This window comes from Patagioenas fasciata, chromosome 4 (genome assembly GCF_037038585.1).
Source record: "Patagioenas fasciata isolate bPatFas1 chromosome 4, bPatFas1.hap1, whole genome shotgun sequence".
NCBI lineage: Eukaryota > Metazoa > Chordata > Aves > Columbiformes > Columbidae > Patagioenas > Patagioenas fasciata.
Window position 1 is genome coordinate 50192034 of NC_092523.1, and position 144179 is coordinate 50336212.

Genomic DNA, 144179 nt, shown 5'->3' on the forward strand with positions numbered 1-144179 from the left:
TCTTGACACTTGATGTGCGTTGGCTGTGTCTGCGTGCTCCAGTGAAGAGAGAAACGGGAAATCATCTTGGTAGAGGCAACAAAGCAAAAGCGAGGCAGGATTGACATCTGCTCAACAGAGACGGATTCCCTGCGCTGACACAGTTCACAGTTACACGAGAAGCAATCTGAGCGGTCCATCGACCGGAGACGTGTTTCCCAAGAGGTCGTTTAGCGAGTGAACAGCAGTGTGCGCGACTTTCAGGAGTGTGCCTGGAAAGTGCCAGAATCACCAGAGCATCTGTGCAAAAGCTGCTGCCTCTGTGACCGCATTGAGGCACGTTCCCGTGTCTGCGAGTACATAGACGGCTCTTCGCGTTCACTCCGAGGGAAACGGTCCGCTATTGCTTCTGTGCGTACAGACGCGATTCCCTTGTCTCTTGCGAACACAGGGAACTCTGTGCATCCAAATCTACAGGCTAAGGACGCGTCTGCATATGTTTTGGTGAACAATCGAGTGTGCGTGTTCTGACAGCTGCCTCTATGCAGACGTCTCCACAGAGCCACTTCTGAATGCCCCGCAGCCCAGGACTGAAGGGATACACTAACAAGTGCACCGGTGTGAGCAACCACATATGCAGAAGGACGTCTTTCATCTCACAGAAGCGCGAACGTCTTGGCGTTCAAGCACATGGCAGAAACAAGGTGTGAACAGATGAGCTGCTGCTATTTTCTCCGTTCGGCATGCTTCGTTGTAGCTCTCTTGCCGGTCGCCGGCTTAGCGGCTTGCTTTGCGCGACTAGGTCTGCGGAGAGAAGGAGATAGCGCCGGAAACCTTGCCTTTTGCCTTCTTCGGCGTTGGAACCTGGTTGCTGCGCCTTCTCTTTGTCCATGTGCACACACACGATTCCTCAGCGAAAACCATGCAGAAACCTTTCCACGAGCACCCAGGGATGTGCACCCAGCACCACGTGCACGCACACGCAGCTAGAGAAAAGCACCTACCTTTTCACACACTGATGCCTAAGCAAACGCGTGGCCACACACACGCACACATCCGCAAGCGCGCCTACTCCCATCTATTGAGGGAAAGACGGACGAGCAACGTCCTGACAGGCTTGAGGGGAAAAAACGTCCGTTGATGGTTGGCGTACTGCACGCCCGCCTACGGGGCTGCAGGGGAATCCACATTTGGAAGGTACCTGAAGATGTGTGCCTGTTCTTGGAGCTCCGCTAGTAGGGTAGCAAAGACACTCGTAGGCAGTACTGAATGCTGCTCCGTGCTACTTCTCCTCCGCTGGCAAATGCTTCACAGTCGCCCTAGGAAAGACGTTTAACAATCGATCTCCAAGAGGAACGAAACACATGATGCCATAAGGCGAAAGAATAGCAGGGCATCTCTTCACAAGCTTGTCCCTGATCTATAGCTGAGGGCAAACACTTGTGTGCTTGTGGGAGAGCGTGTGTCTTTCCTGGAAGCGTTTGGGAGTTTTGCTCAGACGCGTGTTTCCTCAAGTTCAAGAATCAAGATCTAGGATACCTGCAGACAGGTGCCTGTTTGTGTGGAGACAGTCTGTTTGAAACTGTGTTCCTCAGCGCCCGCTCTTTCTCCCCGTCGCTCCACACGCCTGGGAGTCCCTTTCTTTCTCTCCACAAGCACGTGTGTTGACTTCGTCGCACATGTGCATCTGCACAAGCGTTGAGCTCAGCAGAGCGTGTCTCTTGACACTTGATGTGCGTTGGCTGTGTCTGCGTGCTCCAGTGAAGAGAGAAACGGGAAATCATCTTGGTAGAGGCAACAAAGCAAAAGCGAGGCAGGATTGACATCTGCTCAACAGAGACGGATTCCCTGCGCTGACACAGTTCACAGTTACACGAGAAGCAATCTGAGCGGTCCATCGACCGGAGACGTGTTTCCCAAGAGGTCGTTTAGCGAGTGAACAGCAGTGTGCGCGACTTTCAGGAGTGTGCCTGGAAAGTGCCAGAATCACCAGAGCATCTGTGCAAAAGCTGCTGCCTCTGTGACCGCATTGAGGCACGTTCCCGTGTCTGCGAGTACATAGACGGCTCTTCGCGTTCACTCCGAGGGAAACGGTCCGCTATTGCTTCTGTGCGTACAGACGCGATTCCCTTGTCTCTTGCGAACACAGGGAACTCTGTGCATCCAAATCTACAGGCTAAGGACGCGTCTGCATATGTTTTGGTGAACAATCGAGTGTGCGTGTTCTGACAGCTGCCTCTATGCAGACGTCTCCACAGAGCCACTTCTGAATGCCCCGCAGCCCAGGACTGAAGGGATACACTAACAAGTGCACCGGTGTGAGCAAGCACATATGCAGAAGGACGTCTTTCATCTCACAGAAGCGCGAACGTCTTGGCGTTCAAGCACATGGCAGAAACAAGGTGTGAACAGATGAGCTGCTGCTATTTTCTCCGTTCGGCATGCTTGGTTGTAGCTCTCTTGCCGGTCGCCGGCTTAGCGGCTTGCTTTGCGCGACTAGGTCTGCGGAGAGAAGGAGATAGCGCCGGAAACCTTGCCTTTTGCCTTCTTCGGCGCTGGAACCTGGTTGCTGCGCCTTCTCTTTGTCCATGTGCACACACACGATTCCTCAGCGAAAACCATGCAGAAACCTTTCCACGAGCACCCAGGGATGTGCACCCAGCACCACGTGCACGCACACGCAGCTAGAGAAAAGCACCTACCTTTTCACACACTGATGCCTACACACGCACACATCCGCAAGCTCGCCTAATCCCATCTATTGAGGGAAAGACGGACGAGCAACGTCCTGACAGGCTTGAGGGGAAAAAACGTCCGTTGATGGTTGGCGTACTGCACGCCCGCCTACGGGGCTGCAGGGGAATCCACATTTGGAAGGTACCTGAAGATGTGTGCCTGTTCTTGGAGCTCCGCTAGTAGGGTAGCAAAGACACTCGTAGGCAGTACTGAATGCTGCTCCGTGCTACTTCTCCTCCGCTGGCAAATGCTTCACAGTCGCCCGAGGAAAGACGTTTAACAATCGATCTCCAAGAGGAACGAAACACATGATGCCATAAGGCGAAAGAATAGCAGGGCATCTCTTCACAAGCTTGTCCCTGATCTATAGCTGAGGGCAAACACTTGTGTGCTTGTGGCAGAGCGTGTGTCTTTCCTGGAAGCGTTTGGGAGTTTTGCTCAGACGCGTGTTTCCTCAAGTTCAAGAATCAAGATCTAGGATACCTGCAGACAGGTGCCTGTTTGTGTGGAGACAGTCTGTTTGAAACTGTGTTCCTCAGCGCCCGCTCTTTCTCCCCGTCGCTCCACACGCCTGGGAGTCCCTTTCTTTCTCTCCACAAGCACGTGTGTTGACTTCGTCGCACATGTGCATCTGCACAAGCGTTGAGCTCAGCAGAGCGTGTCTCTTGACACTTGATGTGCGTTGGCTGTGTCTGCGTGCTCCAGTGAAGAGAGAAACGGGAAATCATCTTGGTAGAGGCAACAAAGCAAAAGCGAGGCAGGATTGACATCTGCTCAACAGAGACGGATTCCCTGCGCTGACACAGTTCACAGTTACACGAGAAGCAATCTGAGCGGTCCATCGACCGGAGACGTGTTTCCCAAGAGGTCGTTTAGCGAGTGAACAGCAGTGTGCGCGACTTTCAGGAGTGTGCCTGGAAAGTGCCAGAATCACCAGAGCATCTGTGCAAAAGCTGCTGCCTCTGTGACCGCATTGAGGCACGTTCCCGTGTCTGCGAGTACATAGACGGCTCTTCGCGTTCACTCCGAGGGAAACGGTCCGCTATTGCTTCTGTGCGTACAGACGCGATTCCCTTGTCTCTTGCGAACACAGGGAACTCTGTGCATCCAAATCTACAGGCTAAGGACGCGTCTGCATATGTTTTGGTGAACAATCGAGTGTGCGTGTTCTGACAGCTGCCTCTATGCAGACGTCTCCACAGAGCCACTTCTGAATGCCCCGCAGCCCAGGACTGAATGGATACACTAACAAGTGCACCGGTGTGAGCAACCACATACGCAGAAGGACGTCTTTCATCTCACAGAAGCGCGAACGTCTTGGCGTTCAAGCACATGGCAGAAACAAGGTGTGAACAGATGAGCTGCTGCTATTTTCTCCGTTCGGCATGCTTCGTTGTAGCTCTCTTGCCGGTCGCCGGCTTAGCGGCTTGCTTTGCGCGACTAGGTCTGCGGAGAGAAGGAGATAGCGCCGGAAACCTTGCCTTTTGCCTTCTTCGGCGCTGGAACCTGGTTGCTGCGCCTTCTCTTTGTCCATGTGCACACACACGATTCCTCAGCGAAAACCATGCAGAAACCTTTCCACGAGCACCCAGGGATGTGCACCCAGCACCACGTGCACCCAGCACACGCAGCTAGAGAAAAGCACCTACCTTTTCACACACTGATGCCTAAGCAAACGCGTGGCCACACACACGCACACATCCGCAAGCGCGCCTACTCCCATCTATTGAGGGAAAGACGGACGAGCAACGTCCTGACAGGCTTGAGGGGAAAAACGTCCGTTGATGGTTGGCGTACTGCACGCCCGCCTACGGGGCTGCAGGGGAATCCACATTTGGAAGGTACCTGAAGATGTGTGCCTGTTCTTGGAGCTCCGCTAGTAGGGTAGCAAAGACACTCGTAGGCAGTACTGAATGCTGCTCCGTGCTACTTCTCCTCCGCTGGCAAATGCTTCACAGTCGCCCTAGGAAAGACGTTTAACAATCGATCTCCAAGAGGAACGAAACACATGATGCCATAAGGCGAAAGAATAGCAGGGCATCTCTTCACAAGCTTGTCCCTGATCTATAGCTGAGGGCAAACACTTGTGTGCTTGTGGGAGAGCGTGTGTCTTTCCTGGAAGCGTTTGGGAGTTTTGCTCAGACGCGTGTTTCCTCAAGTTCAAGAATCAAGATCTAGGATACCTGCAGACAGGTGCCTGTTTGTGTGGAGACAGTCTGTTTGAAACTGTGTTCCTCAGCGCCCGCTCTTTCTCCCCGTCGCTCCACACGCCTGGGAGTCCCTTTCTTTCTCTCCACAAGCACGTGTGTTGACTTCGTCGCACATGTGCATCTGCACAAGCGTTGAGCTCAGCAGAGCGTGTCTCTTGACACTTGATGTGCGTTGGCTGTGTCTGCGTGCTCCAGTGAAGAGAGAAACGGGAAATCATCTTGGTAGAGGCAACAAAGCAAAAGCGAGGCAGGATTGACATCTGCTCAACAGAGACGGATTCCCTGCGCTGACACAGTTCACAGTTACACGAGAAGCAATCTGAGCGGTCCATCGACCGGAGACGTGTTTCCCAAGAGGTCGTTTAGCGAGTGAACAGCAGTGTGCGCGACTTTCAGGAGTGTGCCTGGAAAGTGCCAGAATCACCAGAGCATCTGTGCAAAAGCTGCTGCCTCTGTGACCGCATTGAGGCACGTTCCCGTGTCTGCGAGTACATAGACGGCTCTTCGCTTTCACTCCGAGGGAAACGGTCCGCTATTGCTTCTGTGCGTACAGACGCGATTCCCTTGTCTCTTGCGAACACAGGGAACTCTGTGCATCCAAATCTACAGGCTAAGGACGCGTCTGCATATGTTTTGGTGAACAACGGGTGTGCGTGTTCTGACAGCTGCCTCTATGCAGACGTCTCCACAGAGCCACTTCTGAATGCCCCGCAGCCCAGGACTGAAGGGATACACTAACAAGTGCACCGGTGTGAGCAACCACATATGCAGAAGGACGTCTTTCATCTCACAGAAGCGCGAACGTCTTGGCGTTCAAGCACATGGCAGAAACAAGGTGTGAACAGATGAGCTGCTGCTATTTTCTCCGTTCGGCATGCTTCGTTGTAGCTCTCTTGCCGGTCGCCGGCTTAGCGGCTTGCTTTGCGCGACTAGGTCTGCGGAGAGAAGGAGATAGCGCCGGAAACCTTGCCTTTTGCCTTCTTCGGCGCTGGAACCTGGTTGCTGCGCCTTCTCTTTGTCCATGTGCACACACACGATTCCTCAGCGAAAACCATGCAGAAACCTTTCCACGAGCACCCAGGGATGTGCACCCAGCACCACGTGCACCCAGCACACGCAGCTAGAGAAAAGCACCTACCTTTTCACACACTGATGCCTACACACGCACACATCCGCAAGCGCGCCTACTCCCATCTATTGAGGGAAAGACGGACGAGCAACGTCCTGACAGGCTTGAGGGGAAAAAACGTCCGTTGATGGTTGGCGTACTGCACGCCCGCCTACGGGGCTGCAGGGGAATCCACATTTGGAAGGTACCTGAAGATGTGTGCCTGTTCTTGGAGCTCCGCTAGTAGGGTAGCAAAGACACTCGTAGGCAGTACTGAATGCTGCTCCGTGCTACTTCTCCTCCGCTGGCAAATGCTTCACAGTCGCCCTAGGAAAGACGTTTAACAATCGATCTCCAAGAGGAACGAAACACATGATGCCATAAGGCGAAAGAATAGCAGGGCATCTCTTCACAAGCTTGTCCCTGATCTATAGCTGAGGGCAAACACTTGTGTGCTTGTGGGAGAGCGTGTGTCTTTCCTGGAAGCGTTTGGGAGTTTTGCTCAGACGCGTGTTTCCTCAAGTTCAAGAATCAAGATCTAGGATACCTGCAGACAGGTGCCTGTTTGTGTGGAGACAGTCTGTTTGAAACTGTGTTCCTCAGCGCCCGCTCTTTCTCCCCGTCGCTCCACACGCCTGGGAGTCCCTTTCTTTCTCTCCACAAGCACGTGTGTTGACTTCGTCGCACATGTGCATCTGCACAAGCGTTGAGCTCAGCAGAGCGTGTCTCTTGACACTTGATGTGCGTTGGCTGTGTCTGCGTGCTCCAGTGAAGAGAGAAACGGGAAATCATCTTGGTAGAGGCAACAAAGCAAAAGCGAGGCAGGATTGACATCTGCTCAACAGAGACGGATTCCCTGCGCTGACACAGTTCACAGTTACACGAGAAGCAATCTGAGCGGTCCATCGACCGGAGACGTGTTTCCCAAGAGGTCGTTTAGCGAGTGAACAGCAGTGTGCGCGACTTTCAGGAGTGTGCCTGGAAAGTGCCAGAATCACCAGAGCATCTGTGCAAAAGCTGCTGCCTCTGTGACCGCATTGAGGCACGTTCCCGTGTCTGCGAGTACATAGACGGCTCTTCGCGTTCACTCCGAGGGAAACGGTCCGCTATTGCTTCTGTGCGTACAGACGCGATTCCCTTGTCTCTTGCGAACACAGGGAACTCTGTGCATCCAAATCTACAGGCTAAGGACGCGTCTGCATATGTTTTGGTGAACAATCGAGTGTGCGTGTTCTGACAGCTGCCTCTATGCAGACGTCTCCACAGAGCCACTTCTGAATGCCCCGCAGCCCAGGACTGAATGGATACACTAACAAGTGCACCGGTGTGAGCAACCACATACGCAGAAGGACGTCTTTCATCTCACAGAAGCGCGAACGTCTTGGCGTTCAAGCACATGGCAGAAACAAGGTGTGAACAGATGAGCTGCTGCTATTTTCTCCGTTCGGCATGCTTCGTTGTAGCTCTCTTGCCGGTCGCCGGCTTAGCGGCTTGCTTTGCGCGACTAGGTCTGCGGAGAGAAGGAGATAGCGCCGGAAACCTTGCCTTTTGCCTTCTTCGGCGCTGGAACCTGGTTGCTGCGCCTTCTCTTTGTCCATGTGCACACACACGATTCCTCAGCGAAAACCATGCAGAAACCTTTCCACGAGCACCCAGGGATGTGCACCCAGCACCACGTGCACCCAGCACACGCAGCTAGAGAAAAGCACCTACCTTTTCACACACTGATGCCTAAGCAAACGCGTGGCCACACACACGCACACATCCGCAAGCGCGCCTACTCCCATCTATTGAGGGAAAGACGGACGAGCAACGTCCTGACAGGCTTGAGGGGAAAAACGTCCGTTGATGGTTGGCGTACTGCACGCCCGCCTACGGGGCTGCAGGGGAATCCACATTTGGAAGGTACCTGAAGATGTGTGCCTGTTCTTGGAGCTCCGCTAGTAGGGTAGCAAAGACACTCGTAGGCAGTACTGAATGCTGCTCCGTGCTACTTCTCCTCCGCTGGCAAATGCTTCACAGTCGCCCTAGGAAAGACGTTTAACAATCGATCTCCAAGAGGAACGAAACACATGATGCCATAAGGCGAAAGAATAGCAGGGCATCTCTTCACAAGCTTGTCCCTGATCTATAGCTGAGGGCAAACACTTGTGTGCTTGTGGGAGAGCGTGTGTCTTTCCTGGAAGCGTTTGGGAGTTTTGCTCAGACGCGTGTTTCCTCAAGTTCAAGAATCAAGATCTAGGATACCTGCAGACAGGTGCCTGTTTGTGTGGAGACAGTCTGTTTGAAACTGTGTTCCTCAGCGCCCGCTCTTTCTCCCCGTCGCTCCACACGCCTGGGAGTCCCTTTCTTTCTCTCCACAAGCACGTGTGTTGACTTCGTCGCACATGTGCATCTGCACAAGCGTTGAGCTCAGCAGAGCGTGTCTCTTGACACTTGATGTGCGTTGGCTGTGTCTGCGTGCTCCAGTGAAGAGAGAAACGGGAAATCATCTTGGTAGAGGCAACAAAGCAAAAGCGAGGCAGGATTGACATCTGCTCAACAGAGACGGATTCCCTGCGCTGACACAGTTCACAGTTACACGAGAAGCAATCTGAGCGGTCCATCGACCGGAGACGTGTTTCCCAAGAGGTCGTTTAGCGAGTGAACAGCAGTGTGCGCGACTTTCAGGAGTGTGCCTGGAAAGTGCCAGAATCACCAGAGCATCTGTGCAAAAGCTGCTGCCTCTGTGACCGCATTGAGGCACGTTCCCGTGTCTGCGAGTACATAGACGGCTCTTCGCTTTCACTCCGAGGGAAACGGTCCGCTATTGCTTCTGTGCGTACAGACGCGATTCCCTTGTCTCTTGCGAACACAGGGAACTCTGTGCATCCAAATCTACAGGCTAAGGACGCGTCTGCATATGTTTTGGTGAACAACGGGTGTGCGTGTTCTGACAGCTGCCTCTATGCAGACGTCTCCACAGAGCCACTTCTGAATGCCCCGCAGCCCAGGACTGAAGGGATACACTAACAAGTGCACCGGTGTGAGCAACCACATATGCAGAAGGACGTCTTTCATCTCACAGAAGCGCGAACGTCTTGGCGTTCAAGCACATGGCAGAAACAAGGTGTGAACAGATGAGCTGCTGCTATTTTCTCCGTTCGGCATGCTTCGTTGTAGCTCTCTTGCCGGTCGCCGGCTTAGCGGCTTGCTTTGCGCGACTAGGTCTGCGGAGAGAAGGAGATAGCGCCGGAAACCTTGCCTTTTGCCTTCTTCGGCGCTGGAACCTGGTTGCTGCGCCTTCTCTTTGTCCATGTGCACACACACGATTCCTCAGCGAAAACCATGCAGAAACCTTTCCACGAGCACCCAGGGATGTGCACCCAGCACCACGTGCACCCAGCACACGCAGCTAGAGAAAAGCACCTACCTTTTCACACACTGATGCCTACACACGCACACATCCGCAAGCGCGCCTACTCCCATCTATTGAGGGAAAGACGGACGAGCAACGTCCTGACAGGCTTGAGGGGAAAAAACGTCCGTTGATGGTTGGCGTACTGCACGCCCGCCTACGGGGCTGCAGGGGAATCCACATTTGGAAGGTACCTGAAGATGTGTGCCTGTTCTTGGAGCTCCGCTAGTAGGGTAGCAAAGACACTCGTAGGCAGTACTGAATGCTGCTCCGTGCTACTTCTCCTCCGCTGGCAAATGCTTCACAGTCGCCCTAGGAAAGACGTTTAACAATCGATCTCCAAGAGGAACGAAACACATGATGCCATAAGGCGAAAGAATAGCAGGGCATCTCTTCACAAGCTTGTCCCTGATCTATAGCTGAGGGCAAACACTTGTGTGCTTGTGGGAGAGCGTGTGTCTTTCCTGGAAGCGTTTGGGAGTTTTGCTCAGACGCGTGTTTCCTCAAGTTCAAGAATCAAGATCTAGGATACCTGCAGACAGGTGCCTGTTTGTGTGGAGACAGTCTGTTTGAAACTGTGTTCCTCAGCGCCCGCTCTTTCTCCCCGTCGCTCCACACGCCTGGGAGTCCCTTTCTTTCTCTCCACAAGCACGTGTGTTGACTTCGTCGCACATGTGCATCTGCACAAGCGTTGAGCTCAGCAGAGCGTGTCTCTTGACACTTGATGTGCGTTGGCTGTGTCTGCGTGCTCCAGTGAAGAGAGAAACGGGAAATCATCTTGGTAGAGGCAACAAAGCAAAAGCGAGGCAGGATTGACATCTGCTCAACAGAGACGGATTCCCTGCGCTGACACAGTTCACAGTTACACGAGAAACAATCTGAGCGGTCCATCGACCAGAGACGTGTTTCCCAAGAGGTCGTTTAGCGAGTGAACAGCAGTGTGCGCGACTTTCAGGAGTGTGCCTGGAAAGTGCCAGAATCACCAGAGCATCTGTGCAAAAGCTGCTGCCTCTGTGACCGCATTGAGGCACGTTCCCGTGTCTGCGAGTACATAGACGGCTCTTCGCGTTCACTCCGAGGGAAACGGTCCGCTATTGCTTCTGTGCGTACAGACGCGATTCCCTTGTCTCTTGCGAACACAGGGAACTCTGTGCATCCAAATCTACAGGCTAAGGACGCGTCTGCATATGTTTTGGTGAACAATCGAGTGTGCGTGTTCTGACAGCTGCCTCTATGCAGACGTCTCCACAGAGCCACTTCTGAATGCCCCGCAGCCCAGGACTGAAGGGATACACTAACAAGTGCACCGGTGTGAGCAACCACATATGCAGAAGGACGTCTTTCATCTCACAGAAGCGCGAACGTCTTGGCGTTCAAGCACATGGCAGAAACAAGGTGTGAACAGATGAGCTGCTGCTATTTTCTCCGTTCGGCATGCTTCGTTGTAGCTCTCTTGCCGGTCGCCGGCTTAGCGGCTTGCTTTGCGCGACTAGGTCTGCGGAGAGAAGGAGATAGCGCCGGAAACCTTGCCTTTTGCCTTCTTCGGCGCTGGAACCTGGTTGCTGCGCCTTCTCTTTGTCCATGTGCACACACACGATTCCTCAGCGAAAACCATGCAGAAACCTTTCCACGAGCACCCAGGGATGTGCACCCAGCACCACGTGCACCCAGCACACGCAGCTAGAGAAAAGCACCTACCTTTTCACACACTGATGCCTAAGCAAACGCGTGGCCACACACACGCACACATCCGCAAGCGCGCCTACTCCCATCTATTGAGGGAAAGACGGACGAGCAACGTCCTGACAGGCTTGAGGGGAAAAACGTCCGTTGATGGTTGGCGTACTGCACGCCCGCCTACGGGGCTGCAGGGGAATCCACATTTGGAAGGTACCTGAAGATGTGTGCCTGTTCTTGGAGCTCCGCTAGTAGGGTAGCAAAGACACTCGTAGGCAGTACTGAATGCTGCTCCGTGCTACTTCTCCTCCGCTGGCAAATGCTTCACAGTCGCCCTAGGAAAGACGTTTAACAATCGATCTCCAAGAGGAACGAAACACATGATGCCATAAGGCGAAAGAATAGCAGGGCATCTCTTCACAAGCTTGTCCCTGATCTATAGCTGAGGGCAAACACTTGTGTGCTTGTGGGAGAGCGTGTGTCTTTCCTGGAAGCGTTTGGGAGTTTTGCTCAGACGCGTGTTTCCTCAAGTTCAAGAATCAAGATCTAGGATACCTGCAGACAGGTGCCTGTTTGTGTGGAGACAGTCTGTTTGAAACTGTGTTCCTCAGCGCCCGCTCTTTCTCCCCGTCGCTCCACACGCCTGGGAGTCCCTTTCTTTCTCTCCACAAGCACGTGTGTTGACTTCGTCGCACATGTGCATCTGCACAAGCGTTGAGCTCAGCAGAGCGTGTCTCTTGACACTTGATGTGCGTTGGCTGTGTCTGCGTGCTCCAGTGAAGAGAGAAACGGGAAATCATCTTGGTAGAGGCAACAAAGCAAAAGCGAGGCAGGATTGACATCTGCTCAACAGAGACGGATTCCCTGCGCTGACACAGTTCACAGTTACACGAGAAGCAATCTGAGCGGTCCATCGACCGGAGACGTGTTTCCCAAGAGGTCGTTTAGCGAGTGAACAGCAGTGTGCGCGACTTTCAGGAGTGTGCCTGGAAAGTGCCAGAATCACCAGAGCATCTGTGCAAAAGCTGCTGCCTCTGTGACCGCATTGAGGCACGTTCCCGTGTCTGCGAGTACATAGACGGCTCTTCGCGTTCACTCCGAGGGAAACGGTCCGCTATTGCTTCTGTGCGTACAGACGCGATTCCCTTGTCTCTTGCGAACACAGGGAACTCTGTGCATCCAAATCTACAGGCTAAGGACGCGTCTGCGTATGTTTTGGTGAACAATCGAGTGTGCGTGTTCTGACAGCTGCCTCTATGCAGACGTCTCCACAGAGCCACTTCTGAATGCCCCGCAGCCCAGGACTGAAGGGATACACTAACAAGTGCACCGGTGTGAGCAAGCACATATGCAGAAGGACGTCTTTCATCTCACAGAAGCGCGAACGTCTTGGCGTTCAAGCACATGGCAGAAACAAGGTGTGAACAGATGAGCTGCTGCTATTTTCTCCGTTCGGCATGCTTCGTTGTAGCTCTCTTGCCGGTCGCCGGCTTAGCGGCTTGCTTTGCGCGACTAGGTCTGCGGAGAGAAGGAGATAGCGCCGGAAACCTTGCCTTTTGCCTTCTTCGGCGCTGGAACCTGGTTGCTGCGCCTTCTCTTTGTCCATGTGCACACACACGATTCCTCAGCGAAAACCATGCAGAAACCTTTCCACGAGCACCCAGGGATGTGCACCCAGCACCACGTGCACCCAGCACACGCAGCTAGAGAAAAGCACCTACCTTTTCACACACTGATGCCTACACACGCACACATCCGCAAGCGCGCCTACTCCCATCTATTGAGGGAAAGACGGACGAGCAACGTCCTGACAGGCTTGAGGGGAAAAAACGTCCGTTGATGGTTGGCGTACTGCACGCCCGCCTACGGGGCTGCAGGGGAATCCACATTTGGAAGGTACCTGAAGATGTGTGCCTGTTCTTGGAGCTCCGCTAGTAGGGTAGCAAAGACACTCGTAGGCAGTACTGAATGCTGCTCCGTGCTACTTCTCCTCCGCTGGCAAATGCTTCACAGTCGCCCTAGGAAAGACGTTTAACAATCGATCTCCAAGAGGAACGAAACACATGATGCCATAAGGCGAAAGAATAGCAGGGCATCTCTTCACAAGCTTGTCCCTGATCTATAGCTGAGGGCAAACACTTGTGTGCTTCTGGGAGAGCCTGTGTCTTTCCTGGAAGCGTTTGGGAGTTTTGCTCAGACGCGTGTTTCCTCAAGTTCAAGAATCAAGATCTAGGATACCTGCAGACAGGTGCCTGTTTGTGTGGAGACAGTCTGTTTGAAACTGTGTTCCTCAGCGCCCGCTCTTTCTCCCCGTCGCTCCACACGCCTGGGAGTCCCTTTCTTTCTCTCCACAAGCACGTGTGTTGACTTCGTCGCACATGTGCATCTGCACAAGCGTTGAGCTCAGCAGAGCGTGTCTCTTGACACTTGATGTGCGTTGGCTGTGTCTGCGTGCTCCAGTGAAGAGAGAAACGGGAAATCATCTTGGTAGAGGCAACAAAGCAAAAGCGAGGCAGGATTGACATCTGCTCAACAGAGACGGATTCCCTGCGCTGACACAGTTCACAGTTACACGAGAAGCAATCTGAGCGGTCCATCGACCGGAGACGTGTTTCCCAAGAGGTCGTTTAGCGAGTGAACAGCAGTGTGCGCGACTTTCAGGAGTGTGCCTGGAAAGTGCCAGAATCACCAGAGCATCTGTGCAAAAGCTGCTGCCTCTGTGACCGCATTGAGGCACGTTCCCGTGTCTGCGAGTACATAGACGGCTCTTCGCGTTCACTCCGAGGGAAACGGTCCGCTATTGCTTCTGTGCGTACAGACGCGATTCCCTTGTCTCTTGCGAACACAGGGAACTCTGTGCATCCAAATCTACAGGCTAAGGACGCGTCTGCATATGTTTTGGTGAACAATCGAGTGTGCGTGTTCTGACAGCTGCCTCTATGCAGACGTCTCCACAGAGCCACTTCTGAATGCCCCGCAGCCCAGGACTGAAGGGATACACTAACAAGTGCACCGGTGTGAGCAACCACATATGCAGAAGGACGTCTTTCATCTCACAGAAGCGCGAACGTCTTGGCGTTCAAGCACATGGCAGAAACAAGGTGTGAACAGATGAGCTGCTGCTATTTTCTCCGTTCGGCATGCTTCGTTGTAGCTCTCTTGCCGGTCGCCGGCTTAGCGGCTTGCTTTGCGCGACTGGGTCTGCGGAGAGAAGGAGATAGCGCCGGAAACCTTGCCTTTTGCCTTCTTCGGCGCTGGAACCTGGTTGCTGCGCCTTCTCTTTGTCCATGTGCACACACACGATTCCTCAGCGAAAACCATGCAGAAACCTTTCCACGAGCACCCAGGGATGTGCACCCAGCACCACGTGCACCCAGCACACGCAGCTAGAGAAAAGCACCTACCTTTTCACACACTGATGCCTAAGCAAACGCGTGGCCACACACACGCACACATCCGCAAGCGCGCCTACTCCCATCTATTGAGGGAAAGACGGACGAGCAACGTCCTGACAGGCTTGAGGGGAAAAACGTCCGTTGATGGTTGGCGTACTGCACGCCCGCCTACGGGGCTGCAGGGGAATCCACATTTGGAAGGTACCTGAAGATGTGTGCCTGTTCTTGGAGCTCCGCTAGTAGGGTAGCAAAGACACTCGTAGGCAGTACTGAATGCTGCTCCGTGCTACTTCTCCTCCGCTGGCAAATGCTTCACAGTCGCCCTAGGAAAGACGTTTAACAATCGATCTCCAAGAGGAACGAAACACATGATGCCATAAGGCGAAAGAATAGCAGGGCATCTCTTCACAAGCTTGTCCCTGATCTATAGCTGAGGGCAAACACTTGTGTGCTTGTGGGAGAGCGTGTGTCTTTCCTGGAAGCGTTTGGGAGTTTTGCTCAGACGCGTGTTTCCTCAAGTTCAAGAATCAAGATCTAGGATACCTGCAGACAGGTGCCTGTTTGTGTGGAGACAGTCTGTTTGAAACTGTGTTCCTCAGCGCCCGCTCTTTCTCCCCGTCGCTCCACACGCCTGGGAGTCCCTTTCTTTCTCTCCACAAGCACGTGTGTTGACTTCGTCGCACATGTGCATCTGCACAAGCGTTGAGCTCAGCAGAGCGTGTCTCTTGACACTTGATGTGCGTTGGCTGTGTCTGCCTGCTCCAGTGAAGAGAGAAACGGGAAATCATCTTGGTAGAGGCAACAAAGCAAAAGCGAGGCAGGATTGACATCTGCTCAACAGAGACGGATTCCCTGCGCTGACACAGTTCACAGTTACACGAGAAGCAATCTGAGCGGTCCATCGACCGGAGACGTGTTTCCCAAGAGGTCGTTTAGCGAGTGAACAGCAGTGTGCGCGACTTTCAGGAGTGTGCCTGGAAAGTGCCAGAATCACCAGAGCATCTGTGCAAAAGCTGCTGCCTCTGTGACCGCATTGAGGCACGTTCCCGTGTCTGCGAGTACATAGACGGCTCTTCGCGTTCACTCCGAGGGAAACGGTCCGCTATTGCTTCTGTGCGTACAGACGCGATTCCCTTGTCTCTTGCGAACACAGGGAACTCTGTGCATCCAAATCTACAGGCTAAGGACGCGTCTGCGTATGTTTTGGTGAACAATCGAGTGTGCGTGTTCTGACAGCTGCCTCTATGCAGACGTCTCCACAGAGCCACTTCTGAATGCCCCGCAGCCCAGGACTGAAGGGATACACTAACAAGTGCACCGGTGTGAGCAAGCACATATGCAGAAGGACGTCTTTCATCTCACAGAAGCGCGAACGTCTTGGCGTTCAAGCACATGGCAGAAACAAGGTGTGAACAGATGAGCTGCTGCTATTTTCTCCGTTCGGCATGCTTCGTTGTAGCTCTCTTGCCGGTCGCCGGCTTAGCGGCTTGCTTTGCGCGACTAGGTCTGCGGAGAGAAGGAGATAGCGCCGGAAACCTTGCCTTTTGCCTTCTTCGGCGCTGGAACCTGGTTGCTGCGCCTTCTCTTTGTCCATGTGCACACACACGATTCCTCAGCGAAAACCATGCAGAAACCTTTCCACGAGCACCCAGGGATGTGCACCCAGCACCACGTGCACCCAGCACACGCAGCTAGAGAAAAGCACCTACCTTTTCACACACTGATGCCTACACACGCACACATCCGCAAGCGCGCCTACTCCCATCTATTGAGGGAAAGACGGACGAGCAACGTCCTGACAGGCTTGAGGGGAAAAAACGTCCGTTGATGGTTGGCGTACTGCACGCCCGCCTACGGGGCTGCAGGGGAATCCACATTTGGAAGGTACCTGAAGATGTGTGCCTGTTCTTGGAGCTCCGCTAGTAGGGTAGCAAAGACACTCGTAGGCAGTACTGAATGCTGCTCCGTGCTACTTCTCCTCCGCTGGCAAATGCTTCACAGTCGCCCTAGGAAAGACGTTTAACAATCGATCTCCAAGAGGAACGAAACACATGATGCCATAAGGCGAAAGAATAGCAGGGCATCTCTTCACAAGCTTGTCCCTGATCTATAGCTGAGGGCAAACACTTGTGTGCTTCTGGGAGAGCCTGTGTCTTTCCTGGAAGCGTTTGGGAGTTTTGCTCAGACGCGTGTTTCCTCAAGTTCAAGAATCAAGATCTAGGATACCTGCAGACAGGTGCCTGTTTGTGTGGAGACAGTCTGTTTGAAACTGTGTTCCTCAGCGCCCGCTCTTTCTCCCCGTCGCTCCACACGCCTGGGAGTCCCTTTCTTTCTCTCCACAAGCACGTGTGTTGACTTCGTCGCACATGTGCATCTGCACAAGCGTTGAGCTCAGCAGAGCGTGTCTCTTGACACTTGATGTGCGTTGGCTGTGTCTGCGTGCTCCAGTGAAGAGAGAAACGGGAAATCATCTTGGTAGAGGCAACAAAGCAAAAGCGAGGCAGGATTGACATCTGCTCAACAGAGACGGATTCCCTGCGCTGACACAGTTCACAGTTACACGAGAAGCAATCTGAGCGGTCCATCGACCGGAGACGTGTTTCCCAAGAGGTCGTTTAGCGAGTGAACAGCAGTGTGCGCGACTTTCAGGAGTGTGCCTGGAAAGTGCCAGAATCACCAGAGCATCTGTGCAAAAGCTGCTGCCTCTGTGACCGCATTGAGGCACGTTCCCGTGTCTGCGAGTACATAGACGGCTCTTCGCGTTCACTCCGAGGGAAACGGTCCGCTATTGCTTCTGTGCGTACAGACGCGATTCCCTTGTCTCTTGCGAACACAGGGAACTCTGTGCATCCAAATCTACAGGCTAAGGACGCGTCTGCATATGTTTTGGTGAACAATCGAGTGTGCGTGTTCTGACAGCTGCCTCTATGCAGACGTCTCCACAGAGCCACTTCTGAATGCCCCGCAGCCCAGGACTGAAGGGATACACTAACAAGTGCACCGGTGTGAGCAACCACATATGCAGAAGGACGTCTTTCATCTCACAGAAGCGCGAACGTCTTGGCGTTCAAGCACATGGCAGAAACAAGGTGTGAACAGATGAGCTGCTGCTATTTTCTCCGTTCGGCATGCTTCGTTGTAGCTCTCTTGCCGGTCGCCGGCTTAGCTGCTTGCTTTGCGCGACTGGGTCTGCGGAGAGAAGGAGATAGCGCCGGAAACCTTGCCTTTTGCCTTCTTCGGCGCTGGAACCTGGTTGCTGCGCCTTCTCTTTGTCCATGTGCACACACACGATTCCTCAGCGAAAACCATGCAGAAACCTTTCCACGAGCACCCAGGGATGTGCACCCAGCACCACGTGCACCCAGCACACGCAGCTAGAGAAAAGCACCTACCTTTTCACACACTGATGCCTAAGCAAACGCGTGGCCACACACACGCACACATCCGCAAGCGCGCCTACTCCCATCTATTGAGGGAAAGACGGACGAGCAACGTCCTGACAGGCTTGAGGGGAAAAACGTCCGTTGATGGTTGGCGTACTGCACGCCCGCCTACGGGGCTGCAGGGGAATCCACATTTGGAAGGTACCTGAAGATGTGTGCCTGTTCTTGGAGCTCCGCTAGTAGGGTAGCAAAGACACTCGTAGGCAGTACTGAATGCTGCTCCGTGCTACTTCTCCTCCGCTGGCAAATGCTTCACAGTCGCCCTAGGAAAGACGTTTAACAATCGATCTCCAAGAGGAACGAAACACATGATGCCATAAGGCGAAAGAATAGCAGGGCATCTCTTCACAAGCTTGTCCCTGATCTATAGCTGAGGGCAAACACTTGTGTGCTTGTGGGAGAGCGTGTGTCTTTCCTGGAAGCGTTTGGGAGTTTTGCTCAGACGCGTGTTTCCTCAAGTTCAAGAATCAAGATCTAGGATACCTGCAGACAGGTGCCTGTTTGTGTGGAGACAGTCTGTTTGAAACTGTGTTCCTCAGCGCCCGCTCTTTCTCCCCGTCGCTCCACACGCCTGGGAGTCCCTTTCTTTCTCTCCACAAGCACGTGTGTTGACTTCGTCGCACATGTGCATCTGCACAAGCGTTGAGCTCAGCAGAGCGTGTCTCTTGACACTTGATGTGCGTTGGCTGTGTCTGCGTGCTCCAGTGAAGAGAGAAACGGGAAATCATCTTGGTAGAGGCAACAAAGCAAAAGCGAGGCAGGATTGACATCTGCTCAACAGAGACGGATTCCCTGCGCTGACACAGTTCACAGTTACACGAGAAGCAATCTGAGCGGTCCATCGACCGGAGACGTGTTTCCCAAGAGGTCGTTTAGCGAGTGAACAGCAGTGTGCGCGACTTTCAGGAGTGTGCCTGGAAAGTGCCAGAATCACCAGAGCATCTGTGCAAAAGCTGCTGCCTCTGTGACCGCATTGAGGCACGTTCCCGTGTCTGCGAGTACATAGACGGCTCTTCGCGTTCACTCCGAGGGAAACGGTCCGCTATTGCTTCTGTGCGTACAGACGCGATTCCCTTGTCTCTTGCGAACACAGGGAACTCTGTGCATCCAAATCTACAGGCTAAGGACGCGTCTGCATATGTTTTGGTGAACAATCGAGTGTGCGTGTTCTGACAGCTGCCTCTATGCAGACGTCTCCACAGAGCCACTTCTGAATGCCCCGCAGCCCAGGACTGAAGGGATACACTAACAAGTGCACCGGTGTGAGCAAGCACATATGCAGAAGGACGTCTTTCATCTCACAGAAGCGCGAACGTCTTGGCGTTCAAGCACATGGCAGAAACAAGGTGTGAACAGATGAGCTGCTGCTATTTTCTCCGTTCGGCATGCTTGGTTGTAGCTCTCTTGCCGGTCGCCGGCTTAGCGGCTTGCTTTGCGCGACTAGGTCTGCGGAGAGAAGGAGATAGCGCCGGAAACCTTGCCTTTTGCCTTCTTCGGCGCTGGAACCTGGTTGCTGCGCCTTCTCTTTGTCCATGTGCACACACACGATTCCTCAGCGAAAACCATGCAGAAACCTTTCCACGAGCACCCAGGGATGTGCACCCAGCACCACGTGCACGCACACGCAGCTAGAGAAAAGCACCTACCTTTTCACACACTGATGCCTACACACGCACACATCCGCAAGCTCGCCTAATCCCATCTATTGAGGGAAAGACGGACGAGCAACGTCCTGACAGGCTTGAGGGGAAAAAACGTCCGTTGATGGTTGGCGTACTGCACGCCCGCCTACGGGGCTGCAGGGGAATCCACATTTGGAAGGTACCTGAAGATGTGTGCCTGTTCTTGGAGCTCCGCTAGTAGGGTAGCAAAGACACTCGTAGGCAGTACTGAATGCTGCTCCGTGCTACTTCTCCTCCGCTGGCAAATGCTTCGCAGTCGCCCGAGGAAAGACGTTTAACAATCGATCTCCAAGAGGAACGAAACACATGATGCCATAAGGCGAAAGAATAGCAGGGCATCTCTTCACAAGCTTGTCCCTGATCTATAGCTGAGGGCAAACACTTGTGTGCTTGTGGCAGAGCGTGTGTCTTTCCTGGAAGCGTTTGGGAGTTTTGCTCAGACGCGTGTTTCCTCAAGTTCAAGAATCAAGATCTAGGATACCTGCAGACAGGTGCCTGTTTGTGTGGAGACAGTCTGTTTGAAACTGTGTTCCTCAGCGCCCGCTCTTTCTCCCCGTCGCTCCACACGCCTGGGAGTCCCTTTCTTTCTCTCCACAAGCACGTGTGTTGACTTCGTCGCACATGTGCATCTGCACAAGCGTTGAGCTCAGCAGAGCGTGTCTCTTGACACTTGATGTGCGTTGGCGCTGTCTGCGTGCTCCAGTGAAGAGAGAAACGGGAAATCATCTTGGTAGAGGCAACAAAGCAAAAGCGAGGCAGGATTGACATCTGCTCAACAGAGACGGATTCCCTGCGCTGACACAGTTCACAGTTACACGAGAAGCAATCTGAGCGGTCCATCGACCGGAGACGTGTTTCCCAAGAGGTCGTTTAGCGAGTGAACAGCAGTGTGCGCGACTTTCAGGAGTGTGCCTGGAAAGTGCCAGAATCACCAGAGCATCTGTGCAAAAGCTGCTGCCTCTGTGACCGCATTGAGGCACGTTCCCGTGTCTGCGAGTACATAGACGGCTCTTCGCGTTCACTCCGAGGGAAACGGTCCGCTATTGCTTCTGTGCGTACAGACGCGATTCCCTTGTCTCTTGCGAACACAGGGAACTCTGTGCATCCAAATCTACAGGCTAAGGACGCGTCTGCATATGTTTTGGTGAACAATCGAGTGTGCGTGTTCTGACAGCTGCCTCTATGCAGACGTCTCCACAGAGCCACTTCTGAATGCCCCGCAGCCCAGGACTGAATGGATACACTAACAAGTGCACCGGTGTGAGCAACCACATACGCAGAAGGACGTCTTTCATCTCACAGAAGCGCGAACGTCTTGGCGTTCAAGCACATGGCAGAAACAAGGTGTGAACAGATGAGCTGCTGCTATTTTCTCCGTTCGGCATGCTTGGTTGTAGCTCTCTTGCCGGTCGCCGGCTTAGCGGCTTGCTTTGCGCGACTAGGTCTGCGGAGAGAAGGAGATAGCGCCGGAAACCTTGCCTTTTGCCTTCTTCGGCGCTGGAACCTGGTTGCTGCGCCTTCTCTTTGTCCATGTGCACACACACGATTCCTCAGCGAAAACCATGCAGAAACCTTTCCACGAGCACCCAGGGATGTGCACCCAGCACCACGTGCACCCAGCACACGCAGCTAGAGAAAAGCACCTACCTTTTCACACACTGATGCCTAAGCAAACGCGTGGCCACACACACGCACACATCCGCAAGCGCGCCTACTCCCATCTATTGAGGGAAAGACGGACGAGCAACGTCCTGACAGGCTTGAGGGGAAAAACGTCCGTTGATGGTTGGCGTACTGCACGCCCGCCTACGGGGCTGCAGGGGAATCCACATTTGGAAGGTACCTGAAGATGTGTGCCTGTTCTTGGAGCTCCGCTAGTAGGGTAGCAAAGACACTCGTAGGCAGTACTGAATGCTGCTCCGTGCTACTTCTCCTCCGCTGGCAAATGCTTCACAGTCGCCCTAGGAAAGACGTTTAACAATCGATCTCCAAGAGGAACGAAACACATGATGCCATAAGGCGAAAGAATAGCAGGGCATCTCTTCACAAGCTTGTCCCTGATCTATAGCTGAGGGCAAACACTTGTGTGCTTGTGGGAGAGCGTGTGTCTTTCCTGGAAGCGTTTGGGAGTTTTGCTCAGACGCGTGTTTCCTCAAGTTCAAGAATCAAGATCTAGGATACCTGCAGACAGGTGCCTGTTTGTGTGGAGACAGTCTGTTTGAAACTGTGTTCCTCAGCGCCCGCTCTTTCTCCCCGTCGCTCCACACGCCTGGGAGTCCCTTTCTTTCTCTCCACAAGCACGTGTGTTGACTTCGTCGCACATGTGCATCTGCACAAGCGTTGAGCTCAGCAGAGCGTGTCTCTTGACACTTGATGTGCGTTGGCTGTGTCTGCGTGCTCCAGTGAAGAGAGAAACGGGAAATCATCTTGGTAGAGGCAACAAAGCAAAAGCGAGGCAGGATTGACATCTGCTCAACAGAGACGGATTCCCTGCGCTGACACAGTTCACAGTTACACGAGAAGCAATCTGAGCGGTCCATCGACCGGAGACGTGTTTCCCAAGAGGTCGTTTAGCGAGTGAACAGCAGTGTGCGCGACTTTCAGGAGTGTGCCTGGAAAGTGCCAGAATCACCAGAGCATCTGTGCAAAAGCTGCTGCCTCTGTGACCGCATTGAGGCACGTTCCCGTGTCTGCGAGTACATAGACGGCTCTTCGCTTTCACTCCGAGGGAAACGGTCCGCTATTGCTTCTGTGCGTACAGACGCGATTCCCTTGTCTCTTGCGAACACAGGGAACTCTGTGCATCCAAATCTACAGGCTAAGGACGCGTCTGCATATGTTTTGGTGAACAACGGGTGTGCGTGTTCTGACAGCTGCCTCTATGCAGACGTCTCCACAGAGCCACTTCTGAATGCCCCGCAGCCCAGGACTGAAGGGATACACTAACAAGTGCACCGGTGTGAGCAACCACATATGCAGAAGGACGTCTTTCATCTCACAGAAGCGCGAACGTCTTGGCGTTCAAGCACATGGCAGAAACAAGGTGTGAACAGATGAGCTGCTGCTATTTTCTCCGTTCGGCATGCTTCGTTGTAGCTCTCTTGCCGGTCGCCGGCTTAGCGGCTTGCTTTGCGCGACTAGGTCTGCGGAGAGAAGGAGATAGCGCCGGAAACCTTGCCTTTTGCCTTCTTCGGCGCTGGAACCTGGTTGCTGCGCCTTCTCTTTGTCCATGTGCACACACACGATTCCTCAGCGAAAACCATGCAGAAACCTTTCCACGAGCACCCAGGGATGTGCACCCAGCACCACGTGCACCCAGCACACGCAGCTAGAGAAAAGCACCTACCTTTTCACACACTGATGCCTAAGCAAACGCGTGGCCACACACACGCACACATCCGCAAGCGCGCCTACTCCCATCTATTGAGGGAAAGACGGACGAGCAACGTCCTGACAGGCTTGAGGGGAAAAACGTCCGTTGATGGTTGGCGTACTGCACGCCCGCCTACGGGGCTGCAGGGGAATCCACATTTGGAAGGTACCTGAAGATGTGTGCCTGTTCTTGGAGCTCCGCTAGTAGGGTAGCAAAGACACTCGTAGGCAGTACTGAATGCTGCTCCGTGCTACTTCTCCTCCGCTGGCAAATGCTTCACAGTCGCCCTAGGAAAGACGTTTAACAATCGATCTCCAAGAGGAACGAAACACATGATGCCATAAGGCGAAAGAATAGCAGGGCATCTCTTCACAAGCTTGTCCCTGATCTATAGCTGAGGGCAAACACTTGTGTGCTTGTGGGAGAGCGTGTGTCTTTCCTGGAAGCGTTTGGGAGTTTTGCTCAGACGCGTGTTTCCTCAAGTTCAAGAATCAAGATCTAGGATACCTGCAGACAGGTGCCTGTTTGTGTGGAGACAGTCTGTTTGAAACTGTGTTCCTCAGCGCCCGCTCTTTCTCCCCGTCGCTCCACACGCCTGGGAGTCCCTTTCTTTCTCTCCACAAGCACGTGTGTTGACTTCGTCGCACATGTGCATCTGCACAAGCGTTGAGCTCAGCAGAGCGTGTCTCTTGACACTTGATGTGCGTTGGCTGTGTCTGCGTGCTCCAGTGAAGAGAGAAACGGGAAATCATCTTGGTAGAGGCAACAAAGCAAAAGCGAGGCAGGATTGACATCTGCTCAACAGAGACGGATTCCCTGCGCTGACACAGTTCACAGTTACACGAGAAGCAATCTGAGCGGTCCATCGACCGGAGACGTGTTTCCCAAGAGGTCGTTTAGCGAGTGAACAGCAGTGTGCGCGACTTTCAGGAGTGTGCCTGGAAAGTGCCAGAATCACCAGAGCATCTGTGCAAAAGCTGCTGCCTCTGTGACCGCATTGAGGCACGTTCCCGTGTCTGCGAGTACATAGACGGCTCTTCGCGTTCACTCCGAGGGAAACGGTCCGCTATTGCTTCTGTGCGTACAGACGCGATTCCCTTGTCTCTTGCGAACACAGGGAACTCTGTGCATCCAAATCTACAGGCTAAGGACGCGTCTGCGTATGTTTTGGTGAACAATCGAGTGTGCGTGTTCTGACAGCTGCCTCTATGCAGACGTCTCCACAGAGCCACTTCTGAATGCCCCGCAGCCCAGGACTGAATGGATACACTAACAAGTGCACCGGTGTGAGCAAGCACATATGCAGAAGGACGTCTTTCATCTCACAGAAGCGCGAACGTCTTGGCGTTCAAGCACATGGCAGAAACAAGGTGTGAACAGATGAGCTGCTGCTATTTTCTCCGTTCGGCATGCTTCGTTGTAGCTCTCTTGCCGGTCGCCGGCTTAGCGGCTTGCTTTGCGCGACTAGGTCTGCGGAGAGAAGGAGATAGCGCCGGAAACCTTGCCTTTTGCCTTCTTCGGCGCTGGAACCTGGTTGCTGCGCCTTCTCTTTGTCCATGTGCACACACACGATTCCTCAGCGAAAACCATGCAGAAACCTTTCCACGAGCACCCAGGGATGTGCACCCAGCACCACGTGCACCCAGCACACGCAGCTAGAGAAAAGCACCTACCTTTTCACACACTGATGCCTACACACGCACACATCCGCAAGCGCGCCTACTCCCATCTATTGAGGGAAAGACGGACGAGCAACGTCCTGACAGGCTTGAGGGGAAAAAACGTCCGTTGATGGTTGGCGTACTGCACGCCCGCCTACGGGGCTGCAGGGGAATCCACATTTGGAAGGTACCTGAAGATGTGTGCCTGTTCTTGGAGCTCCGCTAGTAGGGTAGCAAAGACACTCGTAGGCAGTACTGAATGCTGCTCCGTGCTACTTCTCCTCCGCTGGCAAATGCTTCACAGTCGCCCTAGGAAAGACGTTTAACAATCGATCTCCAAGAGGAACGAAACACATGATGCCATAAGGCGAAAGAATAGCAGGGCATCTCTTCACAAGCTTGTCCCTGATCTATAGCTGAGGGCAAACACTTGTGTGCTTCTGGGAGAGCCTGTGTCTTTCCTGGAAGCGTTTGGGAGTTTTGCTCAGACGCGTGTTTCCTCAAGTTCAAGAATCAAGATCTAGGATACCTGCAGACAGGTGCCTGTTTGTGTGGAGACAGTCTGTTTGAAACTGTGTTCCTCAGCGCCCGCTCTTTCTCCCCGTCGCTCCACACGCCTGGGAGTCCCTTTCTTTCTCTCCACAAGCACGTGTGTTGACTTCGTCGCACATGTGCATCTGCACAAGCGTTGAGCTCAGCAGAGCGTGTCTCTTGACACTTGATGTGCGTTGGCTGTGTCTGCGTGCTCCAGTGAAGAGAGAAACGGGAAATCATCTTGGTAGAGGCAACAAAGCAAAAGCGACGCAGGATTGACATCTGCTCAACAGAGACGGATTCCCTGCGCTGACACAGTTCACAGTTACACGAGAAGCAATCTGAGCGGTCCATCGACCGGAGACGTGTTTCCCAAGAGGTCGTTTAGCGAGTGAACAGCAGTGTGCGCGACTTTCAGGAGTGTGCCTGGAAAGTGCCAGAATCACCAGAGCATCTGTGCAAAAGCTGCTGCCTCTGTGACCGCATTGAGGCACGTTCCCGTGTCTGCGAGTACATAGACGGCTCTTCGCGTTCACTCCGAGGGAAACGGTCCGCTATTGCTTCTGTGCGTACAGACGCGATTCCCTTGTCTCTTGCGAACACAGGGAACTCTGTGCATCCAAATCTACAGGCTAAGGACGCGTCTGCATATGTTTTGGTGAACAATCGAGTGTGCGTGTTCTGACAGCTGCCTCTATGCAGACGTCTCCACAGAGCCACTTCTGAATGCCCCGCAGCCCAGGACTGAAGGGATACACTAACAAGTGCACCGGTGTGAGCAACCACATATGCAGAAGGACGTCTTTCATCTCACAGAAGCGCGAACGTCTTGGCGTTCAAGCACATGGCAGAAACAAGGTGTGAACAGATGAGCTGCTGCTATTTTCTCCGTTCGGCATGCTTCGTTGTAGCTCTCTTGCCGGTCGCCGGCTTAGCGGCTTGCTTTGCGCGACTGGGTCTGCGGAGAGAAGGAGATAGCGCCGGAAACCTTGCCTTTTGCCTTCTTCGGCGCTGGAACCTGGTTGCTGCGCCTTCTCTTTGTCCATGTGCACACACACGATTCCTCAGCGAAAACCATGCAGAAACCTTTCCACGAGCACCCAGGGATGTGCACCCAGCACCACGTGCACCCAGCACACGCAGCTAGAGAAAAGCACCTACCTTTTCACACACTGATGCCTACACACGCACACATCCGCAAGCGCGCCTACTCCCATCTATTGAGGGAAAGACGGACGAGCAACGTCCTGACAGGCTTGAGGGGAAAAAACGTCCGTTGATGGTTGGCGTACTGCACGCCCGCCTACGGGGCTGCAGGGGAATCCACATTTGGAAGGTACCTGAAGATGTGTGCCTGTTCTTGGAGCTCCGCTAGTAGGGTAGCAAAGACACTCGTAGGCAGTACTGAATGCTGCTCCGTGCTACTTCTCCTCCGCTGGCAAATGCTTCACAGTCGCCCTAGGAAAGACGTTTAACAATCGATCTCCAAGAGGAACGAAACACATGATGCCATAAGGCGAAAGAATAGCAGGGCATCTCTTCACAAGCTTGTCCCTGATCTATAGCTGAGGGCAAACACTTGTGTGCTTGTGGGAGAGCGTGTGTCTTTCCTGGAAGCGTTTGGGAGTTTTGCTCAGACGCGTGTTTCCTCAAGTTCAAGAATCAAGATCTAGGATACCTGCAGACAGGTGCCTGTTTGTGTGGAGACAGTCTGTTTGAAACTGTGTTCCTCAGCGCCCGCTCTTTCTCCCCGTCGCTCCACACGCCTGGGAGTCCCTTTCTTTCTCTCCACAAGCACGTGTGTTGACTTCGTCGCACATGTGCATCTGCACAAGCGTTGAGCTCAGCAGAGCGTGTCTCTTGACACTTGATGTGCGTTGGCTGTGTCTGCGTGCTCCAGTGAAGAGAGAAACGGGAAATCATCTTGGTAGAGGCAACAAAGCAAAAGCGAGGCAGGATTGACATCTGCTCAACAGAGACGGATTCCCTGCGCTGACACAGTTCACAGTTACACGAGAAGCAATCTGAGCGGTCCATCGACCGGACACGTGTTTCCCAAGAGGTCGTTTAGCGAGTGAACAGCAGTGTGCGCGACTTTCAGGAGTGTGCCTGGAAAGTGCCAGAATCACCAGAGCATCTGTGCAAAAGCTGCTGCCTCTGTGACCGCATTGAGGCACGTTCCCGTGTCTGCGAGTACATAGACGGCTCTTCGCGTTCACTCCGAGGGAAACGGTCCGCTATTGCTTCTGTGCGTACAGACGCGATTCCCTTGTCTCTTGCGAACACAGGGAACTCTGTGCATCCAAATCTACAGGCTAAGGACGCGTCTGCATATGTTTTGGTGAACAATCGAGTGTGCGTGTTCTGACAGCTGCCTCTATGCAGACGTCTCCACAGAGCCACTTCTGAATGCCCCGCAGCCCAGGACTGAAGGGATACACTAACAAGTGCACCGCTGTGAGCAACCACATATGCAGAAGGACGTCTTTCATCTCACAGAAGCGCGAACGTCTTGGCGTTCAAGCACATGGCAGAAACAAGGTGTGAACAGATGAGCTGCTGCTATTTTCTCCGTTCGGCATGCTTCGTTGTAGCTCTCTTGCCGGTCGCCGGCTTAGCTGCTTGCTTTGCGCGACTGGGTCTGCGGAGAGAAGGAGATAGCGCCGGAAACCTTGCCTTTTGCCTTCTTCGGCGCTGGAACCTGGTTGCTGCGCCTTCTCTTTGTCCATGTGCACACACACGATTCCTCAGCGAAAACCATGCAGAAACCTTTCCACGAGCACCCAGGGATGTGCACCCAGCACCACGTGCACCCAGCACACGCAGCTAGAGAAAAGCACCTACCTTTTCACACACTGATGCCTAAGCAAACGCGTGGCCACACACACGCACACATCCGCAAGCGCGCCTACTCCCATCTATTGAGGGAAAGACGGACGAGCAACGTCCTGACAGGCTTGAGGGGAAAAACGTCCGTTGATGGTTGGCGTACTGCACGCCCGCCTACGGGGCTGCAGGGGAATCCACATTTGGAAGGTACCTGAAGATGTGTGCCTGTTCTTGGAGCTCCGCTAGTAGGGTAGCAAAGACACTCGTAGGCAGTACTGAATGCTGCTCCGTGCTACTTCTCCTCCGCTGGCAAATGCTTCACAGTCGCCCTAGGAAAGACGTTTAACAATCGATCTCCAAGAGGAACGAAACACATGATGCCATAAGGCGAAAGAATAGCAGGGCATCTCTTCACAAGCTTGTCCCTGATCTATAGCTGAGGGCAAACACTTGTGTGCTTGTGGGAGAGCGTGTGTCTTTCCTGGAAGCGTTTGGGAGTTTTGCTCAGACGCGTGTTTCCTCAAGTTCAAGAATCAAGATCTAGGATACCTGCAGACAGGTGCCTGTTTGTGTGGAGACAGTCTGTTTGAAACTGTGTTCCTCAGCGCCCGCTCTTTCTCCCCGTCGCTCCACACGCCTGGGAGTCCCTTTCTTTCTCTCCACAAGCACGTGTGTTGACTTCGTCGCACATGTGCATCTGCACAAGCGTTGAGCTCAGCAGAGCGTGTCTCTTGACACTTGATGTGCGTTGGCTGTGTCTGCGTGCTCCAGTGAAGAGAGAAACGGGAAATCATCTTGGTAGAGGCAACAAAGCAAAAGCGAGGCAGGATTGACATCTGCTCAACAGAGACGGATTCCCTGCGCTGACACAGTTCACAGTTACACGAGAAGCAATCTGAGCGGTCCATCGACCGGACACGTGTTTCCCAAGAGGTCGTTTAGCGAGTGAACAGCAGTGTGCGCGACTTTCAGGAGTGTGCCTGGAAAGTGCCAGAATCACCAGAGCATCTGTGCAAAAGCTGCTGCCTCTGTGACCGCATTGAGGCACGTTCCCGTGTCTGCGAGTACATAGACGGCTCTTCGCGTTCACTCCGAGGGAAACGGTCCGCTATTGCTTCTGTGCGTACAGACGCGATTCCCTTGTCTCTTGCGAACACAGGGAACTCTGTGCATCCAAATCTACAGGCTAAGGACGCGTCTGCGTATGTTTTGGTGAACAATCGAGTGTGCGTGTTCTGACAGCTGCCTCTATGCAGACGTCTCCACAGAGCCACTTCTGAATGCCCCGCAGCCCAGGACTGAAGGGATACACTAACAAGTGCACCGCTGTGAGCAACCACATATGCAGAAGGACGTCTTTCATCTCACAGAAGCGCGAACGTCTTGGCGTTCAAGCACATGGCAGAAACAAGGTGTGAACAGATGAGCTGCTGCTATTTTCTCCGTTCGGCATGCTTCGTTGTAGCTCTCTTGCCGGTCGCCGGCTTAGCGGCTTGCTTTGCGCGACTAGGTCTGCGGAGAGAAGGAGATAGCGCCGGAAACCTTGCCTTTTGCCTTCTTCGGCGCTGGAACCTGGTTGCTGCGCCTTCTCTTTGTCCATGTGCACACACACGATTCCTCAGCGAAAACCATGCAGAAACCTTTCCACGAGCACCCAGGGATGTGCACCCAGCACCACGTGCACCCAGCACACGCAGCTAGAGAAAAGCACCTACCTTTTCACACACTGATGCCTACACACGCACACATCCGCAAGCGCGCCTACTCCCATCTATTGAGGGAAAGACGGACGAGCAACGTCCTGACAGGCTTGAGGGGAAAAAACGTCCGTTGATGGTTGGCGTACTGCACGCCCGCCTACGGGGCTGCAGGGGAATCCACATTTGGAAGGTACCTGAAGATGTGTGCCTGTTCTTGGAGCTCCGCTAGTAGGGTAGCAAAGACACTCGTAGGCAGTACTGAATGCTGCTCCGTGCTACTTCTCCTCCGCTGGCAAATGCTTCACAGTCGCCCTAGGAAAGACGTTTAACAATCGATCTCCAAGAGGAACGAAACACATGATGCCATAAGGCGAAAGAATAGCAGGGCATCTCTTCACAAGCTTGTCCCTGATCTATAGCTGAGGGCAAACACTTGTGTGCTTGTGGGAGAGCCTGTGTCTTTCCTGGAAGCGTTTGGGAGTTTTGCTCAGACGCGTGTTTCCTCAAGTTCAAGAATCAAGATCTAGGATACCTGCAGACAGGTGCCTGTTTGTGTGGAGACAGTCTGTTTGAAACTGTGTTCCTCAGCGCCCGCTCTTTCTCCCCGTCGCTCCACACGCCTGGGAGTCCCTTTCTTTCTCTCCACAAGCACGTGTGTTGACTTCGTCGCACATGTGCATCTGCACAAGCGTTGAGCTCAGCAGAGCGTGTCTCTTGACACTTGATGTGCGTTGGCTGTGTCTGCGTGCTCCAGTGAAGAGAGAAACGGGAAATCATCTTGGTAGAGGCAACAAAGCAAAAGCGAGGCAGGATTGACATCTGCTCAACAGAGACGGATTCCCTGCGCTGACACAGTTCACAGTTACACGAGAAGCAATCTGAGCGGTCCATCGACCGGAGACGTGTTTCCCAAGAGGTCGTTTAGCGAGTGAACAGCAGTGTGCGCGACTTTCAGGAGTGTGCCTGGAAAGTGCCAGAATCACCAGAGCATCTGTGCAAAAGCTGCTGCCTCTGTGACCGCATTGAGGCACGTTCCCGTGTCTGCGAGTACATAGACGGCTCTTCGCGTTCACTCCGAGGGAAACGGTCCGCTATTGCTTCTGTGCGTACAGACGCGATTCCCTTGTCTCTTGCGAACACAGGGAACTCTGTGCATCCAAATCTACAGGCTAAGGACGCGTCTGCATATGTTTTGGTGAACAATCGAGTGTGCGTGTTCTGACAGCTGCCTCTATGCAGACGTCTCCACAGAGCCACTTCTGAATGCCCCGCAGCCCAGGACTGAAGGGATACACTAACAAGTGCACCGGTGTGAGCAACCACATATGCAGAAGGACGTCTTTCATCTCACAGAAGCGCGAACGTCTTGGCGTTCAAGCACATGGCAGAAACAAGGTGTGAACAGATGAGCTGCTGCTATTTTCTCCGTTCGGCATGCTTCGTTGTAGCTCTCTTGCCGGTCGCCGGCTTAGCGGCTTGCTTTGCGCGACTGGGTCTGCGGAGAGAAGGAGATAGCGCCGGAAACCTTGCCTTTTGCCTTCTTCGGCGCTGGAACCTGGTTGCTGCGCCTTCTCTTTGTCCATGTGCACACACACGATTCCTCAGCGAAAACCATGCAGAAACCTTTCCACGAGCACCCAGGGATGTGCACCCAGCACCACGTGCACCCAGCACACGCAGCTAGAGAAAAGCACCTACCTTTTCACACACTGATGCCTACACACGCACACATCCGCAAGCGCGCCTACTCCCATCTATTGAGGGAAAGACGGACGAGCAACGTCCTGACAGGCTTGAGGGGAAAAAACGTCCGTTGATGGTTGGCGTACTGCACGCCCGCCTACGGGGCTGCAGGGGAATCCACATTTGGAAGGTACCTGAAGATGTGTGCCTGTTCTTGGAGCTCCGCTAGTAGGGTAGCAAAGACACTCGTAGGCAGTACTGAATGCTGCTCCGTGCTACTTCTCCTCCGCTGGCAAATGCTTCACAGTCGCCCTAGGAAAGACGTTTAACAATCGATCTCCAAGAGGAACGAAACACATGATGCCATAAGGCGAAAGAATAGCAGGGCATCTCTTCACAAGCTTGTCCCTGATCTATAGCTGAGGGCAAACACTTGTGTGCTTGTGGGAGAGCGTGTGTCTTTCCTGGAAGCGTTTGGGAGTTTTGCTCAGACGCGTGTTTCCTCAAGTTCAAGAATCAAGATCTAGGATACCTGCAGACAGGTGCCTGTTTGTGTGGAGACAGTCTGTTTGAAACTGTGTTCCTCAGCGCCCGCTCTTTCTCCCCGTCGCTCCACACGCCTGGGAGTCCCTTTCTTTCTCTCCACAAGCACGTGTGTTGACTTCGTCGCACATGTGCATCTGCACAAGCGTTGAGCTCAGCAGAGCGTGTCTCTTGACACTTGATGTGCGTTGGCTGTGTCTGCGTGCTCCAGTGAAGAGAGAAACGGGAAATCATCTTGGTAGAGGCAACAAAGCAAAAGCGAGGCAGGATTGACATCTGCTCAACAGAGACGGATTCCCTGCGCTGACACAGTTCACAGTTACACGAGAAGCAATCTGAGCGGTCCATCGACCGGAGACGTGTTTCCCAAGAGGTCGTTTAGCGAGTGAACAGCAGTGTGCGCGACTTTCAGGAGTGTGCCTGGAAAGTGCCAGAATCACCAGAGCATCTGTGCAAAAGCTGCTGCCTCTGTGACCGCATTGAGGCACGTTCCCGTGTCTGCGAGTACATAGACGGCTCTTCGCGTTCACTCCGAGGGAAACGGTCCGCTATTGCTTCTGTGCGTACAGACGCGATTCCCTTGTCTCTTGCGAACACAGGGAACTCTGTGCATCCAAATCTACAGGCTAAGGACGCGTCTGCATATGTTTTGGTGAACAATCGAGTGTGCGTGTTCTGACAGCTGCCTCTATGCAGACGTCTCCACAGAGCCACTTCTGAATGCCCCGCAGCCCAGGACTGAAGGGATACACTAACAAGTGCACCGGTGTGAGCAACCACATATGCAGAAGGACGTCTTTCATCTCACAGAAGCGCGAACGTCTTGGCGTTCAAGCACATGGCAGAAACAAGGTGTGAACAGATGAGCTGCTGCTATTTTCTCCGTTCGGCATGCTTCGTTGTAGCTCTCTTGCCGGTCGCCGGCTTAGCGGCTTGCTTTGCGCGACTGGGTCTGCGGAGAGAAGGAGATAGCGCCGGAAACCTTGCCTTTTGCCTTCTTCGGCGCTGGAACCTGGTTGCTGCGCCTTCTCTTTGTCCATGTGCACACACACGATTCCTCAGCGAAAACCATGCAGAAACCTTTCCACGAGCACCCAGGGATGTGCACCCAGCACCACGTGCACCCAGCACACGCAGCTAGAGAAAAGCACCTACCTTTTCACACACTGATGCCTAAGCAAACGCGTGGCCACACACACGCACACATCCGCAAGCGCGCCTACTCCCATCTATTGAGGGAAAGACGGACGAGCAACGTCCTGACAGGCTTGAGGGGAAAAACGTCCGTTGATGGTTGGCGTACTGCACGCCCGCCTACGGGGCTGCAGGGGAATCCACATTTGGAAGGTACCTGAAGATGTGTGCCTGTTCTTGGAGCTCCGCTAGTAGGGTAGCAAAGACACTCGTAGGCAGTACTGAATGCTGCTCCGTGCTACTTCTCCTCCGCTGGCAAATGCTTCACAGTCGCCCTAGGAAAGACGTTTAACAATCGATCTCCAAGAGGAACGAAACACATGATGCCATAAGGCGAAAGAATAGCAGGGCATCTCTTCACAAGCTTGTCCCTGATCTATAGCTGAGGGCAAACACTTGTGTGCTTGTGGGAGAGCCTGTGTCTTTCCTGGAAGCGTTTGGGAGTTTTGCTCAGACGCGTGTTTCCTCAAGTTCAAGAATCAAGATCTAGGATACCTGCAGACAGGTGCCTGTTTGTGTGGAGACAGTCTGTTTGAAACTGTGTTCCTCAGCGCCCGCTCTTTCTCCCCGTCGCTCCACACGCCTGGGAGTCCCTTTCTTTCTCTCCACAAGCACGTGTGTTGACTTCGTCGCACATGTGCATCTGCACAAGCGTTGAGCTCAGCAGAGCGTGTCTCTTGACACTTGATGTGCGTTGGCTGTGTCTGCGTGCTCCAGTGAAGAGAGAAACGGGAAATCATCTTGGTAGAGGCAACAAAGCAAAAGCGAGGCAGGATTGACATCTGCTCAACAGAGACGGATTCCCTGCGCTGACACAGTTCACAGTTACACGAGAAGCAATCTGAGCGGTCCATCGACCGGAGACGTGTTTCCCAAGAGGTCGTTTAGCGAGTGAACAGCAGTGTGCGCGACTTTCAGGAGTGTGCCTGGAAAGTGCCAGAATCACCAGAGCATCTGTGCAAAAGCTGCTGCCTCTGTGACCGCATTGAGGCACGTTCCCGTGTCTGCGAGTACATAGACGGCTCTTCGCGTTCACTCCGAGGGAAACGGTCCGCTATTGCTTCTGTGCGTACAGACGCGATTCCCTTGTCTCTTGCGAACACAGGGAACTCTGTGCATCCAAATCTACAGGCTAAGGACGCGTCTGCATATGTTTTGGTGAACAATCGAGTGTGCGTGTTCTGACAGCTGCCTCTATGCAGACGTCTCCACAGAGCCACTTCTGAATGCCCCGCAGCCCAGGACTGAATGGATACACTAACAAGTGCACCGGTGTGAGCAACCGCATATGCAGAAGGACGTCTTTCATCTCACAGAAGCGCGAACGTCTTGGCGTTCAAGCACATGGCAGAAACAAGGTGTGAACAGATGAGCTGCTGCTATTTTCTCCGTTCGGCATGCTTCGTTGTAGCTCTCTTGCCGGTCGCCGGCTTAGCGGCTTGCTTTGCGCGACTAGGTCTGCGGAGAGAAGGAGATAGCGCCGGAAACCTTGCCTTTTGCCTTCTTCGGCGCTGGAACCTGGTTGCTGCGCCTTCTCTTTGTCCATGTGCACACACACGATTCCTCAGCGAAAACCATGCAGAAACCTTTCCACGAGCACCCAGGGATGTGCACCCAGCACCACGTGCACGCACACGCAGCTAGAGAAAAGCACCTACCTTTTCACACTCTGATGCCTAAGCAAACGCGTGGCCACACACACGCACACATCCGCAAGCGCGCCTACTCCCATCTATTGAGGGAAAGACGGACGAGCAACGTCCTGACAGGCTTGAGGGGAAAAACGTCCGTTGATGGTTGGCGTACTGCACGCCCGCCTACGGGGCTGCAGGGGAATCCACATTTGGAAGGTACCTGAAGATGTGTGCCTGTTCTTGGAGCTCCGCTAGTAGGGTAGCAAAGACACTCGTAGGCAGTACTGAATGCTGCTCCGTGCTACTTCTCCTCCGCTGGCAAATGCTTCACAGTCGCCCTAGGAAAGACGTTTAACAATCGATCTCCAAGAGGAACGAAACACATGATGCCATAAGGCGAAAGAATAGCAGGGCATCTCTTCACAAGCTTGTCCCTGATCTATAGCTGAGGGCAAACACTTGTGTGCTTGTGGGAGAGCGTGTGTCTTTCCTGGAAGCGTTTGGGAGTTTTGCTCAGACGCGTGTTTCCTCAAGTTCAAGAATCAAGATCTAGGATACCTGCAGACAGGTGCCTGTTTGTGTGGAGACAGTCTGTTTGAAACTGTGTTCCTCAGCGCCCGCTCTTTCTCCCCGTCGCTCCACACGCCTGGGAGTCCCTTTCTTTCTCTCCACAAGCACGTGTGTTGACTTCGTCGCACATGTGCATCTGCACAAGCGTTGAGCTCAGCAGAGCGTGTCTCTTGACACTTGATGTGCGTTGGCTGTGTCTGCGTGCTCCAGTGAAGAGAGAAACGGGAAATCATCTTGGCAGAGGCAACAAAGCAAAAGCGAGGCAGGATTGACATCTGCTCAACAGAGACGGATTCCCTGCGCTGACACAGTTCACAGTTACACGAGAAGCAATCTGAGCGGTCCATCGACCGGAGACGTGTTTCCCAAGAGGTCGTTTAGCGAGTGAACAGCAGTGTGCGCGACTTTCAGGAGTGTGCCTGGAAAGTGCCAGAATCACCAGAGCATCTGTGCAAAAGCTGCTGCCTCTGTGACCGCATTGAGGCACGTTCCCGTGTCTGCGAGTACATAGACGGCTCTTCGCGTTCACTCCGAGGGAAACGGTCCGCTATTGCTTCTGTGCGTACAGACGCGATTCCCTTGTCTCTTGCGAACACAGGGAACTCTGTGCATCCAAATCTACAGGCTAAGGACGCGTCTGCATATGTTTTGGTGAACAATCGAGTGTGCGTGTTCTGACAGCTGCCTCTATGCAGACGTCTCCACAGAGCCACTTCTGAATGCCCCGCAGCCCAGGACTGAATGGATACACTAACAAGTGCACCGGTGTGAGCAACCACATACGCAGAAGGACGTCTTTCATCTCACAGAAGCGCGAACGTCTTGGCGTTCAAGCACATGGCAGAAACAAGGTGTGAACAGATGAGCTGCTGCTATTTTCTCCGTTCGGCATGCTTCGTTGTAGCTCTCTTGCCGGTCGCCGGCTTAGCGGCTTGCTTTGCGCGACTAGGTCTGCGGAGAGAAGGAGATAGCGCCGGAAACCTTGCCTTTTGCCTTCTTCGGCGCTGGAACCTGGTTGCTGCGCCTTCTCTTTGTCCATGTGCACACACACGATTCCTCAGCGAAAACCATGCAGAAACCTTTCCACGAGCACCCAGGGATGTGCACCCAGCACCACGTGCACGCACACGCAGCTAGAGAAAAGCACCTACCTTTTCACACACTGATGCCTAAGCAAACGCGTGGCCACACACACGCACACATCCGCAAGCGCGCCTACTCCCATCTATTGAGGGAAAGACGGACGAGCAACGTCCTGACAGGCTTGAGGGGAAAAACGTCCGTTGGTGGTTGGCGTACTGCACGCCCGCCTACGGGGCTGCAGGGGAATCCACATTTGGAAGGTACCTGAAGATGTGTGCCTGTTCTTGGAGCTCCGCTAGTAGGGTAGCAAAGACACTCGTAGGCAGTACTGAATGCTGCTCCGTGCTACTTCTCCTCCGCTGGCAAATGCTTCACAGTCGCCCTAGGAAAGACGTTTAACAATCGATCTCCAAGAGGAACGAAACACATGATGCCATAAGGCGAAAGAATAGCAGGGCATCTCTTCACAAGCTTGTCCCTGATCTATAGCTGAGGGCAAACACTTGTGTGCTTGTGGGAGAGCGTGTGTCTTTCCTGGAAGCGTTTGGGAGTTTTGCTCAGACGCGTGTTTCCTCAAGTTCAAGAATCAAGATCTAGGATACCTGCAGACAGGTGCCTGTTTGTGTGGAGACAGTCTGTTTGAAACTGTGTTCCTCAGCGCCCGCTCTTTCTCCCCGTCGCTCCACACGCCTGGGAGTCCCTTTCTTTCTCTCCACAAGCACGTGTGTTGACTTCGTCGCACATGTGCATCTGCACAAGCGTTGAGCTCAGCAGAGCGTGTCTCTTGACACTTGATGTGCGTTGGCTGTGTCTGCGTGCTCCAGTGAAGAGAGAAACGGGAAATCATCTTGGTAGAGGCAACAAAGCAAAAGCGAGGCAGGATTGACATCTGCTCAACAGAGACGGATTCCCTGCGCTGACACAGTTCACAGTTACACGAGAAGCAATCTGAGCGGTCCGTCGACCGGAGACGTGTTTCCCAAGAGGTCGTTTAGCGAGTGAACAGCAGTGTGCGCGACTTTCAGGAGTGTGCCTGGAAAGTGCCAGAATCACCAGAGCATCTGTGCAAAAGCTGCTGCCTCTGTGACCGCATTGAGGCACGTTCCCGTGTCTGCGAGTACATAGACGGCTCTTCGCGTTCACTCCGAGGGAAACGGTCCGCTATTGCTTCTGTGCGTACAGACGCGATTCCCTTGTCTCTTGCGAACACAGGGAACTCTGTGCATCCAAATCTACAGGCTAAGGACGCGTCTGCATATGTTTTGGTGAACAATCGAGTGTGCGTGTTCTGACAGCTGCCTCTATGCAGACGTCTCCACAGAGCCACTTCTGAATGCCCCGCAGCCCAGGACTGAATGGATACACTAACAAGTGCACCGGTGTGAGCAACCACATACGCAGAAGGACGTCTTTCATCTCACAGAAGCGCGAACGTCTTGGCGTTCAAGCACATGGCAGAAACAAGGTGTGAACAGATGAGCTGCTGCTATTTTCTCCGTTCGGCATGCTTCGTTGTAGCTCTCTTGCCGGTCGCCGGCTTAGCGGCTTGCTTTGCGCGACTAGGTCTGCGGAGAGAAGGAGATAGCGCCGGAAACCTTGCCTTTTGCCTTCTTCGGCGCTGGAACCTGGTTGCTGCGCCTTCTCTTTGTCCATGTGCACACACACGATTCCTCAGCGAAAACCATGCAGAAACCTTTCCACGAGCACCCAGGGATGTGCACCCAGCACCACGTGCACGCACACGCAGCTAGAGAAAAGCACCTACCTTTTCACACACTGATGCCTAAGCAAACGCGTGGCCACACACACGCACACATCCGCAAGCGCGCCTACTCCCATCTATTGAGGGAAAGACGGACGAGCAACGTCCTGACAGGCTTGAGGGGAAAAACGTCCGTTGGTGGTTGGCGTACTGCACGCCCGCCTACGGGGCTGCAGGGGAATCCACATTTGGAAGGTACCTGAAGATGTGTGCCTGTTCTTGGAGCTCTGCTAGTAGGGTAGCAAAGACACTCGTAGGCAGTACTGAATGCTGCTCCGTGCTACTTCTCCTCCGCTGGCAAATGCTTCACAGTCGCCCTAGGAAAGACGTTTAACAATCGATCTCCAAGAGGAACGAAACACATGATGCCATAAGGCGAAAGAATAGCAGGGCATCTCTTCACAAGCTTGTCCCTGATCTATAGCTGAGGGCAAACACTTGTGTGCTTGTGGGAGAGCGTGTGTCTTTCCTGGAAGCGTTTGGGAGTTTTGCTCAGACGCGTGTTTCCTCAAGTTCAAGAATCAAGATCTAGGATACCTGCAGACAGGTGCCTGTTTGTGTGGAGACAGTCTGTTTGAAACTGTGTTCCTCAGCGCCCGCTCTTTCTCCCCGTCGCTCCACACGCCTGGGAGTCCCTTTCTTTCTCTCCACAAGCACGTGTGTTGACTTCGTCGCACATGTGCATCTGCACAAGCGTTGAGCTCAGCAGAGCGTGTCTCTTGACACTTGATGTGCGTTGGCTGTGTCTGCGTGCTCCAGTGAAGAGAGAAACGGGAAATCATCTTGGTAGAGGCAACAAAGCAAAAGCGAGGCAGGATTGACATCTGCTCAACAGAGACGGATTCCCTGCGCTGACACAGTTCACAGTTACACGAGAAGCAATCTGAGCGGTCCATCGACCGGAGACGTGTTTCCCAAGAGGTCGTTTAGCGAGTGAACAGCAGTGTGCGCGACTTTCAGGAGTGTGCCTGGAAAGTGCCAGAATCACCAGAGCATCTGTGCAAAAGCTGCTGCCTCTGTGACCGCATTGAGGCACGTTCCCGTGTCTGCGAGTACATAGACGGCTCTTCGCGTTCACTCCGAGGGAAACGGTCCGCTATTGCTTCTGTGCGTACAGACGCGATTCCCTTGTCTCTTGCGAACACAGGGAACTCTGTGCATCCAAATCTACAGGCTAAGGACGCGTCTGCATATGTTTTGGTGAACAATCGAGTGTGCGTGTTCTGACAGCTGCCTCTATGCAGACGTCTCCACAGAGCCACTTCTGAATGCCCCGCAGCCCAGGACTGAAGGGATACACTAACAAGTGCACCGGTGTGAGCAACCACATATGCAGAAGGACGTCTTTCATCTCACAGAAGCGCGAACGTCTTGGCGTTCAAGCACATGGCAGAAACAAGGTGTGAACAGATGAGCTGCTGCTATTTTCTCCGTTCGGCATGCTTCGTTGTAGCTCTCTTGCCGGTCGCCGGCTTAGCGGCTTGCTTTGCGCGACTAGGTCTGCGGAGAGAAGGAGATAGCGCCGGAAACCTTGCCTTTTGCCTTCTTCGGCGCTGGAACCTGGTTGCTGCGCCTTCTCTTTGTCCATGTGCACACACACGATTCCTCAGCGAAAACCATGCAGAAACCTTTCCACGAGCACCCAGGGATGTGCACCCAGCACCACGTGCACCCAGCACACGCAGCTAGAGAAAAGCACCTACCTTTTCACACACTGATGCCTACACACGCACACATCCGCAAGCGCGCCTACTCCCATCTATTGAGGGAAAGACGGACGAGCAACGTCCTGACAGGCTTGAGGGGAAAAAACGTCCGTTGATGGTTGGCGTACTGCACGCCCGCCTACGGGGCTGCAGGGGAATCCACATTTGGAAGGTACCTGAAGATGTGTGCCTGTTCTTGGAGCTCCGCTAGTAGGGTAGCAAAGACACTCGTAGGCAGTACTGAATGCTGCTCCGTGCTACTTCTCCTCCGCTGGCAAATGCTTCACAGTCGCCCTAGGAAAGACGTTTAACAATCGATCTCCAAGAGGAACGAAACACATGATGCCATAAGGCGAAAGAATAGCAGGGCATCTCTTCACAAGCTTGTCCCTGATCTATAGCTGAGGGCAAACACTTGTGTGCTTGTGGGAGAGCGTGTGTCTTTCCTGGAAGCGTTTGGGAGTTTTGCTCAGACGCGTGTTTCCTCAAGTTCAAGAATCAAGATCTAGGATACCTGCAGACAGGTGCCTGTTTGTGTGGAGACAGTCTGTTTGAAACTGTGTTCCTCAGCGCCCGCTCTTTCTCCCCGTCGCTCCACACGCCTGGGAGTCCCTTTCTTTCTCTCCACAAGCACGTGTGTTGACTTCGTCGCACATGTGCATCTGCACAAGCGTTGAGCTCAGCAGAGCGTGTCTCTTGACACTTGATGTGCGTTGGCTGTGTCTGCGTGCTCCAGTGAAGAGAGAAACGGGAAATCATCTTGGTAGAGGCAACAAAGCAAAAGCGAGGCAGGATTGACATCTGCTCAACAGAGACGGATTCCCTGCGCTGACACAGTTCACAGTTACACGAGAAGCAATCTGAGCGGTCCATCGACCGGAGACGTGTTTCCCAAGAGGTCGTTTAGCGAGTGAACAGCAGTGTGCGCGACTTTCAGGAGTGTGCCTGGAAAGTGCCAGAATCACCAGAGCATCTGTGCAAAAGCTGCTGCCTCTGTGACCGCATTGAGGCACGTTCCCGTGTCTGCGAGTACATAGACGGCTCTTCGCGTTCACTCCGAGGGAAACGGTCCGCTATTGCTTCTGTGCGTACAGACGCGATTCCCTTGTCTCTTGCGAACACAGGGAACTCTGTGCATCCAAATCTACAGGCTAAGGACGCGTCTGCATATGTTTTGGTGAACAATCGAGTGTGCGTGTTCTGACAGCTGCCTCTATGCAGACGTCTCCACAGAGCCACTTCTGAATGCCCCGCAGCCCAGGACTGAAGGGATACACTAACAAGTGCACCGGTGTGAGCAAGCACATATGCAGAAGGACGTCTTTCATCTCACAGAAGCGCGAACGTCTTGGCGTTCAAGCACATGGCAGAAACAAGGTGTGAACAGATGAGCTGCTGCTATTTTCTCCGTTCGGCATGCTTCGTTGTAGCTCTCTTGCCGGTCGCCGGCTTAGCTGCTTGCTTTGCGCAACTGGGTCTGCGGAGAGAAGGAGATAGCGCCGGAAACCTTGCCTTTTGCCTTCTTCGGCGCTGGAACCTGGTTGCTGCGCCTTCTCTTTGTCCATGTGCACACACACGATTCCTCAGCGAAAACCATGCAGAAACCTTTCCACGAGCACCCAGGGATGTGCACCCAGCACCACGTGCACCCAGCACACGCAGCTAGAGAAAAGCACCTACCTTTTCACACACTGATGCCTAAGCAAACGCGTGGCCACACACACGCACACATCCGCAAGCGCGCCTACTCCCATCTATTGAGGGAAAGACGGACGAGCAACGTCCTGACAGGCTTGAGGGGAAAAACGTCCGTTGATGGTTGGCGTACTGCACGCCCGCCTACGGGGCTGCAGGGGAATCCACATTTGGAAGGTACCTGAAGATGTGTGCCTGTTCTTGGAGCTCCGCTAGTAGGGTAGCAAAGACACTCGTAGGCAGTACTGAATGCTGCTCCGTGCTACTTCTCCTCCGCTGGCAAATGCTTCACAGTCGCCCTAGGAAAGACGTTTAACAATCGATCTCCAAGAGGAACGAAACACATGATGCCATAAGGCGAAAGAATAGCAGGGCATCTCTTCACAAGCTTGTCCCTGATCTATAGCTGAGGGCAAACACTTGTGTGCTTGTGGGAGAGCGTGTGTCTTTCCTGGAAGCGTTTGGGAGTTTTGCTCAGACGCGTGTTTCCTCAAGTTCAAGAATCAAGATCTAGGATACCTGCAGACAGGTGCCTGTTTGTGTGGAGACAGTCTGTTTGAAACTGTGTTCCTCAGCGCCCGCTCTTTCTCCCCGTCTCTCCACACGCCTGGGAGTCCCTTTCTTTCTCTCCACAAGCACGTGTGTTGACTTCGTCGCACATGTGCATCTGCACAAGCGTTGAGCTCAGCAGAGCGTGTCTCTTGACACTTGATGTGCGTTGGCTGTGTCTGCGTGCTCCAGTGAAGAGAGAAACGGGAAATCATCTTGGTAGAGGCAACAAAGCAAAAGCGAGGCAGGATTGACATCTGCTCAACAGAGACGGATTCCCTGCGCTGACACAGTTCACAGTTACACGAGAAGCAATCTGAGCGGTCCATCGACCGGAGACGTGTTTCCCAAGAGGTCGTTTAGCGAGTGAACAGCAGTGTGCGCGACTTTCAGGAGTGTGCCTGGAAAGTGCCAGAATCACCAGAGCATCTGTGCAAAAGCTGCTGCCTCTGTGACCGCATTGAGGCACGTTCCCGTGTCTGCGAGTACATAGACGGCTCTTCGCGTTCACTCCGAGGGAAACGGTCCGCTATTGCTTCTGTGCGTACAGACGCGATTCCCTTGTCTCTTGCGAACACAGGGAACTCTGTGCATCCAAATCTACAGGCTAAGGACGCGTCTGCGTATGTTTTGGTGAACAATCGAGTGTGCGTGTTCTGACAGCTGCCTCTATGCAGACGTCTCCACAGAGCCACTTCTGAATGCCCCGCAGCCCAGGACTGAAGGGATACACTAACAAGTGCACCGGTGTGAGCAAGCACATATGCAGAAGGACGTCTTTCATCTCACAGAAGCGCGAACGTCTTGGCGTTCAAGCACATGGCAGAAACAAGGTGTGAACAGATGAGCTGCTGCTATTTTCTCCGTTCGGCATGCTTCGTTGTAGCTCTCTTGCCGGTCGCCGGCTTAGCGGCTTGCTTTGCGCGACTAGGTCTGCGGAGAGAAGGAGATAGCGCCGGAAACCTTGCCTTTTGCCTTCTTCGGCGCTGGAACCTGGTTGCTGCGCCTTCTCTTTGTCCATGTGCACACACACGATTCCTCAGCGAAAACCATGCAGAAACCTTTCCACGAGCACCCAGGGATGTGCACCCAGCACCACGTGCACCCAGCACACGCAGCTAGAGAAAAGCACCTACCTTTTCACACACTGATGCCTACACACGCACACATCCGCAAGCGCGCCTACTCCCATCTATTGAGGGAAAGACGGACGAGCAACGTCCTGACAGGCTTGAGGGGAAAAAACGTCCGTTGATGGTTGGCGTACTGCACGCCCGCCTACGGGGCTGCAGGGGAATCCACATTTGGAAGGTACCTGAAGATGTGTGCCTGTTCTTGGAGCTCCGCTAGTAGGGTAGCAAAGACACTCGTAGGCAGTACTGAATGCTGCTCCGTGCTACTTCTCCTCCGCTGGCAAATGCTTCACAGTCGCCCTAGGAAAGACGTTTAACAATCGATCTCCAAGAGGAACGAAACACATGATGCCATAAGGCGAAAGAATAGCAGGGCATCTCTTCACAAGCTTGTCCCTGATCTATAGCTGAGGGCAAACACTTGTGTGCTTGTGGGAGAGCGTGTGTCTTTCCTGGAAGCGTTTGGGAGTTTTGCTCAGACGCGTGTTTCCTCAAGTTCAAGAATCAAGATCTAGGATACCTGCAGACAGGTGCCTGTTTGTGTGGAGACAGTCTGTTTGAAACTGTGTTCCTCAGCGCCCGCTCTTTCTCCCCGTCGCTCCACACGCCTGGGAGTCCCTTTCTTTCTCTCCACAAGCACGTGTGTTGACTTCGTCGCACATGTGCATCTGCACAAGCGTTGAGCTCAGCAGAGCGTGTCTCTTGACACTTGATGTGCGTTGGCTGTGTCTGCGTGCTCCAGTGAAGAGAGAAACGGGAAATCATCTTGGTAGAGGCAACAAAGCAAAAGCGAGGCAGGATTGACATCTGCTCAACAGAGACGGATTCCCTGCGCTGACACAGTTCACAGTTACACGAGAAGCAATCTGAGCGGTCCATCGACCGGAGACGTGTTTCCCAAGAGGTCGTTTAGCGAGTGAACAGCAGTGTGCGCGACTTTCAGGAGTGTGCCTGGAAAGTGCCAGAATCACCAGAGCATCTGTGCAAAAGCTGCTGCCTCTGTGACCGCATTGAGGCACGTTCCCGTGTCTGCGAGTACATAGACGGCTCTTCGCGTTCACTCCGAGGGAAACGGTCCGCTATTGCTTCTGTGCGTACAGACGCGATTCCCTTGTCTCTTGCGAACACAGGGAACTCTGTGCATCCAAATCTACAGGCTAAGGACGCGTCTGCATATGTTTTGGTGAACAATCGAGTGTGCGTGTTCTGACAGCTGCCTCTATGCAGACGTCTCCACAGAGCCACTTCTGAATGCCCCGCAGCCCAGGACTGAAGGGATACACTAACAAGTGCACCGGTGTGAGCAACCACATATGCAGAAGGACGTCTTTCATCTCACAGAAGCGCGAACGTCTTGGCGTTCAAGCACATGGCAGAAACAAGGTGTGAACAGATGAGCTGCTGCTATTTTCTCCGTTCGGCATGCTTCGTTGTAGCTCTCTTGCCGGTCGCCGGCTTAGCTGCTTGCTTTGCGCGACTGGGTCTGCGGAGAGAAGGAGATAGCGCCGGAAACCTTGCCTTTTGCCTTCTTCGGCGCTGGAACCTGGTTGCTGCGCCTTCTCTTTGTCCATGTGCACACACACGATTCCTCAGCGAAAACCATGCAGAAACCTTTCCACGAGCACCCAGGGATGTGCACCCAGCACCACGTGCACCCAGCACACGCAGCTAGAGAAAAGCACCTACCTTTTCACACACTGATGCCTAAGCAAACGCGTGGCCACACACACGCACACATCCGCAAGCGCGCCTACTCCCATCTATTGAGGGAAAGACGGACGAGCAACGTCCTGACAGGCTTGAGGGGAAAAACGTCCGTTGATGGTTGGCGTACTGCACGCCCGCCTACGGGGCTGCAGGGGAATCCACATTTGGAAGGTACCTGAAGATGTGTGCCTGTTCTTGGAGCTCCGCTAGTAGGGTAGCAAAGACACTCGTAGGCAGTACTGAATGCTGCTCCGTGCTACTTCTCCTCCGCTGGCAAATGCTTCACAGTCGCCCTAGGAAAGACGTTTAACAATCGATCTCCAAGAGGAACGAAACACATGATGCCATAAGGCGAAAGAATAGCAGGGCATCTCTTCACAAGCTTGTCCCTGATCTATAGCTGAGGGCAAACACTTGTGTGCTTGTGGGAGAGCCTGTGTCTTTCCTGGAAGCGTTTGGGAGTTTTGCTCAGACGCGTGTTTCCTCAAGTTCAAGAATCAAGATCTAGGATACCTGCAGACAGGTGCCTGTTTGTGTGGAGACAGTCTGTTTGAAACTGTGTTCCTCAGCGCCCGCTCTTTCTCCCCGTCTCTCCACACGCCTGGGAGTCCCTTTCTTTCTCTCCACAAGCACGTGTGTTGACTTCGTCGCACATGTGCATCTGCACAAGCGTTGAGCTCAGCAGAGCGTGTCTCTTGACACTTGATGTGCGTTGGCTGTGTCTGCGTGCTCCAGTGAAGAGAGAAACGGGAAATCATCTTGGTAGAGGCAACAAAGCAAAAGCGAGGCAGGATTGACATCTGCTCAACAGAGACGGATTCCCTGCGCTGACACAGTTCACAGTTACACGAGAAGCAATCTGAGCGGTCCATCGACCGGAGACGTGTTTCCCAAGAGGTCGTTTAGCGAGTGAACAGCAGTGTGCGCGACTTTCAGGAGTGTGCCTGGAAAGTGCCAGAATCACCAGAGCATCTGTGCAAAAGCTGCTGCCTCTGTGACCGCATTGAGGCACGTTCCCGTGTCTGCGAGTACATAGACGGCTCTTCGCGTTCACTCCGAGGGAAACGGTCCGCTATTGCTTCTGTGCGTACAGACGCGATTCCCTTGTCTCTTGCGAACACAGGGAACTCTGTGCATCCAAATCTACAGGCTAAGGACGCGTCTGCGTATGTTTTGGTGAACAATCGAGTGTGCGTGTTCTGACAGCTGCCTCTATGCAGACGTCTCCACAGAGCCACTTCTGAATGCCCCGCAGCCCAGGACTGAAGGGATACACTAACAAGTGCACCGGTGTGAGCAAGCACATATGCAGAAGGACGTCTTTCATCTCACAGAAGCGCGAACGTCTTGGCGTTCAAGCACATGGCAGAAACAAGGTGTGAACAGATGAGCTGCTGCTATTTTCTCCGTTCGGCATGCTTCGTTGTAGCTCTCTTGCCGGTCGCCGGCTTAGCGGCTTGCTTTGCGCGACTAGGTCTGCGGAGAGAAGGAGATAGCGCCGGAAACCTTGCCTTTTGCCTTCTTCGGCGCTGGAACCTGGTTGCTGCGCCTTCTCTTTGTCCATGTGCACACACACGATTCCTCAGCGAAAACCATGCAGAAACCTTTCCACGAGCACCCAGGGATGTGCACCCAGCACCACGTGCACCCAGCACACGCAGCTAGAGAAAAGCACCTACCTTTTCACACACTGATGCCTACACACGCACACATCCGCAAGCGCGCCTACTCCCATCTATTGAGGGAAAGACGGACGAGCAACGTCCTGACAGGCTTGAGGGGAAAAAACGTCCGTTGATGGTTGGCGTACTGCACGCCCGCCTACGGGGCTGCAGGGGAATCCACATTTGGAAGGTACCTGAAGATGTGTGCCTGTTCTTGGAGCTCCGCTAGTAGGGTAGCAAAGACACTCGTAGGCAGTACTGAATGCTGCTCCGTGCTACTTCTCCTCCGCTGGCAAATGCTTCACAGTCGCCCTAGGAAAGACGTTTAACAATCGATCTCCAAGAGGAACGAAACACATGATGCCATAAGGCGAAAGAATAGCAGGGCATCTCTTCACAAGCTTGTCCCTGATCTATAGCTGAGGGCAAACACTTGTGTGCTTGTGGGAGAGCGTGTGTCTTTCCTGGAAGCGTTTGGGAGTTTTGCTCAGACGCGTGTTTCCTCAAGTTCAAGAATCAAGATCTAGGATACCTGCAGACAGGTGCCTGTTTGTGTGGAGACAGTCTGTTTGAAACTGTGTTCCTCAGCGCCCGCTCTTTCTCCCCGTCGCTCCACACGCCTGGGAGTCCCTTTCTTTCTCTCCACAAGCACGTGTGTTGACTTCGTCGCACATGTGCATCTGCACAAGCGTTGAGCTCAGCAGAGCGTGTCTCTTGACACTTGATGTGCGTTGGCTGTGTCTGCGTGCTCCAGTGAAGAGAGAAACGGGAAATCATCTTGGTAGAGGCAACAAAGCAAAAGCGAGGCAGGATTGACATCTGCTCAACAGAGACGGATTCCCTGCGCTGACACAGTTCACAGTTACACGAGAAGCAATCTGAGCGGTCCATCGACCGGAGACGTGTTTCCCAAGAGGTCGTTTAGCGAGTGAACAGCAGTGTGCGCGACTTTCAGGAGTGTGCCTGGAAAGTGCCAGAATCACCAGAGCATCTGTGCAAAAGCTGCTGCCTCTGTGACCGCATTGAGGCACGTTCCCGTGTCTGCGAGTACATAGACGGCTCTTCGCGTTCACTCCGAGGGAAACGGTCCGCTATTGCTTCTGTGCGTACAGACGCGATTCCCTTGTCTCTTGCGAACACAGGGAACTCTGTGCATCCAAATCTACAGGCTAAGGACGCGTCTGCATATGTTTTGGTGAACAATCGAGTGTGCGTGTTCTGACAGCTGCCTCTATGCAGACGTCTCCACAGAGCCACTTCTGAATGCCCCGCAGCCCAGGACTGAAGGGATACACTAACAAGTGCACCGGTGTGAGCAACCACATATGCAGAAGGACGTCTTTCATCTCACAGAAGCGCGAACGTCTTGGCGTTCAAGCACATGGCAGAAACAAGGTGTGAACAGATGAGCTGCTGCTATTTTCTCCGTTCGGCATGCTTCGTTGTAGCTCTCTTGCCGGTCGCCGGCTTAGCTGCTTGCTTTGCGCGACTGGGTCTGCGGAGAGAAGGAGATAGCGCCGGAAACCTTGCCTTTTGCCTTCTTCGGCGCTGGAACCTGGTTGCTGCGCCTTCTCTTTGTCCATGTGCACACACACGATTCCTCAGCGAAAACCATGCAGAAACCTTTCCACGAGCACCCAGGGATGTGCACCCAGCACCACGTGCACCCAGCACACGCAGCTAGAGAAAAGCACCTACCTTTTCACACACTGATGCCTAAGCAAACGCGTGGCCACACACACGCACACATCCGCAAGCGCGCCTACTCCCATCTATTGAGGGAAAGACGGACGAGCAACGTCCTGACAGGCTTGAGGGGAAAAACGTCCGTTGATGGTTGGCGTACTGCACGCCCGCCTACGGGGCTGCAGGGGAATCCACATTTGGAAGGTACCTGAAGATGTGTGCCTGTTCTTGGAGCTCCGCTAGTAGGGTAGCAAAGACACTCGTAGGCAGTACTGAATGCTGCTCCGTGCTACTTCTCCTCCGCTGGCAAATGCTTCACAGTCGCCCTAGGAAAGACGTTTAACAATCGATCTCCAAGAGGAACGAAACACATGATGCCATAAGGCGAAAGAATAGCAGGGCATCTCTTCACAAGCTTGTCCCTGATCTATAGCTGAGGGCAAACACTTGTGTGCTTGTGGGAGAGCGTGTGTCTTTCCTGGAAGCGTTTGGGAGTTTTGCTCAGACGCGTGTTTCCTCAAGTTCAAGAATCAAGATCTAGGATACCTGCAGACAGGTGCCTGTTTGTGTGGAGACAGTCTGTTTGAAACTGTGTTCCTCAGCGCCCGCTCTTTCTCCCCGTCTCTCCACACGCCTGGGAGTCCCTTTCTTTCTCTCCACAAGCACGTGTGTTGACTTCGTCGCACATGTGCATCTGCACAAGCGTTGAGCTCAGCAGAGCGTGTCTCTTGACACTTGATGTGCGTTGGCTGTGTCTGCGTGCTCCAGTGAAGAGAGAAACGGGAAATCATCTTGGTAGAGGCAACAAAGCAAAAGCGAGGCAGGATTGACATCTGCTCAACAGAGACGGATTCCCTGCGCTGACACAGTTCACAGTTACACGAGAAGCAATCTGAGCGGTCCATCGACCGGAGACGTGTTTCCCAAGAGGTCGTTTAGCGAGTGAACAGCAGTGTGCGCGACTTTCAGGAGTGTGCCTGGAAAGTGCCAGAATCACCAGAGCATCTGTGCAAAAGCTGCTGCCTCTGTGACCGCATTGAGGCACGTTCCCGTGTCTGCGAGTACATAGACGGCTCTTCGCGTTCACTCCGAGGGAAACGGTCCGCTATTGCTTCTGTGCGTACAGACGCGATTCCCTTGTCTCTTGCGAACACAGGGAACTCTGTGCATCCAAATCTACAGGCTAAGGACGCGTCTGCGTATGTTTTGGTGAACAATCGAGTGTGCGTGTTCTGACAGCTGCCTCTATGCAGACGTCTCCACAGAGCCACTTCTGAATGCCCCGCAGCCCAGGACTGAAGGGATACACTAACAAGTGCACCGGTGTGAGCAAGCACATATGCAGAAGGACGTCTTTCATCTCACAGAAGCGCGAACGTCTTGGCGTTCAAGCACATGGCAGAAACAAGGTGTGAACAGATGAGCTGCTGCTATTTTCTCCGTTCGGCATGCTTCGTTGTAGCTCTCTTGCCGGTCGCCGGCTTAGCGGCTTGCTTTGCGCGACTAGGTCTGCGGAGAGAAGGAGATAGCGCCGGAAACCTTGCCTTTTGCCTTCTTCGGCGCTGGAACCTGGTTGCTGCGCCTTCTCTTTGTCCATGTGCACACACACGATTCCTCAGCGAAAACCATGCAGAAACCTTTCCACGAGCACCCAGGGATGTGCACCCAGCACCACGTGCACCCAGCACACGCAGCTAGAGAAAAGCACCTACCTTTTCACACACTGATGCCTAAGCAAACGCGTGGCCACACACACGCACACATCCGCAAGCGCGCCTACTCCCATCTATTGAGGGAAAGACGGACGAGCAACGTCCTGACAGGCTTGAGGGGAAAAACGTCCGTTGATGGTTGGCGTACTGCACGCCCGCCTACGGGGCTGCAGGGGAATCCACATTTGGAAGGTACCTGAAGATGTGTGCCTGTTCTTGGAGCTCCGCTAGTAGGGTAGCAAAGACACTCGTAGGCAGTACTGAATGCTGCTCCGTGCTACTTCTCCTCCGCTGGCAAATGCTTCACAGTCGCCCTAGGAAAGACGTTTAACAATCGATCTCCAAGAGGAACGAAACACATGATGCCATAAGGCGAAAGAATAGCAGGGCATCTCTTCACAAGCTTGTCCCTGATCTATAGCTGAGGGCAAACACTTGTGTGCTTGTGGGAGAGCGTGTGTCTTTCCTGGAAGCGTTTGGGAGTTTTGCTCAGACGCGTGTTTCCTCAAGTTCAAGAATCAAGATCTAGGATACCTGCAGACAGGTGCCTGTTTGTGTGGAGACAGTCTGTTTGAAACTGTGTTCCTCAGCGCCCGCTCTTTCTCCCCGTCGCTCCACACGCCTGGGAGTCCCTTTCTTTCTCTCCACAAGCACGTGTGTTGACTTCGTCGCACATGTGCATCTGCACAAGCGTTGAGCTCAGCAGAGCGTGTCTCTTGACACTTGATGTGCGTTGGCTGTGTCTGCGTGCTCCAGTGAAGAGAGAAACGGGAAATCATCTTGGTAGAGGCAACAAAGCAAAAGCGAGGCAGGATTGACATCTGCTCAACAGAGACGGATTCCCTGCGCTGACACAGTTCACAGTTACACGAGAAGCAATCTGAGCGGTCCATCGACCGGAGACGTGTTTCCCAAGAGGTCGTTTAGCGAGTGAACAGCAGTGTGCGCGACTTTCAGGAGTGTGCCTGGAAAGTGCCAGAATCACCAGAGCATCTGTGCAAAAGCTGCTGCCTCTGTGACCGCATTGAGGCACGTTCCCGTGTCTGCGAGTACATAGACGGCTCTTCGCGTTCACTCCGAGGGAAACGGTCCGCTATTGCTTCTGTGCGTACAGACGCGATTCCCTTGTCTCTTGCGAACACAGGGAACTCTGTGCATCCAAATCTACAGGCTAAGGACGCGTCTGCATATGTTTTGGTGAACAATCGAGTGTGCGTGTTCTGACAGCTGCCTCTATGCAGACGTCTCCACAGAGCCACTTCTGAATGCCCCGCAGCCCAGGACTGAAGGGATACACTAACAAGTGCACCGGTGTGAGCAACCACATATGCAGAAGGACGTCTTTCATCTCACAGAAGCGCGAACGTCTTGGCGTTCAAGCACATGGCAGAAACAAGGTGTGAACAGATGAGCTGCTGCTATTTTCTCCGTTCGGCATGCTTCGTTGTAGCTCTCTTGCCGGTCGCCGGCTTAGCGGCTTGCTTTGCGCGACTGGGTCTGCGGAGAGAAGGAGATAGCGCCGGAAACCTTGCCTTTTGCCTTCTTCGGCGCTGGAACCTGGTTGCTGCGCCTTCTCTTTGTCCATGTGCACACACACGATTCCTCAGCGAAAACCATGCAGAAACCTTTCCACGAGCACCCAGGGATGTGCACCCAGCACCACGTGCACCCAGCACACGCAGCTAGAGAAAAGCACCTACCTTTTCACACACTGATGCCTAAGCAAACGCGTGGCCACACACACGCACACATCCGCAAGCGCGCCTACTCCCATCTATTGAGGGAAAGACGGACGAGCAACGTCCTGACAGGCTTGAGGGGAAAAACGTCCGTTGATGGTTGGCGTACTGCACGCCCGCCTACGGGGCTGCAGGGGAATCCACATTTGGAAGGTACCTGAAGATGTGTGCCTGTTCTTGGAGCTCCGCTAGTAGGGTAGCAAAGACACTCGTAGGCAGTACTGAATGCTGCTCCGTGCTACTTCTCCTCCGCTGGCAAATGCTTCACAGTCGCCCTAGGAAAGACGTTTAACAATCGATCTCCAAGAGGAACGAAACACATGATGCCATAAGGCGAAAGAATAGCAGGGCATCTCTTCACAAGCTTGTCCCTGATCTATAGCTGAGGGCAAACACTTGTGTGCTTGTGGGAGAGCCTGTGTCTTTCCTGGAAGCGTTTGGGAGTTTTGCTCAGACGCGTGTTTCCTCAAGTTCAAGAATCAAGATCTAGGATACCTGCAGACAGGTGCCTGTTTGTGTGGAGACAGTCTGTTTGAAACTGTGTTCCTCAGCGCCCGCTCTTTCTCCCCGTCGCTCCACACGCCTGGGAGTCCCTTTCTTTCTCTCCACAAGCACGTGTGTTGACTTCGTCGCACATGTGCATCTGCACAAGCGTTGAGCTCAGCAGAGCGTGTCTCTTGACACTTGATGTGCGTTGGCTGTGTCTGCGTGCTCCAGTGAAGAGAGAAACGGGAAATCATCTTGGTAGAGGCAACAAAGCAAAAGCGAGGCAGGATTGACATCTGCTCAACAGAGACGGATTCCCTGCGCTGACACAGTTCACAGTTACACGAGAAGCAATCTGAGCGGTCCATCGACCGGAGACGTGTTTCCCAAGAGGTCGTTTAGCGAGTGAACAGCAGTGTGCGCGACTTTCAGGAGTGTGCCTGGAAAGTGCCAGAATCACCAGAGCATCTGTGCAAAAGCTGCTGCCTCTGTGACCGCATTGAGGCACGTTCCCGTGTCTGCGAGTACATAGACGGCTCTTCGCGTTCACTCCGAGGGAAACGGTCCGCTATTGCTTCTGTGCGTACAGACGCGATTCCCTTGTCTCTTGCGAACACAGGGAACTCTGTGCATCCAAATCTACAGGCTAAGGACGCGTCTGCATATGTTTTGGTGAACAATCGAGTGTGCGTGTTCTGACAGCTGCCTCTATGCAGACGTCTCCACAGAGCCACTTCTGAATGCCCCGCAGCCCAGGACTGAATGGATACACTAACAAGTGCACCGGTGTGAGCAACCGCATATGCAGAAGGACGTCTTTCATCTCACAGAAGCGCGAACGTCTTGGCGTTCAAGCACATGGCAGAAACAAGGTGTGAACAGATGAGCTGCTGCTATTTTCTCCGTTCGGCATGCTTCGTTGTAGCTCTCTTGCCGGTCGCCGGCTTAGCGGCTTGCTTTGCGCGACTAGGTCTGCGGAGAGAAGGAGATAGCGCCGGAAACCTTGCCTTTTGCCTTCTTCGGCGCTGGAACCTGGTTGCTGCGCCTTCTCTTTGTCCATGTGCACACACACGATTCCTCAGCGAAAACCATGCAGAAACCTTTCCACGAGCACCCAGGGATGTGCACCCAGCACCACGTGCACGCACACGCAGCTAGAGAAAAGCACCTACCTTTTCACACTCTGATGCCTAAGCAAACGCGTGGCCACACACACGCACACATCCGCAAGCGCGCCTACTCCCATCTATTGAGGGAAAGACGGACGAGCAACGTCCTGACAGGCTTGAGGGGAAAAACGTCCGTTGATGGTTGGCGTACTGCACGCCCGCCTACGGGGCTGCAGGGGAATCCACATTTGGAAGGTACCTGAAGATGTGTGCCTGTTCTTGGAGCTCCGCTAGTAGGGTAGCAAAGACACTCGTAGGCAGTACTGAATGCTGCTCCGTGCTACTTCTCCTCCGCTGGCAAATGCTTCACAGTCGCCCGAGGAAAGACGTTTAACAATCGATCTCCAAGAGGAACGAAACACATGATGCCATAAGGCGAAAGAATAGCAGGGCATCTCTTCACAAGCTTGTCCCTGATCTATAGCTGAGGGCAAACACTTGTGTGCTTGTGGGAGAGCGTGTGTCTTTCCTGGAAGCGTTTGGGAGTTTTGCTCAGACGCGTGTTTCCTCAAGTTCAAGAATCAAGATCTAGGATACCTGCAGACAGGTGCCTGTTTGTGTGGAGACAGTCTGTTTGAAACTGTGTTCCTCAGCGCCCGCTCTTTCTCCCCGTCGCTCCACACGCCTGGGAGTCCCTTTCTTTCTCTCCACAAGCACGTGTGTTGACTTCGTCGCACATGTGCATCTGCACAAGCGTTGAGCTCAGCAGAGCGTGTCTCTTGACACTTGATGTGCGTTGGCTGTGTCTGCGTGCTCCAGTGAAGAGAGAAACGGGAAATCATCTTGGCAGAGGCAACAAAGCAAAAGCGAGGCAGGATTGACATCTGCTCAACAGAGACGGATTCCCTGCGCTGACACAGTTCACAGTTACACGAGAAGCAATCTGAGCGGTCCATCGACCGGAGACGTGTTTCCCAAGAGGTCGTTTAGCGAGTGAACAGCAGTGTGCGCGACTTTCAGGAGTGTGCCTGGAAAGTGCCAGAATCACCAGAGCATCTGTGCAAAAGCTGCTGCCTCTGTGACCGCATTGAGGCACGTTCCCGTGTCTGCGAGTACATAGACGGCTCTTCGCGTTCACTCCGAGGGAAACGGTCCGCTATTGCTTCTGTGCGTACAGACGCGATTCCCTTGTCTCTTGCGAACACAGGGAACTCTGTGCATCCAAATCTACAGGCTAAGGACGCGTCTGCATATGTTTTGGTGAACAATCGAGTGTGCGTGTTCTGACAGCTGCCTCTATGCAGACGTCTCCACAGAGCCACTTCTGAATGCCCCGCAGCCCAGGACTGAATGGATACACTAACAAGTGCACCGGTGTGAGCAACCACATACGCAGAAGGACGTCTTTCATCTCACAGAAGCGCGAACGTCTTGGCGTTCAAGCACATGGCAGAAACAAGGTGTGAACAGATGAGCTGCTGCTATTTTCTCCGTTCGGCATGCTTCGTTGTAGCTCTCTTGCCGGTCGCCGGCTTAGCGGCTTGCTTTGCGCGACTAGGTCTGCGGAGAGAAGGAGATAGCGCCGGAAACCTTGCCTTTTGCCTTCTTCGGCGCTGGAACCTGGTTGCTGCGCCTTCTCTTTGTCCATGTGCACACACACGATTCCTCAGCGAAAACCATGCAGAAACCTTTCCACGAGCACCCAGGTATGTGCACCCAGCACCACGTGCACGCACACGCAGCTAGAGAAAAGCACCTACCTTTTCACACACTGATGCCTAAGCAAACGCGTGGCCACACACACGCACACATCCGCAAGCGCGCCTACTCCCATCTATTGAGGGAAAGACGGACGAGCAACGTCCTGACAGGCTTGAGGGGAAAAACGTCCGTTGGTGGTTGGCGTACTGCACGCCCGCCTACGGGGCTGCAGGGGAATCCACATTTGGAAGGTACCTGAAGATGTGTGCCTGTTCTTGGAGCTCCGCTAGTAGGGTAGCAAAGACACTCGTAGGCAGTACTGAATGCTGCTCCGTGCTACTTCTCCTCCGCTGGCAAATGCTTCACAGTCGCCCTAGGAAAGACGTTTAACAATCGATCTCCAAGAGGAACGAAACACATGATGCCATAAGGCGAAAGAATAGCAGGGCATCTCTTCACAAGCTTGTCCCTGATCTATAGCTGAGGGCAAACACTTGTGTGCTTGTGGGAGAGCCTGTGTCTTTCCTGGAAGCGTTTGGGAGTTTTGCTCAGACGCGTGTTTCCTCAAGTTCAAGAATCAAGATCTAGGATACCTGCGGACAGGTGCCTGTTTGTGTGGAGACAGTCTGTTTGAAACTGTGCTCCTCAGCGCCCGCTCTTTCTCCCCGTCGCTCCACACGCCTGGGAGTCCCTTTCTTTCTCTCCACAAGCACGTGTGTTGACTTCGTCGCACATGTGCATCTGCACAAGCGTTGAGCTCAGCAGAGCGTGTCTCTTGACACTTGATGTGCGTTGGCTGTGTCTGCGTGCTCCAGTGAAGAGAGAAACGGGAAATCATCTTGGTAGAGGCAACAAAGCAAAAGCGAGGCAGGATTGACATCTGCTCAACAGAGACGGATTCCCTGCGCTGACACAGTTCACAGTTACACGAGAAGCAATCTGAGCGGTCCGTCGACCGGAGACGTGTTTCCCAAGAGGTCGTTTAGCGAGTGAACAGCAGTGTGCGCGACTTTCAGGAGTGTGCCTGGAAAGTGCCAGAATCACCAGAGCATCTGTGCAAAAGCTGCTGCCTCTGTGACCGCATTGAGGCACGTTCCCGTGTCTGCGAGTACATAGACGGCTCTTCGCGTTCACTCCGAGGGAAACGGTCCGCTATTGCTTCTGTGCGTACAGACGCGATTCCCTTGTCTCTTGCGAACACAGGGAACTCTGTGCATCCAAATCTACAGGCTAAGGACGCGTCTGCATATGTTTTGGTGAACAATCGAGTGTGCGTGTTCTGACAGCTGCCTCTATGCAGACGTCTCCACAGAGCCACTTCTGAATGCCCCGCAGCCCAGGACTGAATGGATACACTAACAAGTGCACCGGTGTGAGCAACCACATACGCAGAAGGACGTCTTTCATCTCACAGAAGCGCGAACGTCTTGGCGTTCAAGCACATGGCAGAAACAAGGTGTGAACAGATGAGCTGCTGCTATTTTCTCCGTTCGGCATGCTTCGTTGTAGCTCTCTTGCCGGTCGCCGGCTTAGCGGCTTGCTTTGCGCGACTAGGTCTGCGGAGAGAAGGAGATAGCGCCGGAAACCTTGCCTTTTGCCTTCTTCGGCGCTGGAACCTGGTTGCTGCGCCTTCTCTTTGTCCATGTGCACACACACGATTCCTCAGCGAAAACCATGCAGAAACCTTTCCACGAGCACCCAGGGATGTGCACCCAGCACCACGTGCACCCAGCACACGCAGCTAGAGAAAAGCACCTACCTTTTCACACACTGATGCCTAAGCAAACGCGTGGCCACACACACGCACACATCCGCAAGCGCGCCTACTCCCATCTATTGAGGGAAAGACGGACGAGCAACGTCCTGACAGGCTTGAGGGGAAAAACGTCCGTTGATGGTTGGCGTACTGCACGCCCGCCTACGGGGCTGCAGGGGAATCCACATTTGGAAGGTACCTGAAGATGTGTGCCTGTTCTTGGAGCTCCGCTAGTAGGGTAGCAAAGACACTCGTAGGCAGTACTGAATGCTGCTCCGTGCTACTTCTCCTCCGCTGGCAAATGCTTCACAGTCGCCCTAGGAAAGACGTTTAACAATCGATCTCCAAGAGGAACGAAACACATGATGCCATAAGGCGAAAGAATAGCAGGGCATCTCTTCACAAGCTTGTCCCTGATCTATAGCTGAGGGCAAACACTTGTGTGCTTGTGGGAGAGCCTGTGTCTTTCCTGGAAGCGTTTGGGAGTTTTGCTCAGACGCGTGTTTCCTCAAGTTCAAGAATCAAGATCTAGGATACCTGCAGACAGGTGCCTGTTTGTGTGGAGACAGTCTGTTTGAAACTGTGTTCCTCAGCGCCCGCTCTTTCTCCCCGTCGCTCCACACGCCTGGGAGTCCCTTTCTTTCTCTCCACAAGCACGTGTGTTGACTTCGTCGCACATGTGCATCTGCACAAGCGTTGAGCTCAGCAGAGCGTGTCTCTTGACACTTGATGTGCGTTGGCTGTGTCTGCGTGCTCCAGTGAAGAGAGAAACGGGAAATCATCTTGGTAGAGGCAATAAAGCAAAAGCGAGGCAGGATTGACATCTGCTCAACAGAGACGGATTCCCTGCGCTGACACAGTTCACAGTTACACGAGAAGCAATCTGAGCGGTCCATCGACCGGAGACGTGTTTCCCAAGAGGTCGTTTAGCGAGTGAACAGCAGTGTGCGCGACTTTCAGGAGTGTGCCTGGAAAGTGCCAGAATCACCAGAGCATCTGTGCAAAAGCTGCTGCCTCTGTGACCGCATTGAGGCACGTTCCCGTGTCTGCGAGTACATAGACGGCTCTTCGCGTTCACTCCGAGGGAAACGGTCCGCTATTGCTTCTGTGCGTACAGACGCGATTCCCTTGTCTCTTGCGAACACAGGGAACTCTGTGCATCCAAATCTACAGGCTAAGGACGCGTCTGCATATGTTTTGGTGAACAATCGAGTGTGCGTGTTCTGACAGCTGCCTCTATGCAGACGTCTCCACAGAGCCACTTCTGAATGCCCCGCAGCCCAGGACTGAATGGATACACTAACAAGTGCACCGGTGTGAGCAACCGCATATGCAGAAGGACGTCTTTCATCTCACAGAAGCGCGAACGTCTTGGCGTTCAAGCACATGGCAGAAACAAGGTGTGAACAGATGAGCTGCTGCTATTTTCTCCGTTCGGCATGCTTCGTTGTAGCTCTCTTGCCGGTCGCCGGCTTAGCGGCTTGCTTTGCGCGACTAGGTCTGCGGAGAGAAGGAGATAGCGCCGGAAACCTTGCCTTTTGCCTTCTTCGGCGCTGGAACCTGGTTGCTGCGCCTTCTCTTTGTCCATGTGCACACACACGATTCCTCAGCGAAAACCATGCAGAAACCTTTCCACGAGCACCCAGGGATGTGCACCCAGCACCACGTGCACGCACACGCAGCTAGAGAAAAGAACCTACCTTTTCACACACTGATGCCTAAGCAAACGCGTGGCCACACACACGCACACATCCGCAAGCGCGCCTACTCCCATCTATTGAGGGAAAGACGGACGAGCAACGTCCTGACAGGCTTGAGGGGAAAAACGTCCGTTGATGGTTGGCGTACTGCACGCCCGCCTACGGGGCTGCAGGGGAATCCACATTTGGAAGGTACCTGAAGATGTGTGCCTGTTCTTGGAGCTCCGCTAGTAGGGTAGCAAAGACACTCGTAGGCAGTACTGAATGCTGCTCCGTGCTACTTCTCCTCCGCTGGCAAATGCTTCACAGTCGCCCTAGGAAAGACGTTTAACAATCGATCTCCAAGAGGAACGAAACACGTGATGCCATAAGGCGAAAGAATAGCAGGGCATCTCTTCACAAGCTTGTCCCTGATCTATAGCTGAGGGCAAACACTTGTGTGCTTGTGGGAGAGCGTGTGTCTTTCCTGGAAGCGTTTGGGAGTTTTGCTCAGACGCGTGTTTCCTCAAGTTCAAGAATCAAGATCTAGGATACCTGCAGACAGGTGCCTGTTTGTGTGGAGACAGTCTGTTTGAAACTGTGTTCCTCAGCGCCCGCTCTTTCTCCCCGCCGCTCCACACGCCTGGGAGTCCCTTTCTTTCTCTCCACAAGCACGTGTGTTGACTTCGTCGCACATGTGCATCTGCACAAGCGTTGAGCTCAGCAGAGCGTGTCTCTTGACACTTGATGTGCGTTGGCTGTGTCTGCGTGCTCCAGTGAAGAGAGAAACGGGAAATCATCTTGGTAGAGGCAACAAAGCAAAAGCGAGGCAGGATTGACATCTGCTCAACAGAGACGGATTCCCTGCGCTGACACAGTTCACAGTTACACGAGAAGCAATCTGAGCGGTCCATCGACCGGAGACGTGTTTCCCAAGAGGTCGTTTAGCGAGTGAACAGCAGTGTGCGCGACTTTCAGGAGTGTGCCTGGAAAGTGCCAGAATCACCAGAGCATCTGTGCAAAAGCTGCTGCCTCTGTGATCGCATTGAGGCACGTTCCCGTGTCTGCGAGTACATAGACGGCTCTTCGCGTTCACTCCGTGGGAAACGGTCCGCTATTGCTTCTGTGCGTACAGACGCGATTCCCTTGTCTCTTGCGAACACAGGGAACTCTGTGCATCCAAATCTACAGGCTAAGGACGCGTCTGCATATGTTTTGGTGAACAATCGAGTGTGCGTGTTCTGACAGCTGCCTCTATGCAGACGTCTCCACAGAGCCACTTCTGAATGCCCCGCAGCCCAGGACTGAAGGGATACACTAACAAGTGCACCGGTGTGAGCAACTACATACGCAGAAGGACGTCTTTCATCTCACAGAAGCGCGAACGTCTTGGCGTTCAAGCACATGGCAGAAACAAGTTGTGAACAGATGAGCTGCTGCTATTTTCTCCGTTCGGCATGCTTCGTTGTAGCTCTCTTGCCGGTCGCCGGCTTAGCGGCTTGCTTTGCGCGACTAGGTCTGCGGAGAGAAGGAGATAGCGCCGGAAACCTTGCCTTTTGCCTTCTTCGGCGCTGGAACCTGGTTGCTGCGCCTTCTCTTTGTCCATGTGCACACACACGATTCCTCAGCGAAAACCATGCAGAAACCTTTCCACGAGCACCCAGGGATGTGCACCCAGCACCACGTGCACGCACACGCAGCTAGAGAAAAGCACCTACCTTTTCACACACTGATGCCTACACACGCACACATCCGCAAGCGCGCCTACTCCCATCTATTGAGGGAAAGACGGACGAGCAACGTCCTGACAGGCTTGAGGGGAAAAAACGTCCGTTGATGGTTGGCGTACTGCACGCCCGCCTACGGGGCTGCAGGGGAATCCACATTTGGAAGGTACCTGAAGATGTGTGCCTGTTCTTGGAGCTCCGCTAGTAGGGTAGCAAAGACACTCGTAGGCAGTACTGAATGCTGCTCCGTGCTACTTCTCCTCCGCTGGCAAATGCTTCACAGTCGCCCTAGGAAAGACGTTTAACAATCGATCTCCAAGAGGAACGAAACACATGATGCCATAAGGCGAAAGAATAGCAGCGCATCTCTTCACAAGCTTGTCCCTGATCTATAGCTGAGGGCAAACACTTGTGTGCTTGTGGGAGAGCCTGTGTCTTTCCTGGAAGCGTTTGGGAGTTTTGCTCAGACGCGTGTTTCCTCAAGTTCAAGAATCAAGATCTAGGATACCTGCAGACAGGTGCCTGTTTGTGTGGAGACAGTCTGTTTGAAACTGTGTTCCTCAGCGCCCGCTCTTTCTCCCCGTCGCTCCACACGCCTGGGAGTCCCTTTCTTTCTCTCCACAAGCACGTGTGTTGACTTCGTCGCACATGTGCATCTGCACAAGCGTTGAGCTCAGCAGAGCGTGTCTCTTGACACTTGATGTGCGTTGGCTGTGTCTGCGTGCTCCAGTGAAGAGAGAAACGGGAAATCATCTTGGTAGAGGCAACAAAGCAAAAGCGAGGCAGGATTGACATCTGCTCAACAGAGACGGATTCCCTGCGCTGACACAGCTCACAGTTACACGAGAAGCAATCTGAGCGGTCCATCGACCGGAGACGTGTTTCCCAAGAGGTCGTTTAGCGAGTGAACAGCAGTGTGCGCGACTTTCAGGAGTGTGCCTGGAAAGTGCCAGAATCACCAGAGCATCTGTGCAAAAGCTGCTGCCTCTGTGACCGCATTGAGGCACGTTCCCGTGTCTGCGAGTACATAGACGGCTCTTCGCGTTCACTCCGAGGGAAACGGTCCGCTATTGCTTCTGTGCGTACAGACGCGATTCCCTTGTCTCTTGCGAACACAGGGAACTCTGTGCATCCAAATCTACAGGCTAAGGACGCGTCTGCATATGTTTTGGTGAACAATCGAGTGTGCGTGTTCTGACAGCTGCCTCTATGCAGACGTCTCCACAGAGCCACTTCTGAATGCCCCGCAGCCCAGGACTGAAGGGATACACTAACAAGTGCACCGGTGTGAGCAACCACATATGCAGAAGGACGTCTTTCATCTCACAGAAGCGCGAACGTCTTGGCGTTCAAGCACATGGCAGAAACAAGGTGTGAACAGATGAGCTGCTGCTATTTTCTCCGTTCGGCATGCTTCGTTGTAGCTCTCTTGCCGGTCGCCGGCTTAGCGGCTTGCTTTGCGCGACTAGGTCTGCGGAGAGAAGGAGATAGCGCCGGAAACCTCGCCTTTTGCCTTCTTCGGCGCTGGAACCTGGTTGCTGCGCCTTCTCTTTGTCCATGTGCACACACACGATTCCTCAGCGAAAACCATGCAGAAACCTTTCCACGAGCACCCAGGGATGTGCACCCAGCACCACGTGCACGCACACGCAGCTAGAGAAAAGCACCTACCTTTTCACACACTGATGCCTACACACGCACACATCCGCAAGCGCGCCTACTCCCATCTATTGAGGGAAAGACGGACGAGCAACGTCCTGACAGGCTTGAGGGGAAAAACGTCCGTTGATGGTTGGCGTACTGCACGCCCGCCTACGGGGCTGCAGGGGAATCCACATTTGGAAGGTACCTGAAGATGTGTGCCTGTTCTTGGAGCTCCGCTAGTAGGGTAGCAAAGACACTCGTAGGCAGTACTGAATGCTGCTCCGTGCTACTTCTCCTCCGCTGGCAAATGCTTCACAGTCGCCCTAGGAAAGACGTTTAACAATCGATCTCCAAGAGGAACGAAACACATGATGCCATAAGGCGAAAGAATAGCAGGGCATCTCTTCACAAGCTTGTCCCTGATCTATAGCTGAGGGCAAACACTTGTGTGCTTGTGGGAGAGCGTGTGTCTTTCCTGGAAGCGTTTGGGAGTTTTGCTCAGACGCGTGTTTCCTCAAGTTCAAGAATCAAGATCTAGGATACCTGCAGACAGGTGCCTGTTTGTGTGGAGACAGTCTGTTTGAAACTGTGTTCCTCAGCGCCCGCTCTTTCTCCCCGCCGCTCCACACGCCTGGGAGTCCCTTTCTTTCTCTCCACAAGCACGTGTGTTGACTTCGTCGCACATGTGCATCTGCACAAGCGTTGAGCTCAGCAGAGCGTGTCTCTTGACACTTGATGTGCGTTGGCTGTGTCTGCGTGCTCCAGTGAAGAGAGAAACGGGAAATCATCTTGGTAGAGGCAACAAAGCAAAAGCGAGGCAGGATTGACATCTGCTCAACAGAGACGGATTCCCTGCGCTGACACAGTTCACAGTTACACGAGAAGCAATCTGAGCGGTCCATCGACCGGAGACGTGTTTCCCAAGAGGTCGTTTAGCGAGTGAACAGCAGTGTGCGCGACTTTCAGGAGTGTGCCTGGAAAGTGCCAGAATCACCAGAGCATCTGTGCAAAAGCTGCTGCCTCTGTGATCGCATTGAGGCACGTTCCCGTGTCTGCGAGTACATAGACGGCTCTTCGCGTTCACTCCGTGGGAAACGGTCCGCTATTGCTTCTGTGCGTACAGACGCGATTCCCTTGTCTCTTGCGAACACAGGGAACTCTGTGCATCCAAATCTACAGGCTAAGGACGCGTCTGCATATGTTTTGGTGAACAATCGAGTGTGCGTGTTCTGACAGCTGCCTCTATGCAGACGTCTCCACAGAGCCACTTCTGAATGCCCCGCAGCCCAGGACTGAAGGGATACACTAACAAGTGCACCGGTGTGAGCAACTACATACGCAGAAGGACGTCTTTCATCTCACAGAAGCGCGAACGTCTTGGCGTTCAAGCACATGGCAGAAACAAGTTGTGAACAGATGAGCTGCTGCTATTTTCTCCGTTCGGCATGCTTCGTTGTAGCTCTCTTGCCGGTCGCCGGCTTAGCGGCTTGCTTTGCGCGACTAGGTCTGCGGAGAGAAGGAGATAGCGCCGGAAACCTTGCCTTTTGCCTTCTTCGGCGCTGGAACCTGGTTGCTGCGCCTTCTCTTTGTCCATGTGCACACACACGATTCCTCAGCGAAAACCATGCAGAAACCTTTCCACGAGCACCCAGGGATGTGCACCCAGCACCACGTGCACGCACACGCAGCTAGAGAAAAGCACCTACCTTTTCACACACTGATGCCTACACACGCACACATCCGCAAGCGCGCCTACTCCCATCTATTGAGGGAAAGACGGACGAGCAACGTCCTGACAGGCTTGAGGGGAAAAAACGTCCGTTGATGGTTGGCGTACTGCACGCCCGCCTACGGGGCTGCAGGGGAATCCACATTTGGAAGGTACCTGAAGATGTGTGCCTGTTCTTGGAGCTCCGCTAGTAGGGTAGCAAAGACACTCGTAGGCAGTACTGAATGCTGCTCCGTGCTACTTCTCCTCCGCTGGCAAATGCTTCACAGTCGCCCTACGAAAGACGTTTAACAATCGATCTCCAAGAGGAACGAAACACATGATGCCATAAGGCGAAAGAATAGCAGGGCATCTCTTCACAAGCTTGTCCCTGATCTATAGCTGAGGGCAAACACTTGTGTGCTTGTGGGAGAGCGTGTGTCTTTCCTGGAAGCGTTTGGGAGTTTTGCTCAGACGCGTGTTTCCTCAAGTTCAAGAATCAAGATCTAGGATACCTGCAGACAGGTGCCTGTTTGTGTGGAGACAGTCTGTTTGAAACTGTGTTCCTCAGCGCCCGCTCTTTCTCCCCGTCGCTCCACACGCCTGGGAGTCCCTTTCTTTCTCTCCACAAGCACGTGTGTTGACTTCGTCGCACATGTGCATCTGCACAAGCGTTGAGCTCAGCAGAGCGTGTCTCTTGACACTTGATGTGCGTTGGCTGTGTCTGCGTGCTCCAGTGAAGAGAGAAACGGGAAATCATCTTGGTAGAGGCAACAAAGCAAAAGCGAGGCAGGATTGACATCTGCTCAACAGAGACGGATTCCCTGCGCTGACACAGTTCACAGTTACACGAGAAGCAATCTGAGCGGTCCATCGACCGGAGACGTGTTTCCCAAGAGGTCGTTTAGCGAGTGAACAGCAGTGTGCGCGACTTTCAGGAGTGTGCCTGGAAAGTGCCAGAATCACCAGAGCATCTGTGCAAAAGCTGCTGCCTCTGTGATCGCATTGAGGCACGTTCCCGTGTCTGCGAGTACATAGACGGCTCTTCGCGTTCACTCCGTGGGAAACGGTCCGCTATTGCTTCTGTGCGTACAGACGCGATTCCCTTGTCTCTTGCGAACACAGGGAACTCTGTGCATCCAAATCTACAGGCTAAGGACGCGTCTGCATATGTTTTGGTGAACAATCGAGTGTGCGTGTTCTGACAGCTGCCTCTATGCAGACGTCTCCACAGAGCCACTTCTGAATGCCCCGCAGCCCAGGACTGAAGGGATACACTAACAAGTGCACCGGTGTGAGCAACTACATACGCAGAAGGACGTCTTTCATCTCACAGAAGCGCGAACGTCTTGGCGTTCAAGCACATGGCAGAAACAAGTTGTGAACAGATGAGCTGCTGCTATTTTCTCCGTTCGGCATGCTTCGTTGTAGCTCTCTTGCCGGTCGCCGGCTTAGCGGCTTGCTTTGCGCGACTAGGTCTGCGGAGAGAAGGAGATAGCGCCGGAAACCTTGCCTTTTGCCTTCTTCGGCGCTGGAACCTGGTTGCTGCGCCTTCTCTTTGTCCATGTGCACACACACGATTCCTCAGCGAAAACCATGCAGAAACCTTTCCACGAGCACCCAGGGATGTGCACCCAGCACCACGTGCACGCACACGCAGCTAGAGAAAAGCACCTACCTTTTCACACACTGATGCCTACACACGCACACATCCGCAAGCGCGCCTACTCCCATCTATTGAGGGAAAGACGGACGAGCAACGTCCTGACAGGCTTGAGGGGAAAAAACGTCCGTTGATGGTTGGCGTACTGCACGCCCGCCTACGGGGCTGCAGGGGAATCCACATTTGGAAGGTACCTGAAGATGTGTGCCTGTTCTTGGAGCTCCGCTAGTAGGGTAGCAAAGACACTCGTAGGCAGTACTGAATGCTGCTCCGTGCTACTTCTCCTCCGCTGGCAAATGCTTCACAGTCGCCCTACGAAAGACGTTTAACAATCGATCTCCAAGAGGAACGAAACACATGATGCCATAAGGCGAAAGAATAGCAGGGCATCTCTTCACAAGCTTGTCCCTGATCTATAGCTGAGGGCAAACACTTGTGTGCTTGTGGGAGAGCGTGTGTCTTTCCTGGAAGCGTTTGGGAGTTTTGCTCAGACGCGTGTTTCCTCAAGTTCAAGAATCAAGATCTAGGATACCTGCAGACAGGTGCCTGTTTGTGTGGAGACAGTCTGTTTGAAACTGTGTTCCTCAGCGCCCGCTCTTTCTCCCCGTCGCTCCACACGCCTGGGAGTCCCTTTCTTTCTCTCCACAAGCACGTGTGTTGACTTCGTCGCACATGTGCATCTGCACAAGCGTTGAGCTCAGCAGAGCGTGTCTCTTGACACTTGATGTGCGTTGGCTGTGTCTGCGTGCTCCAGTGAAGAGAGAAACGGGAAATCATCTTGGTAGAGGCAACAAAGCAAAAGCGAGGCAGGATTGACATCTGCTCAACAGAGACGGATTCCCTGTGCTGACACAGTTCACAGTTACACGAGAAGCAATCTGAGCGGTCCATCGACCGGAGACGTGTTTCCCAAGAGGTCGTTTAGCGAGTGAACAGCAGTGTGCGCGACTTTCAGGAGTGTGCCTGGAAAGTGCCAGAATCACCAGAGCATCTGTGCAAAAGCTGCTGCCTCTGTGACCGCATTGAGGCACGTTCCCGTGTCTGCGAGTACATAGACGGCTCTTCGCGTTCACTCCGTGGGAAACGGTCCGCTATTGCTTCTGTGCGTACAGACGCGATTCCCTTGTCTCTTGCGAACACAGGGAACTCTGTGCATCCAAATCTACAGGCTAAGGACGCGTCTGCATATGTTTTGGTGAACAATCGAGTGTGCGTGTTCTGACAGCTGCCTCTATGCAGACGTCTCCACAGAGCCACTTCTGAATGCCCCGCAGCCCAGGACTGAAGGGATACACTAACAAGTGCACCGGTGTGAGCAACCACACATGCAGAAGGACGTCTTTCATCTCACAGAAGCGCGAACGTCTTGGCGTTCAAGCACATGGCAGAAACAAGTTGTGAACAGATGAGCTGCTGCTATTTTCTCCGTTCGGCATGCTTCGTTGTAGCTCTCTTGCCGGTCGCCGGCTTAGCGGCTTGCTTTGCGCGACTAGGTCTGCGGAGAGAAGGAGATAGCGCCGGAAACCTTGCCTTTTGCCTTCTTCGGCGCTGGAACCTGGTTGCTGCGCCTTCTCTTTGTCCATGTGCACACACACGATTCCTCAGCGAAAACCATGCAGAAACCTTTCCACGAGCACCCAGGGATGTGCACCCAGCACCACGTGCACGCACACGCAGCTAGAGAAAAGCACCTACCTTTTCACACACTGATGCCTACACACGCACACATCCGCAAGCGCGCCTACTCCCATCTATTGAGGGAAAGACGGACGAGCAACGTCCTGACAGGCTTGAGGGGAAAAAACGTCCGTTGATGGTTGGCGTACTGCACGCCCGCCTACGGGGCTGCAGGGGAATCCACATTTGGAAGGTACCTGAAGATGTGTGCCTGTTCTTGGAGCTCCGCTAGTAGGGTAGCAAAGACACTCGTAGGCAGTACTGAATGCTGCTCCGTGCTACTTCTCCTCCGCTGGCAAATGCTTCACAGTCGCCCTAGGAAAGACGTTTAACAATCGATCTCCAAGAGGAACGAAACACGTGATGCCATAAGGCGAAAGAATAGCAGGGCATCTCTTCACAAGCTTGTCCCTGATCTATAGCTGAGGGCAAACACTTGTGTGCTTGTGGGAGAGCGTGTGTCTTTCCTGGAAGCGTTTGGGAGTTTTGCTCAGACGCGTGTTTCCTCAAGTTCAAGAATCAAGATCTAGGATACCTGCAGACAGGTGCCTGTTTGTGTGGAGACAGTCTGTTTGAAACTGTGTTCCTCAGCGCCCGCTCTTTCTCCCCGTCGCTCCACACGCCTGGGAGTCCCTTTCTTTCTCTCCACAAGCACGTGTGTTGACTTCGTCGCACATGTGCATCTGCACAAGCGTTGAGCTCAGCAGAGCGTGTCTCTTGACACTTGATGTGCGTTGGCTGTGTCTGCGTGCTCCAGTGAAGAGAGAAACGGGAAATCATCTTGGTAGAGGCAACAAAGCAAAAGCGAGGCAGGATTGACATCTGCTCAACAGAGACGGATTCCCTGCGCTGACACAGTTCACAGTTACACGAGAAGCAATCTGAGCGGTCCATCGACCGGAGACGTTTTTCCCAAGAGGTCGTTTAGCGAGTGAACAGCAGTGTGCGCGACTTTCAGGAGTGTGCCTGGAAAGTGCCAGAATCACCAGAGCATCTGTGCAAAAGCTGCTGCCTGTGTGACCGCATTGAGGCACGTTCCCGTGTCTGCAAGTACATAGACGGCTCTTCGCGTTCACTCCGAGGGAAACGGTCCGCTATTGCTTCTGTGCGTACAGACGCGATTCCCTTGTCTCTTGCGAACACAGGGAACTCTGTGCATCCAAATCTACAGGCTAAGGACGCGTCTGCATATGTTTTGGTGAACAATCGAGTGTGCGTGTTCTGACAGCTGCCTCTATGCAGACGTCTCCACAGAGCCACTTCTGAATGCCCCGCAGCCCAGGACTGAAGGGATACACTAACAAGTGCACCGGTGTGAGCAACCACATATGCAGAAGGACGTCTTTCATCTCACAGAAGCGCGAACGTCTTGGCGTTCAAGCACATGGCAGAAACAAGGTGTGAACAGATGAGCTGCTGCTATTTTCTCCGTTCGGCATGCTTCGTTGTAGCTCTCTTGCCGGTCGCCGGCTTAGCGGCTTGCTTTGCGCGACTAGGTCTGCGGAGAGGAGATAGCGCCGGAAACCTTGCCTTTTGCCTTCTTCGGCGCTGGAACCTGGTTGCTGCGCCTTCTCTTTGTCCATGTGCACACACACGATTCCTCAGCGAAAACCATGCAGAAACCTTTCCACGAGCACCCAGGGATGTGCACCCAGCACCACGTGCACGCACACGCAGCGAGAGAAAAGCACCTACCTTTTCACACACTGATGCCTAAGCAAACGCGTGGCCACACACACGCACACATCCGCAAGCGCGCCTACTCCCATCTATTGAGGGAAAGACGGACGAGCAACGTCCTGACAGGCTTGAGGGGAAAAACGTCCGTTGATGGTTGGCGTACTGCACGCCCGCCTACGGGGCTGCAGGGGAATCCACATTTGGAAGGTACCTGAAGATGTGTGCCTGTTCTTGGAGCTCCGCTAGTAGGGTAGCAAAGACACTCGTAGGCAGTACTGAATGCTGCTCCGTGCTACTTCTCCTCCGCTGGCAAATGCTTCACAGTCGCCCTAGGAAAGACGTTTAACAATCGATCTCCAAGAGGAACGAAACACATGATGCCATAAGGCGAAAGAATAGCAGGGCATCTCTTCACAAGCTTGTCCCTGATCTATAGCTGAGGGCAAACACTTGTGTGCTTGTGGGAGAGCGTGTGTCTTTCCTGGAAGCGTTTGGGAGTTTTGCTCAGACGCGTGTTTCCTCAAGTTCAAGAATCAAGATCTAGGATACCTGCAGACAGGTGCCTGTTTGTGTGGAGACAGTCTGTTTGAAACTGTGTTCCTCAGCGCCCGCTCTTTCTCCCCGTCGCTCCACACGCCTGGGAGTCCCTTTCTTTCTCTCCACAAGCACGTGTGTTGACTTCGTCGCACATGTGCATCTGCACAAGCGTTGAGCTCAGCAGAGCGTGTCTCTTGACACTTGATGTGCGTTGGCTGTGTCTGCGTGCTCCAGTGAAGAGAGAAACGGGAAATCATCTTGGTAGAGGCAACAAAGCAAAAGCGAGGCAGGATTGACATCTGCTCAACAGAGACGGATTCCCTGCGCTGACACAGTTCACAGTTACACGAGAAGCAATCTGAGCGGTCCATCGACCGGAGACGTGTTTCCCAAGAGGTCGTTTAGCGAGTGAACAGCAGTGTGCGCAACTTTCAGGAGTGTGCCTGGAAAGTGCCAGAATCACCAGAGCATCTGTGCAAAAGCTGCTGCCTCTGTGACCGCATTGAGGCACGTTCCCGTGTCTGCGAGTACATAGACGGCTCTTCGCGTTCACTCCGAGGGAAACGGTCCGCTATTGCTTCTGTGCGTACAGACGCGATTCCCTTGTCTCTTGCGAACACAGGGAACTCTGTGCATCCAAATCTACAGGCTAAGGACGCGTCTGCATATGTTTTGGTGAACAATCGAGTGTGCGTGTTCTGACAGCTGCCTCTATGCAGACGTCTCCACAGAGCCACTTCTGAATGCCCCGCAGCCCAGGACTGAAGGGATACACTAACAAGTGCACCGGTGTGAGCAACCACATATGCAGAAGGACGTCTTTCATCTCACAGAAGCGCGAACGTCTTGGCGTTCAAGCACATGGCAGAAACAAGGTGTGAACAGATGAGCTGCTGCTATTTTCTCCGTTCGGCATGCTTCGTTGTAGCTCTCTTGCCGGTCGCCGGCTTAGCGGCTTGCTTTGCGCGACTAGGTCTGCGGAGAGAAGGAGATAGCGCCGGAAACCTTGCCTTTTGCCTTCTTCGGCGCTGGAACCTGGTTGCTGCGCCTTCTCTTTGTCCATGTGCACACACACGATTCCTCAGCGAAAACCATGCAGAAACCTTTCCACGAGCACCCAGGGATGTGCACCCAGCACCACGTGCACGCACACGCAGCTAGAGAAAAGCACCTACCTTTTCACACACTGATGCCTAAGCAAACGCGTGGCCACACACACGCACACATCCGCAAGCGCGCCTACTCCCATCTATTGAGGGAAAGACGGACGAGCAACGTCCTGACAGGCGTGAGGGGAAAAACGTCCGTTGATGGTTGGTGTACTGCACGCCCGCCTACGGGGCTGCAGGGGAATCCACATTTGGAAGGTACCTGAAGATGTGTGCCTGTTCTTGGAGCTCCGCTAGTAGGGTAGCAAAGACACTCGTAGGCAGTACTGAATGCTGCTCCGTGCTACTTCTCCTCCGCTGGCAAATGCTTCACAGTCGCCCTAGGAAAGACGTTTAACAATCGATCTCCAAGAGGAACGAAACACATGATGGCATAAGGCGAAAGAATAGCAGGGCATCTCTTCACAAGCTTGTCCCTGATCTATAGCTGAGGGCAAACACTTGTGTGCTTGTGGGAGAGCGTGTGTCTTTCCTGGAAGCGTTTGGGAGTTTTGCTCAGACGCGTGTTTCCTCAAGTTCAAGAATCAAGATCTAGGATACCTGCAGACAGGTGCCTGTTTGTGTGGAGACAGTCTGTTTGAAACTGTGTTCCTCAGCGCCCGCTCTTTCTCCCCGTCGCTCCACACGCCTGGGAGTCCCTTTCTTTCTCTCCACAAGCACGTGTGTTGACTTCGTCGCACATGTGCATCTGCACAAGCGTTGAGCTCAGCAGAGCGTGTCTCTTGACACTTGATGTGCGTTGGCAGTGTCTGCGTGCTCCAGTGAAGAGAGAAACGGGAAATCATCTTGGTAGAGGCAACAAAGCAAAAGCGAGGCAGGATTGACATCTGCTCAACAGAGACGGATTCCCTGCGCTGACACAGTTCACAGTTACACGAGAAGCAATCTGAGCGGTCCATCGACCGGAGACGTGTTTCCCAAGAGGTCGTTTAGCGAGTGAACAGCAGTGTGCGCAACTTTCAGGAGTGTGCCTGGAAAGTGCCAGAATCACCAGAGCATCTGTGCAAAAGCTGCTGCCTCTGTGACCGCATTGAGGCACGTTCCCGTGTCTGCGAGTACATAGACGGCTCTTCGCGTTCACTCCGAGGGAAACGGTCCGCTATTGCTTCTGTGCGTACAGACGCGATTCCCTTGTCTCTTGCGAACACAGGGAACTCTGTGCATCCAAATCTACAGGCTAAGGACGCGTCTGCATATGTTTTGGTGAACAATCGAGTGTGCGTGTTCTGACAGCTGCCTCTATGCAGACGTCTCCACAGAGCCACTTCTGAATGCCCCGCAGCCCAGGACTGAAGGGATACACTAACAAGTGCACCGGTGTGAGCAACCACATATGCAGAAGGACGTCTTTCATCTCACAGAAGCGCGAACGTCTTGGCGTTCAAGCACATGGCAGAAACAAGGTGTGAACAGATGAGCTGCTGCTATTTCCTCCGTTCGGCATGCTTCGTTGTAGCTCTCTTGCCGGTCGCCGGCTTAGCGGCTTGCTTTGCGCGACTAGGTCTGCGGAGAGAAGGAGATAGCGCCGGAAACCTTGCCTTTTGCATTCTTCGGCGCTGGAACCAGGTTGCTGCGCCTTCTCTTTGTCCATGTGCACACACACGATTCCTCAGCGAAAACCATGCAGAAACCTTTCCACGAGCACCCAGGGATGTGCACCCAGCACCACGTGCACGCACACGCAGCTAGAGAAAAGCACCTACCTTTTCACACTCTGATGCCTAAGCAAACGCGTGGCCACACACACGCACACATCCGCAAGCGCGCCTACTCCCATCTATTGAGGGAAAGACGGACGAGCAACGTCCTGACAGGCTTGAGGGGAAAAAAGTCCGTTGATGGTTGGCGTACTGCACGCCCGCCTACGGGGCTGCAGGGGAATCCACATTTGGAAGGTACCTGAAGATGTGTGCCTGTTCTTGGAGCTCCGCTAGTAGGGTAGCAAAGACACTCGTAGGCAGTACTGAATGCTGCTCCGTGCTACTTCTCCTCCGCTGGCAAATGCTTCACAGTCGCCCTAGGAAAGACGTTTAACAATCGATCTCCAAGAGGAACGAAACACATGATGGCATAAGGCGAAAGAATAGCAGGGCATCTCTTCACAAGCTTGTCCCTGATCTATAGCTGAGGGCAAACACTTGTGTGCTTGTGGGAGAGCGTGTGTCTTTCCTGGAAGCGTTTGGGAGTTTTGCTCAGACGCGTGTTTCCTCAAGTTCAAGAATCAAGATCTAGGATACCTGCAGACAGGTGCCTGTTTGTGTGGAGACAGTCTGTTTGAAACTATGTTCCTCAGCGCCCGCTCTTTCTCCCCGTCGCTCCACACGCCTGGGAGTCCCTTTCTTTCTCTCCACAAGCACGTGTGTTGACTTCGTCGCACATGTGCATCTGCACAAGCGTTGAGCTCAGCAGAGCGTGTCTCTTGACACTTGATGTGCGTTGGCTGTGTCTGCGTGCTCCAGTGAAGAGAGAAACGGGAAATCATCTTGGTAGAGGCAACAAAGCAAAAGCGAGGCAGGATTGACATCTGCTCAACAGAGACGGATTCCCTGCGCTGACACAGTTCACAGTTACACGAGAAGCAATCTGAGCGGTCCATCGACCGGAGACGTGTTTCCCAAGAGGTCGTTTAGCGAGTGAACAGCAGTGTGCGCGGCTTTCAGGAGTGTGCCTGGAAAGTGCCAGAATCACCAGAGCATCTGTGCAAAAGCTGCTGCCTCTGTGACCGCATTGAGGCACGTTCCCGTGTCTGCGAGTACATAGACGGCTCTTCGCGTTCACTCCGAGGGAAACGGTCCGCTATTGCTTCTGTGCGTACAGACGCGATTCCCTTGTCTCTTGCGAACACAGGGAACTCTGTGCATCCAAATCTACAGGCTAAGGACGCGTCTGCATATGTTTTGGTGAACAATCGAGTGTGCGTGTTCTGACAGCTGCCTCTATGCAGACGTCTCCACAGAGCCACTTCTGAATGCCCCGCAGCCCAGGACTGAATGGATACACTAACAAGTGCACCGGTGTGAGCAACCACATATGCAGAAGGACGTCTTTCATCTCACAGAAGCGCGAACGTCTTGGCGTTCAAGCACATGGCAGAAACAAGGTGTGAACAGATGAGCTGCTGCTATTTTCTCCGTTCGGCATGCTTCGTTGTAGCTCTCTTGCCGGTCGCCGGCTTAGCGGCTTGCTTTGCGCGACTAGGTCTGCGGAGAGAAGGAGATAGCGCCGGAAACCTTGCCTTTTGCCTTCTTCGGCGCTGGAACCTGGTTGCTGCGCCTTCTCTTTGTCCATGTGCACACACACGATTCCTCAGCGAAAACCATGCAGAAACCTTTACACGAGCACCCAGGGATGTGCACCCAGCACCACGTGCACGCACACGCAGCGAGAGAAAAGCACCTACCTTTTCACACACTGATGCCTACCTAACCCCAAATCTAAGCCTAACCCCAAATCTAAACCGAAACCCAAATCGAAACCTGACCGAAACCCCCAACCCCAAATCTAAACCTAAACCCAAATCTAAACCTAACCCCAATCCCTAACCCCAAACCCTAACCCCAAATCTAAACCTAACCCCAACCCCTAAACCCCAACTCCTAACCCCAAATCTAAACCTAACCCCAACCCCTAAACCCCAACCCCTAACCCCAAATCTAAACCTAACCCCAATCCCTAACCCCAACCCCTAACCCCAAATCTAAACCTAACCTCAACCCCTAACCCCAACCCCTAACCCCAACCCCTAACCCCAAATCGAAACCTAACCCCAACCCCTAAACCCCAACCCCTAACTCCAAATCTAAACCTAACCCCAATCCCTAACCCCAACACCTAACCCCAACCCCTAAACCCAAATCTAAACCTAACCCCAACCCCTAAACCCCAACCCCTAACCCTAAATCTAAACCTAACCCCAACCCTTAACCCCAAATCTAAACCTAACCCCAATCCTTAACCCCAAACCCTAACCCCAACCCCTAACCCCAAATCTAAACCTAACCCCAATCCCTAACCCCAAACCCTAACCCCAACCCCTATCCCCAAATCTAAACCTAACCCCAACCCCTAAACCCCAACCCCTAACCCCAAATCTAAACCTAACCCCAACCCCTAACCCCAAACCCTAACCCCAAATCTAAACCTAACCCCAAATCTAAGCCTAACCCCAATCCCTAACCCAAACCCCTAACCCCAACCCCCAACCACAAATCTAAACCTAACCCCAAATCTAAACCTAACCCCAATCCCTAACCCCAAACCCTAACCCCAAATCTAAACCTAACCCCAACCCCTAAAACCCAACTCCTAACCCCAAATCTAAACCTAACTCCAACCCCTAAACCCAAATCTACACCTAACCCCAACCCCTAACCCCAACCCCTAACCCCAAATCTAAACCTAACCCCAAATCTAAGTCTAACCCCAAATCTAAACCGAAACCCAAATCGAAACCTGACCGAAACCCCCAACCCCAAATCTAAACCTAACCCCAAATCTAAACCTAACCCCAATCCCTAACCCCAAACCCTAACCCCAAATCTAAACCTAACCCCAACCCCTAAACCCCAACCCCTGACTCCAAATCTAAACCTAACTCCAACCCCTAAACCCCAACCCCTAACCCCAAATCTAAACCTAACCCCAATCCCTAACCCCAAACCCTAACCCCAAATCTAAACCTAACCCCAAATCTAAGCGTAACCCCAAACCCTAACCCCAAACCCTAACCCCAAATCTAAACCTAACCCCAAACCCTAACCCCAACCCCCAACCCCAAATATAAACCTAACCCCAATCCCTAACCCCAAACCCTAACCCCAAATCTAAACCTAACCCCAACCCCTAAACCCCAACTCCTAACCGCAAATCTAAACCTAACCCCAACCCTTAACCCCAACCCCCAACCCCAAATCTAAACCTAACCCCAAATCTAAACCTAACCCCAATCCCTAACCCCAAACCCTAACCCCAAATCTAAACCTAACCTGAACCCCTAACCCCAACCCCTAACCCCAACCCCTAACCCCAACCCCTAACCCCAAATCTAAACCTAACGCCAAATCTAAACCGAACCCCGACCCCTAACCCCAAATCTAAACCTAACCCCAATCCTTAACCCCAAACCCTAACCCCAAATCTAAACCTAACCCCAAATCTAAACCGAACCCCAACCCCTAACCCCAAATCTAAACCTAACCCCAACCCCTAAACCCCAACCCCTAACGTCAAATCTAAACCTAACCCCAACCCCTAACCCCTAACCCCAAATCTAAACCTAACCTCAACCCCTAACCCCAACCCCTAACCCCAACCCCTAACCCCAACCCCTAACCCCAAATCTAAACCTAACCCCAAATCTAAACCTAACCCCAACCCCTAACTCCAAATCTAAACCTAACACCAATCCCTAACCCCAAACCCTTACCCCAACCCCTAACCCCAAATATAAACCTAACCCCAATCCCTAACCCCAAACCCCAACCCCAAATCTAAACCTAACCCCAACCCCTAAACCCCAACCCCTAACCCCAAATCTAAACCTAACCCCAATCCCCAACCACAAACCCTAACCCCAACCCCTAACCCCAAATCTAAACCTAACCCCAATCCCTAACCCCAACCCCTAACCCCAAATCTAAACCTAACCCCAACCCCTAAACCCCAACCCCTAACCCCAAATCTAAACCTAACCCCAATCCCTAACCCCAAACCCTAACCCCAACCCCTAACCCCAAATCTAAACCTAACCCCAATCCCTAACCCCAACCCCTAACCCCAACCCCTAAACCCAAATCTAAACTTAACCCCAACCCCTAAACCCCAACCCCTAACCCCAAATCTAAACCTAACCCCAACCCCTAACCCCAAATCTAAACCTAACCCCAATCCCTAACCCCAAACCCTAACCCCAACCCCTAACCCCAAATCTAAACCTAACCTCAAGCCCTAACCCCAAACCCTAACCCCAAATCTAAACCTAACCCCAAATCTAAGCCTAACCCCAAACCCTAACCCCAAACCCTAACCCCAACCCCCAACCCCAAATCTAAACCTAACCCCAAATCTAAACCTAACCCCAATCCCTAACCCCAAGCCCTAACCCCAAATCTAAACCTAACCCCAACCCCTAAACCCCAACTCCTAACCCCAAATCTAAACCTAACCCCAACCCCTAACCCCAAATCTAAACCTAACCCCAAATCTAAGCCTAACCCCAAATCTAAACCGAAACCCAAACTGAAACCTGACCGAAACCCCCAACCCCAAATCTAAACCTAACCCCAAATCTAAACCTAACCCCAATCCCTAACCCCAAACCCTAACCCCAAATCTAAACCTAACCCCAACCCCTAAACCCCAACCCCTAACCCCAAATCTAAACCTAACCCCAATCCCTAACCCCAAACCCTAACCCCAACCCCTAAACCCAAATCTAAACCTAACCCCAACCCCTAAACCCCAACCCCTAACCCCAAATCTAAACCTAACCCCAATCCCTAACCCCAAACCCTAACCCCAACCCCTAACCCCAAATCTAAACCTAACCCCAATCCCTAACCCCAACCCCTAACCCCAACCCCTAACCCCAAATCTAAACCTAACCCCAACCACTAAACCCCAACCCCTAACCCCAAATCTAAACCTAACCCCAACCCCTAAACCCAAATCTAAACCTAACCCCAATCCCTAACCCCAAACCCTAACCCCAACCCCTAACCCCAAATCTAAACCTAACCCCAATCCCTAACCCCAAACCCTAACCCCAAATCTAAACCTAACCCCAACCCCTAAACCCCAACCCCTAACCCCAAATCTAAACCTAACCCCAATCCCTAACCCCAAACCCTAACCCCAACCCCTAACCCCAAATCTAAACCTAACCCCAAGCCCTAACCCCAAACCCTAACCCCAAATCTAAACCTAACCCCAACCCCTAAACCCCAACCCCTAACCCCAAATCTAAACCTAACCCCAATCCCTATCCCCAACCCCTAACCCCAACCCCCAACCCCAAATCTAAACCTAACCCCAAATCTAAACCTAACCCCAATCCCTAACCCCAAACCCTAACCAAAAATCTAAACCTAACCTCAACCCCTAACCCCAACCCCTAACCCCAACCCCTAACCCCAACCCCTAACCCCAAATCTAAACCTAACCCCAAATCTAAACCGAACCCCAACCCCTAACCCCAAATCTAAACCTAACCCCAATCCCTAACCCCAAACCCTAACCCCAAATCTAAACCTAACCACAAATCTAAACCGAACCCCAACCCCTAACCCCAAATCTAAATCTAACCCCAATCCCTAACCCCAACCCCTAACCCCAACCCCCAACCCCAAATCTAAACCTAACCCCAAATCTAAACCTAACCCCAATCCCTAACCCCAAACCCTAACCCCAAATCTAAACCTAACCCCAACCCCTAAACCCCAACTCCTAACCCCAAATCTAAACCTAACCCCAATCCCTAAACCCAAATCTACACCTAACCCGAACCCCTAACTCCAACCCCTAACCCCAAATCTAAACCTAACCCCAAATCTAAGCCTAACCCCAAATCTAAACCGAAACCCAAATCGAAACCTGACCGAAACCCCCAACCCCAAATCTAAACCTAACCCCAAATCTAAACCTAACCCCAATCGCTAACCCCAAACCCTAACCCCAAATCTAAACCTAACCCCAACCCCTAAACCCCAACCCCTAACCCCAAATCTAAACCTAACCCCAATCCCTAACCCCAAACCCTAACCCCAACCCCTAAACCCAAATCTAAACCTAACCCCAACCCCTAAACCCCAACCCCTAACCCCAAATCTAAACCTAACCCCAATCCCTAACCCCAAACCCTAACCCCAACCCATAACCCCAAATCTAAACCTAACCCCAATCCCTAACCCCAGCCCCTAACCCCAACCCCTAAACCCAAATCTAAACCTAACGCCAACCCCTAAACCCCAACCCCTAACCCCAAATCTAAACCTAACCCCAACCCCTAACCCCAAATCTAAACCTAACCTCAATCCTTAAACCCAAACCCTAACCCCAAACCCTAACCCCAAATCTAAACCTAACCCCAACCCCTAAACCACAAACCCTAACCCCAAATCTAAACCTAACCCCAACCCCTAAACCCCAACCCCTAACCCCAAATCTAAACCTAACCCCAAGCCCTAACCCCAACCCCTAATCCCAAATCTAAACCTAACCTCAACCCCTAACCCCAACCCCTAACCCCAAATCTAAACCTAAACCCAAAACTAAACCTAACCCCAACCCCTAACTCCAAATCTAAATCTAACCCCAATCCCTAACACCAATCCCTAACCCCAAACCCTAACCCCAAATCTAAACCTAACCCCAAACCCTAACCCCAACCCCTAACCCCAAATCTAAACCTAACCCCAATCCCTAACCCCAAACCCTAACCCCATATCTAAACCTAACCCCAACCCCTAAACCCCAACCCCTAACCCCAAATCTAAACCTAACCCCAATCCCTAACCCCAAACCCTAACCCCAACCCCTAAACCCAAATCTAAACCTAACCCCAATCCCTAAACCCCAACCCCTAACCCCAACCTCTAAGCCCAAATCTAAACCTAACCCCAACCCCTAAACCCCAACCCCTAACCCGAAATCTAAACCTAACCCAAAACCCTAACCCCAAATCTAAACCTAAGCCCAATCCCTCACCCCAAACCCTAACCCCAACCCCTAACCCCAAATCTAAACCTAACCCCAATCCCTAACACCAAACCCTAACCCCAAATCTAAACCGAACCCCAACCCCTAAACCCCAACCCCTAACCCCAAATCTAAACCTAACCCCAACCCCTAACCCCAACCCCTAACCCCAAATCTAAACCTAACCTCAACCCCTAACCCCAACCCCTAACCCCAACCCCTAACCCCAACCCCTAACCCCAAATCTAAACCTAACCCCAAATCTAAACCTAACCCCAACCCCTAACCCCAACCCCTAACCCCAAATCTAAAGATAACCCCAACCCCTAACCCCAACCTCTAACCCCAACCCCTAACCCCAACCCCTAACCCTAAATCTAAACCTAACCCCAAATCTAAACCTAACCCCAATCCCTAACCCCAAACCCTAACCCCAAATCTAAACCTAACCCCAACCCCTAAACCCCAACTCCTAACCCCAAATCTAAACCTAACCCCAACCACTAACCCCAACCCCTAACCCCAAATCTAAACCTAACCCCAATCCCTAACCCCAACCCCTAACCCCAAATCTAAACCTAACCCCAACCCCTAAACCCCAACCCCTAAACCCCAAATCTAAACCTAACCCCAATCCCTAACCGCAAACCCTAACCCCAACCCCTAACCCCAAATCTAAACCTAACCCCAATCCCTAACCTCAATCCCTAACCCCAACCCCTAAACCCAAATCTAAACCTAACCCCAAGCCCTAAACCCCAACCCCTAACCCCAAATCTAAACCTAACCCCAACCCCCAACCCCAAATCTAAACCTAACCCCAATCCCTAACCCCAAACCCTAACCGCAACCCCTAACCCCAAATCTAAACCTAACCCCAACCCCTAAACCCCAACCCCTAACCCCAAATCTAAACCTAACCCCAACCCCTAACCCCAAATCTAAACTTAACCCCAATCCCGAACCCCAAACCCTAACCCCAACCCCTAAACCCAAATCTAAACCTAACCCCAATCCCTAACCCCAAACCCTAACCCCAACCCCTAACCCCAAATCTAAACCTAACCCCAACCCCTAAATCCCAACCCCTAACCCCAAATCTAAACCTAACCCCAACCCCTAACCCCGAATCCTAACCCCAAATCTAAACCTAACCCCAAATCTAAGCCTAACCCCAATCCCTAACCCCAAACCCTAACCCCAAATCTAAACCTAACCCCAACCCCTAAACCCCAACCCCTAACCCCAAATCTAAAACTAACCCCAATCCCTAACCCCAAACCCTAACCCCAACCCCTAAACCCAAATCTAAACCTAACCCCAACCCCTAAACCCCAACCCCTATCCCCAAATCTAAACCTAACCCCAATCCCTAACCCCAAACCCTAACCCCAACCCCCAACCCCAAATCTAAACCTAACCCCAATCCCTAACCCCAATCCCTAACCCCAACCCCTAAACCCAAATCTAAACCTAACCCCAAACCCTAAACCCCAACCCCTAACCCCAAATCTAAACCTAACCCCAACACCCAACCCCAAATCTAAACCTAACCCCAATCCCTAACCCCAACCCCTAACCCCAACCCCTAAACCCAAATCTAAACCTAACCCCAACCCCTAAACCCCAACCCCTAAGCCCAAATCTAAACCTAACCTCAATCCCTAACCCCAAACCCTAACCCCAACCCCTAACCCCAAATCTAAACCTAACCCCACTCCCTAACCCAAACCCCTAACCCCAACCCCTAAACCCAAATCTAAACCTAAGGCCAACCCCTAAACCCCAACCCCTAACCCCAAATCTAAACCTAACCCCAACCCCTAAACCCAAATCTACACCTAACCCCAACCCCTAACCCCAACCCCTAACCCCAACCCCTAAACCCAAATCTAAACCTAACCCCAATCCCTAACCCCAAACCCTAACCCCAAATCTAAACCTAACCCCAACCCCTAAACCCCAACTCCTAACCCCAAATCTAAACCTAACCCCAATCCCTAACCCCAAACCCTAACCCCAACCCCTAACCCCAAATATAAACCTAACCCCAATCCATAACCCCAACCCCTAACCCCAACCCCTAAACCCAAATCTAAACCTAACCCCAACCCCTAAACCCAACCCCTAACCCCAAATCTAAACCTAACACCAATCCCTAACCCCAAACCCTAACCCCAACCCCTAACCCCAAATCTAAACCTAACCCCAATCCCTAACCCCAAACCCTAACCCCAAATCTAAACCTAACCCCAACCTTTAAACCCCAACCCCTAACCCCAAATCTAAACCTAACCCCAACCCCTAACCCCAACGCCTATCCCCAAATCTAAACCTAACCTCAACCCCTAACCCCAACCCCTAACCCCAACCCCTAACCCCAACCCCTAACCCCAAATCTAAACCTAACCCCAAATCTAAACCTAACCCCAACCCCTAACTCCAAATCTAAACCAAACCCCAATCCCTAACCCCAAACCCTAACCCGAACCCCTAACCCCAAATCTAAACTTAACCCCAATCCCTAACCCCAAACCCTAACCCCAAATCTAAACCTAACCCCAACCCCTAAACCCCAACCCCTAACCCCAAATCTAAACCTAACCCCAATCCTGAACCCCAAACCCTAACCCCAAACCTAACCCCAAATCTAAACCTAACCCCAACCCCTAAACCCCAACCCCTAACCACAAATCTAAACCTAACCCAATCCCTAACCCCAAACCCTAACCCCAACCCCTAACCCCAAATCTAAACCTAACCCCAATCCCTAACCCCAACCCCTAACCCCAACCCCTAAACTCAAATCTAAACCTAACCCCAACCCCTAAATCCCAACCCCTAACCCCAAATCTAAACCTAACCCCAACCCATAACCCCAAATCTAAACCTAACCCCAATCCCTAACCCCAACCCCTAACCCCAAACCCTAACCCCAAATCTAAACCTAACCCCAATCCCTAACCCCAAACCCTAACCCCAAATCTAACCCTAACCCCAACCCCTAAACCCCAACCCCTAACCCCAAATCTAAACCTAACCCCAACCCCTAACCCCAACCCCCAACCCCAAATCTAAACCTAACCCCAAATCTAAACCTAACCCCAATTCCTAACCCCAAACCCTAACCCCAAATCTAAACTTAACCCTAACGCCTAAACCCCAACTCCTAACCCCAAATCTAAACCTAACCCCAACCCCTAACCCCAACGCCTAACCCCAAATCTAAACCTAACCCCAATCCCTAACCCCAACCTTTAACCCCAAATCTAAACCTAACCCCAACCCCTAAACCCCAAACCCATCCCCAAATCTAAACCTAACCCCAATCCCTAACCCCAAACCGTAACCCCAACCCCTAACCCCAAATCTAAACCTAACCCCAATCCCTAACCCCAACCCCTAACCCCAAATCTAAACCTAACCCCAACCCCTAAACCCCAACCCCTAAACCCAAATCTAAACCTAACCCCAATCCCTAACCCCAAACCCTAACCCCAAATCTAAACCTAACCCCAACCCCTAAACCCCAACCCCTAACCCCAAATCTAAACCTAACCCCAATCCCTAACCCCAAACCCTAACCCCAACCCCTAACCCCAAATATAAACCTAACCCCAATCCCTAACCCCAAGCCCTAACCCCAACCCCTAAACCCAAATCTAAACCTAACCCCAACCCCTAAACCCAAACCCCTAACCCCAAATCTAAACCTAACCCCAACCCCTAACCCCAAATCTAAACCTAACCCCAATCCCTAACCCCAACCCCTAACCCCAACCCCTAAACTCAAATCTAAACCTAACCCCAACCCCTAAATCCCAACCCCTAACCCCAAATCTAAACCTAACCCCAACCCATAACCCCAAATCTAAACCTAACCCCAATCCCTAACCCCAACCCCTAACCCCAAACCCTAACCCCAAATCTAAACCTAACCCCAATCCCTAACCCCAAACCCTAACCCCAAATCTAACCCTAACCCCAACCCCTAAACCCCAACCCCTAACCCCAAATCTAAACCTAACCCCAACCCCTAACCCCAACCCCCAACCCCAAATCTAAACCTAACCCCAAATCTAAACCTAACCCCAATTCCTAACCCCAAACCCTAACCCCAAATCTAAACTTAACCCTAACGCCTAAACCCCAACTCCTAACCCCAAATCTAAACCTAACCCCAACCCCTAACCCCAACGCCTAACCCCAAATCTAAACCTAACCCCAATCCCTAACCCCAACCTTTAACCCCAAATCTAAACCTAACCCCAACCCCTAAACCCCAAACCCATCCCCAAATCTAAACCTAACCCCAATCCCTAACCCCAAACCGTAACCCCAACCCCTAACCCCAAATCTAAACCTAACCCCAATCCCTAACCCCAACCTCTAACCCCAAATCTAAACCTAACCCCAACCCCTAAACCCCAACCCCTAAACCCAAATCTAAACCTAACCCCAATCCCTAACCCCAAACCCTAACCCCAAATCTAAACCTAACCCCAACCCCTAAACCCCAACCCCTAACCCCAAATCTAAACCTAACCCCAATCCCTAACCCCAAACCCTAACCCCAACCCCTAACCCCAAATATAAACCTAACCCCAATCCCTAACCCCAAGCCCTAACCCCAACCCCTAAACCCAAATCTAAACCTAACCCCAACCCCTAAACCCAAACCCCTAACCCCAAATCTAAACCTAACCCCAACCCCTAACCCCAAATCTAAACCTAACCCCAATCCCTAACCCCAAACCCTAACCCCAACCCCTAACCCCAAATCTAAACCTAACCCCAATCCCTAACCCCAAACCCTAACCCCAAATCTAAACCTAACCCCAACCCCTAAACCCCAACCCCTAACCCTAAATCTAAACCTAACCCCAACCCCTAACCCCAACCCCTAACCCCAACCCCTAACCCCAAATCTAAACCTAACCTCAACCCCTAACCCCAACCCCTAACCCCAAATCTAAACCTAACCCCAAATCTAAACCTAACCCCAACCCATAACTCCAAATCTAAACCTAACCCCAATCCCTAACCCCAAACCCTAACCCAAACCCCTAACCCCAAATCTAAACTTAACCCCAATCCCTAACCCCAAACCCTAACCCCAAATCTAAACCTAACACCAACCCCTAAACCCCAACCCCTAACCCCAAATCTAAACCTAACCCCAATCCCTAACCCCAACCCCTAACCCCAACCCCTAACCCCAAATCTAAACCTAACCCCAATCCCTCACCCCAAACCCTAACCCCAAATCTAAACCTAACCCCAACCCCTAAACCCCAACCCCTAACCCCAAATCTAAACCTAACCGCAATCCCTAACCCCAAACCCTAACCCCAACCCCTAACCCCAAATCTAAACCTAACCCCAATCCCTAACCCCAACCCCTAACCCCAACCCTTAAACCCAAATCTAAACCTAACCCCAACCCCTAAACCCCAACCCCTAACCCCTAATCTAAACCTAACCCCAACCCGTAACCCCAAATCTAAACCTAACCCCAATCCCTAACCCCAAACCCTAACCCCAACACCTAACCCCAAATCTAAACCTAACCCCAATCCCTAACCCCAAACCCTAACCCCAAATCTAAACCTAACCACAACCCCTAAACCCCAACCCCTAACCCCAAATCTAAACCTAACCCCAACCCCTAACCCCAACCCCTAACCCCAAATCTAAACCTAACCTCAACCCCTAACCCCAACCCCTAACCCCAACCCCTAACCCCAAATCTAAACCTAACCCCAAATCTAAACCTAACCCCATCCCCTAACTCCAAATCTAAACCTAACCCCAATCCCTAACCCCAAACACTAACCCCAACCCCTAACCCCAAATCTAAACCTAACCCCAATCCCTAACCCCAACCCCTAACCCCAACCCTTAAACCCAAATCTAAACTTAACCCCAACCCCTAAACCCCAACCCCTAACCCCTAATCTAAACCTAACCCCAACCCCTAACCCCAAATCTAAACCTAACCCCAATCCCTAACCCCAAACCCTAACCCCAACACCTAACCCCAAATCTAAACCTAACCCCAATCCCTAACCCCAAACCCTAACCCCAAATCTAAACCTAACCACAACCCCTAAACCCCAACCCCTAACCCCAAATCTAAACCTAACCCCAACCCCTAACCCCAACCCCTAACCCCAAATCTAAACCTAACCTCAACCCCTAACCCCAACCCCTAACCCCAACCCCTAACCCCAACCCCTAACCCCAAATCTAAACCTAACCCCAAATCTAAACCTAACCCCATCCCCTAACTCCAAATCTAAACCTAACCCCAATCCCTAACCCCAAACCCTAACCCCAACCCCTAACCCCAAATCTAAACCTAACCCCAATCCCTAACCCCAAACCCTAACCCCAAATCTAAACCTAACCCCAATCCCTAACCCCAAACCCTAACCCCAAATCTAAACCTAACCCCAACCCCTAAACCCCAACCCCTAACCCCAAATCTAAACCTAACCCCAATCCCTAACCCCAACCCCTAACCCCAAATCAAAACCTAACCCCAACCCCTAAACCCCAACTCCTAACCCCAAATCTAAACCAAACCCCAACCCCTAACCCCAACCCCTAACCCCAAATCTAAACCTAACCCCAATCCCTAACCCCAACCCCTAACCCCAAATCTAAACCAAACCCCAACCCCTAAACCCAACCCCTAACCCCAAATCTAAACCTAACACCAATCCCTAACCCCAAACCCTAACCCCAACCCCTAAACCCAAATCTACACCTAACCCCAACCCCTAACCCCAACCCCTAACCCCAACCCCTAAACCCAAATCTAAACCTAACCCCAATCCCTAACCCCAAACCCTAACCCCAAATCTAAACCTAACCCCAACCCCTAAACCCCAACCCCTAACCCCAAATCTAAACCTAACCCCAATCCCTAACCCCAAACCCTAACCCCAACCCCTAACCCCAAATCTAAACCTAACCCCAATCCCTAACCCCAACCCCTAAACCCCAACCCCTAACCCCAAATCTAAACCTAACCCCAATCCCTAACCCCAACCCCTAACCCCAACCCCTAAACCCAAATCTAAACCTAACCCCAACCCCTAAACCCCAACCCCTAACCCCAAATCTAAACCTAACCCCAACCCATAACCCCAAATCTAAACCTAACCCCAATCCCTAACCCCAACCCCTATCCCCAAACCCTAACCCCAAATCTAAACCTAACCCCAATCCCTAACCCCAAACCCTAACCCCAACCCCTAACCCCAACCCCTAAACCCAAATCTAAACCTAAGGCCAACCCCTAAACCCCAACCCCTAACCCCAAATCTAAACCTAACCCCAACCCCTAAACCCAAATCTACACCTAACCCCAACCCCTAACCCCAACCCCTAACCCCAACCCCTAAACCCAAATCTAAACCTAACCCCAATCCCTAACCCCAAACCCTAACCCCAAATCTAAACCTAACCCCAACCCCTAAACCCCAACCCCTAACCCCAAATCAAAACCTAACCCCAATCCCTAACCCCAAACCCTAACCCCAACCCCTAACCCCAAATATAAACCTAACCCCAATCCCTAACCCCAACCCCTAACCCCAACCCCTAAACCCAAATCTAAACCTAACCCCAACCCCTAAACCCAACCCCTAACCCCAAATCTAAACCTAACACCAACCCCTAACCCCAAACCCTAACCCCAACCCCTAACCCCAAATCTAAACCTAACCCCAATCCCTAACCCCAAACCCTAACCCCAAATCTAAACCTAACCCCAACCCCTAAACCCCAACCCCTAACCCCAAATCTAAACCTAACCCCAACCCCTAACCCCAACCCGTATCCCCAAATCTAAACCTAACCTCAACCCCTAACCCCAACCCCTAACCCCAACCCCTAACCCCAACCCCTAACCCCAAATCTAAACCTAACCCCAAATCTAAACCTAACCCCAACCCCTAACTCCAAATCTAAACCAAACCCCAATCCCTAACCCCAAACCCTAACCCGAACCCCTAACCCCAAATCTAAACTTAACCCCAATCCCTAACCCCAAACCCTAACCCCAAATCTAAACCTAACCCCAACCCCTAAACCCCAACCCCTAACCCCAAATCTAAACCTAACCCCAATCCTGAACCCCAAACCCTAACCCCAAACCTAACCCTAAATCTAAACCTAACCCCAACCCCTAAACCCCAACCCCTAACCACAAATCTAAACCTAACCCAATCCCTAACCCCAAACCCTAACCCCAACCCCTAACCCCAAATCTAAACCTAACCCCAATCCCTAACCCCAACCCCTAACCCCAACCCCTAAACCCAAATCTAAACCTAACCCCAACCCCTAAACCCCAACCCCTAACCCCAAATCTAAACCTAACCCCAACCCATAACCCCAAATCTAAACCTAACCCCAATCCCTAACCCCAACCCCTAACCCCAAACCCTAACCCCAAATCTAAACCTAACCCCAATCCCTAACCCCAAACCCTAACCCCAAATCTAAACCTAACCCCAACCCCTAAACCCCAACCCCTAACCCCAAATCTAAACCTAACCCCAACCCCTAACCCCAACCCCCAACCCCAAATCTAAACCTAACCCCAAATCTAAACCTAACCCCAATCCCTAACCCCAAACCCTAACCCCAAATCTAAACTTAACCCCAACCCCTAAACCCCAACTCCTAACTCCAAATCTAAACCTAACCCCAACCCCTAACCCCAACCCCTAACCCCAAATCTAAACCTAACCCCAATCCCTAACCCCAACCTTTAACCCCAAATCTAAACCTAACCCCAACCCCTAAACCCCAACCCCATCCCCAAATCTAAACCTAACCCCAATCCCTAACCCCAAACCCTAACCCCAACCCCTAACCCCAAATCTAAACCTAACCCCAATCCCTAACCCCAACCCCTAACCCCAAATCTAAACCTAACCCCAACCCCTAAACCCCAACCCCTAAACCCAAATCTAAACCTAACCCCAATCCCTAACCCCAAACCCTAACCCCAAATCTAAACCTAACCCCAACCCCTAAACCCCAACCCCTAACCCCAAATCTAAACCTAACCCCAATCCCTAACCCCAAACCTTAACCCCAACCCCTAACTCCAAATATAAACCTAACCCCAATCCCTAACCCCAACCCCTAACCCCAACCCCTAAACCCAAATCTAAACCTAACCCCAACCCCTAAACCCAAACCCCTAACCCCAAATCTAAACCTAACCCCAACCCCTAACCCCAAATCTAAACCTAACCCCAATCCCTAACCCCAAACCCTAACCCAAACCCCTAACCCCAAATCTAAACCTAACCCCAATCCCTAACCCCAAACCCTAACCCCAAATCTAAACCTAACCCCAACCCCTAAACCCCAACCCCTAACCCTAAATCTAAACCTAACCCCAACCCCTAACCCCAACCCCTAACCCCAAATCTAAACCTAACCTCAACCCCTAACCCCAACCCCTAACCCCAAATCTAAACCTAACCCCAAATCTAAACCTAACCCCAGCCCATAACTCCAAATCTAAACCTAACCCCAATCCCTAACCCCAAACCCTAACCCCAACCCCTAACCCCAAATCTAAACTTAACCCCAATCCCTAACCCCAAACCCTAACCCCAAATCTAAACCTAACACCAACCCCTAAACCCCAACCCCTAACCCCAAATCTAAACCTAACCCCAATCCCTAACCCCAACCCCTAACCCCAACCCCTAACCCCAAATCTAAACCTAACCCCAATCCCTAACCCCAAACCCTAACCCCAAATCTAAACCTAACCCCAATCCCTAAACCCCAACCCCTAACCCCAAATCTAAACCTAACCGCAATCCCTAACCCCAAACCCTAACCCCAACCCCTAACCCCAAATCTAAACCTAACCCCAATCCCTAACCCCAACCCCTAACCCCAACCCTTAAACCCAAATCTAAACCTAACCCCAACCCCTAAACCCCAACCCCTAACCCCTAATCTAAACCTAACCCCAACCCCTAACCCCAAATCTAAACCTAACCCCAATCCCTAACCCCAAACCCTAACCCCAACACCTAACCCCAAATCTAAACCTAACCCCAATCCCTAACCCCAAACCCTAACCCCAAATCTAAACCTAACCACAACCCCTAAACCCCAACCCCTAACCCCAAATCTAAACCTAACCCCAACCCCTAACCCCAACCCCTAACCCCAAATCTAAACCTAACCTCAACCCCTAACCCCAACCCCTAACCCCAACCCCTAACCCCAACCCCTAACCCCAAATCTAAACCTAACCCCAAATCTAAACCTAACCCCATCCCCTAACTCCAAATCTAAACCTAACCCCAATCCCTAACCCCAAACACTAACCCCAACCCCTAACCCCAAATCTAAACCTAACCCCAATCCCTAACCCCAACCCCTAACCCCAACCCTTAAACCCAAATCTAAACTTAACCCCAACCCCTAAACCCCAACCCCTAACCCCTAATCTAAACCTAACCCCAACCCCTAACCCCAAATCTAAACCTAACCCCAATCCCTAACCCCAAACCCTAACCCCAACACCTAACCCCAAATCTAAACCTAACCCCAATCCCTAACCCCAAACCCTAACCCCAAATCTAAACCTAACCACAACCCCTAAACCCCAACCCCTAACCCCAAATCTAAACCTAACCCCAACCCCTAACCCCAACCCCTAACCCCAAATCTAAACCTAACCTCAACCCCTAACCCCAACCCCTAACCCCAACCCCTAACCCCAACCCCTAACCCCAAATCTAAACCTAACCCCAAATCTAAACCTAACCCCATCCCCTAACTCTAAATCTAAACCTAACCCCAATCCCTAACCCCAAACCCTAACCCCAACCCCTAACCCCAAATCTAAACCTAACCCCAATCCCTAACCCCAAACCCTAACCCCAAATCTAAACCTAACCCCAATCCCTAACCCCAAACCCTAACCCCAAATCTAAACCTAACCCCAACCCCTAAACCCCAACCCCTAACCCCAAATCTAAACCTAACCCCAATCCCTAACCCCAACCCCTAACCCCAAATCAAAACCTAACCCCAACCCCTAAACCCCAACTCCTAACCCCAAATCTAAACCAAACCCCAACCCCTAACCCCAACCCCTAACCCCAAATCTAAACCTAACCCCAATCCCTAACCCCAAACCCTAACCCCAAATCTAAACCAAACCCCAACCCCTAACCCCAACCCCTAACCCCAAATCTAAACCTAACACCAATCCCTAACCCCAAACCCTAACCCCAACCCCTAAACACAAATCTACACCTAACCCCAACCCCTAACCCCAACCCCTAACCCCAACCCCTAAACCCAAATCTAAACCTAACCCCAATCCCTAACCCCAAACCCTAACCCCAAATCTAAACCTAACCCCAACCCCTAAACCCCAACCCCTAACCCCAAATATAAACCTAACCCCAATCCCTAACCCCAAACCCTAACCCCAACCCCTAACCCCAAATATAAACCTAACCCCAATCCCTAACCCCAACCCCTAACCCCAACCCCTAAACCCAAATCTAAACCTAACCCCAACCCCTAAACCCAACCCCTAACCCCAAATCTAAACCTAACACCAATCCCTAACCCCAAACCCTAACCCCAACCCCTAACCCCAAATCTAAACCTAACCCCAATCCCTAACCCCAAACCCTAACCCCAAATCTAAACCTAACCCCAACCCCTAAACCCCAACCCCTAACCCCAAATCTAAACCTAACCCCAACCCCTAACCCCAACCCCTATCCCCAAATCTAAACCTAACCTCAACCCCTAACCCCAACCCCTAACCCCAACCCCTAACCCCAACCCCTAACCCCCAAATCTAAACCTAACCCCAAATCTAAACCTAACCCCAACCCCTAACTCCAAATCTAAACCAAACCCCAATCCCTAACCCCAAACCCTAACCCGAACCCCTAACCCCAAATCTAAACTTAACCCCAATCCCTAACCCCAAACCCTAACCCCAAATCTAAACCTAACCCCAAACCCTAAACCCCAACCCCTAACCCCAAATCTAAACCTAACCCCAATCCTGAACCCCAAACCCTAACCCCAAACCTAACCCCAAATCTAAACCTAACCCCAACCCCTAAACCCCAACCCCTAACCACAAATCTAAACCTAACCCAATCCCTAACCCCAAACCCTAACCCCAACCCCTAAACCCAGATCTAAACCTAACCCCAATCCCTAACCCCAACCCCTAACCCCAACCCCTAAACCCAAATCTAAACCTAACCCCAACCCCTAAACTCCAACCCCTAACCCCAAATCTAAACCTAACCCCAACCCATAACCCCAAATCTAAACCTAACCCCAATCCCTAACCCCAACCCCTATCCCCAAACCCTAACCCCAAATCTAAACCTAACCCCAATCCCTAACCCCAAACCCTAACCCCAAATCTAAACCTAACACCAACCCCTAAACCCCAACCCCTAACCCCAAATCTAAACCTAACCCCAATACCTAACCCCAACCCCCAACCCCAAATCTAAACCTAACCCCAAATCTAAACCTAACCCCAAATCTAAACCTAACCCCATCCCCTAACTCCAAATCTAAACCTAACCCCAATCCCTAACCCCAAACACTAACCCCAACCCCTAACCCCAAATCTAAACCTAACCCCAATCCCTAACCCCAACCCCTAACCCCAACCCTTAAACCCAAATCTAAACTTAACCCCAACCCCTAAACCCCAACCCCTAACCCCTAATCTAAACCTAACCCCAACCCCTAACCCCAAATCTAAACCTAACCCCAATCCCTAACCCCAAACCCTAACCCCAACACCTAACACCAAATCTAAACCTAACCCCAATCCCTAACCCCAAACCCTAACCCCAAATCTAAACCTAACCACAACCCCTAAACCCCAACCCCTAACCCCAAATCTAAACCTAACCCCAACCCCTAACCCCAACCCCTAACCCCAAATCTAAACCTAACCTCAACCCCTAACCCCAACCCCTAACCCCAACCCCTAACCCCAACCCCTAACCCCAAATCTAAACCTAACCCCAAATCTAAACCTAACCCCATCCCCTAACTCCAAATCTAAACCTAACCCCAATCCCTAACCCCAAACCCTAACCCCAACCCCTAACCCCAAATCTAAACCTAACCCCAATCCCTAACCCCAAACCCTAACCCCAAATCTAAACCTAACCCCAATCCCTAACCCCAAACCCTAACCCCAAATCTAAACCTAACCCCAACCCCTAAACCCCAACCCCTAACCCCAAATCTAAACCTAACCCCAATCCCTAACCCCAACCCCTAACCCCAAATCAAAACCTAACCCCAACCCCTAAACCCCAACTCCTAACCCCAAATCTAAACCAAACCCCAACCCCTAACCCCAACCCCTAACCCCAAATCTAAACCTAACCCCAATCCCTAACCCCAACCCCTAACCCCAAATCTAAACCAAACCCCAACCCCTAACCCCAACCCCTAACCCCAAATCTAAACCTAACACCAATCCCTAACCCCAAACCCTAACCCCAACCCCTAAACACAAATCTACACCTAACCCCAACCCCTAACCCCAACCCCTAACCCCAACCCCTAAACCCAAATCTAAACCTAACCCCAATCCCTAACCCCAAACCCTAACCCCAAATCTAAACCTAACCCCAACCCCTAAACCCCAACCCCTAACCCCAAATATAAACCTAACCCCAATCCCTAACCCCAAACCCTAACCCCAACCCCTAACCCCAAATATAAACCTAACCCCAATCCCTAACCCCAACCCCTAACCCCAACCCCTAAACCCAAATCTAAACCTAACCCCAACCCCTAAACCCAACCCCTAACCCCAAATCTAAACCTAACACCAATCCCTAACCCCAAACCCTAACCCCAACCCCTAACCCCAAATCTAAACCTAACCCCAATCCCTAACCCCAAACCCTAACCCCAAATCTAAACCTAACCCCAACCCCTAAACCCCAACCCCTAACCCCAAATCTAAACCTAACCCCAACCCCTAACCCCAACCCCTATCCCCAAATCTAAACCTAACCTCAACCCCTAACCCCAACCCCTAACCCCAACCCCTAACCCCAACCCCTAACCCCAAATCTAAACCTAACCCCAAATCTAAACCTAACCCCAACCCCTAACTCCAAATCTAAACCAAACCCCAATCCCTAACCCCAAACCCTAACCCGAACCCCTAACCCCAAATCTAAACTTAACCCCAATCCCTAACCCCAAACCCTAACCCCAAATCTAAACCTAACCCCAACCCCTAAACCCCAACCCCTAACCCCAAATCTAAACCTAACCCCAATCCTGAACCCCAAACCCTAACCCCAAACCTAACCCCAAATCTAAACCTAACCCCAACCCCTAAACCCCAACCCCTAACCACAAATCTAAACCTAACCCAATCCCTAACCCCAAACCCTAACCCCAACCCCTAACCCCAAATCTAAACCTAACCCCAATCCCTAACCCCAACCCCTAACCCCAACCCCTAAACCCAAATCTAAACCTAACCCCAACCCCTAAACCCCAACCCCTAACCCCAAATCTAAACCTAACCCCAACCCATAACCCCAAATCTAAACCTAACCCCAATCCCTAACCCCAACCCCTATCCCCAAACCCTAACCCCAAATCTAAACCTAACCCCAATCCCTAACCCCAAACCCTAACCCCAAATCTAAACCTAACACCAACCCCTAAACCCCAACCCCTAACCCCAAATCTAAACCTAACCCCAATCCCTAACCCCAAACCCTAACCCCAAATCTAAACCAAACCCCAACCCCTAACCCCAACCCCTAACCCCAAATCTAAACCTAACACCAATCCCTAACCCCAAACCCTAACCCCAACCCCTAAACACAAATCTACACCTAACCCCAACCCCTAACCCCAACCCCTAACCCCAACCCCTAAACCCAAATCTAAACCTAACCCCAATCCCTAACCCCAAACCCTAACCCCAAATCTAAACCTAACCCCAACCCCTAAACCCCAACCCCTAACCCCAAATATAAACCTAACCCCAATCCCTAACCCCAAACCCTAACCCCAACCCCTAACCCCAAATATAAACCTAACCCCAATCCCTAACCCCAACCCCTAACCCCAACCCCTAAACCCAAATCTAAACCTAACCCCAACCCCTAAACCCAACCCCTAACCCCAAATCTAAACCTAACACCAATCCCTAACCCCAAACCCTAACCCCAACCCCTAACCCCAAATCTAAACCTAACCCCAATCCCTAACCCCAAACCCTAACCCCAAATCTAAACCTAACCCCAACCCCTAAACCCCAACCCCTAACCCCAAATCTAAACCTAACCCCAACCCCTAACCCCAACCCCTATCCCCAAATCTAAACCTAACCTCAACCCCTAACCCCAACCCCTAACCCCAACCCCTAACCCCCAAATCTAAACCTAACCCCAAATCTAAACCTAACCCCAACCCCTAACTCCAAATCTAAACCAACCCCCAATCCCTAACCCCAAACCCTAACCCGAACCCCTAACCCCAAATCTAAACTTAACCCCAATCCCTAACCCCAAACCCTAACCCCAAATCTAAACCTAACCCCAAACCCTAAACCCCAACCCCTAACCCCAAATCTAAACCTAACCCCAATCCTGAACCCCAAACCCTAACCCCAAACCTAACCCCAAATCTAAACCTAACCCCAACCCCTAAACCCCAACCCCTAACCACAAATCTAAACCTAACCCAATCCCTAACCCCAAACCCTAACCCCAACCCCTAACCCCAAATCTAAACCTAACCCCAATCCCTAACCCCAACCCCTAACCCCAACCCCTAAACCCAAATCTAAACCTAACCCCAACCCCTAAACCCCAACCCCTAACCCCAAATCTAAACCTAACCCCAACCCATAACCCCAAATCTAAACCTAACCCCAATCCCTAACCCCAACCCCTATCCCCAAACCCTAACCCCAAATCTAAACCTAACCCCAATCCCTAACCCCAAACCCTAACCCCAAATCTAAACCTAACACCAACCCCTAAACCCCAACCCCTAACCCCAAATCTAAACCTAACCCCAACCCCTAACCCCAACCCCCAACCCCAAATCTAAACCTAACCCCAAATCTAAACCTAACCCCAAATCTAAACCTAACCCCATCCCCTAACTCCAAATCTAAACCTAACCCCAATCCCTAACCCCAAACACTAACCCCAACCCCTAACCCCAAATCTAAACCTAACCCCAATCCCTAACCCCAACCCCTAACCCCAATCCTTAAACCCAAATCTAAACTTAACCCCAACCCCTAAACCCCAACCCCTAACCCCTAATCTAAACCTAACCCCAACCCCTAACCCCAAATCTAAACCTAACCCCAATCCCTAACCCCAAACCCTAACCCCAACACCTAACCCCAAATCTAAACCTAACCCCAATCCCTAACCCCAAACCCTAACCCCAAATCTAAACCTAACCACAACCCCTAAACCCCAACCCCTAACCCCAAATCTAAACCTAACCCCAACCCCTAACCCCAACCCCTAACCCCAAATCTAAACCTAACCTCAACCCCTAACCCCAACCCCTAACCCCAACCCCTAACCCCAACCCCTAACCCCAAATCTAAACCTAACCCCAAATCTAAACCTAACCCCATCCCCTAACTCCAAATCTAAACCTAACCCCAATCCCTAACCCCAAACCCTAACCCCAACCCCTAACCCCAAATCTAAACCTAACCCCAATCCCTAACCCCAAACCCTAACCCCAAATCTAAACCTAACCCCAATCCCTAACCCCAAACCCTAACCCCAAATCTAAACCTAACCCCAACCCCTAAACCCCAACCCCTAACCCCAAATCTAAACCTAACCCCAATCCCTAACCCCAACCCCTAACCCCAAATCAAAACCTAACCCCAACCCCTAAACCCCAACTCCTAACCCCAAATCTAAACCAAACCCCAACCCCTAACCCCAACCCCTAACCCCAAATCTAAACCTAACCCCAATCCCTAACCCCAACCCCTAACCCCAAATCTAAACCAAACCCCAACCCCTAACCCCAACCCCTAACCCCAAATCTAAACCTAACACCAATCCCTAACCCCAAACCCTAACCCCAACCCCTAAACACAAATCTACACCTAACCCCAACCCCTAACCCCAACCCCTAACCCCAACCCCTAAACCCAAATCTAAACCTAACCCCAATCCCTAACCCCAAACCCTAACCCCAAATCTAAACCTAACCCCAACCCCTAAACCCCAACCCCTAACCCCAAATATAAACCTAACCCCAATCCCTAACCCCAAACCCTAACCCCAACCCCTAACCCCAAATATAAACCTAACCCCAATCCCTAACCCCAACCCCTAACCCCAACCCCTAAACCCAAATCTAAACCTAACCCCAACCCCTAAACCCAACCCCTAACCCCAAATCTAAACCTAACACCAATCCCTAACCCCAAACCCTAACCCCAACCCCTAACCCCAAATCTAAACCTAACCCCAATCCCTAACCCCAAACCCTAACCCCAAATCTAAACCTAACCCCAACCCCTAAACCCCAACCCCTAACCCCAAATCTAAACCTAACCCCAACCCCTAACCCCAACCCCTATCCCCAAATCTAAACCTAACCTCAACCCCTAACCCCAACCCCTAACCCCAACCCCTAACCCCAAATCTAAACCTAACCCCAAATCTAAACCTAACCCCAACCCCTAACTCCAAATCTAAACCAAACCCCAATCCCTAACCCCAAACCCTAACCCGAACCCCTAACCCCAAATCTAAACTTAACCCCAATCCCTAACCCCAAACCCTAACCCCAAATCTAAACCTAACCCCAACCCCTAAACCCCAACCCCTAACCCCAAATCTAAACCTAACCCCAATCCTGAACCCCAAACCCTAACCCCAAACCTAACCCCAAATCTAAACCTAACCCCAACCCCTAAACCCCAACCCCTAACCACAAATCTAAACCTAACCCAATCCCTAACCCCAAACCCTAACCCCAACCCCTAACCCCAAATCTAAACCTAACCCCAATCCCTAACCCCAACCCCTAACCCCAACCCCTAAACCCAAATCTAAACCTAACCCCAACCCCTAAACCCCAACCCCTAACCCCAAATCTAAACCTAACCCCAACCCATAACCCCAAATCTAAACCTAACCCCAATCCCTAACCCCAACCCCTATCCCCAAACCCTAACCCCAAATCTAAACCTAACCCCAATCCCTAACCCCAAACCCTAACCCCAAATCTAAACCTAACACCAACCCCTAAACCCCAACCCCTAACCCCAAATCTAAACCTAACCCCAACCCCTAACCCCAACCCCCAACCCCAAATCTAAACCTAACCCCAAATCTAAACCTAACCCCAATCCCTAACCCCAAACCCTAACCCCAAATCTAAACTTAACCCCAACCCCTAAACCCCAACTCCTAACCCCAAATCTAAACCTAACCCCAACCCCTAACCCCAACCCCTAACCCCAAATCTAAACCTAACCCCAATCCCTAACCCCAACCTTTAACCCCAAATCTAAACCTAACCCCAACCCCTAAACCCCAACCCCATCCCCAAATCTAAACCTAACCCCAATCCCTAACCCCAAACCCTAACCCCAAATCTAAACCTAACCCCAACCCCTAAACCCCAACCCCTAACCCCAAATCTAAACCTAACCCCAATCCCTAACCCCAAATCTAAACCTAACCCCAACCCCTAAACCCCAACCCCTAACCCTAAATCTAAACCTAACCCCAACCCCTAACCCCAACCCCTAACCCCAAATCTAAACCTAACCTCAACCCCTAACCCCAACCCCTAACCCCAAATCTAAACCTAACCCCAAATCTAAACCTAACCCCAACCCATAACTCCAAATCTAAAGCTAACCCCAATCCCTAACCCCAAACCCTAACCCCAACCCCTAACCCCAAATCTAAACTTAACCCCAATCCCTAACCCCAAACCCTAACCCCAAATCTAAACCTAACACCAACCCCTAAACCCCAACCCCTAACCCCAAATCTAAACCTAACCCCAATCCCTAACCCCAACCCCTAACCCCAACCCCTAACCCCAAATCTAAACCTAACCCCAATCCCTAACCCCAAACCCTAACCCCAAATCTAAACCTAACCCCAACCCCTAAACCCCAACCCCTAACCCCAAATCTAAACCTAACCGCAATCCCTAACCCCAAACCCTAACCCCAACCCCTAACCCCAAATCTAAACCTAACCCCAATCCCTAACCCCAACCCCTAACCCCAACCCTTAAACCCAAATCTAAACCTAACCCCAACCCCTAAACCCCAACCCCTAACCCCTAATCTAAACCTAACCCCAACCCCTAACCCCAAATCTAAACCTAACCCCAATCCCTAACCCCAAACCCTAACCCCAACACCTAACCCCAAATCTAAACCTAACCCCAATCCCTAACCCCAAACCCTAACCCCAAATCTAAACCTAACCCCAACCCCTAAACCCCAACCCCTAACCCCAAATCTAAACCTAACCCCAACCCCTAACCCCAACCCCTAACCCCAAATCTAAACCTAACCTCAACCCCTAACCCCAACCCCTAACCCCAATCCCTAACCCCAACCCCTAACCCCAAATCTAAACCTAACCCCAAATCTAAACCTAACCCCATCCCCTAACTCCAAATCTAAACCTAACCCAAATCCCTAACCCCAAACACTAACCCCAACCCCTAACCCCAAATCTAAACCTAACCCCAATCCCTAACCCCAACCCCTAACCCCAACCCTTAAACCCAAATCTAAACTTAACCCCAACCCCTAAACCCCAACCCCTAACCCCTAATCTAAACCTAACCCCAACCCCTAACCCCAAATCTAAACCTAACCCCAATCCCTAACCCCAAACCCTAACCCCAACACCTAACCCCAAATCTAAACCTAACCCCAATCCCTAACCCCAAACCCTAACCCCAAATCTAAACCTAACCACAACCCCTAAACCCCAACCCCTAACCCCAAATCTAAACCTAACCCCAACCCCTAACCCCAACCCCTAACCCCAAATCTAAACCTAACCTCAACCCCTAACCCCAACCCCTAACCCCAACCCCTAACCCCAACCCCTAACCCCAAATCTAAACCTAACCCCAAATCTAAACCTCACCCCATCCCCTAACTCCAAATCTAAACCTAACCCCAATCCCTAACCCCAAACCCTAACCCCAACCCCTAACCCCAAATCTAAACCTAACCCCAATCCCTAACCCCAAACCCTAACCCCAAATCTAAACCTAACCCCAATCCCTAACCCCAAACCCTAACCCCAAATCTAAACCTAACCCCAACCCCTAAACCCCAACCCCTAACCCCAAATCTAAACCTAACCCCAATCCCTAACCCCAACCCCTAACCCCAAATCAAAACCTAACCCCAACCCCTAAACCCCAACTCCTAACCCCAAATCTAAACCAAACCCCAACCCCTAACCCCAACCCCTAACCCCAAATCTAAACCTAACCCCAATCCCTAACCCCAACCCCTAACCCCAAATCTAAACCAAACCCCAACCCCTAAACCCCAACCCCTAACCCCAAATCTAAACCTAACCCCAATCCCTAACCCCAAACCCTAACCCCAACCCCTAACCCCAAATCTAAACCTAACCCCACTCCCTAACCCCAACCCCTACCCCAACCCCTAAACCCAAATCTAAACCTAACCCTAACCCCTAAACCCCAACCCCTAACCCCAAATCTAAACCTAACCCCAACCCCTAAACCCAAATCTACACCTAACCCCAACCCCTAACCCCAACCCCTAACCCCAACCCCTAAACCCAAATCTAAACCTAACCCCAACCCCTAACCCCAAACCCTAACCCCAAATCTAAACCTAACCTCAACCCCTAAACCCCAACCCCTAACCCCAAATCTAAACCTAACCCCAATCCCTAACCCCAAACCCTAACCCCAACCCCTAACCCCAAATATAAACCTAACCCCAATCCCTAACCCCAACCCCTAACCCCAACCCCTAAACCCAAATCTAAACCTAACCCCAACCCCTAAACCCCAACCCCTAACCCCAAATCTAAACCTAACCCCAATCCCTAACCCCTAACCCTAACCCCAACCCCTAACCCCAAATCTAAACATAACCCCAATCCCTAACCCCAAACCCTAACCCCAAATCTAAACCTAACCCCAACCCCTAAACCCCAACCCCTAACCCCAAATCCAAACCTAACCCCAACCCCTAGCCCCAACCCCTATCCCCAAATCTAAACCTAACCTCAACCCCTAACCCCAACCCCTAACCCTAACCCCTAACCCCAACCCCTAACCCCAAATCTAAACCTAACCCCAAATCTAAACCTAACCCCAACCCCTAACTCCAAATCTAAACCTAACCCCAATCCCTAACCCCAAACCCTAACCCGAACCCCTAACCCCAAATCTAAACTTAACCCCAATCCCTAACCCCAAACCCTAACCCCAAATCTAAACCTAACCCCAAACCCTAAACCCCAACCCCTAACCCCAAATCTAAACCTAACCCCAATCCCGAACCCCAAACCCTAACCCCAACCCCTAACCCCAAATCTAAACCTAACCCCAATCCCTAACCCCAAACCTAACCCCAAATCTAAACCTAACCACAACCCCTAAACCCCAACCCCTAACCCCAAATCTAAACCTAACCCTAATCCCTAACCCCAAACCCTAACCCCAACCCCTAACCCCAAATCTAAACCTAACCCCAATCCCTAACCCCAACCCCTAACACCAACCCCTAAACCCAAATCTAAACCTAACCCCAACCCCTAAACCCCAACCCCTAACCCCAAATCTAAACCTAACCCCAACCCATAACCCCAAATCTAAACCTAACCCCAATCCCTAACCCCAACCCCTATCCCCAAACCCTAACCCCAAATCTAAACCTAACCCCAATCCCTAACCCCAAACCCTAACCCCAAATCTAAACCTAACCCCAACCCCTAAACCCCAACCCCTAACCCCAAATCTAAACCTAACCCCAACCCCTAACCCCAACCCCCAACCCCAAATCTAAACCTAACCCCAAATCTAAACCTAACCCCAATCCCTAACCCCAAACCCTAACCCCAAATCTAAACTTAACCCCAACCCCTAAACCCCAACTCCTAACCCCAAATCTAAACCTAACCCCAACCCCTAACCCCAACCCCTAACCCCAAATCTAAACCTAACCCCAATCCCTAACCCCAACTTTAACCCCAAATCTAAACCTAACCCCAACCCCTAAACCCCAACCCCATCCCCAAATCTAAACCTAACCCCAATCCCTAACCCCAAACCCTAACCCCAACCCCTAACCCCAAATCTAAACCTAACCCCAATCCCTAACCCCAACCCCTAACCCCAAATCTAAACCTAACCCCAACCCCTAAACCCCAACCCCTAAACCCAAATCTAAACCTAACCCCAATCCCTAACCCCAAACCCTAACCCCAAATCTAAACCTAACCCCAACCCCTAAACCCCAACCCCTAACCCCAAATCTAAACCTAACCCCAATCCCTAACCCCAAACCCTAACCCCAACCCCTAACCCCAAATATAAACCTAACCCCAATCCCTAACCCCAACCCCTAACCCCAACCCCTAAACCCAAATCTAAACCTAACCCCAACCCCTAAACCCCAACCCCTAACCCCAAATCTAAACCTAACCCCAACCCCTAACCCCAAATCTAAACCTAACCCCAATCCCTAACCCCAAACCCTAACCCCAACCCCTAACCCCAAATCTAAACCTAACCCCAAACCCTAACCCCAGCCCCTAACCCCAAATCTAAACCTAACCCCAACCCCTAAACCCCAACCCCTAACCCTAAATCTAAACCTAACCCCAACCCCTAACCCCAACCCCTAACCCCAAATCTAAACCTAACCTCAACCCCTAACCCCAACCCCTAACCCCAAATCTAAACCTAACCCCAAATCTAAACCTAACCCCAACCCATAACTCCAAATCTAAACCTAACCCCAATCCCTAACCCCAAACCCTAACCCCAACCCCTAACCCCAAATCTAAACTTAACCCCAATCCCTAACCCCAAACCCTAACCCCAAATCTAAACCTAACACCAACCCCTAAACCCCAACCCCTAACCCCAAATCTAAACCTAACCGCAATCCCTAACCCCAAACCCTAACCCCAACCCCTAACCCCAAATCTAAACCTAACCCCAATCCCTAACCCCAACCCCTAACCCCAACCCTTAAACCCAAATCTAAACCTAACCCCAACCCCTAAACCCCAACCCCTAATCCCTAATCTAAACCTAACCCCAACCCCTAACCCCAAATCTAAACCTAACCCCAATCCCTAACCCCAAACCCTAACCCCAACACCTAACCCCAAATCTAAACCTAACCCCAATCCCTAACCCCAAATCTAAACCTAACCACAACCCCTAAACCCCAACCCCTAACCCCAAATCTAAACCTAACCCCAACCCCTAACCCCAACCCCTAACCCCAAATCTAAACCTAACCTCAACCCCTAACCCCAACCCCTAACCCCAACCCCTAACCCCAACCCCTAAACCCAAATCTAAACCTAACCCCAAATCTAAACCTAACCCCATCCCCTAACTCCAAATCTAAACCTAACCCCAATCCCTAACCCCAAACCCTAACCCCAAAACCTAACCCCAAATCTAAACCTAACCCCAACCCCTAACCCCAACCCCTAACCCCAACCCTTAAACCCAAATCTAAACCTAACCCCAACCCCTAAACCCCAACCCCTAATCCCAAATCTAAACCTAACCCCAATCCCTAACCCCAAACCCTAACCCCAACACCTAACCCCAAATCTAAACCTAACCCCAATCCCTAACCCCAAACCCTAACCCCAAATCTAAACCTAACCACAACCCCTAAACCCCAACCCCTAACCCCAAATCTAAACCTAACCCCAACCCCTAACCCCAACCCCTAACCGCAAATCTAAACCTAACCTCAACCCCTAACCCCAACCACTAACCCCAACCCCTAACCCCAACCCCTAACCCCAAATCTAAACCTAACCCCAAATCTAAACCTAACCCCATCCCCTAACTCCAAATCTAAACCTAACCCCAATCCCTAACCCCAAACCCTAACCCCAACCCCTAACCCCAAATCTAAACCTAACCCCAATCCCTAACCCCAAACCCTAACCCCAAATCTAAACCTAACCCCAATCCCTAACCCCAAACCCTAACCCCAAATCTAAACCTAACCCCAACCCCTAAACCCCAACCCCTAACCCCAAATCTAAACCAAACCCCAATCCCTAACCCCAACCCCTAACCCCAAATCAAAACCTAACCCCAACCCCTAAACCCCAACTCCTAACCCCAAATCTAAACCTAACCCCAACCCCTAACCCCAACCCCTAACCCCAAATCTAAACCTAACCCCAATCCCTAACCCCAACCCCTAACCCCAAATCTAAACCAAACCCCAACCCCTAAACCCCAACCCCTAACCCCAAATCTAAACCTAACCCCAATCCCTAACCCCAAACCCTAACCCCAACCCCTAACCCCAAATCTAAACCTAACCCCACTCCCTAACCCCAACCCCTACCCCAACCCCTAAACCCAAATCTAAACCTAACCCCAACCCCTAAACCCCAACCCCTAACCCCAAATCTAAACCTAACCCCAACCCCTAAACCCAAATCTACACCTAATCCCAACCCCTAACCCCAACCCCTAACCCCAACCCCTAAACCCAAATCTAAACCTAACCCCAATCCCTAACCCCAAACCCTAACCCCAAATCTAAACCTAACCCCAACCCCTAAACCCCAACCCCTAACCCCAAATTTAACCTAAACCCAATCCCTAACCCCAAACCCTAACCCCAACCCCTAACCCCAAATATAAACCTAACCCCAATCCCTAACCCCAACCCCTAAACCCAACCCCTAAACCCAAATCTAAACCTAACCCCAACCCCTAAACCCCAACTTCTAACCCCAAATCTAAACCTAACCCCAATCCCTAACCCCAAACCCTAACCCCAACCCCTAACCCCAAATCTAAACCTAACCCCAATCCCTAACCCCAAACCCTAACCCCAAATCTAAACCTAACCCCAACCCCTAAACCCCAACACCTAACCCCAAATCTAAACCTAACCCCAACCCCTAGCCCCAACCCCTATCCCCAAATCTAAACCTAACCTCAACCCCTAACCCCAACCCCTAACCCCAACCCCTAACCCCAACCCCTAACCCCAAATCTAAACCTAACCCCAAATCTAAACCTAACCCCAACCCCTAACTCCAAATCTAAACCTAACCCCAATCCCTAACCCCAAACCCTAACCCGAACCCCTAACCCCAAATCTAAACTTAACCCCAAACCCTAACCCCAAACCCTAACCCCAAATCTAAACCTAACCCCAACCCCTAAACCCCAACCCCTAACCCCAAATCTAAACCTAACCCCAATCCCGAACCCCAAACCCTAACCCCAACCCCTAAACCCAAATCTAAACCTAACCCCAATCCCTAACCCCAAACCTAACCCCAAATCTAAACCTAACCCCAACCCCTAAACCCCAACCCCTAACCCCAAATCTAAACCTAACCCTAATCCCTAACCCCAAACCCTAACCCCAACCCCTAACCCCAAATCTAAACCTAACCCCAATCCCTAACCCCAACCCCTAACACCAACCCCTAAACCCAAATCTAAACCTAACCCCAACCCCTAAACCCCAACCCCTAACCCCAAATCTAAACCTAACCCCAACCCATAACCCCAAATCTAAATGTAACCCCAATCCCTAACCCCAAACCCTAACCCCAGCCCCTAACCCCAAATCTAAACCTAACCCCAATCCCTAACCCCAAACCCTAACCCCAAATCTAAACCTAACCCCAACCCCTAAACCCCAACCCCTAACCCCAAATCTAAACCTAACCCCAACCCCTAACCCCAACCCCCAACCCCAAATCTAAACCTAACCCCAACCCCTAAACCCCAACCCCTAACCCCAAATCTAAACCTAACCCCAACCCCTAACCCCAACCCCCAACCCCAAATCTAAACCTAACCCCAACCCCTAACCCCAACCCCTAAACCCCAACCCCATCCCCAAATCTAAACCTAACCCCAATCCCTAACCCCAAACCCTAACCCCAACCCCTAACCCCAAATCTAAACCTAACCCCAATCCCTAACCCCAACCCCTAACCCCAAATCTAAACCTAACCCCAACCCCTAAACCCCAAACCCTAAACCCAAATCTAAACCTAACCCCAATCCCTAACCCCAAACCCTAACCCCAAATCTAAACCTAACCCCAACCCCTAAACCCCAACCCCTAACCCCAAATCTAAATCTAACCCCAATCCCTAACCCCAAACCTAACCCCAACCCCTAACCCCAAATATAAACCTAACCCCAATCCCTAACTCCAACCCCTAACCCCAACCCCTAAACCCAAATCTAAACCTAACCCCAACCCCTAAACCCCAACCCCTAACCCCAAATCTAAACCTAACCCCAACCCCTAACCCCAAATCTAAACCTAACCCCAATCCCTAACCGCAAACCCTAACCCCAACCCCTAAACCCAAATCTAAACCTAACCCCAATCCCTAACCCCAAACCCTAACCCCAAATCTAAACCTAACCCCAACCCCTAAACCCCAACCCCTAACCGTAAATCTAAACCTAACCCCAACCCCTAAACCCCAACCCCTAACCCCAAATCTAAACCTAACCCCAACCCCTAACCCCAACCCCTAACCCCAACCCCTAACCCCAAATCTAAACCTAAACCCAAATCTAAACCTAACCCCAACCCATAACTCCAAATCTAAACTTAACCCCAATCCCTAACCCCAAACCCTAACCCCAAATCTAAACCTAACACCAACCCCTAAACCCCAACCCCTAACCCCAAATCTAAACCTAACCCCAATCCCTAAACCCAACCCCTAACCCCAACCCCTAACCCCAAATCTAAACCTAACCCCAATCCCTAACCCCAAACGCTAACCCCAAATCTAAACCTAACCCCAACCCCTAAACCCCATCCCCTAACCCCAAATCTAAACCTAACCCCAATCCCTAACCCCAAACCCTAACCCCAACCCCTAACCCCAAATCTAAACCTAACCCCAATCCCTAACCCCAACCCCTAACCCCAACCCCTAAACCCAAATCTAAACCTAACCCCAACCCCTAAACCCCAACCCCTAACCCCAAATCTAAACCTAACCCCAACCCCTAACCCCAAATCTAAACCTAACCCCAATCCCTAACCCCAAACCCTAACCCCAACCCCTAACCCCAAATCTAAACCTAACCCCAATCCCTAACCCCAAACCCTAACCCCAAATCTAAACCTAACCACAACCCCTAAACCCCAACCCCTAACCCCAAATCTAAACCTAACCCCAACCCCTAACCCCAACCCCTAACCCCAAATCTAAACCTAACCTCAACCCCTAACCCCAACCCCTAACCCCAACCCCTAACCCCAACCCCTAACCCCAAATCTAAACCTAACCCCAAATCTAAACCTAACCCCATCCCCTAACTCCAAATCTAAACCTAACCCCAATCCCTAACCCCAAACCCTAACCCCAACCCCTAACCCCAAATCTAAACCTAACCCCAATCCCTAACCCCAAACCCTAACCCCAAATCTAAACCTAACCCCAATCCCTAACCCCAAACCCTAACCCCAAATCTAAACCTAACCCCAACCCCTAAACCCCAACCCCTAACCCCAAATCTAAACCTAACCCCAATCCCTAACCCCAACCCCTAACCCCAAATCTAAACCTAACCCCAATCCCTAACCCCAAACCCTAACCCCAAATCTAAACCTAACCACAACCCCTAAACCCCAACCCCTAACCCCAAATCTAAACCTAACCCCAACCCCTAACCCCAACCCCTAACCCCAAATCTAAACCTAACCTCAACCCCTAACCCCAACCCCTAACCCCAACCCCTAACCCCAACCCCTAACCCCAAATCTAAACCTAACCCCAAATCTAAACCTAACCCCATCCCCTAACTCCAAATCTAAACCTAACCCCAATCCCTAACCCCAAACCCTAACCCCAACCCCTAACCCCAAATCTAAACCTAACCCCAATCCCTAACCCCAAACCCTAACTCCAAATCTAAACCTAACCCCAATCCCTAACCCCAAACCCTAACCCCAAATCTAAACCTAACCCCAACCCCTAAACCCCAACCCCTAACCCCAAATCTAAACCTAACCCCAATCCCTAACCCCAAACCCTAACCCCAAATCAAAACCTAACCCCAACCCCTAAACCCCAACTCCTAACCCCAAATCTAAACCTAACCCCAACCCCTAACCCCAACCCCTAACCCCAAATCTAAACCTAACCCCAATCCCTAACCCCAAACCCTAACCCCAACCCCTAATCCCAAATCTAAACCTAACCCCAATCCCTAACCCCAACCCCTAACCCCAAGCCCTAAACCCAAATCTAAACATAACCCCAACCCCTAAACCCCAAATCTAAACCTAACCCCAATCCCTAACCCCAAACCCTAACCCCAACCCCTAAACCCAAATCTAAACCTAACCCCAACCCCTAACCCCAAATCTAAACCTAACCCCAACCCCTAACCCCAAATCTAAACCTAACCCCAATCCCTAACCCCAAACCCTAACCCCAACCCCTAACCCCAAATCTAAACCTAACCCCAATCCCTAACCCCAAACCCTAACCCCAACCCCTAACCCCAAATCTAAACCTAACCCCAACCCCTAAACCCCAACCCCTAACCCCAAATCTAAACCTAACCCCAACCCCTAACCCCAAACCCTAACCCCAAATCTAAACCTAACCCCAAATATAAGCCTAACCCCAATCCCTGACCCCAAACCCTAACCCCAACCCCCAACCCCAAATCTAAACCTAACCCCGTATGCGGGCGTGCAGTACGCCAACCATCAACGGACGTTTTTCCCCTCAAGCCTGTCAGGACGTTGCTCGTCCGTCTTTCCCTCAATAGATGGGAGTAGGCGCGCTTGCGGATGTGTGCGTGTGTGTGGCCACGCGTTTGCTTAGGCATCAGTGTGTGAAAAGGTAGGTGCTTTTCTCTAGCTGCGTGTGCGTGCACGTGATGCTGGGTGCACATCCCTGGGTGCTCGTGGAAAGGTTTCTGCATGGTTTTCGCTGAGGAATCGTGTGTGTGCACATGGACAAAGAGAAGGCGCAGCAACCAGGTTCCAGCGCCGAAGAAGGCAAAAGGCAAGGTTTCCGGCGCTATCTTCTCTCCGCAGACCTAGTCGCGCAAAGCAAGCCGCTAAGCCGGCGACCGGCAAGAGAGCTACAACCAAGCATGCCGAACGGAGAAAATAGCAGCAGCTCATCTGTTCACACCTTGTTTCTGCCATGTGCTTGAACGCCAAGACGTTCGCGCTTCTGTGAGATGAAAGACGTCCTTCTGCATATGTGGTTGCTCACACCGGTGCACTTCTTAGTGTATCCCTTCAGTCCTGGGCTGCGGGGCATTCAGAAGTGGCTCTGTGGAGACGTCTACATAGAGGCAGCTGTCAGAACACGCACACTCGATTGTTCACCAAAACATATGCAGACGCGTCCTTAGCCTGTAGATTTGGATGCACAGAGTTCCCTGTGTTCGCAAGAGACAAGGGAATCGCGTCTGTACGCACAGAAGCAATAGCGGACCGTTTCCCTCGGAGTGAACGCGAAGAGCCGTCTATGTACTCGCAGACACGGGAACGTGCCTCAATGCGGTCACAGAGGCAGCAGCTTTTGCACAGATGCTCTGGTGATTCTGGCACTTTCCAGGCACACTCCTGAAAGTCGCGCACACTGCTGTTCACTCGCTAAACGACCTCTTGGGAAACACGTCTCCGGTCGATGGACCGCTCAGATTGCTTCTCGTGTAACTGTGAACTGTGTCAGCGCAGGGAATCCGTCTCTGTTGTGCAGATGTCAATCCTGCCTCGCTTTTGCTTTGTTGCCTCTACCAAGATGATTTCCCGTTTCTCTCTTCACTGGAGCAGGCAGACACAGCCAACGCACATCAAGTGTCAAGAGACACGCTCTGCTGAGCTCAACGCTTGTGCAGATGCACATGTGCGACGAAGTCAACACACGTGCTTGTGGAGAGAAAGAAAGGGACTCCCAGGCGTGTGGAGCGACGGGGAGAAAGAGCGGGCGCTGAGGAACACAGTTTCAAACAGACTGTCTCCACACAAACAGGCACCTGTCTGCAGGTATCCTAGATCTTGATTCTTGAACTTGAGGAAACACGCGTCTGAGCAAAACTCCCAAACGCTTCCAGGAAAGACACACGCTCTCCCACAAGCACACAAGTGTTTGCCCTCAGCTATAGATCAGGGACAAGCTTGTGAAGAGATGCGCTGCTATTCTTTCGCCTTATGGCATCACGTGTTTCGTTCCTCTTGGAGATCGATTGTTAAACGTCTTTCCTAGGGCGACTGTGAAGCATTTGCCAGCGGAGGAGAAGTAGCACGGAGCAGCATTCAGTACTGCCTACGAGTGTCTTTGCTACCCTACTAGCGGAGCTCCAAGAACAGGCACACATCTTCAGGTACCTTCCAAATGTGGATTCCCCTGCAGCCCCGTAGGCGGGCGTGCAGTACGCCAACCATCAACGGACGTTTTTCCCCTCAAGCCTGTCAGGACGTTGCTCGTCCGTCTTTCCCTCAATAGATGGGAGTAGGCGCGCTTGCGGATGTGTGCGTGTGTGTGGCCACGCGTTTGCTTAGGCATCAGTGTGTGAAAAGGTAGGTGCTTTTCTCTAGCTGCGTGTGCGTGCACGTGGTGCTGGGTGCACATCCCTGGGTGCTCGTGGAAAGGTTTCTGCATGGTTTTCGCTGAGGAATCGTGTGTGTGCACATGGACAAAGAGAAGGCGCAGCAACCGGGTTCCAGCGCCGAAGAAGGCAAAAGGCAAGGTTTCCGGCGCTATCTCCTTCTCTCCGCAGACCTAGTCGCGCAAAGCAAGCCGCTAAGCCGGCGACCGGCAAGAGAGCTACAACGAAGCATGCCGAACGGAGAAAATAGCAGCAGCTCATCTGTTCACACCTTGTTTCTGCCATGTGCTTGAACGCCAAGACGTTCGCGCTTCTGTGAGATGAAAGACGTCCTTCTGCATATGTGGTTGCTCACACCGGTGCACTTGTTAGTGTATCCCTTCAGTCCTGGGCTGCGGGGCATTCAGAAGTGGCTCTGTGGAGACGTCTGCATAGAGGCAGCTGTCAGAACACGCACACTCGATTGTTCACCAAAACATATGCAGACGCGTCCTTAGCCTGTAGATTTGGATGCACAGAGTTCCCTGTGTTCGCAAGAGACAAGGGAATCGCGTCTGTACGCACAGAAGCAATAGCGGACCGTTTCCCTCGGAGTGAACGCGAAGAGCCGTCTATGTACTCGCAGACACGGGAACGTGCCTCAATGCGGTCACAGAGGCAGCAGCTTTTGCACAGATGCTCTGGTGATTCTGGCACTTTCCAGGCACACTCCTGAAAGCCGCGCACACTGCTGTTCACTCGCTAAACGACCTCTTGGGAAACACGTCTCCGGTCGATGGACCGCTCAGATTGCTTCTCGTGTAACTGTGAACTGTGTCAGCGCAGGGAATCCGTCTCTGTTGAGCAGATGTCAATCCTGCCTCGCTTTTGCTTTGTTGCCTCTACCAAGATGATTTCCCGTTTCTCTCTTCACTGGAGCACGCAGACACAGCCAACGCACATCAAGTGTCAAGAGACACGCTCTGCTGAGCTCAACGCTTGTGCAGATGCACATGTGCGACGAAGTCAACACACGTGCTTGTGGAGAGAAAGAAAGGGACTCCCAGGCGTGTGGAGCGACGGGGAGAAAGAGCGGGCGCTGAGGAACACAGTTTCAAACAGACTGTCTCCACACAAACAGGCACCTGTCTGCAGGTATCCTAGATCTTGATTCTTGAACTTGAGGAAACACGCGTCTGAGCAAAACTCCCAAACGCTTCCAGGAAAGACACACGCTCTCCCACAAGCACACAAGTGTTTGCCCTCAGCTATAGATCAGGGACAAGCTTGTGAAGAGATGCGCTGCTATTCTTTCGCCTTATGGCATCACGTGTTTCGTTCCTCTTGGAGATCGATTGTTAAACGTCTTTCCTAGGGCGACTGTGAAGCATTTGCCAGCGGAGGAGAAGTAGCACGGAGCAGCATTCAGTACTGCCTACGAGTGTCTTTGCTACCCTACTAGCGGAGCTCCAAGAACAGGCACACATCTTCAGGTACCTTCCAAATGTGGATTCCCCTGCAGCCCCGTAGGCGGGCGTGCAGTACGCCAACCATCAACGGACGTTTTTCCCCTCAAGCCTGTCAGGACGTTGCTCGTCCGTCTTTCCCTCAATAGATGGGAGTAGGCGCGCTTGCGGATGTGTGCGTGTGTGTGGCCACGCGTTTGCTTAGGCATCAGTGTGTGAAAAGGTAGGTGCTTTTCTCTAGCTGCGTGTGCGTGCACGTGGTGCTGGGTGCACATCCCTGGGTGCTCGTGGAAAGGTTTCTGCATGGTTTTCGCTGAGGAATCGTGTGTGTGCACATGGACAAAGAGAAGGCGCAGCAACCGGGTTCCAGCGCCGAAGAAGGCAAAAGGCAAGGTTTCCGGCGCTATCTCCTTCTCTCCGCAGACCTAGTCGCGCAAAGCAAGCCGCTAAGCCGGCGACCGGCAAGAGAGCTACAACGAAGCATGCCGAACGGAGAAAATAGCAGCAGCTCATCTGTTCACACCTTGTTTCTGCCATGTGCTTGAACGCCAAGACGTTCGCGCTTCTGTGAGATGAAAGACGTCCTTCTGCATATGTGGTTGCTCACACCGGTGCACTTGTTAGTGTATCCCTTCAGTCCTGGGCTGCGGGGCATTCAGAAGTGGCTCTGTGGAGACGTCTGCATAGAGGCAGCTGTCAGAACACGCACACTCGATTGTTCACCAAAACATATGCAGACGCGTCCTTAGCCTGTAGATTTGGATGCACAGAGTTCCCTGTGTTCGCAAGAGACAAGGGAATCGCGTCTGTACGCACAGAAGCAATAGCGGACCGTTTCCCTCGGAGTGAACGCGAAGAGCCGTCTATGTACTCGCAGACACGGGAACGTGCCTCAATGCGGTCACAGAGGCAGCAGCTTTTGCACAGATGCTCTGGTGATTCTGGCACTTTCCAGGCACACTCCTGAAAGCCGCGCACACTGCTGTTCACTCGCTAAACGACCTCTTGGGAAACACGTCTCCGGTCGATGGACCGCTCAGATTGCTTCTCGTGTAACTGTGAACTGTGTCAGCGCAGGGAATCCGTCTCTGTTGAGCAGATGTCAATCCTGCCTCGCTTTTGCTTTGTTGCCTCTACCAAGATGATTTCCCGTTTCTCTCTTCACTGGAGCACGCAGACACAGCCAACGCACATCAAGTGTCAAGAGACACGCTCTGCTGAGCTCAACGCTTGTGCAGATGCACATGTGCGACGAAGTCAACACACGTGCTTGTGGAGAGAAAGAAAGGGACTCCCAGGCGTGTGGAGCGACGGGGAGAAAGAGCGGGCGCTGAGGAACACAGTTTCAAACAGACTGTCTCCACACAAACAGGCACCTGTCTGCAGGTATCCTAGATCTTGATTCTTGAACTTGAGGAAACACGCGTCTGAGCAAAACTCCCAAACGCTTCCAGGAAAGACACACGCTCTCCCACAAGCACACAAGTGTTTGCCCTCAGCTATAGATCAGGGACAAGCTTGTGAAGAGATGCGCTGCTATTCTTTCGCCTTATGGCATCACGTGTTTCGTTCCTCTTGGAGATCGATTGTTAAACGTCTTTCCTAGGGCGACTGTGAAGCATTTGCCAGCGGAGGAGAAGTAGCACGGAGCAGCATTCAGTACTGCCTACGAGTGTCTTTGCTACCCTACTAGCGGAGCTCCAAGAACAGGCACACATCTTCAGGTACCTTCCAAATGTGGATTCCCCTGCAGCCCCGTAGGCGGGCGTGCAGTACGCCAACCATCAACGGACGTTTTTCCCCTCAAGCCTGTCAGGACGTTGCTCGTCCGTCTTTCCCTCAATAGATGGGAGTAGGCGCGCTTGCGGATGTGTGCGTGTGTGTGGCCACGCGTTTGCTTAGGCATCAGTGTGTGAAAAGGTAGGTGCTTTTCTCTAGCTGCGTGTGCGTGCACGTGGTGCTGGGTGCACATCCCTGGGTGCTCGTGGAAAGGTTTCTGCATGGTTTTCGCTGAGGAATCGTGTGTGTGCACATGGACAAAGAGAAGGCGCAGCAACCGGGTTCCAGCGCCGAAGAAGGCAAAAGGCAAGGTTTCCGGCGCTATCTCCTTCTCTCCGCAGACCTAGTCGCGCAAAGCAAGCCGCTAAGCCGGCGACCGGCAAGAGAGCTACAACGAAGCATGCCGAACGGAGAAAATAGCAGCAGCTCATCTGTTCACACCTTGTTTCTGCCATGTGCTTGAACGCCAAGACGTTCGCGCTTCTGTGAGATGAAAGACGTCCTTCTGCATATGTGGTTGCTCACACCGGTGCACTTGTTAGTGTATCCCTTCAGTCCTGGGCTGCGGGGCATTCAGAAGTGGCTCTGTGGAGACGTCTGCATAGAGGCAGCTGTCAGAACACGCACACTCGATTGTTCACCAAAACATATGCAGACGCGTCCTTAGCCTGTAGATTTGGATGCACAGAGTTCCCTGTGTTCGCAAGAGACAAGGGAATCGCGTCTGTACGCACAGAAGCAATAGCGGACCGTTTCCCTCGGAGTGAACGCGAAGAGCCGTCTATGTTCTCGCAAACACGGGAACGTGCCTCAATGCAGTCACAGAGGCAGCAGCTTTTGCACAGATGCTGTGGTGATTCTGGCACTTTCCAGGCACACTCCTGAAAGCCGCGCACACTGCTGTTCACTCGCTAAACGACCTCTTGGGAAACACGTCTCCGGTCGATGGACCGCTCAGATTGCTTCTCGTGTAACTGTGAACTGTGTCAGCGCAGGGAATCCGTCTCTGTTGAGCAGATGTCAATCCTGCCTCGCTTTTGCTTTGTTGCCTCTACCAAGATGATTTCCCGTTTCTCTCTTCACTGGAGCACGCAGACACAGCCAACGCACATCAAGTGTCAAGAGACACGCTCTGCTGAGCTCAACGCTTGTGCAGATGCACATGTGCGACGAAGTCAACACACGTGCTTGTGGAGAGAAAGAAAGGGACTCCCAGGCGTGTGGAGCGACGGGGAGAAAGAGCGGGCGCTGAGGAACACAGTTTCAAACAGACTGTCTCCACACAAACAGGCACCTGTCTGCAGGTATCCTAGATCTTGATTCTTGAACTTGAGGAAACACGCGTCTGAGCAAAACTCCCAAACGCTTCCAGGAAAGACACACGCTCTCCCACAAGCACACAAGTGTTTGCCCTCAGCTATAGATCAGGGACAAGCTTGTGAAGAGATGCCCTGCTATTCTTTCGCCTTATGCCATCATGTGTTTCGTTCCTCTTGGAGATCGATTGTTAAACGTCTTTCCTAGGGCGACTGTGAAGCATTTGCCAGCGGAGGAGAAGTAGCACGGAGCAGCATTCAGTACTGCCTACGAGTGTCTTTGCTACCCTACTAGCGGAGCTCCAAGAACAGGCACACATCTTCAGGTACCTTCCAAATGTGGATTCCCCTGCAGCCCCGTAGGCAGGCGTGCAGTACGCCAACCATCAACGGACGTTTTTCCCCTCAAGCCTGTCAGGACGTTGCTCGTCCGTCTTTCCCTCAATAGATGGGAGTAGGCGCGCTTGCGGATGTGTGCGTGTGTGTGGCCACGCGTTTGCTTAGGCATCAGTGTGTGAAAAGGTAGGTGCTTTTCTCTAGCTGCGTGTGCGTGCACGTGGTGCTGGCTGCACATCCCTGGGTGCTCGTGGAAAGGTTTCTGCATGGTTTTCGCTGAGGAATCGTGTGTGTGCACATGGACAAAGAGAAGGCGCAGCAACCGGGTTCCAGCGCCGAAGAAGGCAAAAGGCAAGGTTTCCGGCGCTATCTCCTTCTCTCCGCAGACCTAGTCGCGCAAAGCAAGCCGCTAAGCCGGCGACCGGCAAGAGAGCTACAACGAAGCATGCCGAACGGAGAAAATAGCAGCAGCTCATCTGTTCACACCTTGTTTCTGCCATGTGCTTGAACGCCAAGACGTTCGCGCTTCTGTGAGATGAAAGACGTCCTTCTGCGTACGTAGTTGCTCACACCGGTGCACTTGTTAGTGTATCCATTCAGTCCTGGGCTGCGGGGCATTCAGAAGTGGCTCTGTGGAGACGTCTGCATAGAGGCAGCTGTCAGAACACGCACACTCGATTGTTCACCAAAACATATGCAGACGCGTCCTTAGCCTGTAGATTTGGATGCACAGAGTTCCCTGTGTTCGCAAGAGACAAGGGAATCGCGTCTGTACGCACAGAAGCAATAGCGGACCGTTTCCCTCGGAGTGAACGCGAAGAGCCGTCTATGTACTCGCAGACACGGGAACGTGCCTCAATGCGGTCACAGAGGCAGCAGCTTTTGCACAGATGCTCTGGTGATTCTGGCACTTTCCAGGCACACTCCTGAAAGTCGCGCACACTGCTGTTCACTCGCTAAACGACCTCTTGGGAAACACGTCTCCGGTCGATGGACCGCTCAGATTGCTTCTCGTGTAACTGTGAACTGTGTCAGCGCAGGGAATCCGTCTCTGTTGAGCAGATGTCAATCCTGCCTCGCTTTTGCTTTGTTGCCTCTACCAAGATGATTTCCCGTTTCTCTCTTCACTGGAGCAGGCAGACACAGCCAACGCACATCAAGTGTCAAGAGACACGCTCTGCTGAGCTCAACGCTTGTGCAGATGCACATGTGCGACGAAGTCAACACACGTGCTTGTGGAGAGAAAGAAAGGGACTCCCAGGCGTGTGGAGCGACGGGGAGAAAGAGCGGGCGCTGAGGAACACAGTTTCAAACAGACTGTCTCCACACAAACAGGCACCTGTCTGCAGGTATCCTAGATCTTGATTCTTGAACTTGAGGAAACACGCGTCTGAGCAAAACTCCCAAACGCTTCCAGGAAAGACACACGCTCTCCCACAAGCACACAAGTGTTTGCCCTCAGCTATAGATCAGGGACAAGCTTGTGAAGAGATGCGCTGCTATTCTTTCGCCTTATGGCATCACGTGTTTCGTTCCTCTTGGAGATCGATTGTTAAACGTCTTTCCTAGGGCGACTGTGAAGCATTTGCCAGCGGAGGAGAAGTAGCACGGAGCAGCATTCAGTACTGCCTACGAGTGTCTTTGCTACCCTACTAGCGGAGCTCCAAGAACAGGCACACATCTTCAGGTACCTTCCAAATGTGGATTCCCCTGCAGCCCCGTAGGCGGGCGTGCAGTACGCCAACCATCAACGGACGTTTTTCCCCTCAAGCCTGTCAGGACGTTGCTCGTCCGTCTTTCCCTCAATAGATGGGAGTAGGCGCGCTTGCGGATGTGTGCGTGTGTGTGGCCACGCGTTTGCTTAGGCATCAGTGTGTGAAAAGGTAGGTGCTTTTCTCTAGCTGCGTGTGCGTGCACGTGGTGCTGGGTGCACATCCCTGGGTGCTCGTGGAAAGGTTTCTGCATGGTTTTCGCTGAGGAATCGTGTGTGTGCACATGGACAAAGAGAAGGCGCAGCAACCGGGTTCCAGCGCCGAAGAAGGCAAAAGGCAAGGTTTCCGGCGCTATCTCCTTCTCTCCGCAGACCTAGTCGCGCAAAGCAAGCCGCTAAGCCGGCGACCGGCAAGAGAGCTACAACGAAGCATGCCGAACGGAGAAAATAGCAGCAGCTCATCTGTTCACACCTTGTTTCTGCCATGTGCTTGAACGCCAAGACGTTCGCGCTTCTGTGAGATGAAAGACGTCCTTCTGCATATGTGGTTGCTCACACCGGTGCACTTGTTAGTGTATCCATTCAGTCCTGGGCTGCGGGGCATTCAGAAGTGGCTCTGTGGAGACGTCTGCATAGAGGCAGCTGTCAGAACACGCACACTCGATTGTTCACCAAAACATACGCAGACGCGTCCTTAGCCTGTAGATTTGGATGCACAGAGTTCCCTGTGTTCGCAAGAGACAAGGGAATCGCGTCTGTGCGCACAGAAGCAATAGCGGACCGTTTCCCTCGGAGTGAACGCGAAAGAGCCGTCTATATACTCGCAGACACGCGAACGTGCCTCAATGCGGTCACAGAGGCAGCAGCTTTTGCACAGATGCTCCTGGTGATTCTGGCACTTTCCAGGCACACTCCTGAAAGTCGCGCACACTGCTGTTCACTCGCTAAACGACCTCTTGGGAAACACGTCTCCGGTCGACGGACCGCTCAGATTGCTTCTCGTGTAACTGTGAACTGTGTCAGCGCAGGGAATCCGTCTCTGTTGAGCAGATGTCAATCCTGCCTCGCTTTTGCTTTGTTGCCTCTACCAAGATGATTTCCCGTTTCTCTCTTCACTGGAGCAGGCAGACACAGCCAACGCACATCAAGTGTCAAGAGACACGCTCTGCTGAGCTCAACGCTTGTGCAGATGCACATGTGCGACGAAGTCAACACACGTGCTTGTGGAGAGAAAGAAAGGGACTCCCAGGCGTGTGGAGCGACGGGGAGAAAGAGCGGGCGCTGAGGAACACAGTTTCAAACAGACTGTCTCCACACAAACAGGCACCTGTCTGCAGGTATCCTAGATCTTGATTCTTGAACTTGAGGAAACACGCGTCTGAGCAAAACTCCCAAACGCTTCCAGGAAAGACACACGCTCTCCCACAAGCACACAAGTGTTTGCCCTCAGCTATAGATCAGGGACAAGCTTGTGAAGAGATGCGCTGCTATTCTTTCGCCTTATGGCATCACGTGTTTCGTTCCTCTTGGAGATCGATTGTTAAACGTCTTTCCTAGGGCGACTGTGAAGCATTTGCCAGCGGAGGAGAAGTAGCACGGAGCAGCATTCAGTACTGCCTACGAGTGTCTTTGCTACCCTACTAGCGGAGCTCCAAGAACAGGCACACATCTTCAGGTACCTTCCAAATGTGGATTCCCCTGCAGCCCCGTAGGCGGGCGTGCAGTACGCCAACCATCAACGGACGTTTTTCCCCTCAAGCCTGTCAGGACGTTGCTCGTCCGTCTTTCCCTCAATAGATGGGAGTAGGCGCGCTTGCGGATGTGTGCGTGTGTGTGGCCACGCGTTTGCTTAGGCATCAGTGTGTGAAAAGGTAGGTGCTTTTCTCTAGCTGCGTGTGCGTGCACGTGGTGCTGGGTGCACATCCCTGGGTGCTCGTGGAAAGGTTTCTGCATGGTTTTCGCTGAGGAATCGTGTGTGTGCACATGGACAAAGAGAAGGCGCAGCAACCGGGTTCCAGCGCCGAAGAAGGCAAAAGGCAAGGTTTCCGGCGCTATCTCCTTCTCTCCGCAGACCTAGTCGCGCAAAGCAAGCCGCTAAGCCGGCGACCGGCAAGAGAGCTACAACGAAGCATGCCGAACGGAGAAAATAGCAGCAGCTCATCTGTTCACACCTTGTTTCTGCCATGTGCTTGAACGCCAAGACGTTCGCGCTTCTGTGAGATGAAAGACGTCCTTCTGCATATGTGGTTGCTCACACCGGTGCACTTGTTAGTGTATCCATTCAGTCCTGGGCTGCGGGGCATTCAGAAGTGGCTCTGTGGAGACGTCTGCATAGAGGCAGCTGTCAGAACACGCACACTCGATTGTTCACCAAAACATACGCAGACGCGTCCTTAGCCTGTAGATTTGGATGCACAGAGTTCCCTGTGTTCGCAAGAGACAAGGGAATCGCGTCTGTGCGCACAGAAGCAATAGCGGACCGTTTCCCTCGGAGTGAACGCGAAAGAGCCGTCTATATACTCGCAGACACGCGAACGTGCCTCAATGCGGTCACAGAGGCAGCAGCTTTTGCACAGATGCTCCTGGTGATTCTGGCACTTTCCAGGCACACTCCTGAAAGTCGCGCACACTGCTGTTCACTCGCTAAACGACCTCTTGGGAAACACGTCTCCGGTCGACGGACCGCTCAGATTGCTTCTCGTGTAACTGTGAACTGTGTCAGCGCAGGGAATCCGTCTCTGTTGAGCAGATGTCAATCCTGCCTCGCTTTTGCTTTGTTGCCTCTACCAAGATGATTTCCCGTTTCTCTCTTCACTGGAGCAGGCAGACACAGCCAACGCACATCAAGTGTCAAGAGACACGCTCTGCTGAGCTCAACGCTTGTGCAGATGCACATGTGCGACGAAGTCAACACACGTGCTTGTGGAGAGAAAGAAAGGGACTCCCAGGCGTGTGGAGCGACGGGGAGAAAGAGCGGGCGCTGAGGAACACAGTTTCAAACAGACTGTCTCCACACAAACAGGCACCTGTCTGCAGGTATCCTAGATCTTGATTCTTGAACTTGAGGAAACACGCGTCTGAGCAAAACTCCCAAACGCTTCCAGGAAAGACACACGCTCTCCCACAAGCACACAAGTGTTTGCCCTCAGCTATAGATCAGGGACAAGCTTGTGAAGAGATGCGCTGCTATTCTTTCGCCTTATGGCATCACGTGTTTCGTTCCTCTTGGAGATCGATTGTTAAACGTCTTTCCTAGGGCGACTGTGAAGCATTTGCCAGCGGAGGAGAAGTAGCACGGAGCAGCATTCAGTACTGCCTACGAGTGTCTTTGCTACCCTACTAGCGGAGCTCCAAGAACAGGCACACATCTTCAGGTACCTTCCAAATGTGGATTCCCCTGCAGCCCCGTAGGCGGGCGTGCAGTACGCCAACCATCAACGGACGTTTTTCCCCTCAAGCCTGTCAGGACGTTGCTCGTCCGTCTTTCCCTCAATAGATGGGAGTAGGCGCGCTTGCGGATGTGTGCGTGTGTGTGGCCACGCGTTTGCTTAGGCATCAGTGTGTGAAAAGGTAGGTGCTTTTCTCTAGCTGCGTGTGCGTGCACGTGGTGCTGGGTGCACATCCCTGGGTGCTCGTGGAAAGGTTTCTGCATGGTTTTCGCTGAGGAATCGTGTGTGTGCACATGGACAAAGAGAAGGCGCAGCAACCGGGTTCCAGCGCCGAAGAAGGCAAAAGGCAAGGTTTCCGGCGCTATCTCCTTCTCTCCGCAGACCTAGTCGCGCAAAGCAAGCCGCTAAGCCGGCGACCGGCAAGAGAGCTACAACGAAGCATGCCGAACGGAGAAAATAGCAGCAGCTCATCTGTTCACACCTTGTTTCTGCCATGTGCTTGAACGCCAAGACGTTCGCGCTTCTGTGAGATGAAAGACGTCCTTCTGCATATGTGGTTGCTCACACCGGTGCACTTGTTAGTGTATCCATTCAGTCCTGGGCTGCGGGGCATTCAGAAGTGGCTCTGTGGAGACGTCTGCATAGAGGCAGCTGTCAGAACACGCACACTCGATTGTTCACCAAAACATACGCAGACGCGTCCTTAGCCTGTAGATTTGGATGCACAGAGTTCCCTGTGTTCGCAAGAGACAAGGGAATCGCGTCTGTGCGCACAGAAGCAATAGCGGACCGTTTCCCTCGGAGTGAACGCGAAAGAGCCGTCTATATACTCGCAGACACGCGAACGTGCCTCAATGCGGTCACAGAGGCAGCAGCTTTTGCACAGATGCTCCTGGTGATTCTGGCACTTTCCAGGCACACTCCTGAAAGTCGCGCACACTGCTGTTCACTCGCTAAACGACCTCTTGGGAAACACGTCTCCGGTCGACGGACCGCTCAGATTGCTTCTCGTGTAACTGTGAACTGTGTCAGCGCAGGGAATCCGTCTCTGTTGAGCAGATGTCAATCCTGCCTCGCTTTTGCTTTGTTGCCTCTACCAAGATGATTTCCCGTTTCTCTCTTCACTGGAGCAGGCAGACACAGCCAACGCACATCAAGTGTCAAGAGACACGCTCTGCTGAGCTCAACGCTTGTGCAGATGCACATGTGCGACGAAGTCAACACACGTGCTTGTGGAGAGAAAGAAAGGGACTCCCAGGCGTGTGGAGCGACGGGGAGAAAGAGCGGGCGCTGAGGAACACAGTTTCAAACAGACTGTCTCCACACAAACAGGCACCTGTCTGCAGGTATCCTAGATCTTGATTCTTGAACTTGAGGAAACACGCGTCTGAGCAAAACTCCCAAACGCTTCCAGGAAAGACACACGCTCTCCCACAAGCACACAAGTGTTTGCCCTCAGCTATAGATCAGGGACAAGCTTGTGAAGAGATGCGCTGCTATTCTTTCGCCTTATGGCATCACGTGTTTCGTTCCTCTTGGAGATCGATTGTTAAACGTCTTTCCTAGGGCGACTGTGAAGCATTTGCCAGCGGAGGAGAAGTAGCACGGAGCAGCATTCAGTACTGCCTACGAGTGTCTTTGCTACCCTACTAGCGGAGCTCCAAGAACAGGCACACATCTTCAGGTACCTTCCAAATGTGGATTCCCCTGCAGCCCCGTAGGCGGGCGTGCAGTACGCCAACCATCAACGGACGTTTTTCCCCTCAAGCCTGTCAGGACGTTGCTCGTCCGTCTTTCCCTCAATAGATGGGAGTAGGCGCGCTTGCGGATGTGTGCGTGTGTGTGGCCACGCGTTTGCTTAGGCATCAGTGTGTGAAAAGGTAGGTGCTTTTCTCTAGCTGCGTGTGCGTGCACGTGGTGCTGGGTGCACATCCCTGGGTGCTCGTGGAAAGGTTTCTGCATGGTTTTCGCTGAGGAATCGTGTGTGTGCACATGGACAAAGAGAAGGCGCAGCAACCGGGTTCCAGCGCCGAAGAAGGCAAAAGGCAAGGTTTCCGGCGCTATCTCCTTCTCTCCGCAGACCTAGTCGCGCAAAGCAAGCCGCTAAGCCGGCGACCGGCAAGAGAGCTACAACGAAGCATGCCGAACGGAGAAAATAGCAGCAGCTCATCTGTTCACACCTTGTTTCTGCCATGTGCTTGAACGCCAAGACGTTCGCGCTTCTGTGAGATGAAAGACGTCCTTCTGCATATGTGGTTGCTCACACCGGTGCACTTGTTAGTGTATCCATTCAGTCCTGGGCTGCGGGGCATTCAGAAGTGGCTCTGTGGAGACGTCTGCATAGAGGCAGCTGTCAGAACACGCACACTCGATTGTTCACCAAAACATACGCAGACGCGTCCTTAGCCTGTAGATTTGGATGCACAGAGTTCCCTGTGTTCGCAAGAGACAAGGGAATCGCGTCTGTGCGCACAGAAGCAATAGCGGACCGTTTCCCTCGGAGTGAACGCGAAAGAGCCGTCTATATACTCGCAGACACGCGAACGTGCCTCAATGCGGTCACAGAGGCAGCAGCTTTTGCACAGATGCTCCTGGTGATTCTGGCACTTTCCAGGCACACTCCTGAAAGTCGCGCACACTGCTGTTCACTCGCTAAACGACCTCTTGGGAAACACGTCTCCGGTCGACGGACCGCTCAGATTGCTTCTCGTGTAACTGTGAACTGTGTCAGCGCAGGGAATCCGTCTCTGTTGAGCAGATGTCAATCCTGCCTCGCTTTTGCTTTGTTGCCTCTACCAAGATGATTTCCCGTTTCTCTCTTCACTGGAGCAGGCAGACACAGCCAACGCACATCAAGTGTCAAGAGACACGCTCTGCTGAGCTCAACGCTTGTGCAGATGCACATGTGCGACGAAGTCAACACACGTGCTTGTGGAGAGAAAGAAAGGGACTCCCAGGCGTGTGGAGCGACGGGGAGAAAGAGCGGGCGCTGAGGAACACAGTTTCAAACAGACTGTCTCCACACAAACAGGCACCTGTCTGCAGGTATCCTAGATCTTGATTCTTGAACTTGAGGAAACACGCGTCTGAGCAAAACTCCCAAACGCTTCCAGGAAAGACACACGCTCTCCCACAAGCACACAAGTGTTTGCCCTCAGCTATAGATCAGGGACAAGCTTGTGAAGAGATGCGCTGCTATTCTTTCGCCTTATGGCATCACGTGTTTCGTTCCTCTTGGAGATCGATTGTTAAACGTCTTTCCTAGGGCGACTGTGAAGCATTTGCCAGCGGAGGAGAAGTAGCACGGAGCAGCATTCAGTACTGCCTACGAGTGTCTTTGCTACCCTACTAGCGGAGCTCCAAGAACAGGCACACATCTTCAGGTACCTTCCAAATGTGGATTCCCCTGCAGCCCCGTAGGCGGGCGTGCAGTACGCCAACCATCAACGGACGTTTTTCCCCTCAAGCCTGTCAGGACGTTGCTCGTCCGTCTTTCCCTCAATAGATGGGAGTAGGCGCGCTTGCGGATGTGTGCGTGTGTGTGGCCACGCGTTTGCTTAGGCATCAGTGTGTGAAAAGGTAGGTGCTTTTCTCTAGCTGCGTGTGCGTGCACGTGGTGCTGGGTGCACATCCCTGGGTGCTCGTGGAAAGGTTTCTGCATGGTTTTCGCTGAGGAATCGTGTGTGTGCACATGGACAAAGAGAAGGCGCAGCAACCGGGTTCCAGCGCCGAAGAAGGCAAAAGGCAAGGTTTCCGGCGCTATCTCCTTCTCTCCGCAGACCTAGTCGCGCAAAGCAAGCCGCTAAGCCGGCGACCGGCAAGAGAGCTACAACGAAGCATGCCGAACGGAGAAAATAGCAGCAGCTCATCTGTTCACACCTTGTTTCTGCCATGTGCTTGAACGCCAAGACGTTCGCGCTTCTGTGAGATGAAAGACGTCCTTCTGCATATGTGGTTGCTCACACCGGTGCACTTGTTAGTGTATCCCTTCAGTCCTGGGCTGCGGGGCATTCAGAAGTGGCTCTGTGGAGACGTCTGCATAGAGGCAGCTGTCAGAACACGCACACTCGATTGTTCACCAAAACATATGCAGACGCGTCCTTAGCCTGTAGATTTGGATGCACAGAGTTCCCTGTGTTCGCAAGAGACAAGGGAATCGCGTCTGTACGCACAGAAGCAATAGCGGACCGTTTCCCTCGGAGTGAACGCGAAGAGCCGTCTATGTACTCGCAGACACGGGAACGTGCCTCAATGCGGTCACAGAGGCAGCAGCTTTTGCACAGATGCTCTGGTGATTCTGGCACTTTCCAGGCACACTCCTGAAAGCCGCGCACACTGCTGTTCACTCGCTAAACGACCTCTTGGGAAACACGTCTCCGGTCGATGGACCGCTCAGATTGCTTCTCGTGTAACTGTGAACTGTGTCAGCGCAGGGAATCCGTCTCTGTTGAGCAGATGTCAATCCTGCCTCGCTTTTGCTTTGTTGCCTCTACCAAGATGATTTCCCGTTTCTCTCTTCACTGGAGCACGCAGACACAGCCAACGCACATCAAGTGTCAAGAGACACGCTCTGCTGAGCTCAACGCTTGTGCAGATGCACATGTGCGACGAAGTCAACACACGTGCTTGTGGAGAGAAAGAAAGGGACTCCCAGGCGTGTGGAGCGACGGGGAGAAAGAGCGGGCGCTGAGGAACACAGTTTCAAACAGACTGTCTCCACACAAACAGGCACCTGTCTGCAGGTATCCTAGATCTTGATTCTTGAACTTGAGGAAACACGCGTCTGAGCAAAACTCCCAAACGCTTCCAGGAAAGACACACGCTCTCCCACAAGCACACAAGTGTTTGCCCTCAGCTATAGATCAGGGACAAGCTTGTGAAGAGATGCGCTGCTATTCTTTCGCCTTATGGCATCACGTGTTTCGTTCCTCTTGGAGATCGATTGTTAAACGTCTTTCCTAGGGCGACTGTGAAGCATTTGCCAGCGGAGGAGAAGTAGCACGGAGCAGCATTCAGTACTGCCTACGAGTGTCTTTGCTACCCTACTAGCGGAGCTCCAAGAACAGGCACACATCTTCAGGTACCTTCCAAATGTGGATTCCCCTGCAGCCCCGTAGGCGGGCGTGCAGTACGCCAACCATCAACGGACGTTTTTCCCCTCAAGCCTGTCAGGACGTTGCTCGTCCGTCTTTCCCTCAATAGATGGGAGTAGGCGCGCTTGCGGATGTGTGCGTGTGTGTGGCCACGCGTTTGCTTAGGCATCAGTGTGTGAAAAGGTAGGTGCTTTTCTCTAGCTGCGTGTGCGTGCACGTGGTGCTGGGTGCACATCCCTGGGTGCTCGTGGAAAGGTTTCTGCATGGTTTTCGCTGAGGAATCGTGTGTGTGCACATGGACAAAGAGAAGGCGCAGCAACCGGGTTCCAGCGCCGAAGAAGGCAAAAGGCAAGGTTTCCGGCGCTATCTCCTTCTCTCCGCAGACCTAGTCGCGCAAAGCAAGCCGCTAAGCCGGCGACCGGCAAGAGAGCTACAACGAAGCATGCCGAACGGAGAAAATAGCAGCAGCTCATCTGTTCACACCTTGTTTCTGCCATGTGCTTGAACGCCAAGACGTTCGCGCTTCTGTGAGATGAAAGACGTCCTTCTGCATATGTGGTTGCTCACACCGGTGCACTTGTTAGTGTATCCCTTCAGTCCTGGGCTGCGGGGCATTCAGAAGTGGCTCTGTGGAGACGTCTGCATAGAGGCAGCTGTCAGAACACGCACACTCGATTGTTCACCAAAACATATGCAGACGCGTCCTTAGCCTGTAGATTTGGATGCACAGAGTTCCCTGTGTTCGCAAGAGACAAGGGAATCGCGTCTGTACGCACAGAAGCAATAGCGGACCGTTTCCCTCGGAGTGAACGCGAAGAGCCGTCTATGTACTCGCAGACACGGGAACGTGCCTCAATGCGGTCACAGAGGCAGCAGCTTTTGCACAGATGCTCTGGTGATTCTGGCACTTTCCAGGCACACTCCTGAAAGCCGCGCACACTGCTGTTCACTCGCTAAACGACCTCTTGGGAAACACGTCTCCGGTCGATGGACCGCTCAGATTGCTTCTCGTGTAACTGTGAACTGTGTCAGCGCAGGGAATCCGTCTCTGTTGAGCAGATGTCAATCCTGCCTCGCTTTTGCTTTGTTGCCTCTACCAAGATGATTTCCCGTTTCTCTCTTCACTGGAGCACGCAGACACAGCCAACGCACATCAAGTGTCAAGAGACACGCTCTGCTGAGCTCAACGCTTGTGCAGATGCACATGTGCGACGAAGTCAACACACGTGCTTGTGGAGAGAAAGAAAGGGACTCCCAGGCGTGTGGAGCGACGGGGAGAAAGAGCGGGCGCTGAGGAACACAGTTTCAAACAGACTGTCTCCACACAAACAGGCACCTGTCTGCAGGTATCCTAGATCTTGATTCTTGAACTTGAGGAAACACGCGTCTGAGCAAAACTCCCAAACGCTTCCAGGAAAGACACACGCTCTCCCACAAGCACACAAGTGTTTGCCCTCAGCTATAGATCAGGGACAAGCTTGTGAAGAGATGCGCTGCTATTCTTTCGCCTTATGGCATCACGTGTTTCGTTCCTCTTGGAGATCGATTGTTAAACGTCTTTCCTAGGGCGACTGTGAAGCATTTGCCAGCGGAGGAGAAGTAGCACGGAGCAGCATTCAGTACTGCCTACGAGTGTCTTTGCTACCCTACTAGCGGAGCTCCAAGAACAGGCACACATCTTCAGGTACCTTCCAAATGTGGATTCCCCTGCAGCCCCGTAGGCGGGCGTGCAGTACGCCAACCATCAACGGACGTTTTTCCCCTCAAGCCTGTCAGGACGTTGCTCGTCCGTCTTTCCCTCAATAGATGGGAGTAGGCGCGCTTGCGGATGTGTGCGTGTGTGTGGCCACGCGTTTGCTTAGGCATCAGTGTGTGAAAAGGTAGGTGCTTTTCTCTAGCTGCGTGTGCGTGCACGTGGTGCTGGGTGCACATCCCTGGGTGCTCGTGGAAAGGTTTCTGCATGGTTTTCGCTGAGGAATCGTGTGTGTGCACATGGACAAAGAGAAGGCGCAGCAACCGGGTTCCAGCGCCGAAGAAGGCAAAAGGCAAGGTTTCCGGCGCTATCTCCTTCTCTCCGCAGACCTAGTCGCGCAAAGCAAGCCGCTAAGCCGGCGACCGGCAAGAGAGCTACAACGAAGCATGCCGAACGGAGAAAATAGCAGCAGCTCATCTGTTCACACCTTGTTTCTGCCATGTGCTTGAACGCCAAGACGTTCGCGCTTCTGTGAGATGAAAGACGTCCTTCTGCATATGTGGTTGCTCACACCGGTGCACTTGTTAGTGTATCCATTCAGTCCTGGGCTGCGGGGCATTCAGAAGTGGCTCTGTGGAGACGTCTGCATAGAGGCAGCTGTCAGAACACGCACACTCGATTGTTCACCAAAACATACGCAGACGCGTCCTTAGCCTGTAGATTTGGATGCACAGAGTTCCCTGTGTTCGCAAGAGACAAGGGAATCGCGTCTGTGCGCACAGAAGCAATAGCGGACCGTTTCCCTCGGAGTGAACGCGAAAGAGCCGTCTATATACTCGCAGACACGCGAACGTGCCTCAATGCGGTCACAGAGGCAGCAGCTTTTGCACAGATGCTCCTGGTGATTCTGGCACTTTCCAGGCACACTCCTGAAAGTCGCGCACACTGCTGTTCACTCGCTAAACGACCTCTTGGGAAACACGTCTCCGGTCGACGGACCGCTCAGATTGCTTCTCGTGTAACTGTGAACTGTGTCAGCGCAGGGAATCCGTCTCTGTTGAGCAGATGTCAATCCTGCCTCGCTTTTGCTTTGTTGCCTCTACCAAGATGATTTCCCGTTTCTCTCTTCACTGGAGCAGGCAGACACAGCCAACGCACATCAAGTGTCAAGAGACACGCTCTGCTGAGCTCAACGCTTGTGCAGATGCACATGTGCGACGAAGTCAACACACGTGCTTGTGGAGAGAAAGAAAGGGACTCCCAGGCGTGTGGAGCGACGGGGAGAAAGAGCGGGCGCTGAGGAACACAGTTTCAAACAGACTGTCTCCACACAAACAGGCACCTGTCTGCAGGTATCCTAGATCTTGATTCTTGAACTTGAGGAAACACGCGTCTGAGCAAAACTCCCAAACGCTTCCAGGAAAGACACACGCTCTCCCACAAGCACACAAGTGTTTGCCCTCAGCTATAGATCAGGGACAAGCTTGTGAAGAGATGCGCTGCTATTCTTTCGCCTTATGGCATCACGTGTTTCGTTCCTCTTGGAGATCGATTGTTAAACGTCTTTCCTAGGGCGACTGTGAAGCATTTGCCAGCGGAGGAGAAGTAGCACGGAGCAGCATTCAGTACTGCCTACGAGTGTCTTTGCTACCCTACTAGCGGAGCTCCAAGAACAGGCACACATCTTCAGGTACCTTCCAAATGTGGATTCCCCTGCAGCCCCGTAGGCGGGCGTGCAGTACGCCAACCATCAACGGACGTTTTTCCCCTCAAGCCTGTCAGGACGTTGCTCGTCCGTCTTTCCCTCAATAGATGGGAGTAGGCGCGCTTGCGGATGTGTGCGTGTGTGTGGCCACGCGTTTGCTTAGGCATCAGTGTGTGAAAAGGTAGGTGCTTTTCTCTAGCTGCGTGTGCGTGCACGTGGTGCTGGGTGCACATCCCTGGGTGCTCGTGGAAAGGTTTCTGCATGGTTTTCGCTGAGGAATCGTGTGTGTGCACATGGACAAAGAGAAGGCGCAGCAACCGGGTTCCAGCGCCGAAGAAGGCAAAAGGCAAGGTTTCCGGCGCTATCTCCTTCTCTCCGCAGACCTAGTCGCGCAAAGCAAGCCGCTAAGCCGGCGACCGGCAAGAGAGCTACAACGAAGCATGCCGAACGGAGAAAATAGCAGCAGCTCATCTGTTCACACCTTGTTTCTGCCATGTGCTTGAACGCCAAGACGTTCGCGCTTCTGTGAGATGAAAGACGTCCTTCTGCATATGTGGTTGCTCACACCGGTGCACTTGTTAGTGTATCCCTTCAGTCCTGGGCTGCGGGGCATTCAGAAGTGGCTCTGTGGAGACGTCTGCATAGAGGCAGCTGTCAGAACACGCACACTCGATTGTTCACCAAAACATATGCAGACGCGTCCTTAGCCTGTAGATTTGGATGCACAGAGTTCCCTGTGTTCGCAAGAGACAAGGGAATCGCGTCTGTACGCACAGAAGCAATAGCGGACCGTTTCCCTCGGAGTGAACGCGAAGAGCCGTCTATGTACTCGCAGACACGGGAACGTGCCTCAATGCGGTCACAGAGGCAGCAGCTTTTGCACAGATGCTCTGGTGATTCTGGCACTTTCCAGGCACACTCCTGAAAGCCGCGCACACTGCTGTTCACTCGCTAAACGACCTCTTGGGAAACACGTCTCCGGTCGATGGACCGCTCAGATTGCTTCTCGTGTAACTGTGAACTGTGTCAGCGCAGGGAATCCGTCTCTGTTGAGCAGATGTCAATCCTGCCTCGCTTTTGCTTTGTTGCCTCTACCAAGATGATTTCCCGTTTCTCTCTTCACTGGAGCACGCAGACACAGCCAACGCACATCAAGTGTCAAGAGACACGCTCTGCTGAGCTCAACGCTTGTGCAGATGCACATGTGCGACGAAGTCAACACACGTGCTTGTGGAGAGAAAGAAAGGGACTCCCAGGCGTGTGGAGCGACGGGGAGAAAGAGCGGGCGCTGAGGAACACAGTTTCAAACAGACTGTCTCCACACAAACAGGCACCTGTCTGCAGGTATCCTAGATCTTGATTCTTGAACTTGAGGAAACACGCGTCTGAGCAAAACTCCCAAACGCTTCCAGGAAAGACACACGCTCTCCCACAAGCACACAAGTGTTTGCCCTCAGCTATAGATCAGGGACAAGCTTGTGAAGAGATGCGCTGCTATTCTTTCGCCTTATGGCATCACGTGTTTCGTTCCTCTTGGAGATCGATTGTTAAACGTCTTTCCTAGGGCGACTGTGAAGCATTTGCCAGCGGAGGAGAAGTAGCACGGAGCAGCATTCAGTACTGCCTACGAGTGTCTTTGCTACCCTACTAGCGGAGCTCCAAGAACAGGCACACATCTTCAGGTACCTTCCAAATGTGGATTCCCCTGCAGCCCCGTAGGCGGGCGTGCAGTACGCCAACCATCAACGGACGTTTTTCCCCTCAAGCCTGTCAGGACGTTGCTCGTCCGTCTTTCCCTCAATAGATGGGAGTAGGCGCGCTTGCGGATGTGTGCGTGTGTGTGGCCACGCGTTTGCTTAGGCATCAGTGTGTGAAAAGGTAGGTGCTTTTCTCTAGCTGCGTGTGCGTGCACGTGGTGCTGGGTGCACATCCCTGGGTGCTCGTGGAAAGGTTTCTGCATGGTTTTCGCTGAGGAATCGTGTGTGTGCACATGGACAAAGAGAAGGCGCAGCAACCGGGTTCCAGCGCCGAAGAAGGCAAAAGGCAAGGTTTCCGGCGCTATCTCCTTCTCTCCGCAGACCTAGTCGCGCAAAGCAAGCCGCTAAGCCGGCGACCGGCAAGAGAGCTACAACGAAGCATGCCGAACGGAGAAAATAGCAGCAGCTCATCTGTTCACACCTTGTTTCTGCCATGTGCTTGAACGCCAAGACGTTCGCGCTTCTGTGAGATGAAAGACGTCCTTCTGCATATGTGGTTGCTCACACCGGTGCACTTGTTAGTGTATCCCTTCAGTCCTGGGCTGCGGGGCATTCAGAAGTGGCTCTGTGGAGACGTCTGCATAGAGGCAGCTGTCAGAACACGCACACTCGATTGTTCACCAAAACATATGCAGACGCGTCCTTAGCCTGTAGATTTGGATGCACAGAGTTCCCTGTGTTCGCAAGAGACAAGGGAATCGCGTCTGTACGCACAGAAGCAATAGCGGACCGTTTCCCTCGGAGTGAACGCGAAGAGCCGTCTATGTACTCGCAGACACGGGAACGTGCCTCAATGCGGTCACAGAGGCAGCAGCTTTTGCACAGATGCTCTGGTGATTCTGGCACTTTCCAGGCACACTCCTGAAAGCCGCGCACACTGCTGTTCACTCGCTAAACGACCTCTTGGGAAACACGTCTCCGGTCGATGGACCGCTCAGATTGCTTCTCGTGTAACTGTGAACTGTGTCAGCGCAGGGAATCCGTCTCTGTTGAGCAGATGTCAATCCTGCCTCGCTTTTGCTTTGTTGCCTCTACCAAGATGATTTCCCGTTTCTCTCTTCACTGGAGCACGCAGACACAGCCAACGCACATCAAGTGTCAAGAGACACGCTCTGCTGAGCTCAACGCTTGTGCAGATGCACATGTGCGACGAAGTCAACACACGTGCTTGTGGAGAGAAAGAAAGGGACTCCCAGGCGTGTGGAGCGACGGGGAGAAAGAGCGGGCGCTGAGGAACACAGTTTCAAACAGACTGTCTCCACACAAACAGGCACCTGTCTGCAGGTATCCTAGATCTTGATTCTTGAACTTGAGGAAACACGCGTCTGAGCAAAACTCCCAAACGCTTCCAGGAAAGACACACGCTCTCCCACAAGCACACAAGTGTTTGCCCTCAGCTATAGATCAGGGACAAGCTTGTGAAGAGATGCGCTGCTATTCTTTCGCCTTATGGCATCACGTGTTTCGTTCCTCTTGGAGATCGATTGTTAAACGTCTTTCCTAGGGCGACTGTGAAGCATTTGCCAGCGGAGGAGAAGTAGCACGGAGCAGCATTCAGTACTGCCTACGAGTGTCTTTGCTACCCTACTAGCGGAGCTCCAAGAACAGGCACACATCTTCAGGTACCTTCCAAATGTGGATTCCCCTGCAGCCCCGTAGGCGGGCGTGCAGTACGCCAACCATCAACGGACGTTTTTCCCCTCAAGCCTGTCAGGACGTTGCTCGTCCGTCTTTCCCTCAATAGATGGGAGTAGGCGCGCTTGCGGATGTGTGCGTGTGTGTGGCCACGCGTTTGCTTAGGCATCAGTGTGTGAAAAGGTAGGTGCTTTTCTCTAGCTGCGTGTGCGTGCACGTGGTGCTGGGTGCACATCCCTGGGTGCTCGTGGAAAGGTTTCTGCATGGTTTTCGCTGAGGAATCGTGTGTGTGCACATGGACAAAGAGAAGGCGCAGCAACCGGGTTCCAGCGCCGAAGAAGGCAAAAGGCAAGGTTTCCGGCGCTATCTCCTTCTCTCCGCAGACCTAGTCGCGCAAAGCAAGCCGCTAAGCCGGCGACCGGCAAGAGAGCTACAACGAAGCATGCCGAACGGAGAAAATAGCAGCAGCTCATCTGTTCACACCTTGTTTCTGCCATGTGCTTGAACGCCAAGACGTTCGCGCTTCTGTGAGATGAAAGACGTCCTTCTGCATATGTGGTTGCTCACACCGGTGCACTTGTTAGTGTATCCCTTCAGTCCTGGGCTGCGGGGCATTCAGAAGTGGCTCTGTGGAGACGTCTGCATAGAGGCAGCTGTCAGAACACGCACACTCGATTGTTCACCAAAACATATGCAGACGCGTCCTTAGCCTGTAGATTTGGATGCACAGAGTTCCCTGTGTTCGCAAGAGACAAGGGAATCGCGTCTGTACGCACAGAAGCAATAGCGGACCGTTTCCCTCGGAGTGAACGCGAAGAGCCGTCTATGTACTCGCAGACACGGGAACGTGCCTCAATGCGGTCACAGAGGCAGCAGCTTTTGCACAGATGCTCTGGTGATTCTGGCACTTTCCAGGCACACTCCTGAAAGTCGCGCACACTGCTGTTCACTCGCTAAACGACCTCTTGGGAAACACGTCTCCGGTCGATGGACCGCTCAGATTGCTTCTCGTGTAACTGTGAACTGTGTCAGCGCAGGGAATCCGTCTCTGTTGAGCAGATGTCAATCCTGCCTCGCTTTTGCTTTGTTGCCTCTACCAAGATGATTTCCCGTTTCTCTCTTCACTGGAGCAGGCAGACACAGCCAACGCACATCAAGTGTCAAGAGACACGCTCTGCTGAGCTCAACGCTTGTGCAGATGCACATGTGCGACGAAGTCAACACACGTGCTTGTGGAGAGAAAGAAAGGGACTCCCAGGCGTGTGGAGCGACGGGGAGAAAGAGCGGGCGCTGAGGAACACAGTTTCAAACAGACTGTCTCCACACAAACAGGCACCTGTCTGCAGGTATCCTAGATCTTGATTCTTGAACTTGAGGAAACACGCGTCTGAGCAAAACTCCCAAACGCTTCCAGGAAAGACACACGCTCTCCCACAAGCACACAAGTGTTTGCCCTCAGCTATAGATCAGGGACAAGCTTGTGAAGAGATGCGCTGCTATTCTTTCGCCTTATGGCATCACGTGTTTCGTTCCTCTTGGAGATCGATTGTTAAACGTCTTTCCTAGGGCGACTGTGAAGCATTTGCCAGCGGAGGAGAAGTAGCACGGAGCAGCATTCAGTACTGCCTACGAGTGTCTTTGCTACCCTACTAGCGGAGCTCCAAGAACAGGCACACATCTTCAGGTACCTTCCAAATGTGGATTCCCCTGCAGCCCCGTAGGCGGGCGTGCAGTACGCCAACCATCAACGGACGTTTTTCCCCTCAAGCCTGTCAGGACGTTGCTCGTCCGTCTTTCCCTCAATAGATGGGAGTAGGCGCGCTTGCGGATGTGTGCGTGTGTGTGGCCACGCGTTTGCTTAGGCATCAGTGTGTGAAAAGGTAGGTGCTTTTCTCTAGCTGCGTGTGCGTGCACGTGGTGCTGGGTGCACATCCCTGGGTGCTCGTGGAAAGGTTTCTGCATGGTTTTCGCTGAGGAATCGTGTGTGTGCACATGGACAAAGAGAAGGCGCAGCAACCGGGTTCCAGCGCCGAAGAAGGCAAAAGGCAAGGTTTCCGGCGCTATCTCCTTCTCTCCGCAGACCTAGTCGCGCAAAGCAAGCCGCTAAGCCGGCGACCGGCAAGAGAGCTACAACGAAGCATGCCGAACGGAGAAAATAGCAGCAGCTCATCTGTTCACACCTTGTTTCTGCCATGTGCTTGAACGCCAAGACGTTCGCGCTTCTGTGAGATGAAAGACGTCCTTCTGCGTATGTGGTTGCTCACACCGGTGCACTTGTTAGTGTATCCCTTCAGTCCTGGGCTGCGGGGCATTCAGAAGTGGCTCTGTGGAGACGTCTGCATAGAGGCAGCTGTCAGAACACGCACACTCGATTGTTCACCAAAACATATGCAGACGCGTCCTTAGCCTGTAGATTTGGATGCACAGAGTTCCCTGTGTTCGCAAGAGACAAGGGAATCGCGTCTGTACGCACAGAAGCAATAGCGGACCGTTTCCCTCGGAGTGAACGCGAAGAGCCGTCTATGTACTCGCAGACACGGGAACGTGCCTCAATGCGGTCACAGAGGCAGCAGCTTTTGCACAGATGCTCTGGTGATTCTGGCACTTTCCAGGCACACTCCTGAAAGTCGCGCACACTGCTGTTCACTCGCTAAACGACCTCTTGGGAAACACGTCTCCGGTCGATGGACCGCTCAGATTGCTTCTCGTGTAACTGTGAACTGTGTCAGCGCAGGGAATCCGTCTCTGTTGAGCAGATGTCAATCCTGCCTCGCTTTTGCTTTGTTGCCTCTACCAAGATGATTTCCCGTTTCTCTCTTCACTGGAGCAGGCAGACACAGCCAACGCACATCAAGTGTCAAGAGACACGCTCTGCTGAGCTCAACGCTTGTGCAGATGCACATGTGCGACGAAGTCAACACACGTGCTTGTGGAGAGAAAGAAAGGGACTCCCAGGCGTGTGGAGCGACGGGGAGAAAGAGCGGGCGCTGAGGAACACAGTTTCAAACAGACTGTCTCCACACAAACAGGCACCTGTCTGCAGGTATCCTAGATCTTGATTCTTGAACTTGAGGAAACACGCGTCTGAGCAAAACTCCCAAACGCTTCCAGGAAAGACACACGCTCTCCCACAAGCACACAAGTGTTTGCCCTCAGCTATAGATCAGGGACAAGCTTGTGAAGAGATGCGCTGCTATTCTTTCGCCTTATGGCATCACGTGTTTCGTTCCTCTTGGAGATCGATTGTTAAACGTCTTTCCTAGGGCGACTGTGAAGCATTTGCCAGCGGAGGAGAAGTAGCACGGAGCAGCATTCAGTACTGCCTACGAGTGTCTTTGCTACCCTACTAGCGGAGCTCCAAGAACAGGCACACATCTTCAGGTACCTTCCAAATGTGGATTCCCCTGCAGCCCCGTAGGCGGGCGTGCAGTACGCCAACCATCAACGGACGTTTTTCCCCTCAAGCCTGTCAGGACGTTGCTCGTCCGTCTTTCCCTCAATAGATGGGAGTAGGCGCGCTTGCGGATGTGTGCGTGTGTGTGGCCACGCGTTTGCTTAGGCATCAGTGTGTGAAAAGGTAGGTGCTTTTCTCTAGCTGCGTGTGCGTGCACGTGGTGCTGGGTGCACATCCCTGGGTGCTCGTGGAAAGGTTTCTGCATGGTTTTCGCTGAGGAATCGTGTGTGTGCACATGGACAAAGAGAAGGCGCAGCAACCGGGTTCCAGCGCCGAAGAAGGCAAAAGGCAAGGTTTCCGGCGCTATCTCCTTCTCTCCGCAGACCTAGTCGCGCAAAGCAAGCCGCTAAGCCGGCGACCGGCAAGAGAGCTACAACGAAGCATGCCGAACGGAGAAAATAGCAGCAGCTCATCTGTTCACACCTTGTTTCTGCCATGTGCTTGAACGCCAAGACGTTCGCGCTTCTGTGAGATGAAAGACGTCCTTCTGCATATGTGGTTGCTCACACCGGTGCACTTGTTAGTGTATCCCTTCAGTCCTGGGCTGCGGGGCATTCAGAAGTGGCTCTGTGGAGACGTCTGCATAGAGGCAGCTGTCAGAACACGCACACTCGATTGTTCACCAAAACATATGCAGACGCGTCCTTAGCCTGTAGATTTGGATGCACAGAGTTCCCTGTGTTCGCAAGAGACAAGGGAATCGCGTCTGTACGCACAGAAGCAATAGCGGACCGTTTCCCTCGGAGTGAACGCGAAGAGCCGTCTATGTACTCGCAGACACGGGAACGTGCCTCAATGCGGTCACAGAGGCAGCAGCTTTTGCACAGATGCTCTGGTGATTCTGGCACTTTCCAGGCACACTCCTGAAAGCCGCGCACACTGCTGTTCACTCGCTAAACGACCTCTTGGGAAACACGTCTCCGGTCGATGGACCGCTCAGATTGCTTCTCGTGTAACTGTGAACTGTGTCAGCGCAGGGAATCCGTCTCTGTTGAGCAGATGTCAATCCTGCCTCGCTTTTGCTTTGTTGCCTCTACCAAGATGATTTCCCGTTTCTCTCTTCACTGGAGCACGCAGACACAGCCAACGCACATCAAGTGTCAAGAGACACGCTCTGCTGAGCTCAACGCTTGTGCAGATGCACATGTGCGACGAAGTCAACACACGTGCTTGTGGAGAGAAAGAAAGGGACTCCCAGGCGTGTGGAGCGACGGGGAGAAAGAGCGGGCGCTGAGGAACACAGTTTCAAACAGACTGTCTCCACACAAACAGGCACCTGTCTGCAGGTATCCTAGATCTTGATTCTTGAACTTGAGGAAACACGCGTCTGAGCAAAACTCCCAAACGCTTCCAGGAAAGACACACGCTCTCCCACAAGCACACAAGTGTTTGCCCTCAGCTATAGATCAGGGACAAGCTTGTGAAGAGATGCGCTGCTATTCTTTCGCCTTATGGCATCACGTGTTTCGTTCCTCTTGGAGATCGATTGTTAAACGTCTTTCCTAGGGCGACTGTGAAGCATTTGCCAGCGGAGGAGAAGTAGCACGGAGCAGCATTCAGTACTGCCTACGAGTGTCTTTGCTACCCTACTAGCGGAGCTCCAAGAACAGGCACACATCTTCAGGTACCTTCCAAATGTGGATTCCCCTGCAGCCCCGTAGGCGGGCGTGCAGTACGCCAACCATCAACGGACGTTTTTCCCCTCAAGCCTGTCAGGACGTTGCTCGTCCGTCTTTCCCTCAACAGATGGGAGTAGGCGCGCTTGCGGATGTGTGCGTGTGTGTGGCCACGCGTTTGCTTAGGCATCAGTGTGTGAAAAGGTAGGTGCTTTTCTCTAGCTGCGTGTGCGTGCACGTGGTGCTGGGTGCACATCCCTGGGTGCTCGTGGAAAGGTTTCTGCATGGTTTTCGCTGAGGAATCGTGTGTGTGCACATGGACAAAGAGAAGGCGCAGCAACCGGGTTCCAGCGCCGAAGAAGGCAAAAGGCAAGGTTTCCGGCGCTATCTCCTTCTCTCCGCAGACCTAGTCGCGCAAAGCAAGCCGCTAAGCCGGCGACCGGCAAGAGAGCTACAACGAAGCATGCCGAACGGAGAAAATAGCAGCAGCTCATCTGTTCACACCTTGTTTCTGCCATGTGCTTGAACGCCAAGACGTTCGCGCTTCTGTGAGATGAAAGACGTCCTTCTGCATATGTGGTTGCTCACACCGGTGCACTTGTTAGTGTATCCCTTCAGTCCTGGGCTGCGGGGCATTCAGAAGTGGCTCTGTGGAGACGTCTGCATAGAGGCAGCTGTCAGAACACGCACACTCGATTGTTCACCAAAACATATGCAGACGCGTCCTTAGCCTGTAGATTTGGATGCACAGAGTTCCCTGTGTTCGCAAGAGACAAGGGAATCGCGTCTGTACGCACAGAAGCAATAGCGGACCGTTTCCCTCGGAGTGAACGCGAAGAGCCGTCTATGTACTCGCAGACACGGGAACGTGCCTCAATGCGGTCACAGAGGCAGCAGCTTTTGCACAGATGCTCTGGTGATTCTGGCACTTTCCAGGCACACTCCTGAAAGTCGCGCACACTGCTGTTCACTCGCTAAACGACCTCTTGGGAAACACGTCTCCGGTCGATGGACCGCTCAGATTGCTTCTCGTGTAACTGTGAACTGTGTCAGCGCAGGGAATCCGTCTCTGTTGAGCAGATGTCAATCCTGCCTCGCTTTTGCTTTGTTGCCTCTACCAAGATGATTTCCCGTTTCTCTCTTCACTGGAGCACGCAGACACAGCCAACGCACATCAAGTGTCAAGAGACACGCTCTGCTGAGCTCAACGCTTGTGCAGATGCACATGTGCGACGAAGTCAACACACGTGCTTGTGGAGAGAAAGAAAGGGACTCCCAGGCGTGTGGAGCGACGGGGAGAAAGAGCGGGCGCTGAGGAACACAGTTTCAAACAGACTGTCTCCACACAAACAGGCACCTGTCTGCAGGTATCCTAGATCTTGATTCTTGAACTTGAGGAAACACGCGTCTGAGCAAAACTCCCAAACGCTTCCAGGAAAGACACACGCTCTCCCACAAGCACACAAGTGTTTGCCCTCAGCTATAGATCAGGGACAAGCTTGTGAAGAGATGCGCTGCTATTCTTTCGCCTTATGGCATCACGTGTTTCGTTCCTCTTGGAGATCGATTGTTAAACGTCTTTCCTAGGGCGACTGTGAAGCATTTGCCAGCGGAGGAGAAGTAGCACGGAGCAGCATTCAGTACTGCCTACGAGTGTCTTTGCTACCCTACTAGCGGAGCTCCAAGAACAGGCACACATCTTCAGGTACCTTCCAAATGTGGATTCCCCTGCAGCCCCGTAGGCGGGCGTGCAGTACGCCAACCATCAACGGACGTTTTTCCCCTCAAGCCTGTCAGGACGTTGCTCGTCCGTCTTTCCCTCAATAGATGGGAGTAGGCGCGCTTGCGGATGTGTGCGTGTGTGTGGCCACGCGTTTGCTTAGGCATCAGTGTGTGAAAAGGTAGGTGCTTTTCTCTAGCTGCGTGTGCGTGCACGTGGTGCTGGGTGCACATCCCTGGGTGCTCGTGGAAAGGTTTCTGCATGGTTTTCGCTGAGGAATCGTGTGTGTGCACATGGACAAAGAGAAGGCGCAGCAACCGGGTTCCAGCGCCGAAGAAGGCAAAAGGCAAGGTTTCCGGCGCTATCTCCTTCTCTCCGCAGACCTAGTCGCGCAAAGCAAGCCGCTAAGCCGGCGACCGGCAAGAGAGCTACAACGAAGCATGCCGAACGGAGAAAATAGCAGCAGCTCATCTGTTCACACCTTGTTTCTGCCATGTGCTTGAACGCCAAGACGTTCGCGCTTCTGTGAGATGAAAGACGTCCTTCTGCGTACGTAGTTGCTCACACCGGTGCACTTGTTAGTGTATCCCTTCAGTCCTGGGCTGCGGGGCATTCAGAAGTGGCTCTGTGGAGACGTCTGCATAGAGGCAGCTGTCAGAACACGCACACTCGATTGTTCACCAAAACATATGCAGACGCGTCCTTAGCCTGTAGATTTGGATGCACAGAGTTCCCTGTGTTCGCAAGAGACAAGGGAATCGCGTCTGTACGCACAGAAGCAATAGCGGACCGTTTCCCTCGGAGTGAACGCGAAGAGCCGTCTATGTACTCGCAGACACGGGAACGTGCCTCAATGCGGTCACAGAGGCAGCAGCTTTTGCACAGATGCTCTGGTGATTCTGGCACTTTCCAGGCACACTCCTGAAAGCCGCGCACACTGCTGTTCACTCGCTAAACGACCTCTTGGGAAACACGTCTCCGGTCGATGGACCGCTCAGATTGCTTCTCGTGTAACTGTGAACTGTGTCAGCGCAGGGAATCCGTCTCTGTTGAGCAGATGTCAATCCTGCCTCGCTTTTGCTTTGTTGCCTCTACCAAGATGATTTCCCGTTTCTCTCTTCACTGGAGCACGCAGACACAGCCAACGCACATCAAGTGTCAAGAGACACGCTCTGCTGAGCTCAACGCTTGTGCAGATGCACATGTGCGACGAAGTCAACACACGTGCTTGTGGAGAGAAAGAAAGGGACTCCCAGGCGTGTGGAGCGACGGGGAGAAAGAGCGGGCGCTGAGGAACACAGTTTCAAACAGACTGTCTCCACACAAACAGGCACCTGTCTGCAGGTATCCTAGATCTTGATTCTTGAACTTGAGGAAACACGCGTCTGAGCAAAACTCCCAAACGCTTCCAGGAAAGACACACGCTCTCCCACAAGCACACAAGTGTTTGCCCTCAGCTATAGATCAGGGACAAGCTTGTGAAGAGATGCGCTGCTATTCTTTCGCCTTATGGCATCACGTGTTTCGTTCCTCTTGGAGATCGATTGTTAAACGTCTTTCCTAGGGCGACTGTGAAGCATTTGCCAGCGGAGGAGAAGTAGCACGGAGCAGCATTCAGTACTGCCTACGAGTGTCTTTGCTACCCTACTAGCGGAGCTCCAAGAACAGGCACACATCTTCAGGTACCTTCCAAATGTGGATTCCCCTGCAGCCCCGTAGGCGGGCGTGCAGTACGCCAACCATCAACGGACGTTTTTCCCCTCAAGCCTGTCAGGACGTTGCTCGTCCGTCTTTCCCTCAATAGATGGGAGTAGGCGCGCTTGCGGATGTGTGCGTGTGTGTGGCCACGCGTTTGCTTAGGCATCAGTGTGTGAAAAGGTAGGTGCTTTTCTCTAGCTGCGTGTGCGTGCACGTGGTGCTGGGTGCACATCCCTGGGTGCTCGTGGAAAGGTTTCTGCATGGTTTTCGCTGAGGAATCGTGTGTGTGCACATGGACAAAGAGAAGGCGCAGCAACCGGGTTCCAGCGCCGAAGAAGGCAAAAGGCAAGGTTTCCGGCGCTATCTCCTTCTCTCCGCAGACCTAGTCGCGCAAAGCAAGCCGCTAAGCCGGCGACCGGCAAGAGAGCTACAACGAAGCATGCCGAACGGAGAAAATAGCAGCAGCTCATCTGTTCACACCTTGTTTCTGCCATGTGCTTGAACGCCAAGACGTTCGCGCTTCTGTGAGATGAAAGACGTCCTTCTGCATATGTGGTTGCTCACACCGGTGCACTTGTTAGTGTATCCCTTCAGTCCTGGGCTGCGGGGCATTCAGAAGTGGCTCTGTGGAGACGTCTGCATAGAGGCAGCTGTCAGAACACGCACACTCGATTGTTCACCAAAACATATGCAGACGCGTCCTTAGCCTGTAGATTTGGATGCACAGAGTTCCCTGTGTTCGCAAGAGACAAGGGAATCGCGTCTGTACGCACAGAAGCAATAGCGGACCGTTTCCCTCGGAGTGAACGCGAAGAGCCGTCTATGTACTCGCAGACACGGGAACGTGCCTCAATGCGGTCACAGAGGCAGCAGCTTTTGCACAGATGCTCTGGTGATTCTGGCACTTTCCAGGCACACTCCTGAAAGCCGCGCACACTGCTGTTCACTCGCTAAACGACCTCTTGGGAAACACGTCTCCGGTCGATGGACCGCTCAGATTGCTTCTCGTGTAACTGTGAACTGTGTCAGCGCAGGGAATCCGTCTCTGTTGAGCAGATGTCAATCCTGCCTCGCTTTTGCTTTGTTGCCTCTACCAAGATGATTTCCCGTTTCTCTCTTCACTGGAGCACGCAGACACAGCCAACGCACATCAAGTGTCAAGAGACACGCTCTGCTGAGCTCAACGCTTGTGCAGATGCACATGTGCGACGAAGTCAACACACGTGCTTGTGGAGAGAAAGAAAGGGACTCCCAGGCGTGTGGAGCGACGGGGAGAAAGAGCGGGCGCTGAGGAACACAGTTTCAAACAGACTGTCTCCACACAAACAGGCACCTGTCTGCAGGTATCCTAGATCTTGATTCTTGAACTTGAGGAAACACGCGTCTGAGCAAAACTCCCAAACGCTTCCAGGAAAGACACACGCTCTCCCACAAGCACACAAGTGTTTGCCCTCAGCTATAGATCAGGGACAAGCTTGTGAAGAGATGCGCTGCTATTCTTTCGCCTTATGGCATCACGTGTTTCGTTCCTCTTGGAGATCGATTGTTAAACGTCTTTCCTAGGGCGACTGTGAAGCATTTGCCAGCGGAGGAGAAGTAGCACGGAGCAGCATTCAGTACTGCCTACGAGTGTCTTTGCTACCCTACTAGCGGAGCTCCAAGAACAGGCACACATCTTCAGGTACCTTCCAAATGTGGATTCCCCTGCAGCCCCGTAGGCGGGCGTGCAGTACGCCAACCATCAACGGACGTTTTTCCCCTCAAGCCTGTCAGGACGTTGCTCGTCCGTCTTTCCCTCAATAGATGGGAGTAGGCGCGCTTGCGGATGTGTGCGTGTGTGTGGCCACGCGTTTGCTTAGGCATCAGTGTGTGAAAAGGTAGGTGCTTTTCTCTAGCTGCGTGTGCGTGCACGTGGTGCTGGGTGCACATCCCTGGGTGCTCGTGGAAAGGTTTCTGCATGGTTTTCGCTGAGGAATCGTGTGTGTGCACATGGACAAAGAGAAGGCGCAGCAACCGGGTTCCAGCGCCGAAGAAGGCAAAAGGCAAGGTTTCCGGCGCTATCTCCTTCTCTCCGCAGACCTAGTCGCGCAAAGCAAGCCGCTAAGCCGGCGACCGGCAAGAGAGCTACAACGAAGCATGCCGAACGGAGAAAATAGCAGCAGCTCATCTGTTCACACCTTGTTTCTGCCATGTGCTTGAACGCCAAGACGTTCGCGCTTCTGTGAGATGAAAGACGTCCTTCTGCATATGTGGTTGCTCACACCGGTGCACTTGTTAGTGTATCCCTTCAGTCCTGGGCTGCGGGGCATTCAGAAGTGGCTCTGTGGAGACGTCTGCATAGAGGCAGCTGTCAGAACACGCACACTCGATTGTTCACCAAAACATATGCAGACGCGTCCTTAGCCTGTAGATTTGGATGCACAGAGTTCCCTGTGTTCGCAAGAGACAAGGGAATCGCGTCTGTACGCACAGAAGCAATAGCGGACCGTTTCCCTCGGAGTGAACGCGAAGAGCCGTCTATGTACTCGCAGACACGGGAACGTGCCTCAATGCGGTCACAGAGGCAGCAGCTTTTGCACAGATGCTCTGGTGATTCTGGCACTTTCCAGGCACACTCCTGAAAGCCGCGCACACTGCTGTTCACTCGCTAAACGACCTCTTGGGAAACACGTCTCCGGTCGATGGACCGCTCAGATTGCTTCTCGTGTAACTGTGAACTGTGTCAGCGCAGGGAATCCGTCTCTGTTGAGCAGATGTCAATCCTGCCTCGCTTTTGCTTTGTTGCCTCTACCAAGATGATTTCCCGTTTCTCTCTTCACTGGAGCAGGCAGACACAGCCAACGCACATCAAGTGTCAAGAGACACGCTCTGCTGAGCTCAACGCTTGTGCAGATGCACATGTGCGACGAAGTCAACACACGTGCTTGTGGAGAGAAAGAAAGGGACTCCCAGGCGTGTGGAGCGACGGGGAGAAAGAGCGGGCGCTGAGGAACACAGTTTCAAACAGACTGTCTCCACACAAACAGGCACCTGTCTGCAGGTATCCTAGATCTTGATTCTTGAACTTGAGGAAACACGCGTCTGAGCAAAACTCCCAAACGCTTCCAGGAAAGACACACGCTCTCCCACAAGCACACAAGTGTTTGCCCTCAGCTATAGATCAGGGACAAGCTTGTGAAGAGATGCGCTGCTATTCTTTCGCCTTATGGCATCACGTGTTTCGTTCCTCTTGGAGATCGATTGTTAAACGTCTTTCCTAGGGCGACTGTGAAGCATTTGCCAGCGGAGGAGAAGTAGCACGGAGCAGCATTCAGTACTGCCTACGAGTGTCTTTGCTACCCTACTAGCGGAGCTCCAAGAACAGGCACACATCTTCAGGTACCTTCCAAATGTGGATTCCCCTGCAGCCCCGTAGGCGGGCGTGCAGTACGCCAACCATCAACGGACGTTTTTCCCCTCAAGCCTGTCAGGACGTTGCTCGTCCGTCTTTCCCTCAATAGATGGGAGTAGGCGCGCTTGCGGATGTGTGCGTGTGTGTGGCCACGCGTTTGCTTAGGCATCAGTGTGTGAAAAGGTAGGTGCTTTTCTCTAGCTGCGTGTGCGTGCACGTGGTGCTGGGTGCACATCCCTGGGTGCTCGTGGAAAGGTTTCTGCATGGTTTTCGCTGAGGAATCGTGTGTGTGCACATGGACAAAGAGAAGGCGCAGCAACCGGGTTCCAGCGCCGAAGAAGGCAAAAGGCAAGGTTTCCGGCGCTATCTCCTTCTCTCCGCAGACCTAGTCGCGCAAAGCAAGCCGCTAAGCCGGCGACCGGCAAGAGAGCTACAACGAAGCATGTCGAACGGAGAAAATAGCAGCAGCTCATCTGTTCACACCTTGTTTCTGCCATGTGCTTGAACGCCAAGACGTT